General features: G+C 37.2%; 3 protein-coding genes and 1 non-coding gene across 5 annotated transcripts; 2 read left to right on the top strand and 2 right to left on the bottom strand.

The window, feature by feature from the left end:
- The first annotated feature begins 36,738 nt into the window (after positions 1 to 36,738).
- Positions 36,739 to 52,345, top strand: LOC113291877 (uncharacterized mitochondrial protein AtMg00810-like). Its single transcript, XM_026541360.1, has 3 exons — positions 36,739 to 37,303; positions 51,907 to 51,959; positions 52,289 to 52,345. The coding sequence occupies exons 1-3, from the start codon at positions 36,739 to 36,741 to the stop codon at positions 52,343 to 52,345; spliced, it is 675 nt and encodes a 224-aa protein (XP_026397145.1).
- A 26,978-nt stretch (positions 52,346 to 79,323) lies between these two features.
- LOC113290212 (cytochrome P450 CYP82D47-like) lies at positions 79,324 to 85,649 on the bottom strand. 2 transcript variants are annotated; one of them, XM_026539796.1, is made up of 3 exons: positions 84,423 to 85,649; positions 81,315 to 81,953; positions 79,324 to 79,395 (listed from the first exon to the last, which is right to left on the bottom strand). In XM_026539796.1, exons 1-2 carry the CDS (start codon positions 85,482 to 85,484, stop codon positions 81,318 to 81,320), a joined length of 1,698 nt encoding a protein of 565 aa, XP_026395581.1. In that variant the 5' UTR covers positions 85,485 to 85,649; the 3' UTR covers positions 79,324 to 79,395; positions 81,315 to 81,317. The 2 variants fall into 2 exon arrangements, with proteins under 2 accessions (XP_026395581.1, XP_026395579.1); XM_026539794.1 differs by lacking the exon at positions 79,324 to 79,395 and having other exon boundaries at positions 81,209 to 81,953; positions 84,423 to 85,648.
- A 24,046-nt stretch (positions 85,650 to 109,695) lies between these two features.
- LOC113286472 (L10-interacting MYB domain-containing protein-like) lies at positions 109,696 to 113,234 on the bottom strand. The gene is made up of 4 exons (XM_026535091.1): positions 113,065 to 113,234; positions 112,744 to 112,894; positions 110,801 to 111,139; positions 109,696 to 110,330 (listed from the first exon to the last, which is right to left on the bottom strand). Exons 1-4 carry the CDS (start codon positions 113,208 to 113,210, stop codon positions 110,118 to 110,120), a joined length of 849 nt encoding a protein of 282 aa, XP_026390876.1. The 5' UTR covers positions 113,211 to 113,234; the 3' UTR covers positions 109,696 to 110,117.
- Positions 113,235 to 125,360: 12,126 nt separating this feature from the next.
- On the top strand, positions 125,361 to 125,431 carry TRNAG-CCC. The gene has a single exon. It is a non-coding gene; the product is annotated as a tRNA-Gly (tRNA).
- The last annotated feature ends 18,748 nt before the right edge of the window (positions 125,432 to 144,179 follow it).

Genomic DNA, 144,179 nt, shown 5'->3' with positions numbered 1-144,179 from the left:
TTACATTCGTATGTCTAAACCAATTGGTTTTCGTACTCACCCTGTGTACCCTACCAAGAAAGTCAGTTCGATGTGTTCCTTAAATGTTCAAATGCGAAACAGTCTTCCTAAACCAATTCGTCCAAGAAGAGCTCAAGGATCTTCTTCTATTAAAAAGGGAGATAATGTTGTTCTTGATGTGAAAAAGGTACCAGAAGAAGGAAGTAAAAATGGAGATATGGAAGACAACCTAACTCTAATAATTGAAGGGTATAAAAAAATCATCAACAGGCTGTCAATTCCCCTAGTCAAAATTCTTCAGGTAAGAATACATACGATGCGTCGTATTTTGATGATAATAAGTTTTATGATAACTTTTCACATCAAAAGGGTTTTCCTCCAAAGATCAGGAGAAATAGGTTTAACCGAAAACAACGTTCATTTGATGAGTTCAAGGCTCATACTTTTGATAATTAATCACAAGGTTGAAATCTCACTCACAAAAATTTCTGGTTGGGTGAGATATAATTAATCAGGTATACTTGATGGCAAAGTATTTTATGATTCTCTAGCTATTTTCTTATCGTTCCTAGCCGGATTACCATTCACAAACATGTTTGCATAAGTATTTGTTTGTTTTGTCGAAACCTTGAATGTTTAATCTTTTTGTTTAATTGTGTCAAAAAATTGCTACCCTTTTGCTCTAAATTTTTCTCTGGTGAGAATGTAAAATTCTTTGAGTTAAAAATTTGTGAAATTAGTCGCGTAGCAAAACATTGGTGTACAAACAGTTTTTCCTATTTTTCGTTTTTCGCTACTTGGGTATTTTCCGGCTATGGGTCAAGTTTGTGTTCGTACGGGTACCCATGTTACTTATCACAACCAACTTTGGAAACCCTAAACTCAGTTTCCTTGAAAAACCATTTAAATACCAAAACCTTTTGCTTGAGTGCGTATACTCCAGGTTTTGTTTACCTAGAATGGCTGCTCCTCCGTGTTCTTGGGATTTGCCGGAAGTTTTTGTTGATAACTCTATTTACTTCGAGTTCGAAGTAAATAAGAAAAGAACCCTTGTTAAAGCTGACAATCTTCATCCCGGTGCATCATGCTTTTATGCATATTCTCATCAAGATCGAGAAAATGCCGAGATGTTTTCTGCTGAAGTGGTTCATGGTTTTCTCAATGATCTCGGGAAAGCAAAACTGAAGCTTGGAAACTCTATGAAGGATCTTGATGTGTTACGAACTGAGTTGAAAAGGTTAATTCTGACCTTGTTCTCATGGAAACACATGTTAAGGATGTTCTCAAATAGGATATCTTCTCCGAAGAAGCTGTCATTGTTGTCAGTCACAAGCTTGAAGGTTATGAATCCCATGAAGTTTCCGAACATGGACTCTGATAGTTTTTTTTGTTTTTCTTTTGATTATTTTCTAGGAACTTTCTTATGAGAATTTATTCTTGTGTTTTTAAGAAGGATAACTAGGGTTTGGAATAGCCATTATTGTGAGTACACATAGCTATTGCCAATGTTTTCATCTTCCAATGTTTTTAGATTTATTTATTTAAATTCTAAGTTATTTGGAAGATGATTTTTGCAGTATTAATATTTATGGTTTTTTATATTGCAAATTATTATGGGATATGTTGTTTACGTCCATGAACCTTGACTGTCCCATATATGCTCAAAAGTTAACTCTATTATATGTCGGTATGAAAATATTGATGAAAGATAGCATGAACTTTTGACTACAAAAGTTAAGCCTATTATGTCATTATGCAAATATTAATGGAAGATAGGATGAACTTTTGTTTACAAAGATTAAGTCTATTATATGTCATTGTGCAAATAGTGATGAAAATAGAATGAATCTTTGATTATTCCGCAATATTGGTCTTTCCATAGTCCACATATTTGTGTATGTACTGTGCGCCTCCGTAAGTTCTCTTATGTTGAGCATGTCCAATTGAATTGATCAATTTCCTTGTGGTTAATTCAATTGAGTTTTTTGGATACAAATTCATGTTTCATGTGATTTGTTAAGGAATCCTTCTTTTCTTGTAAAACTAAGGTCGATCTTGTTGTTCTTTCGGGAATGACATTTTATGAGGGAGAGTTCTTAATCGAACTTGTGATTAATTGCAAAATCTTTGTGGGGAGTGCGGCTGTGGAATACTGTAGGAGTTTTCTTGTACTTTAGAAACTCCTTGATGAATACACTAAGTTTCGACTATGTGAAATCATCGAAGCAAGTTGATATGTTGTTCTCTTTTGGTCATGAAGTATCTCTATGAAAATTTCATGAGGATCCCACTAGTTTTCGTAGCTTTGCCAATTTATATTGACAAAAAGGGGGAGAATTAATGTGTAGTTCACACTACAAATACATATGGTTTACGGATCATTATGTAAGGGGGAGTGATTTTCATTGTGAGATGAAGTATTGATTAAGGGGGAGTGATACATATCACCATAGTATTATTTTCAATGTTGTAATACAATTGGACTTTGATGCTATGTAATAATACTATGACACTGTATAGCAATGATTGAGAGCAACTGTTTTCTCATTGTTATAGCTACGGATCTTCAACAACTATGATGCTGAGTTGAACACATTTAGAATCATTGGAGTACTTGGAAGCGACGAAGATTTCAAGTAATGTTGAAGAACTAAGGAGATCAAGCATTTGGATGAGAAGCTATAAAGTTTATTTATTTTGTAATCCATTGTTGAGGGGTAAAATGTAAGAAGGAGGAACTATCCCTAATCACAGAAAGTACTCCCAAGGAGAGAATAGGTTTATGGAAGTAACGGGGAATTAATGATGATCCCAAGAAGTGTACCGTCTTTCCCTTTTATAATATCTCTCTTATGGATAAACACCCATAAGATTAACATATTACTAAACTACCATTTCCCTCTCCTTAAGTTAATATCAAACCCTAAAGGGCTTCCTCTTTAGGACAAATCCCATCTTCCTTATTATGTTCTTATGTGGACTAGGACTTCCCATCTTAATGGGTTAGGCCTAGCCCCCAAGTCCTTTTTATTCCTAAAAGGCGGAACCTTGGTAGGTTAAGGGGAGGATATTTGTATAACTAATCATTTTCATGTATCAACATTAGTGCTCTGACTATTTGACTGGTCAAAGACCATGTCAACAATCACACTTGTGTGTTACGATGGCGAAGGTAAGTTATTGGGCGGTTTAAGTTCATTTCTCTTGGGAGACGTCAGTTACTGATCTATTCAGTAACTGCTCCTCCTTTTACCTTCCTATAAATAGAGGAGACCTCGCGTCAGAATCTTCATCTTTTACCATCTCTCTTTCTCTCTCTTGTTCCTTCCTTTCATCATGTCCGACGGATCACCCGCCCGCGACTCTCCTCCTAGGCTTGAGTCATACACATTAGAAGAATTTGTACACAATCCCAGTCTCAATGATAAAATCTGACCCCCCGCTGGGGATGATGGCGCTACTCTTTTCCCCGCCGACGATGTTTGGGTCGCGCGCATGCTTAATCCTCATCCATTACCTCCGTCCGGGTCTGTGGAATGGCTTATTCGTCCTTAGGACGACTCACCCACTGTGCCTTCTTTAGAAGACTCCCTTCGCTTGGAAGTCCATAGGGGAGACTACACCTTTCTTACGATCGACCATCGTTCGTCCGCTGAACCGCATGACTCTTGGGAGCCATGGATTGACTACATCCGCTCAAATCCAGATAACACGACTACCATTCGTTCTCTGTGTATATAGGCGGCTTTCGAATCTTCCAAGTTTAGGGATGTACGACGGGATTATGACAACATTCGGTTGTGCACGCGCTGGGGAATCGATCCTCATACATTTTTGTTTTCCTGGGGTGAAGCGACCCCGGTCTTAGAGGATGTAGTGGCACTTACTGGTTTGCCTGTTCATGGTTTCGTAGTCTATGACAGCTATTGTCTTTATAAATCTATGGATGACGAGGACAAGAAGCTTCAGGACCGCTTACTCAAGGCTAAGATGAAGTACATGTCTTTTCAATTACCCGACGAGCTCAAAGTTGAAACCCTGGATGGAGTAGGAACTCCAGTGGATAAAGGGAAAAATAAAGCTACCGCGTCAGACCCTCATGATTCCCCTGCACACGTTTCATCTTTCTCTAAACTCATGGCGTCTTCCATGAAAGCCGCTCGGCAAAAGACTTCTACTGTTGAATATAGTCCCCGAGATACTATCACCAACGAGCTGATCCCTATGGCGTTATTGATGTCTCGTGGTGTATCTTTCCCAATTGCCCCTATGTTTCTGGGTGGTTTGTATCATCATCTAGACTTGCTGGTTCGCGATATTCGTCGTGTGGATGGATCCCACACGGTTGAAACTTTCCTTCCTACCAACTTCATTCAAGCATGTACTTGGGAGATCTTCCCTAAGTATAGGCCTTCTCATTTGAATCCCTTGTCCCTCTCTTGGCAAGAGGAAGTCGTTCGAAAGGATGGTTCCAAGCGTTTGGTGAAAAAACCAGAGTGTCATCCCCGGATGGCTCTTTATCACAAGAAAGATCATCACCCTAAGGAGAAGCTTAAGGACTTTATGGATAAGGGTGCAGAGTTTAATCCCCTCACATATCAAGATGGTCGTACTGGTTCTCTCCATTACGATTTTGTTAGCCAAACCCCGCGAAGGATTTCTTCAGCGGAGATGCCTTCGGCGAACGAATTTGACATGCTCGTCTCTGTTTTACCTGGGCGTCTTTCTGGCTTTTATGGTGGGAAATTTTCTTCCGAGTCGTACAACACTGTTCGTGTTGCGCGGCAGCTAGGCTTTGATCAGGGAGTTATTTTTGATGTTTTCCTTCCTTCTTCGATGGACGAAGACAGAGAGGTCCGGTAAAGCTTTGATCACTTTGTTTTCAAAAGTGGGCTTCGAATGAGCGATCGCCAATCCTTTTTTTATCTTAGTTATCCTCAACCCCGCCGCTAAGTGATAGACACATTTTTGTGTCTAATTTGTCTCGATTCTATTGATAGTTCTCATTCTTGTATTTATTTTGGTATTTTATCTCTTTGTAGGTGTTTTTGGAGAAATAAGCTTTTGCTGCGAAATTGGCTCAAAACGTGGCATTTGAACCCCCGTAGCAGACGTACCAGTGACATCCCAGAAATACCCCGGTGGAACCCCGAGAAAAGTGTTGAAAACATCCCAGAAAAATTACTAAACGCACCCAAGGGACAAGTGTTATACGAACTCTAGAAGCGGATAAGGGGCGGCTACTAGATAAGGGGTAACCTTTCCCTTTCACGTTCAAAAACTGAAATTGGCGGGAAATTTTGTGCATGCAACTGGCAGAGTTGGGGATTGATTTCGAAGGTGTTTTAGTGAGATTCAATCGCCAGAATTGATTGGGCTGGACGTGATTCAACTAAACAAGCCTGGTATAGTCGTTTGTTTGGATCGAATTGGTCTAGAAACCGAGTTGGAGCTAAACAGGGAAAGTGTTTTTACACGGACCCTATTGAGATTATTTTTAGAAGTTCTAGAGAGACTAAAGACCTAAAAATCTTTCCAAAGATACATATCTATCTAAGGAAGAGTTTGAGACAATCAGGAAATCTCAGAAACGCGTGGAACGATTTAGAGAAAAGATTATTGTCGTAACTGCCAAGAAAAGAAAAGAAGAGATTTCGAGAAGATTTTGGAGAGATTTAATCGGCCTTTTTGATATAAATAGATTGGTTGGGTCATATAGAAGGGGAGTCGAGAGTTTGGGAACCGGAGGAGGGCCAGAGAAGAAGAAATCAAAGTTCGATCAAACTCTGTTTCTGCTGCTGCTGAAGAACGGACGTCTGAAGACAGTCGTTCTTCAACAGTGTTTACGATAAAGTTATGGGGGTCGCAGCTGCAGTCTCAACAACACTTCATATATATCGTTCTTCTTGTAACAGTGAACAACGCCTTTGCAACAGTTATTTCTGTTGCGATTTTTCTGTTCAATTGTTTTACTCCCTTTTAATCAACTTTTGAGCTTTATACATGTATTTTGAGATCATGATTAATATGAGGAGCTAAACCCCAACACTGGGATGACGGAGGAAACCCTATTTCACGCATGTGGTAATTTTAATAATTCTTTATGACTTTTTGCACTTATTTTAGTTGATTCATGATTTTCACTAATTAGTTGTGATTTCGTTTGATGGAGTATGCTTAGACGTAAGAGCTTTTGATACACCATGCTTGTGATTTACATCTAAAGTTTTAAAAATATATTTTTGGCAAAGAATAAGAGTCCATATTTTTAATATTTGAGCTATTATTGATTGGAGTTATTAATTGAGTCACATGAATGGAATTTGGTGGAATCCTGAATCTCAATACCTCTCGATACTGTGACAGCTTTCCTTGTACATATTATATTAAGTCTAAAATCGAATCTCAACAAGTCCGAGAAACGAACACTTTACTTACCACTACAAAATTACATCAATTTTTGGCGCCGCCGACGCGGACTTGTATTTAGATTTGTTTTAGGTTTCTTTTTATTTTTATTATTTTTTGTTCTTTTTTTACGCGTTTTGGTATTTTTCGATTCTTTTCAAATTTGGAGCGAAGCTACAAGGGAAGAAAAAGTGTTATAAAAAGAAAGCATCGCCAAAGAAGGAAAGCAAAGAGGAATCCGAAAGGAGTGAAAAAGAAGATTTTGTATATAGTTTTTTAGTTTTATTTTTAGAAACTATAAATAGGGTGTTGTTTTTGTAATTTTTCTTTTCCTTTTTGGACATTTTTATTTTTTGGACATTCTTGGACATTATTTTTTTAAACCCTAAGGAAGGGTCAAAATTAAATATCAACTGTTTGCAGGGAAGGACGACAGTTACGATATTGTCTCGGCCCCTCGGGTTCGTACACTGACATCGGAGTCGGTGGCCTGAGTTGACTTCAACGGTTCATCGCTCGTCTGGTACGGGAGGTAAGATTATATCCACCCACGAATCCCCTGTAAGTGGGTTTTATTTTGTGTGACAACTCACACCCCTGCAATAGAATGTCGAACTGGTATTACAATAGCCAATACAACGAATATCAGACTGAGTTTCAAAATGGACGTTACTACTTTGACCATAGTGTGAATAATGGTTGGGAACATCAGCCTTTTGAAGGTTATGGTCCATACCATGGTGAGCCCAATTACTATCCACACGCCAACCGGTCATACGAGCAAAATTCCTCTCTACTAGAGTCAACACGTAAGTTAGCAGAAATGAATAACTTAGTTATGGACGAAAGCAATGCAACGAGTGAACTTTCTTTCCTAGATTCAATCAGGAATTCATGTAAGTCGGCTCAAAATATTTTGTTAGAGGCCCAGAACATAACTGCTCTTAATTTCCAATATAGTGTTTCCAATAGTACCTTTGAAAATGGAGATAGTTATTCACATAATCAAGATGACGAGGATAAAATTGGTAACACTACTTGTTTAGATGAGGTTCAAACATTTTAATGTTATTATAATAATGATTATGATGAGGATAGTGTTGAAGAAGAATTTGAAATAAGTATGCATAGCGATCAGGAATTTGTTACTCCAATTGAGCTTAATAATAACATTATTTCTAGTTCAAATCCATATAATTTTAATAATTATTCACCTATTAAAAATGACGAGGATTTGACTAGAGATACCCCCGTTTTAGACGATGTAGTATTTCCTTTTGATTACGAAGCCGATAATGGTTTAGAGGAACGAGTTTATTCTGAGAAAAATATTTAGAGTCTAGCGATTTAGAAACAATAGTCTTAGACAAAGAAGATGAACTCGTAGAGCATTTAAACATGTATGAGGAGGCATCACCTGAGTATAACCTAGAAGAAGAAATTGACCATTTTCAGGATTCTGATGATCTAGAAATTAGGAAAATTGTAGCTAGTCTATCTAGAGACACCCAAAACTCCAAGTTTGGGGGTGATTATCATTCTCCATGTGATTTAACTCTTAGAAAGGTTCCTCACTTGGGTCTTGACATATCTGCCTCAACCATTTTACAAGATTATCTTCATACACGTTTTCCTGAACCTAGTGATGTCCATAACGAAATTCAGTTATTAGAAACCCATCTTTTGGTTGATGTGGTTGAACCAGGCTATGATACCCAGATTGACTTTGTTTTCCCACCAAATACTTTTCTTCCAAATGTGGGAATATATGATTTTCAAATGTGTCGAATATTAAGTTTTGAGACTAAGCCTAAGTACTTTAGGAAAATAGAACTGACACATTTGCTTAAGATAGACCACCATTCTCATTGTGGTCAGCTGTGTGAGTCAAAACTGATTGACTTTAAGGATCCACAATTATTCAGGTTATTATTCTGTGCTTCTAAGTTTTTACTTGAGTTTTTCCAGACTCTAATACCTGAACCGGACCTTAGCTTTGAGGAATTCCAGCGCATGAAAATATTTTATCTAGACCTTTTCATAGAGCCTGAACCTGAACCACAGCTAGATGTAGTTGTCTTAAACAGGAAACTAGACAAGGGTGTGCTTTATTTGTTTATTTTCTTGACAGGTTGCAGATTCCTTTTATTTGTGATAGCTCTATTTGGTTTTGATGACCCACAGAAATTTCGGCTATTACTTTATGATTATATGAGGTAACTAATCCTTTCTTAGTCTGGCTGAAGACTTTAAACTTAGAACTTCTTGGAAGGTAACCCAACATTCATGCGACACGGTAATATCTTTCCTTATCTCTTTTGCTTCAAATGGTAACAGTTTCTCCTTGTTCATGCTTTTAATTTCATCTTTAGAACATTGAGGACAATGTTAGATTTAAGTTTGGGGGTATGGGAGAAACTTTTTAGTTGCAGTATGAATAAATAAACTCCAGAACCTAGAAATTTATGCCTATTGAGGATTGCACTAACTAATCTAAGTGGATGGAAGCATTTTGATCGTAGGAGTTGAGGAACCAATCTGATTAGATGGAAACATCTAGAAGAGTCTATTCATAAAAGCACAGAGCTCAGGTGTTAGAAATAACATGATAGTTTCACCATATCTCGTTGAGTCCTTTTCACTTCTATTTTTATTTTATTTTGTTTTTAAACCATGTTTCTCTAAGTGATAGGTGGGGCCCACGATTCAAGTTGTTACCAATGCTAGGGTGAATTAGAGTGATTGAGTTACAAAGAAAAGAAAAAAAAGACCAGACCAATTAGGCCAAACGGATCAAAAAAAAAAAAATTCAGTGAATAAAGTCGACCACTGGTTCCCTTGTATATGCCAGTTGTGTTGAACTAGAATTAGGATTATCGATCACTGGTTCCCTTGTATATGCCAGTTGTGTTGAACTAGAATTAGGATTATCGATCACTGGTTCCCTTGTATATGCCAGTTGTGTTGATATTAGTCAGACCAGTATCTCAATCCATTAGGATAGGTTCATTTTGGCGGAGGCCTTCAGACAGATATGGGAAACGCCGTTCACTTAGTAAACATCAAAACCATCTATGTTTTTCTATATCCATCTTCTTGATCTATCCATGTGATTAGTTTTGACTCCGGATATTGATGTCCATAGTGAAACTATTTTAGTAGAGCTCTGTCACTTTGTATGAATTTTAGTATGCTTGAGTGCAAACTCGTGTACAACAATTGGAATTTCGCATCAGGGTACTTCCTCTTGTAGTCAATAATTATGCCAACCAAGGAGATTCTTTAGTGCCTTCCAAGGTTTTGTGTAGATAGCTAGGATCTGGAGTATAAAGGTTTTGTGGGTATACCTCTGGTAAGCCCTCCTGAGACTATAACTCGGCCACTAGGGACACCTAGGGGTTTAAAGGCTTATTGCATACGCTAAATGCAATCGACGATGCCTGCGACAGTGAGTTAGGATTTTGTTTTCTATTTTAGTTTTGCTCGAGGACTAGCAAATAATAAGTTTAGGGGTATTTGATAGACACATTTTTGTGTCTAATTTGTCTCGATTCTATATATTGATAGTTCTCATTCTTGTATTTATTTTGGTATTTTATCTCTTTGTAGGTGTTTTTGGAGAAATAAGCTTTTGCGGTGAAATTGGCTCAAAACGTGGCATTTGAACCTCCGTAGCAGGCGTACCAGTGACATCCCAGAAATACCCCAGAGGAACCCCGAGAAAAGTGTTGAAAACATCCCAGAAAATTACTAAACGCACCCAAGGGACAAGTGTTATACGGACTCCAAAAGCGGATAAGGGGCGACCACTGGATAAGGGGTAACCTTTCCCCTTCACGTTCAAAAACTGAAATTGGCGGGAATTTTTTTGCATGCAACTGGCAGAGTTGGGAATTGATTTCGAAGGTGTTTTAGTGAGATTCAATCGCCAGAATTGATTGGGATGGACGTGATTCAACTAAACAAGCCTGGTATAGTCGTTTGTTTGGATCGAATTGGGCTAGAAACCGAGTTGGAGCTAAACAGGGAAAGTGTTTTTACACGGACCCTATTGAGATTATTTTTAGAAGTTCTAGAGAGACTAAAGACCTAAAAATCTTTCCAAAGATACATATATATCTAAGGAAGAGTTTGAGACAATCGGGAAAGCTCAGAAACGCGTGGAACGATTTAGAGAAAAGATTATTGCCGTAACTGCCAAGAAAAGAAAAGAAGAGAAGAGATTTCGAGAAGATTTTGAAGAGATTTAATCGGCCTTTTTGATATAAATAGATTGGTTGGGTCATATAGAAGGGGAGTCGAGAGTTTGGGAACCGGAGGAGGGCCAGAGAAGAAGAAATCAAAGTTCGATCAAACTCTGTTTCTGATGCTGCTGCTGCTGAAGAACGGACGTCTGAAGACATTCGTTCTTCAACAGTGTTTACGATAAAGTTGTGGGGGTCGCAGCTGCAGTCTCAACAACACTTCATATATATCGTTCTTCTTGTAAGAGTGAACAACGCCTTTGCAACAGTTATTTCTGTTGCGATTTTTCTGTTCAATTGTTTTACTCCCTTTTAATCAACTTTTGAGCTTTATACATGTATTTTGAGATCATGATTAATATGAGGAGCTAAACCCCAACACTGGGATGACGGAGGAAACCCTATTTCACGCATGTGGTAATTTTAATAATTCTTTATGACTTTTTGCACTTATTTTAATTGATTCATGATTTTCACTAATTAGTTGTGATTTCGTTTGATGGTGTATGCTTAGACGTAAGAGCTTTTGATACACCATGCTTGTGATTTACATCTAAAGTTTTAAAAATCTATTTTCGGCAAAGAATAAGAGTCCATATTTTTAATATTTGACCTATAATTGATTGGAGTTATTAATTGAGTCACATGAATGGAATTTGGTGGAATCCTGAATCTCAATACCTCTCGATACTGTGACAGCTTTCCTTGTACATATTATATTAAGTCGAAAATCGAATCTCAAAAAGTCCGAGGAACGAACACTTTACTTACTACTACAAAATTACATCACTAAGTTCATGTTACCAGGGAGTGGCTTGGGTACCGCAATAGCGTTAGCCGGAATGTGCTTAACCTACTCATCAAGGAGCCCTATGCTCCCCGCCCTTTGACCGAGAAGGATTTCAGTGAGATGCATGCCTAAGGTCGTGTGAAATTGAATGCTGAGGTTGCTAAGAAGTATAAGCTGTCTTCCAACAACAAGGGTCGCCTATTTTGTTCTACCAACTGGGACCCCCCTCCAGGTGATGATCTTTCTCAAGGGGATGAGAAAGGTAGTGCTCTTCCTACGTCCAATTCCAAGAAAATGAGGCGTGTTCCTCCTATGAAGCCTTTGCAAATTCCTTCGAATGCGTCTCCTCCTGCTGCTAAGGTATTCCCTTAATCTCTTTGTGTTATTTTTTATCAAGTCTCTTGCTTAGTTATTTTGGTTCTCCCCACATTTCTAGAATTCTCCGCCTATCTGCTGAAAACCTGGAGTCCTCATGTTTGAAGAATATATTAACCTGCCTATTGAGGAGTGGAGGGACGATCAACTTGCTAAGAAGATGAGACGAGATGCTGGTATATTACCTAATCCGCGATTGCCTTCTTTCTGGACCGCTAATATTTCCCCTCAATTTTCTCCGCAGGCTCCGAAAGTGGGGTCGTCATCCTCCAGTACTTTTATTGAACGTGTGGAGCGTCAACTTGGTCGAGCCGTTATCCAGAGCGGTCCTGAAGTACTTTCTCCCCTTATGACTCTTCACTCTACTCTTCCTTTAATTGTTCGGACGATTAAAGATCCCAATCACCCTTTTCACACTCCTTCCGACATGTTAGGTGATGGGGATGAATCAGAATCGGATCGTTCTATCAATGATTATTATCAAGAGGGTAGTGGTCTTAAAAGCGGTGCCCAGGGTCAGAGTTCGCCCCCTCCTAAATCCCGTGAGTGTACTGTGTTCATGATTATTTAACTTTGTCATGCCGATACGTGTCAGTTAAAATGTTTCCGTTGCAACTTATTTAATACATTTGGCAACCTATATATGTATCTCTACTCCCCTCATCTCGAATGACTATTTTATTTTTCTCTCTGCTTTTGATTTCTCTTGCCCCTTAGGTCATTCAGAACCTGTTGTGTCAAGTTCGTCTTCTTCTTCTTCTTCTCGTCAATCAGTTCATTCTCCTGTTAATTCCCCTCTTCCTTCCGATCCGATATGCGTGTATTTTGAAATTTTCTTATTGTGCCAAGGTATCTTGCCTATAATTGTTTTCTTTAATATCCGTCTTCTTTCTCCTTTGATAATATGGGAAAACGTGACGACGCCCACGGGAAGGGAAGCGGTTCAAATCAGCCTGTTAAAGGAAATGAATCTGGCAACGCTAATGGCAAGCGTCAGAAATCAACTTCCAAAGTTTCTCAGGTCATGAACACGGATGCTGAACTGATGGTTGTTCCGGAGGATCCCAAATTTCAATACCCGCGTGTCGTGTCTTCGACGGAGGCTGCTGTGGATAACCGTTACGTTCTAGTACACGACTTTTGGGTTCCTTCTGATAAAGCATCCACCTATCTTCGCATAGTGGAGAAGTTTTTTCATATGTGCATGCATGAAGAAATGCCTGTCAATTCCTTGATCGTGGCTACCGAGGACTTTCTCGACATAGCGGAAGGGATTTCTTTGGCGGAGGAAACCCCAATTGACCCGGCTATTTTGAGGAAGTGGGACGCTAACATTCATACCCTGATGGCTCTTCTCTTCCCCATCAAATGGCTCAAGGAATTGTTGGACTCAGCAAAGGCTAGCCATAGTGCGCGGATCACTCTGCCTCGTGAGATTGAAGAGTTGGAACGGGAGTACCGGCAGCTGCTGGACGTCGCAAATACAAAGAAGGTTGCTTATGATCATCTTATGGTGGATGTGGGCCGTACTACCCAGGAGTTAAAAACCGCTCGTGATGCTGCTGAGGAAGTCAATGGGCGTTTGACCAGGAAGAAGGCCGAGTAGGTGGCTTTAGATATTTTTTAATGATGACTCCTGAAACCATTTTTTTTTTTTGTTGGTGAGGTTGGGGATTTTATGATTTTCTTTTCTTTCATGGGACATGTGTTGTTGTTTGTTTGGTTTAATTACATTTATTATTATGGCTGGGTAGTATTAAATATGGTATCCCTTATGTGTTTTCTTATAAGTAGAGTTGAATACGTCTAATGTCCTTCATATTTCCTTTTATAGTTTGTTCATTCTTTGGTTGCTGGCTATATTTCTGCAGCTGATGGCTCGTCGTCTTCATGGGTATACTTTGGCCTTATCTCCGGTGCCAACACTAGTTGTTCCTTATGAAAAGGATCATGAGATAACTCGCTTGCTATTGGTAAAAACTGAAGTGGAGATACTTAGGGAAATTAGGATGGTAAACAGAACGGCTACGCGTGCGCGCTTTGATGAGCAACATGAGACTTATTCAATGGCTCGAGAAGAACAAATGTCCGGGCGTGTCACTACATCCATTTAGCGTTCCTTGGATAATACCATAGCCGCTCGAAATAAAGCTGAGCGCTTATACCAGGAAGCTCTGATCATGACGACGGATATTGAGCAAGCAATAGCCGACTGTCATGCTTTTGTTTCTCAGCAGGCGGGCCTGAACCTTCGCGGATGTACTCTAACTTTGTGTGTTGTATCTGTTCTTATCCGTCCTACTGATATGAGGGCAGAGTTAGCACATTTACTAATTTTGAAGGATGAAGTTGGTATGCTGCAGACTCATCGCCTTATTGCTTTGGATAAGACCATGAAGGATTATGATGAACATACGGAGATATTTGGCATGGATCGAAAAGCCTGTGCTTCTAATGAGGTTATGCATAAGGTTTATCAAGTGTTAGAGGAGGTGCAGAGCGCTTTTACTGACTCTACTACCCAATATGGGGAAGTACAATTAATGATGCAAGATGTGGATGAAGACATTTCCTATTGCCGTTCTCTTGTAGCCGACCTCCCTTCATTATCTTAATCCTTTTTTTTTGGAATAAATGCTACCTTAATTATCGTGTTATTTGGATTATATATATATATATATATGTATGTATGTGAGAATTTTGTTTTGGTTAATCACCCAGACATTGTTTAAGTTTCTTTCTCTTTTCATTCATTTGGTCTATGGCTGGTCGCGTTAGATTGGTTTTTGAGATGGAGTATCTTAGTCGTCTCCTCCGCGTGATGTGTTTTGCTTGGGATAATTTTAAGGTCAACAATGCAGGTTGGCATGAGCAACTATCTTCTGCGGATCATCTTGTGAAGAGGATTCGAAGTGAGGTCCGTCTCCCTGATTTAACTCTTCTTGAGCATCGTGGCTATTGTCGTAAACAACACATGAGTACTTACTTTCGTTGTATTGAGGCGTATCACAGTATTAGGTCTATTGGGGCAAGATTGTTAGTGTTAAATTGCCACGATTGTTAGTGTTAAAGGGTGAGTTGAGAGCTTTACATACCCATAGGTTAATTATGCAAGGACATGCACGCAAAGCATTGGAGGAGCAAGAGGAGATTTTTACCAAGGCTCATCAGGGTACCGCATCCGAAAAGATTCTGTATGAGGTAGATCAAATGCTGGGAGATTTACGGGCAGCTTTAGCTGCAGCTACTACTCAGAGTGAAGAGGCGCTTGTGATGATACAAGATGTGGACCAAGAAATCGCTCATTGTCGCATGCTAATTGCTGCTGAATCGATTTTTATATATATATGTATGTATATATATTTAGGCAAGAGTTCTCCCCCTATTTGTATATATATATGGTTTAAGTATCCTACTCCTGTGTTATTTAATGGAAGAGTCAATCAATGTTTTATGCTTGTCTCTAAGAGAGCAAAAGATTGGATTGTTACAAGCTATTGTCATTGGAAATGCCCGGCTTGTTCGTGAATCTGAAGAATTATTTGCAGTTAGTCAAGTTCAATATTTCCATGCTATGGATATTTATGCGGATCGCATGAGTGCTACCCAGATCAGTCGTTCAATAAAGAACGTGATGGATGCAGATAAGGCTTCCGAAGCATTTGCTAAGGCTCCCTGCCGGATGGAATCTCAGGAGGGCGATTTGGTCATTTCCCACGACCGATTGAGGCGCGCTAGCTCGGTTTTGTCATCATTTCTTTTGGTCTAGTGGAATCTACCACATAATGTATTGGTTTGCTTGCTCTCCCCATTGTGTCGAATGTTTATAGATGTGCTGTTTGTGATGCTTTCCATGGGTTATATGTGTGTTCCCTTTAGATTATATTTCTCTCTGAATCATTCAGAATCCGCTTTTGAGTAGTCTTTACACGGAGACAATCATTCTCTAGAGTTTATTAGCATGATTCGCCGGACCGAGCGTGAGGTTTAGCCCTTTCTCGATCCATTGGTGTGTCTGATTGTGTGCTAGTCCTCTTTGGACCGTGGGTGCACTTCATTGAGCCATGCACGAAGCTTAACGCTTTCTTGGATTGTTAGTGCACTTCATCTAAGCCATGCACGGAGCCTAGTCCTTTCTTGGACTATTAGTGCACTTCATCTAAGCCATGCACGGAGCCTAGTCCTTTCTTGGACTATTGGTGCACTTCATCTAATCCATGCACGTAGCCTAGTACTTTCTTAGACTATTGGTGCACTTCATCTAATCCATGCACGTAGTCTAGTCCTTTCTTGGACTATTCGTGCACTTCATCTACGCCATGCACCGAGCCTAGTCCTTTCTTGGACTATTGGTCTACTTTATCCAAGCCATGCACGTAGCATAGTCCTTTCTTGGACTATTAGTGCACTTCATCTAAGCCATGCAATGAGCCTAGTCCTTTCTTGAACTATTGGTGCACTTCATCTAAGCCATGCACGGAGCTTAGTGCACTTCATCGAAGACATGCACTGAGCCTAGTCCTTTCTTGGACTATTAGTGTATTTCATCTAAGCCATACACGGAGCTTAGCCCTTTCTTGGGCTATTAGCGCGCCTTATTAGGTCGTACACAAGGGTTTATCATGACTCGAAAGATAATTATAAAGTAGGTATTATTTATTACTATTTTGTTTTAGACGTCCGACATACATTAACTTACTTAAGCATAATAAGGTTTAAGCCATTTACCATTGATAGGAGTATTAATGTCGGAGCCATTCATCCGCTTCAGATAGTCATATCCGCTTTCTGCTTCCTCGCTGATCATATAAGGACCTTGCCAGTTGGCTGTAAACTTGCCTGCTTTCTCATTACGCTGGACGTGTGGCGCGATTTTCATTACCACCTCATAAACACTAAAGACTCGCTATTTCACCTTTTGATTATAATATCTTGCTGTTCGTTTCCTATACTTGTCCGCAAAACGTTCAGCTTTATCTCGCCGTTCTTCCAAGGTATCTAAGTGAGCGAATGGACTGACTTCATCCGGGATGGTGATGTAGATTTTAGATAACCAAAATTAATGATTAAATGAAACCCAGTTATATCCTCAAGCGCACAGGTCAATAGTAAAATAGATAGCAAATGCGGTTCGTTCCTACAGGGAGTGTGAAATACTCTACCAACTAATACCAAAAATTAAATAATCAACAAGATAATGTTTTGAGTATTTTTAGAAATTCGGAACAAAATGAAATGATAAATAATTTAAAGATAAACAAAACGAGTGTGGGTTATTAGGATTTTCGGTTTCCACCAATTAATTATGCAAACTCTACTAATCTTTAAAAGTATATTCCATGCTTTTTCAAATGTTGTTTCTCCGCTATAGTTGTCTTCGCTTCATGATTAATGATTCTAAAGCATTACCTATCTATCCTTGCATACCACGTCTAGGGATTTAACCGAAGCACGCAATATCAATTCAAAAGCTTAAATAATTTAGAAAATCACATCAACAATAGAATACCAAGCCAAATGAAGAAAAACTACTAATCAATCAACTCATTATTAAGCATATAAATATAGAGTTTTCATAATAAAATTGGTTTCTACCTAGACCCTAACATAGCTTTAGCTAGCCATGGATTTCACAAAAAACCATAAAAAGATTAAAATCAAATAGCTAAGCAAAAATGGAGAAGAAAAACTCCAAAATCCTTCTCCTGTTTCTCTTCCCGCTCTGTGGCCGGGCGCCCCCTGGTATATTTTGAAACAACACATAAATATAACTCACAAATGAATTCACGTTTTTCTTCTTCGTCGCCACATCACCTCCCAATAGAAGTCTGCCACATGTCATGAAAATATAAATTCACCCAATGATGTTGTGCCGCGTGTCATAATATGACGAGACATTGTAAAGTATCACCGAATCTCCACTTTCCATAGTATATGAATTTCATTTAGAAAGCATGATATTTTCTTGCATGTGCTGGGTCCCACCTTAACTGTATTTTCCAAATGACGTCATTTGGATTCAAATATTCCTTCAGATTCTATATATAAATATAGCAAGAGAACTTATGTATGGATTAGATATATTAATCTTTCCTTTTTCTTCATTTTCACGTGGTCATGGAGGTGATATTCTTTCATTCTTATGCTAACAATAATAAAGTCACTCTTGACCAATCTTAGGTGGCATTAGTGTGCTGACATCGACTCGCTTCACCATGCATTAATTGAGATTAAGAATTGTCTGCCCGTTGTGAACTCGTGAGTGCCAAGCCAGTGACACTAGCCAACTGAATTTTAATTCTTCCCACGTCTATAGGAATCGTGAACTTAATCATGTACTCCTTTTTCCTTGCAAGTTCATAAGGCTCCGTTTATGTTTGGTGCCGCGCAGTGGTGCTGATATATAGGACCAGGCCATCCACATTTACCCATTTTAGTCGCAAATGTCATTTGTTGTTTATTTAACCACTTATTTCTCAGGTGATTGGATTTGTTTGTAATTCCTGCAAAAGCCTTAAAAAAATATTATTAGCCAAAATATCGAGTCCTAACTAATATAAATATGGGCATAAAATGTAGCACTTTCGTGCTTATCAGGTGGTAAGGCTAGCCATAGCCACACGTGCGGATGGTATAGCGATTTCTGCTGGTAATATCGCGTCCTCCCCGTACACCAGTGAATAGGGGGATGCGCCAGTGGAGCTTCTCTTGGAAATGCGATATGCCCAAAGTGCAAGGGGTAGCTGCTCGTGCCAGCTTATGTGATGGTCATATACCGTCCGACTCAGTATCCTTAATAATGTCTTGTTGGTTGCCTCAGCATGTCCGTTCCCCTGAGGGTAATAAACAGTTGAAGTGTGGAACTTGATTCCGTACTTGTCCAACAAATGTATGACAGTGTGATTAACAAAGAAGGTACCGTTGTCCGAGTGTATAATCATAGGTGCCCCAAATCGACAAATGATGTATTCTTTGATGAACGCGGCGATTGTACCGCTTGTGTAATCTCGGAGCGGAATAGCCTCAACCCACTTGGTAGAGTATTCAGTTGCGGTGATGATATACTTGTGGCGTCCGGATGAAGTCGGGTTTATTGGTCCAACAATATCAAGTCCCCAACTATGGAAAGGCCAAGGGGTGACGACATTGTGCAGCAAAGTGTGCAGGGCATGGATCAACGATCCGTGGCTTTGGAATCGCTGACACTTCTTTACGTTTTCGATGGTGTCAAATTCCATCGGAGGCCAGTAATACCCTCCTTCATGTAATCGCAGGAAGAGCTTTCTCATGCCTTGATTTCAACGTTGTGAGTCGTGGTCATGACCACTTCTGCTTATTATTGTGATAGGCAACGTAATATTCTATCGCCGAAGCTCTTCCTATAGAGTATGCCTTCGCTCAGGAAGAATCGCCTGGATTTCTTTTGGATCTTCAGTGCATCTTGTCTGTTAAGCGGCAATCGCTAGTGATGGAGATAATCAATGTATGGTTGTAATGTATACTTCCTTTTGTTATGGGGGCGCTGGCAGTCTTCACATTTATCTTGGATCATTGCGGCTTGGACTGCCATATTTGGTCAGTACACATCCATCCTTTGCAATCTACGATATAACGGAACCCCTCCTGTTTGTCCGCATGACTCTTCATGGATGCGATTTAATAGTTCCTGTGCTTCTGTTTTTCCTACACATCGTGACAATGCCCCTTCGGATGTTAAGATGTATATAATTCCCCTCGGACCACAACTAATTGTTTTAGCACTTTGGTAAGCAGTAACTGCTCATCCGCTGTTTTAGTCAAGTCTTCGAGGTATGCTGTCCTCCAATTATCCTTCAGTTCAAACGTCGCGTCCTCTTTCCATGTACTAGACAACACTCTTCTTTTCACCACTATGGTTCCTTCATCCGTTTCATTCAAATGTAGCTTTGCTGCCCAGGTGGCCAGGGCATACCCATGCTTATTGGTTGATCTTCCAGTATGCTCGACCACAGTGCTCCCTCTTCTTGCTATTACTTCTTGAGCTTCCGCTCGATAGGGTTCTAGATGTGCTTCCTTTACCTGAAAGTCGTCGGATATCTGATTTGTGACCAGCTTGGAATCCCCTTTGACATCGATAGCCCCTAGGTTGAGCTCTTTTTCCTTCCGTAATCCAAGAATTAACGCTTCATATTCCGCAACATTATTGCTGCATTCGAAGTCTAGCTTGAAAGCAAACAACATTAGTTCTTTCTTTGGTGTTTCAAAAACTATCCCTGCTCCTCCGTAAGAGCCATATGACGATCCATCAAAAAACATCGCCGTTCTTCCTCTTCAACTTCCGCGACTTCCCCAGGTATTTCATCACTTATCTCTGTCATATCCATTCCTGGGAACGCAGCCAGTAGATCCGCAAATGCTTGCCCGCGTACTCCTTTAGACCGTTGGTATTTAAATTCGAATTCATATAGTTGAAGTAACCAGCGAGCTGTTCTTCCGGACAATACAGGCTTTGTGTCTAGATAAGCGACTGGATTGGAGGTTTCTATTACTATGGTTTCGTGGGCGAGCAGGTAGGATATTAGTTTCTGTTAGCGTACACGAGCACCAGACACGCCTGTTCCGCTCTCGAGTACCTGAACTCCGCATCCCTAAATTCTCTGCTGATATAGTGAATCAGACATAACTGATCACTGTCGAGATCCTAAGCCAAAAGTGCCCCAATCGCCACGTTGGTGAACTCTGTGTATAAATACAGGGGTTCACCCTTGATGGGAGGTCGTAGGACCTTCGTGCTAACCAAACATTCTTTTAATTTCTGAAAGGCCCGCTCTTGATCTTCTCCCCATTCAAACTGTTTATTCTTCTTTAATAGTGGTGTAAATGCTGACAAAAACTGTGGAAGCCCAGGGATGAATCTCCGGACATAAGAAACTCTCCGTATGAAAGTTTGTAACTCTTTTACATTCACAGGTGCCCTCATAGTAGTTATTGCTTCGACTTTATCCAGATCGATCTGTATTCCTTCGTTTGTAACAACAAATCCCAAGAATTTCCCGGAGGTAACTCCAAAAACGCATTTGAGAGGGTTCATCTTTAAACGGTACTTCCTACATCTATCGAAGACGCGTCTCAAGTGATCAAGATGGTATTCTCGAGCTTGAGACTTAACCACCACATCATCTATGTAAACTTCCATGATATGATGCATCATGTCATGAAAAATCTCCACAATTTCCCGTTGGTAAGTGGCAACCACATTCTTTAGACCAAATGGCATTATTGCATAATAGAAGTTTCCATACAGAGTTTGGAACGCCGTTTGTGCGCGTCTTCTGAAGACATCTTTACTTGGTTGTATCCGCTGAATCCGTCCGTGAAAGAGAACATACCATACCCGCATGTGTTATTCACCATTATATATATATTTGGTTCTGGGAAATCATCCTTAGGGCATGCTCGATTCAAGTATCGATAGTCGACACAACAACGGACTTTCCCATTCTTCTTTACCACAGGCACGATATTAGCTAATCATTCCGGATGTTGGATCGGTTTGATGAACTCTGCTTTTAACAGTTTCTCCACTTCTTCTTTGATAGCCAGTTCTATCTTTTCCGGAAAATTGCGGGTTCATTGCTTAATTGGCTTATACTCGGGCGACACATTAAGATTATGTGCTATCAAGCTGCTGCCGAGTCCATGCATCTTGTCGTATGGGAAGGAAAATATATCTTGATATTCTCGAAGTAATTTGATCATTCGCGACTTCTCTTCCTTTTCAAGGTGTTTGCTAATGCGTACGCAACGAGGTTCGTCCTCCGAGCCGAGGTTCACTTCTTCTAGTGTATCAAGTGTCGGCTCAACCTTCTCCTTTTCTTTGGGAAGACTATTGATTATCTCTTCTTCCGAGCCGGGAGATTTCTCTTCTCTTGGTGATTCTTCAAGTATTGGGGTCTCTTCCATCATTTCTTCATCTATTGATGACATAGCACAATCATGTTTATAACTGGAAGCTTCCCCGGCTAATTGCTATAAGCGATAGACTTGTCCGCCCTCAGGTCATGAGAAACGTTTGAATTACATATTCTTTGTCTCAACCATATTTCTCTTATTCCCTATGGCAGGTCCCATCAGTGAAGGACTAAATACCGATTTACCTTTCCCTTTTTCTTGTGCTTCTGGTTGAAATTCCTACCATTTTGGCAATGGTGCCAGATGCTATGGATGCTCTTCCTAATCCTGAATTGGCCGCGTGTAAAAGACAGCGTCCGCCATGTAATCTTCCTCTGGTGCGAATGGGTTTCCTGTAGCCGGAATCCGAAACTGCTTCCCGCCAATGTTAGTTTTGACACATTGGTGGTAAGTCGATGAAACTACCTTGTGATTCAATAACCATCCTCGTCCTAGCAGTACGTGGAAAGTTGTGTCATCTTCTAATACGTAAAAAAAGTGATAGCTCTGATCGGTCCGATCTTCATCATTAGGTGTACTATCCCGATCGTTGTTTGCGTCTGTCCTCCAAATCCTCTCACATCTGTTGGTCGCATATTGATTGCTGCTCTTGACACTCCCAAAGATTCCAATGTGTGTAATGAGATTAGATTTAGAGAAGCTCCTCCATCGATGAAGGATCGCTTAAAAGGTTGCTTGTTAATAAAAGCAGTTAAGTATAGGGGTCGGAGATGCTCTCCTGGATAACATATATCTTCGTCTGTAAAGGTGATAGCTTCCTTCGGTAACGGATTATATGCCTTTCCGGATGCTATTGCAATGATAGCTTTAGATGCTTTGCGAATCTGATCCTCGCTGAAACCCAGGGAGTCAAAGAATTGCTGGGCTAATATAGTCTGAGAAAATTTACTAGATACTCCATTAGTATCCGAAAAAACGACCGCTTCAGAAGCTTCACATGCTTCTTCTTCCTCCGGATCTTCCCAAGGTCTCCAGACTCCTTCGTTTGTAGGCTCGTGTGAAATCATTATAACTTGATGCCGGGGAAACTGACCGTTCTTAATGCTTTGCTCTCCTATTTCCAATTCTCCTCTAGCACGCTTTCTTTATACGATATATCGTAACGAAAAACAATCCGTGGTCGGGTGATGGACTCTTCTATGGTAATGGCAGTATCTTTCATGCGTCTTATCCGCCACCGTAGGATCTATGTGTATGGGCGGTAAAGTTTCTTCTTTATTTGCCACCCATTTATCGAGAAGTCCCACTATTTTTTCCTTGTTGCAAGGTAACGGGGGCGGCGGATTGGACCCCCCCTCCGTCCGTTCTTCCTCCTCTTCTTCCAAATTTTCCTATGCGGTAAGAATTGGAGGAAACTTCTCCCTTTCCTTTACCGTTCCCTTGATCGTTGAAAGTTGACGTAGAAGCAGCATTGACAGAATGCAATTTCCAAGGATGACCACCTTCTCCATTATGCACAGCATTCGCACAATCTGAAATCCAGGATGCAGCCTCCTCGACTTCAACAAAAGTTTGGAATTTGGAATTTGTTAAATTTAACCGGAAGATAGCGTCCATTCCTCGGATGCAAATTTCAACTAATCGCTCTTCTGGGATGTCCTCATGACATTCTAGTGTGAAGTCTCGGAAGCGGGTGATAAACTTCCCAATCTCTTCTCCCACTCGCTGGGTACATATTCCCAAATCTATCGCCTAACTCTTCTTTACGCGGAGTAGAACTTTTTAAAAAAGAGTTGCACCATAGCAGTCCACGAACTAATACTACCGGGCTTCAAGTTATCATACCAGGTAAACGCATTATCCGTAAGTGATTTCGGGAATTCACGCATATAAAGGCTTTCATCCTGAGCGTACGCGTTCATTGCTGAAATAAAACGACTGACATGCTCCCGCGCGTTTCCTTTTCCACCATATGTTTTAAACTTTGGTGATGTATAATCTTTAGGGTATGAGTAGTCAGCGACCTCTATAGAATACGGGGTTTCCAATGAATCATAAGCATCATATTTTTTTACTCGGTAGTTGGCCTCTAAGTATTTTGCAATCGCGTCTTCCATCATGCCCATGACGGTGCCCTTTGCATTAATTACTTTCGTGGTTACCATGTTCTGTCCCCTTGCTCGCTTAAGGCGTCCCGGTAGCTCCTGCTGCTTCTTGATGGAAGCATCTAGATCTTCTTGCATTGCAGAAATTTCTTGTTCGTCTGTCTAAGCCGCGGCTTTCTCTTTAAGCGCTTCTTCTTTCCTTTGAGTGGATCCTGCTCCTTGTACGATAGGCTTAGAAACTACCGCTCATACATGTATCTCTTCATCGCTTTCTTCCTGTATATCTTCTATAGTAACAAGGTCTGGGTTAGGAAGTGCTCCACTGGCTGGTATCTCCTGGCTCGCACCTAGGAGCATCGTGCTGGACTAGAGGCTAAGAACCTCCCACTGTGGTCGCAATGTTGAAGGGTAAAATGTAAGAAGGAGGAACTAGCCCTAATCACAAAAAGTACTCCCAAGGAGAGAATAGGTTTATGGAAGTAATGGGGAATTAATGATGATCCCAAGAAGTGTACCTTCTTTCCCTTTTATAATATCTCTCTTATGGATAAACACCCATAAGATTAACATATTACTAAACTACCATTTCCCTCTCCTTAATTTAATATCAAACCCTAAAGGGCTTCCTCTTTAGGCCAAAGCCCATCTTCCTTAGTATGTTCTTATATGGACTAGGACTTCCCATCTTAGTGGGTTAGGCCTAGTCCCCAAGTCCCTTTTATTCCTAAAAGGGGGAACCTTGGTAGGTTAAGGGGAGGATATTTGTATGATTAATCATTTTCATGTATCAACATCCATATGTATTGATAGTTTTATCACTAAAATTGACAAAAGGGGAGACTGTTAGAGCACTGCTCGGTTAAACTCGCAAGCGTTGCTATCTCAAGATTGTTTGTCAATGTTAGTGATCAAAACTATAAGTCTTGATTTTTAGTCTACGTATAGTAATGTCTCGGACTAGGATAGATTGTGTAGTTGAGCATTAGACTTCACGGTGTTCATCAATTGAAGACAAATAACTACTAAGGAGAGCTTGTGTAACTTCATCAACAAAAGGTAGTGGAGACTAAAACTCATCTATCACTTGTAAAGTCTATTTCAACTCTATCTCCTATATTGAGACAAAAGTCATATTACTATATAGTATTCGATTATACACATTTGAGATTTTGAGATGAGTTTAACTCGCTTACATATTTCTCGAAATATGTGTTGTTAAGCTTTCGCTTCAACCAACTTCATCTTGTATTCTTGACGAAAGCCAAAAGATGATCATGTGAAAATCGCCGAGTAACATCTTACATGGTTTGTGTGATACAATCATTTGGTGTACACTTGAAATGTTTCGTAATGATTATTTCAATAACTTGAAAATTGCTTTGATGCTAATAGTTCGTGAAAACAACTATTGTCATGCTCTAAAAATGTTTCAATGATTGAAATAAAGTTTAGAACACTTAACCATCATTAGATTATGAACATAGTATGTGTTCTTGCATATATGTAATCCATGACCGGAACTATAGTATGCATACCCGTATGCGTACTTGTTAATTGTAAAATTCCGAGAGCCTAAGTACACATACCCGTACGCGTACTGGCGAAGGGTTTGGTCCGGGAATTTCTGCTGTGTTTGGAAGTATGCATACCCGTTTGCATACTGGCGAACCCAAACTCAGTCCGTTTACTTAAGTATGCGTACCCGTTTGCATACTTGAGTGGTTAAGGTTCTTAAATCGGTTTATTCATGAACTAACACATTTATATAATAAGGAATGCATTCTATGCAAACCGTGGCTATAATCTTCATGAATTGATTCGAATGAATCAAACAGATTTTGCTTCAATTGTGTTCTTGTATACTTCTATGAGAATATAGAAATTGAAAAACTCTATAACTAGTTTCATTTGAGTCATTTGAACTAGTTGTGGTTAAGATGAATAAGGTTGATATGAGAGTGTTCATATAGCTAACTTCGGTTAAGTACTGATGAGCCACCCTGGTGTACACGTTTAGGTACGGTTACTCAAAAACCTAAATGAAGGTACATTTCATTTGTGTATAACAAGCTAAGTTCGATCTAACAGTTGAAAGATATTATCTTGAATCTAAGCAGATTTTCATCTAACGGTGAATATTGAATGCTTTGTTACCAAGGTAACTTAGATTGCAAACCATGATTTGAAAACTATATAAGGGAGAGCTCTAGCAAATGGGAATCCTAATTCCCACACCTTCTGTGTGATATTAGTTGCGACTAGAGTCGATTCTCCTTTAACCTTAGGTTTTTCATGAAATCCTATAGGTTAACGACTTAAAGACTTCGTTGGGATTGTGAAGCCAGACCCAACTATTTTCTCTGTAGTTGTGTGTTATGATCTTACTTCTACCATCGTGATTGAGTATTATCTTTACTAAGATCTACTTGAGATTTATCACAAACATCTTCATCTCATCGTTTGTGATTCCACAATCTTGTTTCGCTTCCATACGATTAAGATTATTATGAGGCGATTGATAATACTAGGCTGTTCTTCGGGAATATAAGTCCGGTTTATCAATTGGTTCCTATGCACCTTAATTTATCAAAAGACGGAACAAAACTCATAGGTATTTCTGTGGGAGACAGATTTATCTATTCCAATAGAATTTTCTGTGTGAGACAATTTTTTTTTATCAAGTCTTCGACTTTGGGTCGTAGCAACTCTTGGTTGTGGGTGAGATCAGCTAAGGGTGTCAAGTGCGTAGAATCCTGCTGGGGTTCATAGACGTAAGGAGCGCCAACTGTACCTTGATCAGTGTGAGATTGATTAGGGATCAAATACACTCCAGTACGAAGTTCATTGGTAGTAGGCTAGTGTCTGTAGCGGCTTAATACAGTATGGTGTTCAAAGATGGACTAGGTTCCGGGGTTTTTCTGCATTTGCAGTTTCCTCGTTAACAAAATTTCTGGTGTGTGTGTTGTTTCTTTTCCGCATTATATTTTGTTATATAATAGAAATATCACAAGTTGTGCGTTAAGTTCAATCAGTTCTTGAATCCGACCTTTAGGTTGTTGATTGAATTGATTGAAACTTGGATACTGGTTTATGATACATTCCAAGTTATTTCTCTTATTCAATCGGGCTCGCAAATTCCTATTTGTTTGATTGCATATTGAATTGAGAAATTGAGATATAACTCTTTGATATATTTTTCTATAGATTGAGTCTGACTGTCTAGTTGATTCTCTTGAAATTATATTGGAATTTGTCTATTGAGATTTCCGAACGAAATATTGGGTGTGGTTGTTAGACCCCGCTTTTTCAGACACAACATTTATTATTCCTCTCTCTTGAATTTGAATCGACTTGTCACATCGACTCTCTTATAAAATCACTTGGATTAAGAGCAGTGGTAAATTGTGGTCCACCTATTCAAAATAATAATTTATTTTGATATGAACAAAAGAGTTCCTATTCGGAAAGACTGGTCGATGACATTCATCTAGTGGGGAGACATGTAGCACGTTTTACAACACTAACATTGAATGACATTGCACACCCGTGATGAGTGACTCGTAGGGACAACACATCTTTTTTTTTTTCCTATAAATAGAGTCCCTTGTACCAAAATGGAATACATAATCTTGAACATCTTTTTTACTTTTTACATCTATTATTTTATACGAATTTTTCCAAATGGATGCTGGATTCACCGTTCAGGAATATATTGCAATTGTTGCTGGATGGGTTAGTGTATTGACAGCTCCGGTTGTAGAAGGGGTTGATAGACCCCCACAAAACATATGGCATCTGGTCCATAACCATTTTGTAGAAAACTTTTCGAATTCCAACCATAAATCGAAGCAAGTCATAAGAATCAGGGTTGGGAGTATAAAAAGAGAGGTAAAATCGTATGTTAGTCTCCAAGCTAGGCCAATCAGAGACGTTCCACTAGCACTCATTACATCGAATATGGATGTCGTAAGTAAATATAGTTATAAATATTGGTTTTTAACAAACATATTTTTCTGCCATACTCATTCATTCGATCATTTGTTCACTTCATGTAGGAAACAATGACGAAAGCATATTTCCTTGAAAAAAATGGACGCCATTTCAGGTTTTATGAATGCTACGTCCTTATGAAGGACGCCTTCGATGAGTACAACCCAAGGAGGTTGTATAGGCGCGCACCATAATGTAACTGCAACGTTTTTATTGGTTTTGTGGGTATACCTCTTGTAAACCCTTCCGAGATACCACTCGGCCGCTAGGGACACCTACCGGTTTAAAGGCTTGTTGGACGTGTATTATTGCGCTTTTATATCAGATCGCTAAACGTGTAGTAATTTTAAATTAATAAAATAATTTAAATTATGTTTCAATACTGGACGTTGGCTCTTAAAAAGTATCTATGGGGTTAAAAAACACAATAATTCAAAAAAAAAAATCCTTTTATTTATTCCTCATTTACTTCTTCCGACAAGGTAAACCGTGAATGATAAATCAAGTAAGTGATTTAAAGTATCTAACATGTGGGGTTTTTTTACTGAGTCTTTCAACCAACTTCCAAAACCAGATAATCCTTACACATCATTGCTACATGAAAGGACTGTTACGCAAAGTCCTTTATAAAATCACTTGTTCGACAACCAAAATTATAGTACCAAATATAAGATATTCTGATCCATTCAGTTATATCTTCTTCGGGAATATCGGTTCATCTCGTCACTTCTATCCGGCAAGCATAACACACATATAATGGCTCCTTATACCGTGGAATAGGATGTTGCAATCACAAATGCGTGGGAAAGTGTTGTTACCCTCTCCGAGGTTAACCATCATTTGATTCCGGCTAATATGGTTTGGAACCGCATATTCGAAAATTACACATAAAAATTCACAAATATTCATCAAAGAACATCAGAAACTATAAAGGGTGGGCTCGGAGTAATAAAAAAGGGAGTGCGAGTTTACGTACGTCACCAAAAAGAAATTTATATTTCCCAGAACCGATCTCCTCTAAGGACGGTTGAGAGACTTGTAAGTGCTTTATCTTTTTACTCCGACCCGTTGGTCATATTCTTCACCAAAAACACTAACCAACTTATGACATTTTTTTGTAGAAGCGATATGCAAACATGAAATACGCTCGGGATACAGGAAAAGAATTCATGTTTTATCAATGCTACTTAATCATGAAGGCTAACTCCCCGGAACTAAACACGATACAACCACCACCTAATCCTCCTCAAGATGGAAAGGAAGATTAAAACAACCGCATCAACGACATTATTGGTTTTGTGGGTATATCTCTACGTAAACCCTCATGAGACAAAACTCGTCCGTTATGGCCACATGCTGTGTGTTTCCGCGCTTCCGGCGAAATTTACCTACGTTTAGAATTCAATAATCGTTTAGAATTATGTAATCAATACATCCATGTAATCCCAATGTCAATGTCACTTATTGAAATTAAAAAATACATGCTTGAGTACGTCACTGGAACCTTCGGTGATCTCTATTCCTAATGGTCTACCTTTAAGTTATCGCTCACAACGACAAAGTTTAGAAGAAGAGAGTGATGTAGAAAGTGAGAGTCTAAATGGGGTGTAGTAAGAAAAAGGTCAAACAAATATAAACCTGGGACGCCATTTGTAATGGCGTCTAGACAAGAAGCCATTCTAAATAGCGCCTGATTCTTTTTAGAGACGTCATTTCTAATGGCGTCCCAGTGTTAGAGCATGGCTCGGTTGAACCCACCAAGCGTTGGTATGTCAAGTTTGGTTTTCATATTTTAGTGAATTAAAACTCATGTTAAGAGTCGCTTGATTATGTACTAGAGTTAAACTTCGTATAAGTTAGCTTGAAAGCATTAGGATATGAGACATTACAAGTATTGCGAAGACTTGAAGATGTGAAGAAGCAAGGAGCTACAACGACAACAATCATCCTTCCACTTGAGGTTAGTGATATTTGATTTGAGATGTTTCATTCCCTAACATATCTTTCAAGTCGTGCATATTGAAAAAATAACTGCGAAGCATATTTGAACTCTAGATAGACATAGTATTAAGGAATACAATACGAGGTTTATTGCTTAACCATTAAATTTTGTAGATAAGACATCGTCATAATCATTTGAATGCTATTGTGATTATGTATGGGTATAAGGTGAGGATTTCATCCTAGGGAAAAATGTTTACATGTGTTCTAAGGAAGTAAGTTCATAAACTCGTTTCGTGAACCGAAAAAGGAAATTGCCCGGTGTTATCGGTTTTTGAACACATGCTGAGAATGTTTATTTCTATAATTGTTCAAAGATATTCCTTAACGGCTAAGGGAAGAGAATCCCAGGATCGAAACACAAATAAGTTAAGAATATTTTAATTAAGGTTATTAATTTCATTTGTATGGAAATTACAGAATTGGTAATGTGCATTTACTAATTATATTTTCCAAGAGATTTCGATTGTTATTTTTGGACAGAGCATTTCCAGGAATTATGAAAACTGAATCTGTGCATTTATGAATATCTTGAGAATATTTTCGGGTTTGGAAATTCCTTGGTGTCCAAACTTCCTTGTCTATAAATACACGAAGTTTGCCTTTCTAGCAAACTAATCCTTCATAACAACAGACTTCCTCTTTTTTCTTTGTTACTGGTGTAACCTCCTATTGGAGAGGAGAGTAATCTAATGAGGTGAAATCTCTTACGCCCGCTCGTTTTAAAGTCTTCTTTGGGATTGAGAAGCTCTAGCGCGACCCGTTGGTGGGAAACTAGATAATTGCGGTTTATCTTTGTTTTCGATTGATTTGATTGACTAACGGTGGTTGAAATCTGATTGCACCTAGTTTGTTTATTCTTGAGAATCTTCTCTTCTGATATAATATACACTCAAACTAGTTCAGAGTTTCGACAGGGATCTTTAGACTGTTGTTAGTTCTAAAGACGATCTTGTGATAATCCATTGTTAACAGACTCCGTTCTGTGCGTGATTGATCACAAGAGATTCAAGTGACTGTATGCAGGTTTTTATTTAAGATTTAAGAAGATTTGAAGACAAAGAAGATATTGAAGATCTGACTTGGATTTTAAAATTTTTGGTGTGCACAATACTTATTTCGGTAAAAGAGGATCCAATTAATAATCGGTTTATCCTTGTGGTAGATTGGATTGATTAATTGAGTAGATAGGCATCAACACAGTTCTTTGGATTAAAAGTGTTGTTGTCTTAATCTTAAAAAATTACCTTAGGGTGATTAAACATAAGATAGATCTAGACCCGACGAAGGAGTTTATGCTAAGATAAACGGAAGAGCCTTTGTCCGACTCATATCACTTGGTTTAATAGAGTTGATACCAAACAGATTTCTTGTTCCTTTACTGTTTGGAATACGAACCAAAGGGATTGTTCCAAGTACGTGACTTATTCATAGGTCGGAGGCGTGGGAATACAGACGAAACTAAGTGAACTATAGGGTTAGTTACTTGGTCTCAACTATACGAAGTTAGGTGTAATTTTATGTAGCGGCTTAATCCTGAGAGTATTCAATTTTGGACTAGGTCCCGTGGTTTTTCTGCATTTGCGGTTTCCTCGTTAACAAAATCTTGCTGGGTGATTTACTTTTATTTTCAGCATTATAATTGTAAATTACACAAACGTCAATTCCTATTTACTTGATAAGCAATCCTATTGTGTTTGATTAAGTCCGAACCTTTGTATCAAGTAAACATACTTCGTTGTTGTATTGTCTCGATCAAGTATCCATAGAAAATCACACTAAGTGTGAACCGATTAGTTGTATTGTCTCGACTCCGTCCATAGACAATCACTTTAGGAGAAAGGACTTATAGGTAGGAAAAGTTTTAGCTTGAGGTATATTTAGGTACCTTCGCCTTTTCAATTGGTATTAGAGAAGGCAAACACGAAAAGATATAACAATCTGTGTTTGGTGCGATCCAACCTATAATAAATGAATTTAAGTGATTCAATTAACGTCTCAAGATTTTCTGAAGATCTTTTTGTTTATGGGTGAAAATCGTTCTGCTGACTTTGGTAATTTCAGTGAGTGGGTGAGAAACAAATATAAAACCTAAACAAATGTACTGCATGGGAGTACTTTAGATTCGAGAGATCGATCTATACAAATCTGGCCTAAACCAAGAAATGGCCGTTACAGATTTGCTTCGGTCAGAAAGATGAGGAAAAGGGATGGTTTAGAGAGGGAAGCGAAGAGAGTGTTGAGACCAGAGCAGTTATGGAAGAGTAGTACTTGACTTGTATCAGAAGATGAAAGCTTTGAGAAAGATAGAAAGAGTTGCTTTTCTGAGTGTTGTATTTCTCCCTGACCAAAAACTTGTGTCTTGGTGGAAATAGGTAAAACCTATTTATACAAGTCCAAGTGAAACGTACTCTGGCCCCGTAAGAAAAGAAACGGATGAGTTAAATGGGAAGAGGTGATAACGCCTGGTATTGATGGAATTTGATGGAATTGATGTTTCATAATGAAAGAGCGTTTCACCTTCCTGCATTTACTTACCGTTTTATTATTATTACACTTTCTTGTAACGGGCATTTGTGTATGCCGCACGTTGTAGACCGCCAAAACAAAACCCTAATGAGCATCCCCCATTTTGTGACATACGTTTTGATGTCTCGAGTGTTTTTCGTGGAAAACATGTAGCATGTCGCTGGTGTTCGATACGTTTTGATGCCTCAGTGGCGACCTTCGACGATTGAGATTTTGCATAAGAGGAATCGTGTCCTTTGATGTAGGCGCGACATGCCAAAGTGCAAGGTTGCACGGCATGTGTGGCATGCCTCGGCCCTGAGTTGCACGTCGGGTGCAAGTGGAAGTGCCAAAGTGCAAGTGTTGCATGACATGTGCCAATGGCATGTGTGGTATGCCTTGGACCTAGGTTGCACATCGGGTGCAAGTGCAAGTGTTGCACGGCATGTGCCAATGGCATGTGTGGTATGCCTTGGCCCTAGGTTGCACGGCTTGGCATGCCAAGTTGCAAGGGTTGCACGGCATGTGCCAATGGCGCGTGTGGCGGCTTTGGACCTAGGTTGCTCGGCTTGGCATGCCAGGTTGCAAGGGTTGCACGGCATGTGCCAATGGAACGTGTGGCGGCTTTGGCCCTAGGTTGCACGGCTTGGCATGCAAGGTTGCAAGGGTTGCACGGCATGTGCCAATGGCGCGTGTGGCGGCTTTGGCCCCACGCTGCACGGCTTGGAATGCCAGGTTGCACGGCTTGGCATGCCAGGTTGCAAGGGTTGCACGGTATGTGCCAATGGCGCGTGTGGCGGCTTTGGCCCTAGGTTGAAAGGCTTGGCATGCCAGGTAGCAAGGGTTGCACGACATATTCCAATGGCGCGTGTGGCGGCTTTGTCCCTAGGTTGCACGGCTTGGCATGTCAGGTAGCAAGGGTTGCATGGCATGTGCCAATGGCGCGTGTGGCGTCTTTGGCCCTAGGTTGAACGGCTTGGAATGCCAGGTTGCAAGGGTTGCACGCATGTGCCAATGACGTGTGTGACCGCTCTGGCCCTATGTTGCACGACTTGGCATGCCAGGTTGCAAGGGTTGCACGCATGTGCCAATGGAGCGTGTGGCGGCTCTGGCCCTAGGTTGCACGGCTTGGCATGCCAGATTGCAAGGGTTGCACGGCATGTGCCAGTGGCGCGTGTGGCGGCTTTGGCCCTAGGTTGCACGGCTTGGCATGCCAGATTGCAAGGGTTGCATGGCATGTGCCAATGGCGCGCGCTTTTGGCATGGTTGCCATTTTGTGCAATGGTGGTGCGTTTTTGGATTTTTGGCATGGTTAACGTGATGATTGCGCGTTGCTTTGAGGTTTGGCGTGGTTGCCTTATTTAGCGCAACGGTTGCACGTTATTTGTAGTTTTGGCATGGTTGCCATATTTTTCACAATGGTTGCATGGTACATGCAATTGCTATGTTTTGTGTGATGAGTGCACGGTGCGTGCATTTGGCATGTTAGCCATGCTTTTGCGCAATGATTGCACGGTACGTGATATTGCTATGTTTTGCGCGATGTTTGCACGGTACGTGCATTTGGCATGTTGCTTGACATGTGTGAGTGGCATGATTGCCATGCTTTTGCGCAGTGATAGCACGGTACGTGCAATTGCTATGTTCTGTGCGATGATTGCACGGTGCGTGCATTTGGCATGTTTGCCATGCTTTTTGCGTAATGGTTGCGCGATATGTGTGAATTTAGGGTTTCGCGCATCGAACCCTAATTTAGTATTTGAAAAACGGTATCCTGGTAATTTTGACATAAGCGCGTTAAATGCTCTAATTAATGTGTTAGTGTCACCGGTGACGTCATGTTATACCTGAGGTTTTACGGTTTTACCCTTTGTTCAAAAACCACCATCAACACTTTCACAAGACTCTGATGAATACTCTGCTGATCTTGTCAAGATCTTAGACAAAAAGATTGAAAAGAATCTGTCTCTTATCAGTAATATCATGGGTGATAAAATATGGCAAATTCTTTGGATGGTTCCAAGAATTCTCTAAGTTATTCAATCTCATCATCTAGACGGTGTAAACAGACTAACAAGAAATCGTCCAGGAATTTTCTTCAAGAAGGATGGAGTCATTTATGTCAGAAAATTTATTCTAGAAAATTTCTGATTAGTCGTGTTATAAATCTTCATAAGAACTTAACAATCCTTCGTAAACCTAGTGAACAATGTCTGGGAGCCTTTGCTTTAAAAACAACCTCACCATTCCAGTGGTTTCTAGATAATGGTTGTAGTAGACATATGACAGGTGATCTCTCCTGGTTCACGTGAACAGAAGACTATAAGGGAGGGTCTGTAACATTCAGAGATGGAAGAAGCTGTCTTATAAGCAAGAAAGGTACAATCAAACTCCCTGGTATTCCTGAAATTCATGATGTTTCTTATGTTAAAGATATGAAGGCTAACCTTCTGTCTGTTAGTCAAATTTGTGATAAAGGTAACAAAGTTATCTTCAATATGAAAGGTTGTGATATTGAAGACAAGTCCGGGAAGATAATTTTTCGAGGACGAAGAAGCATGAATAACTGTTATCTTCTTGATATACAGTCTGATCTGTATTGCAACTTGACTAAGGTTGAGTCAACCCATTTGTGGCATGAACGGTTTGGTCATATCAACTACCGTATGCTAGGAAAGCTTATTAACCGTGAACTTGTCAAAGGTGTTCCAAAGATCAACACAAAAGTAGAAGGTGTTTGTGGTGCATGCCAAAAGGGCAAGCAAGGAAAAATTCCACACAAATCCTCTCGAGATATAGCCACTCGTGCTCCCTCGATCTTATTCATATGGATCTGTTTGGTCCGATTCAACAAGCTTCTGTTGGAGGTAATAAGTATGCCTTAGTGATGGTAGATGACTATACTCTTTTTACATGGGTTGCTTTTCTAAAAAACAAGAATGATACTCTTGAGGAATTCAATATTATTGTAAACAGAATACAAATTGAACAAGGTCGCAAACTTAAAAAAATAATAAGCGATCGTGGTACAGAATTCAAGGATACGAAAGTATATGAATACTGTAATGAACTTGTGATTACCCAACAATTCTCTGCTCCCATTACACCTCAACCGAATGGTGTAGCTGAAAGAAAGAATAGAAATATTCAAGAAATGGCAAGAGTAATGCTTCACAACAAAAACCTACCATTAAATTTCTGGGGGGAAGTTGTCTTTACAGCCTGTTATCTAATAAATAGAGTTTACTTAAGATCCAAAACTCTAAATACTCTGAACTATGGTATGGAAGAAAACCTAATATGAGCTATTTAAGAGTTTTTGGAAGAAAATGCTATATTCTCAAAGATAGAGAACATAGAGGAAAATTTGATTCCAAAAGTGATGAAGGAATTTTTCTTGGCTACGCTTCTGATAGCCGTGCCTTCCGGGTATAAAACATCAGGACCAAAGTCATGATGGAATCAACTAATGTTGTTATCGATGACATTAGTGACTTTAGTCAAGACAACCACACTACAACAGAGCTTCCTCCCCCTGAAACTGTTGTTAAAGAAAAACAGACTGTAGAAGAACCCTCTCTGGTTCCTCTAATTAGTGACACTGATGATAAAGATGAAAGTGAAAGTATTGTTCAAAAACCTGCTAAGTGGGTACATCAAAGACACTCTACTGAAGACATTATTGGAGATGCCAACGCAAGAGTTATGACTCTAAGAGAACTTCAGAATGTCTGCCACTATTCATGCTTTCTATCTTCAATAGAACTAAAGAATATTGAGGAAGCTCTCAGTGAACCTGCTTGGGTTAACTATATGCATGGGGAACTCAATCAGTTTAAAAGGCAAGAAGTGTGGGAACTTGTTCCAAAACCAGCAGGAGTCAACATTGTTGGAACAAAGTGGATCTACAAAAATAAATCAGATGAGTTTGGAACCATTGTCAGAAACAAAGCCAGACATGTTTCTCAAGGATATTCTCAAATTGAAGGTATTGATTTTGATGAAACTTTTTCTCATGTTCCTCGTTTGGAATCTATTAGACTTCTACTTGCTTATGCCTGCTATCTTAGGATAAAATTGTTCCAAATGGATATCAAATCTGCATTTTTAACTAGGGATTTAAAGGAAGAAGTCTTCGTAGCTCAACCAAGAGGGTTTGAAGACCCATCATTCCCAGATCATGTTTTTAAACTTAAAAGGGCCTTCTATGGTCTAAAACAAGCTCCTCGAGCTTGGTATGACAAACTGGCATCCTTCCTACTTAAAAAGGGATTCTCTAGAGGTGGTGCTGATAAAACTCTTTTTACCAAGTGGAGTGGTAACCATGTCCTTATAACACAAATATATGTAGATGATATCATATAATGGGTCTACCTCAAAAACTCTAACAGATGAATTCCTAAATCTTATGAGTGGAGATTTCAAAATGAGTAATGTCGGAGAACTGTCATATTTTCTTGGCTTGCAAATACAACAACAAAGGGACAATATCCTTCTATCTCCAGAAAAATATGCAAGAAATCTTGTTGAGAAATTCGAACTAAATCAGGCAACACCTATGGCAACTCCAATGCCAACTACTAGAAAACTCCAATCTAATCCAGGAGAAAAATCTGTTGATCAGAAACTATATAGATCCATGATCGGAAGCTTGCTGTACTTAACTGCAACAAGGCCAGACATTGCCTTCAGTGTAGGATGCTGTGTGAGATTTCAAGCGGATCCTAAAGAATCACATCTTAAAGCTGTAAAACGTATCATAAGATATGTTATTGGTACTGTGGATTACGGTCTTTCATATTCAATGGATACGAACAATAGTCTTGTTGCCTACTCAGATGCCGATTGGGAAAGATGTGTAGAAGATCGGAAAAACACCTCAGGTGGTTGCTTATATGTTGGTCAAAATCTTGTTGCTTGGCACAGCAAGAAACAGAGTTCACAGTCCTTATCAACCTGTGAAGCAGAAAACATTGCTGCTAGTACATGCTGTACCCAACTATTATGGATGAAACAGATGCTCATCGAATATGGAATAAATATTTCAACTATGAACATCATGTGTGACAACTCAAGTGTTATTCGCTTGACTGAGAATCCGGTTGAACATTCTCGTACTAAACACATAGACATTAGATATCACTTTATTAGAGAATTGTATGAGAATGGTGTTATCAAATTAGAGTACGTTCCATCTGAGCGTCAACTGGCCGATATTCTTACAAAACCCTTAGATAGAGCAACATTTGAAAATCTAAGGAAATCCATAGGAATTATCAAGGTACATTAGTACCGATTGTGAACCATCATGGTTTGGGTGACTTTTTGATTTAGCGGGATTAAGTTCTAGCCCTAGTAGATAGGATTTATCAAAGGATTATGAGGGGTTCTAATAGAAACATTATGTGAAAAAGTCACAATATGTTGAATCGGTTTTGTTTTATCATAAAAGCATATGTGTTTCGACGGTTTTCAACTTGCTTGCAATTGTTAAAACCGGTTTTCAACCTTTCTTTGGTGAAGGTTGAGGTATGTTTTTATTCTTTTGTTCACACATAAGGATGACAACGTGGTGATATTTCGATATCAATTCTCCCTGGACGAAGATGCAATCATATTGGAGAAGTGGATGCGAAATTTGAGGTAACAATCTTGTTAGTTAATTGTTTTCCTGTTTAAGAAAAGCCTGAGTTTATATTATATATATTGTTGCTTTTGCTTAACAAAATTTAGGTTCAATTGATATTTATTCCATGATGTGTGTGTGGATGTGTGTTTCAATTGGTTCCTGTTAAGAAAAACTATTGTTATCTTGCTTTATTGTGTGATATCAATCGTTTAGGCTTATAAAATTTCAGTACAATTGATGTGTGTGTGTGATTCAATTGGTTCCGGTTAAGAAAAACTATTGTTATCTTGCTTTTGTATGGTATCGATCGTTTAGGCTTACAAAATTACGGTGCAATTGCGGTGCTTATAATGTCTATTATTGTTTCAATTGCTTCCGGTTGAGGTGAATAATTATGCAAGTTGATTTATTTTGGTTTGTATGATTATTTATGGCTTAACGAAATAATATGTGTATGAGATGAGTTGTTTAGTCCAATTCTATTCCGGATAAGAAACTAAGTTAATTCTGATCTTAGTTTGTCTTATCAAAGTGAGGTTTCGGTTATTCAAGTCTAATCGAATGCCTAAGCAAAGAAATGCTAGTTAACTAACCTACTATTTGGTTTGTTTAAAATTGAAAGGTCTAAGTTTATGGATAATTAGAACCTGATGAGAAAAATGGAGTTTATTCTTTTATTTTGGTCTTATCGAATTAAGCGATTGTTTTTGAACAATCGGTTTAGCAAAGGAACTAATGTGATTAGTCGTTTTTGGTTTGCTAAACTAAATGGGAAAAATTGTTTCGAGAAATTGTTTCCTTGGTAACATATCAAAATAAGACTACTTGTAGTTTCGGTTTTGATATTGGTTATCAGAACATGATGTGTGGAACCCTCGTGCCCAACTCTACAGGATTGCAAGTCTATTCTGAGATTTGTAAGATTCTTTTCGTGTTGTCCTTTATTTTTTCGTTTCTTTGTCATTTTTGTGACAAAAAGGGGGAGAAATATATGGAGTAAACAAGTGATACTGGCATTGATTTTATATTAATTGGTATCACTAAGGAAAACAACATTGGTACTTGAATGTTTTATCTAACGAAAGAGTGAAAGCACGGACTAAGGGGGAGTAACATGTCATATATATTGGTATAACAAAGACGTGCAGATTGAATATCTACTTGTATTCCTTAGGGGGAGTATTTTCTTTGTTATTATAATGTCAACAACGACATTTTCAAGGATTGAATGTAAGCAGTTTCACTGTGCTGTTGAATCGGGAATCAAACAGATTGTAATAAATTATTGTAATTTGTTTATCCATATGATGTAAGAGTTTTGTCACTAAAATTGACAAAGGGGGAGATTGGTTGAACCTACCAAGCGTTGCTATGTCAAGTTTGGTTGTCATATTTTAGTGAATCAAAACTCATGTTAAGAGTCGCTTGATTATGTACTAGAGTTAAACTTCGTATAGGTTAGCTTGAAAGCATTAGGATATGAGACATTACAAGTATTACGAAGACTTGAACATGTTAAGAAGCAAGGAGATACAACGACAACAATCATCCTTCCACTTGAGGTTAGTGATATTTGACTTGAACAGTTTCATTCCCTAACGTATCTTTCAAGTCGTGCATATTGAAAACATAAATGCGAATCATATTTGAACTCTAGATAGACATAGTATTAAGGAATACAATACGAGGTTTATTGCTTAACCATTAAACTTTGTAGATAAGACATCGCCATAATCATTTGAATGCTATTGAGATTATGTATGTATGAGATGGGGATTTCATCCTAGGGAACAATGTTTACATGTGTTCTAAGGAAGTAAGTTCATAAACTCGTTTTATGAACCGAAAAAGGAAATTGCCCGGTGTTATTGGTTTTGTTATTCATTGCATATCTTATGAACAACCAATATGTGTGATAAAGTAGAACCGCTCACAACTTGTTTTGTTTTTGGTAGAACTATTCACAAAAGCCTGACTTTTGTATTGGTCTAACTTTTATTAGTAAAACCAATCTTAAGTAATCACCTTGGTATGATAGGATTATGTCTTCCTTGGGGAAAGGGAACAGATCCTTGTAAGGGAAAGGGAACCGATCCTTGTAAGGGAAAGGGGAAGCAATCCTAGTATGGGAAAGGGGGAACCGATCCTTGTAAGGGGTGCATTACATCAAGGGGAACCGATCCTTGTATGGGGTGCAACAAGGTTTACAACATAAAGGAGAACCGATCCTGTGAACATGTGCAACACATATAAGTTAGGTACCATATATATGTGGGGAACCGATCCTAGTACCTAGTCAACCTAATATTTTGGGAAGCTAGTGTGACTATGCGTAGTACTTACATGGAGTTAGAACCGAAACTTATTTTGGTAGAACCGTAAACCCATGATTGTGATTGAATGTTGACTTGATCAATCACATAGTTCTTGAAAGTCAGATGAACCAATTCAAAACTTGTTTGGAAGTGTGGCAAATCGGTTTCAAGGTTGTAAGTGTGGAAGAGAACTTACAAAGTTAAGATGTCGACAAACTTTGAACACATGCTGAGAATGTTTATTTCTATAATTGTTCAAAGATATTCCTTAACGGCTAAGGGAAGAGAATCCCAGGATCGAAACACAAATAAGTTAAGAATCTTTTAATTAAGGTTATTAATTTCATTTGTATGGAAATTACAGAATTGGTAATGTGCATTTACTAATTATATTTTCCAAGAGATTTTTCGATTGTTATTTTTGGACAGAGCATTTCCAGGAATTATGAAAACCGAATCTGTGCATTTATGAATATCTTGAGAATATTTTCGGTTTTGGAAATTCCTTGGTGTCCAAACTTCCTTGTCTATAAATACACGAAGTTTGCATTTCTAGCAAACTAATCCTTCGTAACAACAGACTTCCTCTTTTGTCTTTGTTACTGGTGTAGCCGCCTATCGGAGAGGGGAGTAATCTAATTAGGTGAAATCTCTTACGACCGCTCGTTTTAAAGTCTTCTTTGGGATTGAGAAGCTCTAGCGCGACCCGTTGGTGGGAAACTAGATAATTGCGTTTTATCTTTGTTTTCGATTGATTTGATTGACTAACGGTGGTTCAAATCTGATTGCACCTAGTTTGTTTATTCTTGAGAATCTTCTCTTCTGATATAAGATTCACTCAAACTAGTTCAGAGTTTCGACATGGATCTTTAGACTGTTGTTAGTTCTAAAGACGATCTTGTGATAATTCATTGTTAACAGACTCCGTTCTGTGCGTGATTGATCACAAGAGATTCAAGTGATTGTGTTCAGGTTTTTATTGAAGATTTAAGAAGATTTGAAGAAAAAGAATAATTGAAGATCTAACTTGGGTTTTATAATATTTTGTGTGCACAATGCTTGTTTCGGTAAAAGAGGATCCAATTAATAATCGGTTTATCCTTGTGGTAGATTGGATATTGATTAATTAAGTAGATCGGCATCAACACGGTTCTTCGGATTAAAGGTGTTGTTGGCTTAATCTTAAACGATTACCTTAGGATGATTAAACATAAGATAGATCTAGACCCGACGAAGGAGTTTATGTTAAGATAAACAGAAGAACATTTGTCCGACTCATATCACTTGGTTGAATATAGTTGATACCAAACAAATTTCTTGTTCCTTTACTGTTTGGAATACAAACCAAAGGGATTGTTCCAAGTACGTGACTTATTCATAGGTCGGAGGCGTGGGAATACAGACAGAACTAAGTGAACTATATGGTTAGTTACTTGGTCTCAACTATACGAAGTTAGGTGTAATTTTGTGTAGCGGCTTAATCCTGAGAGTATTCAATTTTGGACTAGGTCTCGGGGTTTTTCTGCATTTGCGGTTTCCTCGTTAACAAAATCTTGCTGTGTCATTTACTTTTATTTTCCACATTATAATTGTTTTATTATAATTAAAGTAAATTACACAAACGTTACTTCCTATTTACTTGATAAGCAATCCTATTGTGTTTGGTTAAGTCCGAACCTTTGTATCAAGTAAACATACTTCGTTGTTGTATTGTCTCGATCTCGTATCCATAGACAATCACACAAAGTGTCAACCGATTAGTTGTATTGTCTCGACTCAGTCCATAGACAATCACTTTCAGAGACAGGACTTATAGGTAGGAAAAGTTTTAACTTGAGGTATATTTGGGTACCCTCGCCTTTTCACCAAGTGTTGCTTATATCGCACACCCAAGCAAACTGGAGAATTCAACGAAACATAGACGGATAAACGACACTTTCGGGGGAGAAAGTTGAATCTTACTCCCTCATTAGACTAAGCCTAAGAGTGCTATATTATAGGGGAGGTTGATGGTTTGAAGCCACCTGATTCCTTGTTCAGTGGTGGTTACAGTTTTGTGGCCTTTATGATATGACATTTATCATGATTACGGTTGGACTCAAGTTCTTTTAACGAGGGGTTTGACAAGGGTATAATCAAACGAGAATGCTAAGGATTTTAGGATATCTTTAATTTGAATCCTATCGGTTTTCTAAAAATCTAGAGATTTCAAATGATTCGACAAGGTTCTACCTAAATACCACCCACACTTTTCCTAAATAGCACCCACAGTCTAAAAACGAAATAATTGTTGACCTAATATAAAGTGGGCGATAAAAACGTGTTGTCTTCTCTAATAATCATGTAACTCCATTACAACTACCATCTATAACAGGGGCCATCGCAACCATCACCTTTAATGTAACATCATTAAAATCTGAATTTTATTTAGATTACATCATTAAGATCTGAATTTTATTTAGATTAATCTTAATCTTAATTAAATTTTGATTTTAGAAGTAAAGTGAGGTTTTTATTTTTACGTGATCTAGATTGATTAGGTTCCAATTTTTAATAGAAAAAAAATAAAGTTTCAATTTTAATCTTATTCATGGTATCAATACCGAAAATCTATTAACTAAGTTTCACAAAATTAGTTCAAATCCATTATAAGAACGAACATTCATGCCTTTCTAAGTTGATGAGGTATAATACGTGATATTTATAACTAAGATCCGTGCTACATGCAGAGGAGTGGTGGTGATAAGATGTCTGGTTTTAGTGGTAATGGTAATGACAGATATTTGTGCATTTATGTATTAGGGTGGTAGTAGAGAAGAAGGTGAGTTATGATTACCTACTTTTGATTAAGTTTGTAATTATTAAGTTTTTAGATACTGGGTGGTATTTAGGTAAAGCATATGTGGTATTTAGGTAAAACTTTTGACAACGGGAAGGATCTCTAAAGATCTAGAGATTTCAAATTATTTGACAAGGGAGAAGTCAAACGAGAATTTAGAGAATTTTTAGAGATTTTTAAGACTCTAGAAATTTAGAGATTTCAAATGATTTTATGGGAATATTTTAGAGAGTCTTACCACAACTAAAATAGCGGAATTTTTGCAATTTATAACGACAACAATAAATGTGATCATAATGGATTTGTTCTAATCATTTTTTTTAAGGTAAAATCCAATTGTGAATGGGTGGAGCAGTCCAAGAAACCGCAGATGAAGTCTTGATAGCCCATGTGAGACTATTATACTAGACAACCAACCTAACTTTAGATAAATAAGTATATTACCTTTTGGAATGGAATGTTCACGCATATGTTCATATAAAATAACTCGAATTCCATGATCATCGAAAAAATTCGCATCGTATCTAGCAATCCAAGTTCCCTAAAATATCTAGGCAATCTAGATTCCTTAAGAAAAATCATGTCTTTTTCTATTATCTACAAAAGTGTAGTATCTTTTCAAAGATATCATCCATCAGATCTGGATTTTGTATAATACTTTGTCTTTTTCACTTTTGTTACGTTCAATATTTTTCTCTATTACCAAGCTTTTGCTTTGTTACCAAGATAATCAATCTCGTGATCCTCAATTATTCTTTATAAAATACTATTTTATATTGTTTCGTAATGTAGATGGGGAAAAAAGATTTGCTGGTTTTTTAGGGAAGTGAAGAGATGACGGTTCGGGCGAGACTCCTCAACCGAGCAAACTGCTTAACCTCACACAGATGCACTGCACGTGAGTGCTTTGAGTTCGAGAGATCAATCTGTAGGACTCCGGCCTAAACCAAGTTAATGGTCGTTCCATAGTCAATTCGGTCACAAATAGGGAGATGGGTTGATTTGTAGGAGGGAAGTTGAGAATTGTGGGATCAATGATGATCAAGGATTATGGATGTGTTGAAGGTTTCTTCAAGTTTGTGTAAATAAGTTTCGAATGATCGAGAGAGTGTTGCTCACACGATGATTCTTGGTTAGACGATTGATGATTGTTTCAGTCATCAATTCAGAACTTATTTATATTGTCAGAATAACGAACACATTGATCCCAGTAAGTATGACGGTTTCTGGAGTGAAAGAATGGGAAAGTGGGAGATCGTGGTAAAATCAGTTCCATGTCATGCGGAGAATTGATTGATCATGCACCCACCTCTTTGCTAACTCCTTCAACCGTCTGCACGACTTACTCACATTTCTCATCGTGGATGAACACACGTGCCGTAGGCCGCCAGACCAAAACCCTAATTGATATTCCCTCATGTGACGTGATTGATGTCTCCTGAACGTGGAGTCTGCAAAGCAGACGTGTATTTGATTAATCAGTCGTTGACTTGATTAGAAAGTGAGTCTAAGTTTTGTTGAATTGAGCATGAGTGATGAATGCTCAATGATTCATGGATTGAACATATCAGATGTATAGTCCTTGTGTTGATATCGCTTGTCTGAGAAAATATTGATCAATATTCGAGCAACTGAGCAAGTATTGCTAAACTCGACGAATTACTAAATTTTGATAGTTGGATCAATATTCGAGCAACTGAGAAAGTATTGCTCGATTCGATGAATTACTGAATATTGATAGTTGGATCCATATTCGAGCAACTGAGCAAGTATTGCTCAATTCGACGAATTATTTATTGGTAACGTGACCCAATAAAATATTAATTAAAATATCGGCAGACTACCAAATATTATGTAATTAATATTGATTATTGGATCAACATAAATTTATTAGTATTTGAACTTGCTCAGATTGATGATTTGTGGAGCGTTTGTTCGAAACCCTAATTTTTGATCATTGTTCGTCAATTGATGAATTGTTGAAAATAAGTCATGAGTGAGGGAGGGACCGACCAAATGGGATGATGGACGACCATGTGGTGCCCAAGTGCTCGAGTGAGCGTGCACCAGGGTCCTTAGTTGACCGGTTGGCGAAAGAATGATGATAAAATGCCGGTTTCATCATTTATTAAAATAGTGCCCGTGTGAAGGTTAGGTGATAAAACCTAATTATGGAGAAGTGAGGGACCGACCAAGGGGGCGTGAAATCGGCCCTTGGTGGTCGCGGGACCAGCTGATGGTCGTTTGAGAAAATTCCAAGTTGTTGGAAAGAGTTTGGACCCAATATGAGCAATTGAGCAAATTAGGTCAAAATTATAAGAATGTGCAGGACCGGCTCCTTGCAACCCTTAGGGACGGCCTTAGTCGGTCAAGGAAGCATGCCCGTGTCACAATAATGTCCGAGTCTCAATCCTGAGATTTTTGATATTTTATGGTGTGCGTTTGAGCAATATCTCGGATTTCCAGAAGAGTTCGATCTTTGACTGAAATTCTTGATTTTGCTCGAATGAGCAAGTAAGAACTTTGCTCGTTCAAAATTTGGAAAATATTAAAATAATAATATTTCATTATTTGGCGTGGGTAGCTTATTCGATCCTGTGACCATTTGACTTTTTGACTTTTTTCATAATTTGAGCAATATTTGAGAAAATATGAAGAAACCATGTTTGCTCGAACAGAGGAGTTTCATGAGATGAGGGAAATAATAATTATGAAAACAAGGGATTGCAAGGTGTGGGACCGGCCACGGTTAGGGCATGTCCGGCAGGCTAGGTAGCCCGGTCCCGCAACACCTTCCCTATTTTATTATTTTTCATGAAACAATAAAAATATGGAGAAACCGTGAGTTTTGCTCAAACAAGGAAAGTTGCTTGAATGAAGGAGTTTTCATGAATTCATGAAAATAAATAAAATAAGAAAAATAAGGGAAGAGGCGTGGGGGACCGGCCACGGCGGCATGGCCGGCCGGCCGGTGGGCCTGGTCCCTAGGCGCCCCTTTTTACTTTTTATTATTATTTTATCTCTTCTGTTTTGTGTAGGATTCCTCGTTTGTCCATATTTTCGAATGCTCGTTCGTGCATTTGGGTGCTCGTTCGTGCATCATTGTTGAAACAGAGCAATAATCATGAATTGTGCATCTATTACCAATCCATGAATCCAACCGGGGAATTCAAGGAACGGGGTAATGAGATGAATTGATTATCTATTACTAATCCATGGAGTCAGTCGGGGATTCATGGAACGGAGTAATGAGATATAATAGATTATTTTCTAGGAATTCAATGGCGAATGTCACAGTAGAATTAATCTATTGTAGAATCGAGATATGAGATGGTTGAAGCATCATACTCGTTCTGAAAGGTGTATAGTCAGGGAACAATCGTGCAGCGTTGTTAACGTCCTGAAGACGTTTAGCCCCCTCAACACACAATTATGTAGGAGCCCGCCTGAATCTATACACGGTCTCTCTACATGAATCAGGGAACAACGAGTGTCGCCGACGTCCTGAAGGCGTTAAGCCCTCTCAAAAAACAATTATGTAGGAGGACCGCCCAATCGCTCTTCTATGTAGAGGTGGGTCTCTCTATGTAGTCAGGGAACAACGAGTGTCACCGACATCCTGAAGGCGTTAATCCCTCTCAACAAACAATTATGTAGGATGACCTCCCAATCATGTTATTCTACATAGAGGTCATGATGAAATGCGAAACATCGAACGCTCAGCTAGTGGGAGGCCTTTCGAGAATCATATTTATCATGGCTCTGAGAGGAACTCGATCAGAGATCGTGAAACGGTTCACGGATCCTAAAACATGAATCGTCACATGCGTTCCTGAAGCCGGGTCAGAAACATGCAGTATCATGATTTTACGATTTTGACCTTTGTCGAAAATCCACCATCAACACATAATTAACACAACTCTCAATTTTTTTTGGAGGGTGAACAAAATACCGAAAATTCGGTAAGTAAATGAGTTTTTAGTTACCCACTTTCAATCGTGCACTTTATTAACTTGTAGTAGCGGATTACTACTACACTTGTTTTAATGCGTTAATGCATGTGGGGGTCATTCATCTTTATATCGGGTTATCCCTTTTTACTTCACTTTCTTTTACTTAGTATAAAAGAAAACTCTATAGTTTTTTCGGGTAAGTTATTTTAATTTTTGCATCTTAAATTCAGAAAAGCTTTAATTTTTTTCTTCTAATCTTTTAATTTTCAATACATTCTTCTTTTCAGTGGTAATGGCGTCCACCACCACAAGCTTCATTCCAACTCCTGTCGACCTAATTTTTGAATTGTATGATCTACTCTATTCGTTGATCATCTTTTTTCTTAGAGTTCTGAGGTTACTGATTACACAAAGCTTTTGATCCTAGAGTCTCACCTTGCTTGTTGGTTTAAAATCCCCATCTATTTTCTTATTCATGACTTTCCAAAAATCATTGATCTTGCTCCAATGTAAATGGAGTTTGAGTTTTTCGGTTAGATATATAAAATTCTAGAGGTGAATGAAGGTTTTCCTGAAGACTAGAAAACTACTTTTCTACAATTGAAGGTTGAGTTCACCAGTAAATCTTCGAGGAACTCGAAACCCAAAGAGTATTTTTTATAGGAGTTCTGATGATCCTTGGAAGTTCAAACATGACAAGATGGCCATCTTTAAAAGTAAGATAATAATTTATTTATTTTCCGATTTCTGGGAGTATGGTCATGCTATGAGAACCGATAATCCTCGACTGAGGACTCGTCCCAAGCCATGGGACTTTCTTGGAAATTTTGTCTCTCTAGATTTTTTTTTTTATAATTCTGATTTATTATCTATCATTGACTTTCATGTAAGAAGAAACGCGAACAACCTCCTGGATTTTCTCTTCAATCTAAGAGACTCAAGTCTTCTTGATCTTGAGTATGTTCAACCAACTACTCATGATGATGACAAGTTTTCCCTCAAAGTTTGGCCAACTACTGTCCCTGAATTAAGCTGCTATACAAATTGACAACCACAACTTCGGATAGTTGAGACCAAATAACCTACTCCCACTTACTCATTTTCTTCGATATCACTACGCTTACGGCCAATCTGGTCAACACATGTGATTCCCAAGATAGAGTCCACTATTTCAAGTCGCTTCACTTTTTGTGAAGACTTATGCTCTCAACTCCTTTGCAATGCTTCATTTTAAAACACCACAATAAGCGCCTTAAACTAATAAAAAATACCAATATTACCCTCTTCACAGAATCAAAAACTCTGAGAACTTAAAAGAAATTTTCTCATCCTAGACAGATCTATGTCTCGATTGATGGAATGAATGTGGGATTTTGAATATATGATAGGATCTAAGGTAAATCTTGTGACAGATTTAGAGACCATTGAAAAAAGCACGACTACTGCAACTCTGATAACTCTCTCAACTATACTCATGTTGCAAAGAGTTTCTATGGAGAAGGACACGACTTGTCAAAACTTGAAAACAAGGCATAACACTGCTGCTTCTAATACCACGACTGCTAATTCTTCATAGAATCACAACAGACGCTGCAAATCAAAATAGTCAACCTTCCATAAACAAAAATAATAAGCTAAAAACTGGAAAGAAAATGTTAAAAGCAAAACTAAAACAGTAGCAAAATTAAACAACGAGATTAAAATTAAAAGAAAAGAAATTAAGTGGCTTCGCCTAGGTACAAACAATAATCCCAACCGTCAATTCCTTGTATACAACATTAGGTCAGTCAAATTAATAAACTGCACCCCAATTCTTTTTCTGAGTCACAAAGAAGCTCCACCAAATCAATGTCATGCACCCAGATTCTGTATAGGATTTACAACAAATGAAATAAAATAAGAAATATTTCAATTTCCTGAACATCCTACCGAAATAACAACACCAGTAATCGAAATTTCACCTTCATACGTTGTACCAAAAATAAATGTAATTACAATAATATCATTTTCTCTTATATTTCTTAACAAAAACAATAAATTCCTCTTGTACATTTGATAATATTTCTAATAAAGTGTGATAGGCAGGTGCGGCGAAGGTGGACTTCGAGTGGGGTTATTTTCGGCAGGATTAAACCTGAAACTTCCGTCATTTTTATTACTAGTTCATTTGATTGATTGTTGAAATCGAATCTAGGTAGTCCTCTCATAGGTCCGCTCCTGACCTGGGTATAGGCAATATATTTAGAAAAGAAGGAGGCGACATGCGATGTATTTTGGAGAAGAAGAGGATTATACTGTTTCAAATAAGGATTAGACCTATCAACGGTACTTATCGAAACATATATGACCTATAACGTATCCATTTTCGATAAGGATTACCGAATATCAAATAAAAACCGACGGATATTAAAAATATTTGACGGATCCGTTCCGATAACAATTTCGGATATCCGATAATATCCGATAGTATTTCATTATAATAAAAATAATTTAAATTCTATTTTAGTCTTTCTCTATATTTCATAAATCACAAAAAAAAAATCAAAGAAAACCTAAGGATATTCAAATAAAGCCAAGTACCTTGATCAAATGCAAAAATTTAACTTTATAAATTATTACATTAGATGATTTAAACAAAACTCAAATCTTCTCTACCAGAATTGAAAAATTCTCCGCTTTTCTCAAAACCAATAAAACTAGTTGTGTTTTTGTTCTTCCATAGTATTTTTATTTCTACGTCTTCATATATTACCAAGTTAACAACTAAATATATTATTCAAAAAAATAAATAAAATTGCATATGCATTCTTTAACGGATATCGGATATTATCCTATAGGATAATGCCTTTTCCGTATCCGCTTCACTAAAGTAAGAATATCCGATAAGGTATCTGTATCTAATATCAGTTATCCAAAATTTTGGATAATATGCTAACGATTCGAATGGACTCAGACGGATATCGAGTATTCGATTATCCATTGACAGGCCTAATAGGGATGGCCATTTTCCCCACCCGAATCCATCCCCATGAGTACCCATTCCGTTTGTGTAGGGTTTTACCCGCACAAATGCAGATGAGTTTGGGTATGGTAATACCCGAAATTGCTGCTACGACATCACTACAAGAAAATGGGGATTTAGTGTCAAAATAATGGTCAGGAAATCCCCTGTTTTTGTCTCGAAATATTTTCTGAGATGGATTTTTTTTTGTCACGAAGTTGTCTCAAATACCCCGTCTGGGAAAGTATTTCTGGACAAAATTACAAACGGTCACGAGAAAAATTAATTAACAACTAAAAAATTATTGTCAACAAAAGTCTCTTTCACCAACGAAATAAAATTGTCTGCGAAAGTTATTTTAATGACGGAAAAATTCGACACCGAAAGGCATTTTTTTGCGAGCAATATTTTTGTCGCAAAAATATAAATTCCAGGACAAACGAAGTTGTCTTTAATGATAACTATTCAAAACCAATTAAATTGTCTCAAAAACGAAAGTTTTGTGTCAATTTAATTTGTCTTTAATGATAACTATTTAAGACCAATAAAATTGTCTCAAAAACGAAAGTTTCGTGTCAATTTGATTTTTCTTTAATGATAACTATTTAAGACCAAAAAAATTGTCTCAAAAGCGAAAGTTTTGTGTCAATTTAATTGTCTTTGATAGTAATTATCTGAAACAAATTTTTTTGTCTCTAATTAATTTAGTCCGAGACAATATCAATAGCCTCTGAATATCAAATTTTGAAGACTAACTTATTCGTCTATAAATATTTTATTAGTGACCAAATTTCTTGTCTTAGAAAGAATTTTCGAAGACAAAATTCTTCCTCCCTGAAAGATTTATTTTTGTCTTTAAATTTTTTAACAATGACAACTCATTTTTCCTTTAAAACAAACTTTCAAAGACAAATATTTTCATCTCTAAAAAACAACACATTTTGTCCCTATATATCCTATCAAGGACAAATACTTCCTCTCTAAAGATAAAAAAGATCGCCTCCAAATATCTTAATAAATGACCGTTGATTTTTCCTAGACAACTTTCTTGTTCGTTAAAGAGGTTCTTTTGGTCTCTAAATATTTTATTAAGGACTCTTTGTTTGCCTTAGAAAAGAATTTCAAAGACAAAATTATTCCTCTCTACAAGATTTTTATTAATGCAAACGACAATAATAACAAAAATTCATTCAATAAAATCATAATAAATACTGAGAACAAAATATTTCGGTTCTATTCAATCAAATACATTACCATTACTATGGCAAACAACATAAAAACAAGAAAACTACCAGAAATTTAAATCCATGTAGAAATGAAATCTCTTGACCCTGCTATGCTTGTACCATCTCGACTGTCATCATGACTATTGTTTAATATGCACGTCTTCACAGATATTAAACAAGTGCCACTCCAGTAGTCATCCCCATTTATCTTCAAAGTTATTCAGCCAGGTTCATTTGGTTCAACATTTGAATCAATGTCTCTTGTTGGAATAATGCATTGCCTGCTCGCTTCTTCGGGATTCCATTTCCTTGGATTTGAACCAAATCTCCAGAAGGCATAATATATCTTTTCATTGAAAATATCAACTTCGTATCTTTGCTCTCCTTCAATGATGCTTTGTTGTTGGATCTGAGTCATCTTATCCTACACAAAAATTACATGTTAGTTTACAGGTGATGAAACTAGGAAAAATAATTAGACAAAAATCAAGCTAATATAACTTTGTGTTGCTTAAATTTTTTATTGATATTCGTCTTTAAGCTAATAGAACAAAAGAACCTGGCTTCTCTTCCAAAGAAAGCTTATATAACTTTGTGTGACTCACAAATTTTATCGATCTTCATCTTTAAGCTAATAGAACAGAAGCACCTGGCTTCTCTTCGGCTGCAAAGAAAGGAGAGCAGGTGAGATACTGATTTTAATAAAAAACTGAAACAAACATATATATATATATATATATATATATATATATATATAAGAATTTATACAACACAATTCAATTTTCATCATACAGTTACCGATTCGAACAAAATTGTCTAACTAAAAAAATGAGCATTTCGAGTAAATATCTGATGCTTCTTCTTCAAATGTTATGAATACTTCAAGATCACACTGGCCTACAAGATAAAAAGAAAACAATAGAAACATATATGAGCCCTTCTGATGGTTTGCTCTTTCCTAAAAATGGTGATGATAGTTTAAAAACTATGATATACCTACTGCGCATTTGCAGGTACATCTTAAAGCCAGTTCCGGAGCTGGGACAGGTGATAGAACCTCGAGTGAATGATATGGACCAACAAATTTTCCGATTAATAAATGTGCATATAATGAACAGTATTATTAAAAGCACTAACAAACTGTCGGATTCAGTCACACCTCACAAAAGTATGATATGGTCATTTCTTATCCGGAGCTGGGGTCGAAGATCAAAATACAACCAAGAAAATTTACAAGGCTCACAATACAAAAATCACCTGATGCAACAACCGAAAGATTTTGTTAGGTGTTGCAACCAATTCTTCTCCATATTAAAACCCTTGGAGACCAATGTTTTATCATTTACATAATCTCCACACTGCAATTTCCACAAATTACTATTTATACATGGATGAATGAAGGACTTCCATACTTTAGAGTCCAAATGTAATATCCCCCCTTTTCTCAGCAGCCCCAGCAACAGAAAGAGTACTACTACTCTCAGGTTGCCACTCCAGATCATAACATCATCCCCAACACAAAATGCAGGAAATATAAGAGAGTCAGAAACAATTCTCACTTACACAGGAATACACCAAACACCATTCCTCATAAGCTAACGCAGTTTCATCTGCCTGAATTGAAATATAAAGTTTGTCTACGAATCTACAAGAAAACCAATACCCATCTCGACCTTGCAACCACCTGACCAGCTACATATCAGTTGAGTGTTTGATCAACTCTGCAAAGAAAAGCATGTTTAAGGCACATGAAGCATAAATTTTAGACATAATAAACCGATAACATGATTAGGTAAAAGAAGAACAAACCTTTAGGCTAATAATACTTGAGGGGGAATAGTGAAAGGAAGCCTTTTGTGGTCCTCCAGTCACATATGCCTCTTCACAGTAATGTGAATGAAACCCACCACCGGATTTAGATGGCTTTGAAGATGGTCGTGGAGATTTCTCCTTATTTGGTGGCTGAATTAAAAAAAAATATATACAAAATCAGTAAAACAAAACCGATAAAACAATCAAATTGAAAAGATGAATAAACACACAAAACCATCGAATTGCAGTGATGAAGTCATGTACTCTAAAAACATAACCCCGAGGAAGAAATCAAAACCCTTATTAGAAATCGAAATCGGCATCGGCGTCCTAATTAGAAATCAAAGCCCTAATTATAAATCAAATCCCTAAGGAAAAAATCGACAGAAGATGAGACAACTGGTAGAAATCAAAACCATAATTAGAGATCAATACAGACTAAAAACCGAGATCTGACGAAATTTGTAGAAAATATACCATTGATTAAGAAACTTGAACACGATAAGCATCTAATGAAGGTGGTGCGTCACCTGATTTGCTACTGGTACTAGAACTCTTTCCTCTATTTTTTTTTCTATTTTTGTTTCTTACGATTGATGAAGAAATTCCAGACGAGAGCTTGAGAAAAAGATACCAGACGATAAAGAAGAAAAAGAAAAGGGTTTTTGATAAAAGTTATCGACAGCGGATCTCGGCAGGGCCGACCCTGTAAGTTAAAGCAAACAAAGCAGGGCTTGAGGCCACATAACAAAAAGGGCCACAAAGTTTCGAAACTTCTCTTACCCCCAACTGAAGGATTTAACTGAACAATCTTATTATAGGGGCGGCATGTTTTATTAGAGGGGCGACATTTTAATAGGACAAAAATGGTCATTACATCATCATTTAAGGTGTCCCTTATCAAATTTTTTTTGGAAATGACAAATTAACCCTCATTATTGATAACCTAGTTTAGTGATGATAATCAAGTTTAATGTTAAAGATTAATTTCACTTATATTAACTCAAAATCAAAACAAAATCAGATTTTTAGAGTTAAAAAGAAAAAAGTTTAGAGGAGAAGAAAAAGAAAAACTTTTGTGATATTTGTGAAACCCTAGATTTTGATTCACTCAACCAAAATGAGTGATTCCAGTGACCCGATATACTTCTAAATTAGTTCCCATTAGCTTTTTCTCGCTCAAAATTATCTAAAGTACGTAACAAAATCAAAACTTTAAATTTTCAGAAGAACTTACGGTTGCAATTTTGCTCGTGACCAACCGTAACTCTTAGTTACGGTTCGTAAGTTATCGAATACCAACCGTAACTGGTTATATTTGGGGAAGATCCAATTGTAAAACCAGTTACGGTTGGTAATTAAATTTGGACAACAACCGTAACTAAATTACGGTTGGTAACTAATGATTCAAGACCAACCGTAACTACCCTACGGTTGGTGTGCCAACTTAAATTTTAAACCGTAAATCATTATTTGATAAATTCTTAAGACACAGGATTATTTACGGTTGGTATGGTTGTTTGAGTAACAAACCGTAACTAAATTACGGTTGATAAATATGATGCAAATACAAACCGTAACTGAACATATTTCTCAAAACTAAGAACTTACAGTTGGTATTTGAGTTAAAACCAACCGTAACATCAACCCAATCTACAGTTACGGTTCGTATTTAAGTTATTACCAACCGTAACTCACATGCAACCAGAAATTTCAATTTCAATTTTCATACAAAACCCTAATTTTTGATACAAAATTAACTTAAATCCAACATGATAAACTAAACCCTAACTGGATTTTTCCAAACATTTTTCGAATCGTCGATTAATCGAAGACGATGAAATTTTCAGTTTTAATGGAGGTTACGGTTGATGGAGGAGAAGAGAAGATGAAGAAGATGATGAAAAAAACTGATTTGATTTTTTCTGATTCATTAGGTTTAAAAAAAAATTGATTTGAATTTGGTTGATTTAAGGTGAAAAGGGTAATCTAGTCAATTTATATCCCCTTAGGACATCCCCTAACCAACTAAAGGGACATTACTATCACAATGCCGCCCCTCTAATAAATCATGCCGCCCCTATAATAAGCTTGTAACTGAATGATTATGGTATTGGTGACACACATCCGATATGTGTAATGGTGAGGTTTGAACACGTAATGTCATCTATCTACGCATACACCTTTGACTTTATCAGGGGTAAAATGCTCCCTAATCTTAAGCTAATATGAATTATCTAGTTACCTTATCTTTGTTCTTTTGTCCATATGCATTATTTATTTTGCATTAAAAAAATGCATTATTTATCTTTTTGAAGCATTGACCGTATACATGTGTATTTACGTATTCCCAATGGATAGCACCTTTAATACCTACGTACTTTCGTACATACTACACGTATATATCAGCATTCCATTTTGCATAAAAGTTGGCTTACAAGTTAATGCAGCTCACGCAAAAGAAAAGAATTTATGAGCATATATCCAATCCTAGTTTGTTTCAGAAATCTCGTAGTTCCCTACTATTTGGCTATTAAGGAATCAAGGTAGAGACCCGATCTTAGGTAAGGTATTAATGGTGTTTTTTTTTTAAAATCAAAAATACCTTATTAGCTATTAAAAATCGATAGAAAGAATTGATCTTAGTGTGGTAGTAGTGATCTTTTTTCCTGGCCAGAAGTGCTAATTCCTGCTATATATATAAAAAAAAAATCAGGACCACGAATTGTGTTTTTTCGATTGAGGCCACCAGAAAACCAGAACCGGCCCTGGATCTCGGTCAAAGGTATAGTATGATATTTACCGACCGGTGGATATTTCTCTTGGAATTCTCCTATGGATAAAGGCAAGGAACAACATTTTTATTTATTGATCAAAATAAAAAAGAAAAAAACAACATTTTTATTTTTTTTAATCCGACCCGTTAAGATCTGACTGAAATTATCCAATTCGGATTAACTCAGTATGTTTGTTGTTTTACGTCATATATGATTCATCTGATTCAAAAATATGTAAGTTAATAGCTTTGACTTATGAGTTAGGGATATTTCATTCCATAGTTCAAAAAGGTCCGAATCAGGATCATGTGTGACTCAGGTTGCGAGTCAGCAAAACAAAAAAACACACTGTAAATGTACGCGTGATAAGCACGAGGTTCGAATGACATCAGGGCTGCACATGGGTCGGGTTGGGTAGGGTTTGGCCTCACCCACCACCCGACCCACTGCTGGTGGGTAATTGAACTTTTCACCCGCGACCGACCCACCATAACAATGGGTCGCTTTTCACCCGACCCACAACAAGGCGGGTTGGTTGGGTCGGGTGGTGGGTTACCCCTCATAACTTGCAAATTACTTGTATCATGATTCATGAAGAATTACAGAATTCAAGTGTAGAAAATTAAAGTTACTTGAAAATGAAGGAGACAAATATTTTCCATAAACTTCTTTGTTAAGACCTAATTTACTACTAGGGGTGGATAAACCATTTCCGACGAGGCATACTGATCAGCTGATGAAGCAGCCATTAATCAATTTGCTGGTAACGCCAACACAGACGTGCTCCTTTCTTCCAGGAAGGCAGCAGCAACACTGTAACAAAAGAACGCAAAACGAAAATCAGAACCAAATTTCTTATTCAAGATGAACAAAAATTTTAACACCAACCAATTCAATCCATGAGACAACACTAATAATAAGTTATAACCCGATGGTAATTCTTTAATCAATTATAACTAACAAACATCAACCAAATTCAAGTTTCAATTCTATGGGCATAAACTTGTTGATATCTCAATCCAAGAGTAAGACAGTTATTGAAAAAATCATCATTTTGAATCTACCTGTTTTTGTTTCACCCCATAATGAAACCCAAACCCAATTCCCAAACACACATACATATATAAATATACTCCAGAAGCCTAAATTTTCTAGGGTTTGAACATCCAATATCAAGTTCCTCAAAACTGTATTAACTTATCACTCCATAAAACATAACCAAAATACCAAAATTATGACTTTCCTTGTCTATTAAAACTACCAAACATCAACATAACCTTAAATTATCACTCCTGCTGAAAATGGAGAAAATGGAGATAATGGAGAAAATGGGTAGTTAGTTAATGATTAAATTTCCTAACACTGATATGAATTTGATGGTTGAGTTGTAAAGAATTTGATGGGTAGTTAGAAAATGGGTAGTTAGTTATTTATTTGATGGGGCCTATACTTAAAAAGACAGTCAATGGTACTGTAAACAGGTATGTATATAGGCAAGTTGGTCATACATTCAATTGATAACTATTTTCTTAGTTCAAAAGTCGTTTCATAAGTATCTCTAGCTCTACAGTTAAGAGAACAGGGAAACAGATGATTGCAGATAAAACAACGGTCAGGGTTAGGTTAATTAGCAATCAAAAAAGGATGCCAAGGATAAAAAATCCCATCGACAGAGATCCAAGGAATAAAAAAAATGTAGGAAAGCAAATGAACAAACAAGGAAAACAAAAAATCTTTTCGGCAACGCACTGACATTTGCAATCACAACTTAGTCAGCGTCAAAATCAACGACACTCTCCACAGCACAGGGTACTACATGTGAATGAACAACAAGTTTCACTTAAGAAACATTTGTATCAACATCATATGTCCTCCACTGTCTACCACTGATAGCCGATCCATGTTAAAATAATATTTACAACCAAAAACTAGATAGAATTTCATTCAAGACACATAATACTATACATTTTGGAATAGCTAGTCATGTTGTAGATAACACTTTTAAAATGGGAACAGCCCAACCATTTCATTCAACCAGTATCCATAAAGAAAGATCCTAACAGGAAATCAAAATTATCCCAATTTTAGCAATTTTCATGTTAAGTTAGAAAAGTGTAAACAAAAAATCACAACCATTTTTACATATTGTTTCATTCAATGATATCTACAGAAAAAATTATAAGAAATCTACCAAAAATAATAAAAAATATTATTCTTTGGAGATCAAGAAGAGGGATAAGAACTAAGAAGAGAGCAAATTACGAGGTACGCAAGGGGACTTTCTCCAATCCCTAGAATGCAACTTAAGAATTTCTTTGGCCTTCTCAAGAGTTCTGGTTGTAGAGTTGACTTGAAGAACTAAACATAATTTTGCAACAACACCCACTGCTAACATTTCCTGAAGAACGTTAGGAGTTGCAGAAAATTTAGCAACTGAGTTCTAATCCCTAGATTTCAAATGAATCCCTAGATTTATTTAGGAACTGAGTTGCATGTTTCAGTAACTAAGTAATTGAAATCAATTTCAAATGAATCCCTAGATTTATTTAGAAAGTCAAGAACAATCAACAATACATAGAGTTCAACTAGTTGGGAACAAGTTTTAAGTTGATTCATACCTTCAATTCACTAATCAAGATTCAAGAACAACGAATTGACGAAGGAAGAAGAGTCTCCGTGACTCTGTCTCTGAGAAGGAGAGAAGAAGAGGCCGAAGTGATAGGTGTGGGATGCGAGTGCGATGCTTAGTTAGGGTTAGGTATTTTATTTTTTCAATCCAATGGATGAGATTCATTCTAGGATAGAAAATTGAGATTCATTCTAGGATAGAAAATCTAAGGGCTAGCATGCTAGGGAATATTGGGAGGGTTGGTGGGTCGGTTCGGGTGAAGGAAGTTCCTACCCGCAACCGACCCAACATACGGTGGGTTTTCACGTGCCTCACCCGTAGTCGACCCATACCTAGGTGGGTCGGTACGGGTACGGATATTTTTCGACGGGTGTGGGTCGGGTCGGCGGGTCGAATCGGTTATGTGCATCCCTAGACATCAAACAAATTCATGGTTTAGATTTAATCTTAGAGTTAGGCTCATGTAAATCAATAAGTTGACTTTTATAGCCAGAGAACAATTAAAGGTTTCCACGCTGAAATATGCATAATATCATTGTTATCGTTTTGAGTAGATATAGCACACTCACAATTGTGTATTAAAATGAAATGATCTAGTCTAAACTGTGCATTGCCAAAAAATATTAGAACATCTGTATCTCTAGATGAACCATAGAACACAACAAATGAAACAAATATAATGTAATGTCTTTGGACAAACTTAATGGTGTCATCTAATATCTAGAAACAACTAAAAGTGTGTATCAAAAGTAATTCTTTTTATTTCCATTACATATTTATTTAAAAAGATTCTATACATACTATCCTGACTTACTTAGTTATTATTATGTCGTATCAATTCTTTATATAAAAATATAAGCATTTTATTGTTATATTTTTCTAATGGTTTCGAACTGGCATCCGTTTATACCTAGACGAACTTTATATTATCGTGAACATAAGTAATTTCCAAAATGGTGAGGGTATCTATAAGCCTTTTTTTTTTCTTGAGATATGGTTTGCCTTTCGCTATATGGTGAGTTATGTGATTGGAAAGGAGAGACATTTTAATTGCTAAGAAACAAATGAGAAAGCCTGTTAGATCTCTTATCATAGATATCAAAGTTTTGCTTCTTAGTCTGTCCATTAGTATTATTTCTTTTGGAAATATAAAACTTGATGATTTTGTATTTGATTGGGAAAATCGTTTTAGAGAGTAGTTTTACTATATGCTCTTTTCTTCTTATATCCCGTGAGGGTGTTATCTTGGCACCCTTTCTTATTTATATTATCTCTGCATTTTCAGGCAAAAAAAATCCAAAATGTTACAAAGAACTGCTTCTTGATCAGGAAAGATCTTGCTTGCAGAGCTCTTTCGACATTGGCTTGTCTTTTCTCCCTGACCCATTCCTTTAAGCAGTGATAGCATCTCGATATCCCTTGCTCAAATGCTAGTGTTTGCAAAAGGATTAATGATTAGGCCATTTGCGAAATCAAGATGTCAGGATCCTGCTCAAGCTAGCTAGTATTTAACTCAGACTTTTCAACTGTTACTTAAATTAATTACTGAATTATTATTTATATCTTCCACCAATTTTTAATGTTGTTACTTAAAATCTTAATTATAAACCATTAACATAAAACAAGATCACAAAAAAGGTGAAGATAAGAATCACCATTAACGATAAAGGCTAAAAACTCATTAGATCGTTTGAGAAGTTATACTCATTTTCAATTCGAGTATAAAATTATACTCGTTTTCAAATTTGGTATAAAATCATACGCATTCTTAATTCGAGTATAAAACTATTTTCATTTGTACTTGAATTGGAATCGAGTACTATGATGAAATAGCAAGTGAAAATAATGGGTTAACCAGAATTGGTATAAAAGTTTTGTGTACAAAATTAAAAGCCATTTCTTATCAACGACAGAGCTTTGGTGGTATCGAAATAAGATGGAGGCTTGATGAGTTGATAGTGATGATGGATTTTGGTTTTCATTATTGTCTGAATTTTGGGGTTTCATGGATTTTGTATTCTCAGAGCGGTAGTTGTTTGATGGTGTCTGTAAAGAGACGTGAATGGAGATGGAGTGAAGTTTCTTCAAATAAACTGATTTCAGTTGCCAACACCTAAAATGGGTTCCAAAGTTTTGAGGTGAGTTATGTGTGGAATGGTACACCACGACCCATAATCTTAGTATCTATTTTTTTTTCCTAGCTCCCCTAACCTTAAGATATTCTCATCTCCAAATCTTCAATATTTAGGAATTTTCCGTATCTTTCTCTGAAGATCAAGGAAAACCAAATAACCGATTTCGCCGGATTGAGTAACCAATTTCCGTCTAAAATTGAGCAAAATTATTTTTTCTTTTCCCGCTGCTGTTTTGATTCATTGATTTTTATACTCCCTCCAAAATAAATGTAGACCTAAATCAAGCAACTAATTTCCGAATAAAATTGAGGTTTTAGTTTCTTTTGGCGGGATGATTCCCGCTAATTTGTTTTGGGTTTCGAATTTCAGTCTGTTATATAAACCATAAGTAACTTGTAAATTTACCAATAATCTCTTCAAAATCTTGTTTCTTATCTTCAAGGTAGTCTTTATATTTTTGGTTTTACATGACAATTTTCCTTGATTTTGCTTTTAAAACCCTTATTATTTTCAATGGTGTTGTGATTGCTTGATGGGTTCTTCTTCAATGAATCTATTCAAGCTTCCCTAATGGTTTAGAACTCCACACACTAGTTACTTGGTGACGGAAATCTGGTGTTTTAAATCTCATTTTTTTGGTACTTTGACTGTAAGTAATATAAATTTGTGATTCTTTATCCTTTTGCGTTGTTGAGTATGGTTGTTGATGGGTTCCTCTTCCATGGAATCAAATCAATGCCAATTAGTTACATCTGTTTTTTTTGTTTATGAGTATGGTTGTTGATGGGTTCCTCTTCCATGGAATCAAATCAATTCCAAATACTCACATCTGTTTTTTTTTTTTTTGAGTATGGTTATTGATGGGTTCCTCTTCCATGGAATCAAATCAATTCCAATTACTAAGAGAATATGCAACGAACCAGTTGACTAAGGTAGTTGAAAACTTGAAATCTTAATTTTTCATGCCATGTAATCTTAATCTCAATGTATTGGATTGAATTACCAATAACATATCAAACCTGTGACAGTGTGGTGTTCACCTTATGAGAGGCATAGTCAAGGAGATACATGAAAAGAAAATAGTTCTTAATGATGGGACTGATGTGCCTTATCTGGTATACTGGGGTTGGCCCTTCAGATTTTGTAAAATCTCTAAATGTTCCCAAGTCACCTAGCATAAGGTATTTTAACGTCACCTGCATTTGATGTTTTAAAATGTTCCCACTGATGATATACGCTTGCGTGTTTATATGATCATGATAATGCAGGATTGGTATTGATCAATGGATGCGTGTACCTTCTGTGGAGGATGTATTTGTAATTGGAGATTTTGCTGGTTTCCTCTAGGAATAAAGAAAACAAGTTCTTCCAGGTTTAGCCCAGGTCCAATCAACTATACCATTCCTGGACTTTGATCTTCGTTTTTACCAGTTTAGTTTCCTACTCTTTCAATTAAAAGAATCATATATATGGACATATTGACCGTGCTTACACAAGTTGCATAACAAAATCTCTGCCATATTGCTTTTGAATGACTTACTCGTTTTTGGTTTTGTAAAAACAGCTATGATTTTCACTTTTGATATTGGTTTCCTTAAACAACAAAAGAGGATATCGGTTAAATTTATAACTTTTCAGATATTACTGTATGTTTGATTACTATGACAACTGGTCTCCACATGATAAATGACTGATATAGTTCAGCTGAAATAAACTTTGACCTGACGACATCTGAACCATATATGAACCTGCAGGTGGCAGAGAGGGAAGACAAATTTTTGGTGAATTTGTTCAACAACATAGGTAAACAGAATGGTGGCAAAGATTTATCCGCTAAAAACATCAATTTGGGAGAGCCTTTCGTGTATAAACACCTTGGTAGCATGGCATCTGTGGGTAGTTATAAAGCGTCGGTTGATTTACACGATTCTAAGGTAATTTCCAATAGTCCATTATAGGGAATGCATATTTGAATCTGTTCGGTTATCACTCTTTGAAAAACTGTAACTGATAATGAATCCGTTTTCTCCCTTTTGCTTTCTTGATACGGCAGTTTGCAATGGGCTAACCTGTTCGGATACTCCAACATGGGATACTGGGAACCCGAGATGTGATGCTTTGTTGCTTGTTTCAGATTATTGAGTTTTTCCTGAACACCTTACTTTTCTTCATTTACAAGCAGCTTGTGAGGAACCAAGAGCAGAAGGATCTCACCGTTCTGGTCCTAATCAGAAAACAAACATCCACATCGATGTTGAGTTTTGAAAACGAGGTTTGGAAGTTATTTCCGGTATAAGTGGAGAACTGGCAAATGTCAAGAAATCTGCTACAATGGATTCTGACATTCTCAGTAGTGACGTCTCAGAACTTGCCAGAGGATTGTCAAACATTAGTGAGGTTATGGGATGGGGATTATCAAACATTAGTGAATTGGTTTCTACAATGGATTCTGTTATAAAGGTCATTAATTTATAAAGTACTTCGTTTTTGTATATCTCCGAGTCCTATCTTATTATGGTTCCAGTTCTTATGTTCATGTCTTCCATTTATGTAGTTGAAGAAAGAAGTTGAAGAGGTTAAGGTTCAACAACTTGAAAAGACTAGTCTATTGGAGATGAAACTGGTACTATCTACTTGTATACTTCTGTGAATTTTGCATTTTGTTCCTGTATATTTTTCTAAACGTGTAACTAACAACTTTTTCCCTTGACTTTTTAGACTACGACAGAGATTCAAGTTCAACAGTTGACAGAGATTCAAGTTCAACAGTTGATAGAACATATCAATGGTTTGGAGTTAGAATTGCTGTTTATTTCAGGCGGTCAAGCATCTCCTTAGATTGGACGCGGATAGCCCTGATATGCATCGTTGTTTGGTATTCCTTCGAAGCTAGTTCCCTTGTTTGATGCTTAATACTGTGAACCACAGAATATACAACCTTATACTGCAAAGCTCTTTTTTTTTTCCAGTTCATAAATATTTTTGCTATTTTTGTGGCAGATCCGATTTTTTCATAAAGTGGATAATACCTTTTGTCTTTTGTGATCTAGGATTGAACGCCTAAAAGCTTTATGGATTGATACTATGTGCTTGTATTGAATGATACTGAGTGGGTCCTTATTGTGTTTTATTATAAATGGAGAACGAGGTCTTGTGAAGCAATGGAGGTTCAAAGACTGTGTTGCAGTCCATAAGTTGCTTGGAACAGTTCTAGGTGATTCGGATGCAGCTCCCAGTAAGTTACTCTACTTCATTCCCTGCTCTATGGTTCTGTCTTGTGGTGGTAAACTAAGTTCCGTTTCTGTTGTTTTCTTATTGTTTGTGTGAATGATGAATGAGCAAAAATTGTAGAAGGTTAAAACCATGGAATACACTTTTTCCTGTGAGGAGTGTCCTTGCAACAACCGCCCATCATGTATTCCTTTGGATGCCAGTCATACTCGAAGCAACAACACCACTTCAATTTCTAAAACTGAGCAGACTAAATCACAAGCAGTCACCGAATATTTGGATCTGGTGACCACAATTTGTCTTGCCAGTACAAAATATTAACGGCAAAATTTCAGATTTTCTTCATATTCATTTAGATGACGAACCAATTTTTTGTATAAGAACAAAAATTACACGTTGTCGGCAATAGTTTTTTCAGAGAACAATTTTTTTCCCGTCGGTAGAAAACAGTCCATTTGCGACAAGCCGACAACAATTTGTTTGGATATTAATAGTTCTAACGGCAAAATCCTTTTTTGATGGGCATTCATTTCGGCGACAAACTAATTTTGTCAGTGTAAGATACATTCGGGGACAAAAGTCTTTGATCGTTGGCAATAATATGTTTGGAGACTATAATTTTCCTTTGTCTCTATAAACCAATTCCGTGACCGAAATAATTGGTCACAAAGAAATATTTAGAGACGGGGACAAAATTGGTCACTATATTTGGTCAAAAAAAAAATTCTGAGACGGAGACAGGTTTAGTCACTATATTTGGTCACAAAAATTGAAAGTGACAATTTTAAAGACTAAATTTACCGTTTGTCGTGAAAAAAAAATATATGATAACTAAAAAAATTCCTCCTTAAACACTAGATTTGCATACAAAATTTTATTGGTCATATAAAATTTTGTCACTAAACGTGTGTTTTGTTGTAGTGGGAATGAGGTGGGATGAGATTCAAGGTCCCACCTTGTACCTTTAATTTTCTAAGATTTATAATTTGTATCTTATCGATTTAGTCTTTTTTTTTTATTATTCATTAAACGTACAAAGGTACAAAGTATTTCATCATAATTCTAAACCTCTGTATTGATTAGTGATTGGTGATCATAGTTAATCACATTTTCCATCGTTTACCGATTTGTAATTATATTTCTATTATTTAAATGAGTTATTCGTTCATTTATTATATTCTTGATCGTTCTTGGTCATCCATCACTTTCACTCCTTTGTACTGATTAGACATATTATCTATGAGTTATAATAAAAATAAATTGGAACATAAGATGAGGCTAACGTGGAAGAAGATGCCTAATAATCAGATATTAAGAAGTAGAAATAGTATTGATAGTCATTTATGAACCAATTATTTTCTTTGCTCGTTTTAAGAAGAATTTATGAATTTAAGATTTTAGAATCCGTTGTCTTTAGGTTATTATTGTTGTTTGAACCATATATTAACTAAGGTTTATGAGTAACCCATGAAAACCCCGTCCTATACGAGCATTACCCATACTCTCCCAGTCCCAATTTATATGGATAACAGGGAGGGTATGAGTATTTTTATTTAGAACGGGGCAGTGATTGGGATTGACATACCCGCCCTACCATCCCTAACTTCAAGATAAGGGAAATATCCTTTAGATCTTCCTCTAACTAACTACAGATAAAATCTGGAGGTGACTCCTCCCATAAGTTATCAACCTTGTTTTTGCTAGAGGATTTGGCTAAAGTATCAGCCACTTTGTTTCACTCTCTTATTACATGCCTCACTTTCCATGAGCTAAAATTATTGAGATAAAATTTAATATCAGATATATTTGGTAAGTTCTCCCAGCAAACTCTTGCATCATCTCCATTGATAGCAGCAACAACATTAGATGAATCTGTTTCTAAAATGATATACTCTAGCTGTCGATTCATTGCCCATCGTACCGCCTCCAATGCAGCTATGCATTCTGCCTCTTCTGCATTCATGTTTCCATTGTTGTAGATGCACTTTGCTCCTTGGAAGATACCTGCAAAATTCCTTATGATCAGTCCTAAGCCACAATATTTTGAACATAACTTAAAAGAAGCATCAAAATTAATGATGACAAAAGGATCTGTTGGTGGTTTCCAATGACTATCCCTTAGTAAGGGAATTGTAGAGTCATCCTAGAATTAGATATGTCAGCCTTGATAGATTGTTCAAGACATTGTGCTCTTCTAATGCAGGAAATTGGATTTGGTTTTTCTGCTCAAAAACCACATTCCATCTCTCCTTCCAGACTTCCCATAAAGCACAAGATAATTGTATAATCCAGTCTTCATTGACAGATGATTGAATGCTGAACCAACTAATAACCCACTGTTGTACTCTATTAAATTGAGTTATTGAACTCAGGCCTCCTGGTACAAAAGTAAGAACAACTTTTGTAAAAGGACAGAACATTAAGAGATGTTCTGTTGTCTCCAGTTCTTGCTGACAAAACTGGCAGTAAGAAACATCTCCACCAGCAAATCTTTGTTGTCTTTCACTTGTAGAAACTTAATCTGTAAGACACTTCCATAGAAATAGTTTATTCTTGGAAGCAGTTTTTAGTTTCCATAGTTTTTTCCATATACTCTTCTCAATTCCATAATACTATTTCCTTGAATAACGATAACTTAAATCGTTAGAAGCCATTATCCGAATGATAAAATAGCAGTTCTCTATTTGTCCCTTATGCCCCTATTAAATATCGTGACCCATCAAAAAATGTCTCTTTAGGTGCTATTGTGAACAATTTTCGGAACTATAGTTTTATCAATGCGAACTTGCTCATTTTATGGGTAAAGATAAAACGATTTTTTTGGACCAATGTTTTTTTTTTTAATTTTTGGATCATGATGTGATTATGCCATTCATTTAATAAGTTGCCATTTAATTTAAAAACCTAATTTAATTCAAAATAATAATTAAAAAAATTAAAAAAGTAGATGATTTTTGATTATATAGAGTTAAGTGGTGTCCTAGTGGATGCAAATGATAAGTTACCTTTCAATTTAAAAACCTAATTTAATTCACAATAATAATAATAAAAACTTAAAAAAAAAACTGAAAAAGAAGGGGTCTAACAACCTCACCCAATATTTCGCTTAGTAATATATATGGATTAATTCCAATATACTTTCAAAAGAATGAACTATACAGTCAGACTCAATCTTAAGAAAAAGTATATCAAAGAGTTATATCTCAATTTCTCAATTCAATCCGCAATCAAACAAATAGGAATTTGTGAGACTGATTGAATATAAGAGAAATAACTTGAACGGTACCAAAGACCAATGTTCAAGGATCAATCAATTTCAATCAACAACCAAAGGTTGGATTTACCAATTGATCGATTCAACACACAACCTGTGATATTTCAATTATATAACAAAATATAATGCGAAAAACAAATAACACGGACACCAGAAGTTTTGTTAACGAGGAAATCGCAAATGCAGAAAAACCTTGGGACCTAGTTCAGATTTTAACACCACACTGTATTAAGCCGCTACAGACACTAGCCTACTCCAAGTTAACTTCAGACTGGAATGTAGTTGAGCCCTAATCAATCTCACACTGATCAAGGTACAATTGCGTTCCTTAAGCCCCAAGAACCACGACGGATTCTACACACTTGATTCCTTTACCTGATCTCACCCAAAATTAAGAGTTGCTACGACCCAAAGTCGAAGAGTTGATAAACAAATACGTATCACACAGAAAAGTCTATTGAATAGATAAATCTGTCTCCCACAGAAAATACCTACGAGTTTTTGTTTCATCTTTTGATAAATCAAGGTGAACATGAACCAATTGATAAACCTGACTTATATTCCCGAAGAACAACCTAGTATTATCAACCACCTCACAGTAATCTTAATTGATTAACGAAACAAGATATTGTGTAATCACAAACGATGAGACGAAGGTATTTGTGACTACTTTTCAATCTTGTCTATCGAAGATAAAATATCGATAAAATCTTAAAGAAGATAGTACTCAATCACAAGAAAACATCAAGATCAGAACACGCAACTACCGAGAAAATAATTGGGTCTGGCTTCATAATCTTAATGAAGTCTTTAAGTCGTTAACCTACAGGGTTTCATGAAAAACCTAAGGTTAAAGGAGAATCGACTCTAGTCGCAACTAGTATCACACATGCTAGTCGCAACTAGTATCACACAGGCTAGTCGCAACTAGTATCACACAGGAGGTGTAGGGATTAGGTTTCCCGGTTGCTAGAGTTCTCCTTTATATAGATTTCAAATCAGGGTTTGCAACCTAAGTTACCTTGGTAAAAAAGTATTAAATATTCACCGTTACATGAAAACCTGATTAGATTCAAGCTAATATCTTTCAAATGTTAGATCGAACTTAGCTTGTTATACACAAATTAAATGTACCTTCATTTAGGTTTGAGTAACCGTACCTAAACGTGTACACCTAGTCGGTTCAACAATAGTTAACCAATGGTTAGCCATATAAATACTTTCATATCAACCTTATTCATCTTTTCCATAACTAGTTCAAATGACTCAAATGAAACTAGTTAGAGAGTAGTTCAATTGCTCAGATCTCATACAAGTATAAAAGACACAATTGAAGCAAAATCGATTTTGATTCACTCTAATTAATTTATGAACATCATATCCACGGTTTACAAAAGATTGCATTCCTTATGTTTTAGTTCATGAACAAACCGAATTTAGAAAGTAACCTACTTAAGTATGCAAACGGGTACGCATACCTAAGTAGACGGACCGAGTTTGGTTACGCCAGTACGTGTATTAGTACGAATACCAATTCACACTTCCAAACTCCAGCAGAGATTCACGGAACCCAAACTTTCGCCAGTATGCATACGGGTACGCATACCTAGGTTTCGTACTTCCAACAACCAACCAGTACGCGTACGGGTACGCATACTTAGGTTCCCGGTTTTGGATTTTACAAAATTGTGAATACACACCATGTTTATATCCAAATATGGTTGCCTGTTCTAAACTCTCATTTTAATCACTGAAACTTTCTTAGAGGATGAGAATAGTTGTTATCCACAAACTATTAGCATCAAAGCGATTTTCAAGTTATTGAAATAATAAATATAACTTTCATCAAGAGTTAAACATGAACTTGGTTAAAGCGAAAGGTTACCAATACATATTTCGAGAAATATATAAGCGAGTTAAACTCGGCTCGAAATAGCAAATTGAAGTCTATATAGCAATACGATTTTTGTCTCAAATAGAAGATAGAGTAGATAGACTTTTGAGTGATACATAAGTTCAAGTCTCCATATACCTTTTGTTGATGAAGTTCCACAAGTTCCCTTTAGTAGTTCTTTGTCTTCATTCGATGAACGTCGTGGAGTCTAAAGCTCAACTACACTTACTACCCTAATTCGAGATTTAGCTATAAGTAGACTAGAAATCAAGACTTACAGTTTTGACAACTAAACTTGAAAAACAAGCTTGAGATTGCAACGCTTGCGAGTTCGACCAAGCAGTGCTCTAACAATATCTCCCTTTGTCAATTTTAGTGACAAAACTATCAATACATATGGAATACAAAATAAATAAACTTTGTAGCTTCTCATCCAAATGTTTGATCTCCTTGGTTCTTCAACATTATTCAAAATCTTCGTCACTTCCAAGTACTCCAATGATTCTAAATGTGTTCAACTCAGCATCATCATTGTTGAATATTTGTAGCTATAACAATGAGAAAACTGTAGCTCTCAATCATTGTTATACATTGTCATAGTATTATTACACAGTATCAAAGTTCAATTGTATCACAACTTCGACAACAATACGATGGTGATATGTATCACTCCCCCTTAGTCAATACTTCACCTCACATGAAAACCACTCCCCCTTACATAATGATCCGTAAACCATATGTATTTATAGTGTGAACTACATATTAATTCTCCCCCTATTTGTCAATAAAAATTGGTAAAGGTACGAAAATTAGTGGGATCCTAATGAAATTTCCATAGAGACACTTCATGACCAAAAGAGAAGCGCATATCAACTTGTTTAGATGCAATCATATAGCCGAAACTAAATGCATTCATCAAGGAGCTTATAAAGATACAAGATAACCCCTATAATATTCCACAACCCTATAATATTCCACAGCCGCACTCCCCACAAAGATTTGACAACTAAGCACAAGTTCAATTAAGAACTCTCCCCCATAAAATGTCATTCCAAAAGGAACAACAAAAGCGACCTTGCTTTTACAGGAAAAGAAAGATTTCTTTGGACATTAACAAATCTCATGAAACATGAATTTTGTATCCAAAATACTCAATTAAATTAACCACAAGAGAACACATGATTAATTTAATCAGAAATACTCACATAAGAAAACTTACAGATCCGCACAGTATTTACACAAAGATGTGGATCAGGAAAAGTCCAATACTGCGGAATATTTAAAGATTCATTCTATTTTTCATCACTATTTGCATAGAGACATATAATATATTTGATATTTGTAAACAAAAGTTCATCCTATCTTCCATCAATATTTGCATAATGACATAATATGCTTAACTTTTGTTTGTCAAAAGTTCATTCAATCTTTTATCAATATTTGCATAATGACATATGAAAGACTTTTGACCACGTACGGGACAATCATAGTTCACGGACGCAAACACACATTCAATATATAAAACCATAAAGATTAATACTGCAAAATCATCTTCTAAATGAACTTTAGAATTTAAATAAATAAATCTAAAAACATTGCAAGATGAAAATCGTTGGAAATAACTATGTGTACTCACAATAATTGCTATTCTAAACCTTAGTTATCCTTCTTAAAACACAAGAATAAATTCTCATAAGAAGTTTCCTAGACATAAATAAAAATAACTCTTAGAAAAGACGCAACTGAAACTCATCAGACATGACCAACAACTAGAGATCGAACATAGACAAGATCATCAGTTGCTTTCTTTGGTTCGTTTTTCAGAAATTCAAGATTCTTTGTTGCAATTCCAAGTTGTTCACGTATGGCATCAAAATCTCGAAAAAGATTTCCTACCAGTTGAGATGACATATGAACTGGAAGTTTGTTTTCATAATCATCATCATGGTAACAAGTTATTAAAACAGGGTTCTCGTGAAACTCCACAACCTTGCCTTTCTCAACTTTGTCTTCCTTGTTGTATCCAACCATTGTGCACACCACAAAAATTCAGTAGAACTTTTGACTTTACAGAACTTGTATGTATCAGAAGATAAAAGACATGATACATATATATATATATATATATATATATGAATGCTTCATAGGGAAACTCTAGGGTTACTCGTATATGTTCGGTAAGGGTCCGGTGCACGTGTACTTATGATTACGAACCAGGTTCCGAACCAAGAGAGTGATGGAGCCTCATTTGGAAGTAGTTTTTGATAAAAAAAAATCAAAGAAAAATTATGAATGAATTGATAGATAGTCTTAGCTCAAAAGAACATAAGATAATTATTGATAAACAACAACTCACTCGTCAATGGGAAGAGAACAAAAGTTTTTCAAGGTAAGCAACAACAAAAAAACTCAAGAGTTAGCGATCAAAAATATTACAATGAGTAATAAAATACTGGAGCAGGGCTCAACAATAGTATGATCATTATGACGATAATACAACAAAGACTACTTTCTCAAGACAGAGTAACTTCTTGAGAATTATGAGCATCCTCCAATGGTTTTAAGGAGTATGTTACTTTGAGCAGTCAAGCTGTACTTTGATGAGCATTTTGCTCATAAGGAATATTGACATCTTCCCTTTTTCTTCCTTGAAGATCTTCAGAGGAAGTAATGGGGTTAGTCAAAATAGAATTATCACTAGGAGGACAAGAGATACCTGAGAATGTCGCCTTCCTTGCCTTTTTAATGATGCGTTTGAGCCTGTTTATACTTGTATTGAGCTCCGAGACTCGATTACTGATGTGAACGAAGTATGGAGCATATATTTTAGATTCAAGACTTTCTTCAGTGAGAGGAAAGGTGTTTGAACATTTCTTCTTCCTTCGATGATTTTTTTTTTCTTCACAGAGTACTTTGAAGAGTCACTTGTCCATATGACATTCTTCCCTTTACAAATGTAGACAGGATTTGTGTCATACTTATCATCAAGAATTGGCTCATCACAACACTTTTCTTGATTGCAGACAAGACCTTTTACCCTGGCAACATGAGAAGCAGGCTTAATTAATTCTTTAGACATACATACAAGAATGTTATGAAGTTTTTCATTCCGCAGTCGGAAACAACGTCTCATTTTAAGGTGACCTTTGTTTCCGCAATAATAACAGTTGTAGGGAATGTTCTTGATTGTTCTCATCTGAGTTGTTTTCGAAGGAGAACAATTCTTGTTCCTAGGAACATCATCTGCTGAAGATAGTTTTTCACTTCTGATATCAGTGTGATTTTCACCTAGAAGCTTGTAATTAGCACAAACAAAATTGATCTTACTAGTACTTGGAGCGTTTATTCCTTTATAGACCAGACTACGTGTATCACGATGTTCTTTACATGTTCCAAGCATAGAGGATAATTTTGTAGAGCTAGCATTGAATCTTTTCAGATTCTCTTCCAGTGAATTGACCTTATCAAGAGCCGCAGCTAGATCAGCCTCCAATTGTTTTTACCTGGCGAGGAAGTTGATTTCCCTGCCGTTAATTTTTTTTTATTGAGAGTCATATCTTGCTTCAGATTCTGCAAGTCTTTCTTTCAACACGAAGAGGTTTCGACGAAGATTATCACATTCAGACATTTTTGAACGTACATCTTCCTCACGATCTTTAACAGTAGATGGTAATAGTTTGCAACAACAATCATAACCTTTAAAGAGTTTTCTCAATTTCATGTTTTCTTGACAGAGCGACGTCAGATATTTATCCAGACAAGCTGTTGACCTTTTTATTTTTAAGATGTGGTCAAAGAACGTGATATATTGGGAGAATTACTCATCAATACCTTGTCCCTCTTCTGAGTCACTTTCATCTTAAAGATCATCCAACTGTTCATCTAGGCATTTTTCCCAGTCGATCACAGTTTCAGTCAAAGGAGAAAGTATGAGAGATTTCTTAGATGACTCAGAACTTTGAACCACATCAGAGTGCTCCTGGACTGGTGTTGCGTTGTCAAAGATAATACAACTTTCCATAGAGTCAGATCGCTACAAACACAGACTTATGAGGTCTTAAACGTTGCCTGCTTTGATACCAATTGAAAAAGCGGGGGTCTGACAACCTCACCCAATATTTCGCTTAGAAATCTGTATGGACTAACTACAATATACTTTCAAGAGAATCAACTAGACAGTCAGACTCAATCTTAAGAAAAATTATATCAAAGAGTTATATCTAAATTTCTCAATTCAATCCGCAATCAAACAAATATGAATTTGCGAGCCTGATTGAATATAAGAGAAATAACTTGAACGATACCAAAGACCAATGTTCAAGGATCAATCAATTTCAATCAACAACCAAAGGTTGGATTTACCAATTGATCGATTCAACACAACTTGTGATATTTCAATTATATAAAAAAATATAATGCGGAAAGAAATAACACAGACACCAGAAGTTTTGTTAACGAGGAAACCGCAAATGCAGATAACCCCGGGAACTAGTCCAGATTTGAACACCACACTGTATTAAGCCGCTACAGACACTAGCATAATCCAAGTTAACTTCGGACTGGAATGTAGTTGATCCCTAAGCAATCTCACACTTATCAATGTATAGTTGCGTTCCTAACGTCTCAAGAACCACGCCGAATTCTGCGCACCTGATTCACTTAGCTGATCTCACCCACAACTATGAGTTGCTACGACCCAAAGTCGAAGACTTGATAAACAAATTTGTATCACACAGAAAAGTCTACTGAATAGATAAATCTGTCTCCCACAGAAATACCTACGAGTTTTTGTTCTGTCTTTTGATAAATGAAGGTGAACAAGAACCAATTGATAAACCGGACTTATATTCCCGAAGAACAACCTAGTATTATCAATCACCTCAGAATAATCTTAATCGATTAAAAAAACAAGATATTGTGGAATCACAAACGATGAGACGAAGGTGTTTATGACTACTTTTCAATCTTGCCGATGAGAGATAAAATCTCGAGAAAATATTAAAGAAGATAGTACTCAATCACAATAGAAAAAAACAAGATCAGAACACGCAACTACAGAGAAAACAGTTGGGTCTGGCTTCACAATCCCAATGAAGTCTTTAAGTCGTTCACCTACATGGTTTGGTGAAAAACCTAAGGTTAAAGGAGAATCGACTCTAGTTGCAACTAATATCACGCAGGAGGTGTGGGGATTAGGTTTCCCAGTTGCTAGAGTTCTCCTTTATATAGGTTTCAAATCAGGGTTTGCAATCTAAGTTACCTTGGTAACAAAGCATTCAATATTCACCGTTAGATGAAAACCTGATTAGATTCAAGCTAATATCTTTCAACTGTTAGATCCAACTTAGATTGTCATACACAAATGAAATGTACCTTCATTTAGGTTTGAGTAACCGTACCTAAACGTGTACACCTAGTCGGTTCAACAATAGTTAACCAATGGTTAGCCATATGAGCACTTTCATATCAACCTTATTCATCTTTACCATAACTAGTTCAAATGACTCAAATGAAACTAGTTAGAGTTGTTCAATTACTTAGATCTCATAGAAGTACACAAGACACAATTGAAGCAAAATCAATTTTGATTCCCTTGAATCAATTCATGAACATCATAGCCACGGTTTTCATTCCTTATCATATAAATTTTTTAGTTCATGAACAAACCGATTTTAGAAAATAACCTACTTAAGTATGCAAACGGGTACGCATACCTAAGTAGCCTGACCGAGTTTGGTTACGCCAGTACACATACGGGTACGCATACCAATTCACACTTCCTAACTCCAGCAGAAATTCACGGAACCCAAATTTCCGCCAGTACGCGAACGGGTACGCATACCTAGGTTCCGGACTTCCAACAACCAACCAGTACGCTTACGGCTACGCATACTTAGGTTCCCGGTTTTGGATTTTACACAAATGTGAATACACACTATGTTTATATCCAAACATGATTGCTTGTTCTAAACTCTCATTTCAATCATTGAAACTCTCTCAGAGGATGAAAATAGTTGTTATCCACAAACTATTAGCATCAAAGCGATTTTCAAGTTATTAAAATAATCAATATGACTTTCGTCAAGAGTTAAAGATGAATTTGGTTAAATAGAAAGTTTACCAACACATATTTCGAGAAATGGATAAGCCAGTCAAACTCAGCTCGAAACAGCAAATGTGTATAATTGAAGTCTATATAACAATACGAATTTTTTCTCAAATAGGAGGTAAAGTAGATAGACTTTTGAGTGATACATAAGTTCAAGTCTCCACATACCTTTTGTTGATGAAGTTCCACAAGTTCCCTTGAGTACTTCTTTGTCTTCATTCGATGAACGTCGTGGAGTATAAAGCTCAACTACACTTACTATCCTAATATGAGACTTAGCTATAAGTAGGATAGAAATCAAGACTTATAGTTTTGGCAAGTAAACTTTACAAACGAGCTTGAGATAGCAACGCTTGCGAGTTCGACCGAGCAGTGCTCTAACAAAAGCAAATGCTTGATTTTAGATTGATTAATTTAGTAGGAAATAACTCACTCTCCCAACATATATTTTCTGGAAACCAAGATCCTCCTCCGGCGATCCCCTATTGGTCAGAGGTGTACATCTAAGCAGTACCCTCTTTTCCCTTCCGTTTGTTGTTAGGCTTTTTATGTTTAGTTCTGGGTTTCACCCATCCTTGCAAGCTGCAAGTTATCCACGTCTTCAAGACGGGTGTTTATGTTCTCTTAAAGCATCTTATTTCGACTTAAATGGTCATTTTATGTTAGGTTTACAAGGTTTCAAGTACATCTTCGGCGATCTCCGACGGCTAGAATCTTCGTCGTAAAATTCAATAACAAAAGAAAATCACTCCTACTTTGGGTATCTCTTTCTCAAGAAGAAGAAAACAATCAACAATGGTGGACTTGTGATTCGAAAACTGTTTTCTTCCGGTTCACTCGGTTCTCTATTCATATATTATTCTACTCTTTTACTAATGTTCTTTCTCTTCTCTTGTTAGAATAGTTCGTTTTGTACTTACGTTTATTAAGTCATGTTGTATAGATATCCATTGTAACCTAAATTTGCCATCGACGAAGTTGAGTTATTTATTAGATTTTTTTTTTAATTTAGTAGGAATTCGGAAAAAACAAAAACCTAACTAAACATATGGTTAGGAAAAGAAACTTCGATTGAGATGAACCTAAATTTGTTCTTTGCATATGAAGAAAATATTCAGGTTCGGCAAGGAAAAAATTTTGAGGTAAACCCAAGTTTGTCTAGGTAAAAATTTGATATTTTAGCCATTAACATAAATATATGGATAAGTAGTTTTTAACTTTACTTCATAATTCCCCAAAACTAAAATAGTTCCCTAAAAAATCTCATGGTCCCAAAAAGTCGTGTGAAGATGTTGTTGTTATTTGTTGTGGCCAAGCTTATCGGGTTCTAGTTGCAACCTATTTATTTTGAGGCATACAAAAAACTATTGAGGCATATCAAATGAAGATAAAATAGGATCACTAGGTAGTAATCCTAAAATCTCCTTATCCGCATATTTTTTATTAATGACAAAACTGCCTTTAATCATATTTTTTTTAACTTTTTTTTAAAAAATTTTGTATTGTTTTTTTCTAATTTATTTACAACACACTAGGTTCTACTGACAAGTCATCAGCCAAATCTCTGGGTATTCTTCATATATGACGAACAATGAGAAGTTCTGCTGACAACCAAACCTATGAGTTTTGAAAACATATCTAGGTTCAGCTGACAAGTTATCAGCCGAACGTTACTCTGTAACCGCCAAACTTATTGTTTTTCTTCATAAAGTGAAGTTCGCCAAACTGTTCATCAACACCTTCAAAATGAAAAAAAATGAGCAAATGACATTTCAATTATCAGCCTAACTTAATTTTGTAACCGCTAAAAAATTTCAGTTTTTTATTTTATTTAAACCTAATGTATCAATCAAACACAAGAAAATAAAATATGGAAAATACTTTTTTTATTGTACATTTCCTTGTAATGAGGATTTGGGTCGCGCTCTACAACTTTTCCTGATCAATTCGATTTCTACTTCAAGTATTTCTTATTTTTCACTAATTCGCGATTAGAAGAACAATTACAACCACTACATTTAGTCGATGATGATCAAAATCGAAGTTGGGTTATGATTATTGGCGTCGGGAAGATAGAAGAGTAGGAAGAAAACTTAAAAAAAAAAATTGAAAAAAATTAAAAGAATTAAAAATAAATAAATAAAAAATTAATGTAATCGATGACCAGCTGAGCCTCAACGGGCACCTAGCTCAGCTGGTCATTCCCGTTTCCCAAAGTTTCATGTGCTCCAAGAGGTCCTAGGTTCGAACCCCCAATGGCGTAATATTACATGAATTAATATGGAAGGTAGAGTTAGCTTGTCCCCCTTGTGACACAATCTTAGCCCCCCATCCGCTTCGGCTCCCTTGGCTAGGTTACCCATGAGGCTCGCTGGTAGGATAGCACGACAACCTGTTCAATTAATGTAGTAGTATGTCGTTGGAGCTTAGCTTGTTAGGCTTCCAACTAGTTAATGTAATACTCTTTATTAAAAAAAGTAAATTAATAAATTAATCAGGGTAACTAAGTAATTATCTATCCTATGATATCCCTTAGAAACACAACCTAGCTAGGAAAATCATTTTGTATGCCTCGAGATGTGAGGTATGCCTCAAAACATGCTTCTTCTGGTTTGATATAGCTCAGTGTTGTTAGAAATAGTCCCACATCGCCCATATCCTCCATAATGTAAAGCTTATAAGCCGTAGGCAACCCTACCCTTGCAAGCCGGTTTTCGAGGGTAGTTAGGTCCATGGGTTTCTAAGATGGTATCAGAGCCGGACTCATATGGTGTGTGGACTCCGTGTTGTTTCAGTATTTCGGCATGGGCAGCAATACGTAGGCCACAATCCGCGTGAAGCCACAGTTGGCGGGGTGCAATCCATGTGGTACAATCCGCCTGACATGCTTCAAGTTCAGGGTGTATTCAAACTCGACCCTCTCGAGTTTGAGGGGGTGTTAGAAATAGTTCCACATCGCCCAAATCCTCCATAATGTAAAGCTTATAAGCCTTAGGCAATCCTACCCTTGCAAGCCGGTTTGCGAGGGTAGTTAGGCCTATGGGTTTCTAAGAAGTGTTGGGTTTCTACCGAACAATCAAGGCTGTCCCTCAACAGTCACCCTAAATCAATGTTCTGAACACCGGCCCGGACATCGAACCGGAAAAATTACTGAGTCAAGGATCATTGGTTCAACCAGTGATTCAACCTGGGTTTACTGGGTCGCATATATAAAATGTTATTTAGCCTAATTTACTACGTGTCCACTTCCTTTATCATTTGCCACTAGAAAACAAAACTAGTCATAAAACTCAAGATGACCAAAATTGTGGTACAAAAACCCCACTCAAATTTTGGGATCCATTAAAACTCTATCGTAAACAAAATTGATACTAAAATCCATAGCTAAGTTACGGAAAGAGAAGCAGCGAGTGTGATAGAGGAAATCACCGTGATTCATTATGTGAATGGGGGACAAATAGTCGTAATTAACAATGTAAAGAACATAGCTGTCGCTTTCTCTTCACGTCCCATTCCCCACCGCAAGCACATTTGTAAGTTTTCCAGTCGGTGCGCGAGTTATAACCCGAGAGATGTCACAATCCTTCGACGAAAAACTCATCACAACAAAAATAACACAAAAACCCCATCAAAATAAAATTAACACAAAAACCCCAAATTTAAATGTTGGTTTCATCCTCTGCGCCTCTATCATTCCTACCCCAAACTCCAGATCTCAAGCATAACCCCAGTAATTAAAACTTGTGTTTATGTGATTGAAAAGCTAATATAAAGTTCAATTGTTATCATCTGCATCAAGGAGAGGGGGGAAAATTGGGAAAAATTATATTAATTGTGTTTTTTTTAAAGATTAATCTCTTTCTTCTCTAGGTCTGTAATCTAAACTTGTATGGATTGTGTTTACTTTGTCCATGTCTGTTTGTAAAATTAACTGCTCCTTTGAATCATATAATGAAATGTTGGAATGTTGAAGATTAAGAGGGACTATAGACCCATTGAATCGTATTGGGTACGCTGAATCACGGGTTAACACGGCCGGGTCACTCGGTTGTCACAAAAGAAGCCGTTTTTTAATGAATTTACTGGGTTACTGTTGGAACGGCCCGGAAAGGTGACCGGGTCAGCCCAGTGAAATACCACTTCAATCTTGAACATTGAAGCTCTAAACTGAAATAACAGCTCCAGCTATCGACATTTCACCATCATATACCAAAATATATTCAACTATTATAACATTATCATTTCCGCTTGTATCTTTGGTACTACATCTAGTAAAGTGTGATAGGAAGGCGTGGGCGAAGGTGAACTTCGAGTGGGTTACTTTGGGCATGGTTAAACCTGAACCTTCTGTCATGTCTATTACTAGTCCATTGTCGAAATCAAATGCATGGAGTAGGCGAGCTAGTGTCATGTGTAGTGTCTGAGCAACAAAATTGATCCCTGGGCACATCCTTCGTCCTGAACCAAATGGCATATACACAAAGTCTTGACCTCTATAGTCCAATTTTGAAGCTTCACCAGTACCACCATCAAGTTCTGGTAGAAACCTTTCTGGCTTAAATTCCAATGGGTTTGACCATACTCGAGGATCGCGATGAATTATAAGGAGGATCACGATGAATTAAACACCTTATTGTTTTTCTTCATAAAGTAAAGTTCGCCAAATTGTTCATCAACACCTCCAAAGTGAAAAAAATGAGCAATTGTCATTTCAATTATCAGCCTAACTTAATTCTGTAACCGCTAAAAAATTTCAGCTTTTTATTTTATTTCAACCTAATGTATCAATCAAACACAAGAAATTAAAATATGGAAATACTTTTTTATTGTACATTTCCTTGTAACGAGGATTTGGGTCACGCTCTACAACATTTCTTGATCAATTCGATTTCTGCTTCAACTATTTTTTATTTTTCACTAATTCGCGGATTAGAAGAACGATTACAACCACTACATTTAGTCGATGATGATCAAAATCGATGTTGGGTTACGATTACTGGGGTCGGGAAGATAGAAGTGTAGGAAGAAAACTTAAAAAAAATTGAAAAAAATTAAAGGAATTAAATAAAAATTAAATAAAAAATTAATGTAATCGATGACCAGCTGAGCCTCAACGGGCACCTGGCTCAGCTGGTTATCCCCGTTTCCCAAAGTTTCATGTGTTCCAAGAGGTCCCAGGTTCGAACCCCCAATGGCGTAATATTGCAGGAATTAACATGAAAGGTAGAGTTAGCTTCCCCCTTGTGACACAATCTCAGCCCCCATCCGCTTCGGCTCCCTTGGCTAGGTTACTCATGAGGCTCGCTGGTAGGCTAGCACGACAACCTGTTCAATTAATGTAGTAGTATGTCGTTGGAGCTTAGCTTGTTAGGCTTCCAACTAGTTAATGTAATACTCTTTATTAGAAAAAAAGTAAATTAATAAATTAATCAGGGAAACTAAGTAATCATCTACCCTATGATATCCCTTAGAAACACAACCTAGCTAGGCAAATCATTTTGTATGCCTCGAAATGTGAGATATGCCTCAAAACAGGCTTCTTCTGGTTTGATATAGCTCAGTGTTGTTAGAAATAGTCCCACATCACCCAGATCCTCCATAAATTAAAGCTTATAAGTCTTAGGCAACCTTACCCTTGCAAGCCAGTTTTCGAGGATAGTTAGGTCCATGGGTTTCTAAGATGGTATCAGAGCCAGATTTGGGTGGTGTATGGACTCCGTGTTGTTTCAGTGTTTCAGAATGGGAAGCAATCTGTAGGCCACAATCCGCGTGCAGTCACAGTTGGCGGGTCGCAATCCGTGTGCTACAATCCGCCTGCCATGCTTCAAGTTCAGGGTGTATTCAAACTCGACCTTTTAGAGTTTGATGGGGGTGTTAGAAATAGTACCACATCGCCCAGATCCTCCATAATGTAAAGCTTATAAGCCTTAGGCAACCCTGCCCTTACAAGCATGTTTTCGAGGATAGTTAGGCCCATGAATTTCTAAAAAGTGTTGGGTTTGTCACAACTTAGTGACTGAACAATCAAGGCTGTCCCTCAAGAGTCACCCTAAATTTAGTGTAGGATTTTCCTACAAGGCCACGACAAATGAAATAAAATTAAGAAATATTCAATATCCTACATTTCACCAAAATATATTCAACTATTATAACATTATCATTTCCGCTTGTATCTTTGGTACTAGTAAAGTGTGATAGGAAGGCGTGGACGAAGGTGAACTTCGAGTGGGGTTACTTTGCGCATGGATAAACCTGAACCTTCTGTCATGTCTATTACTAGTCCATTGTCGAAATCAAATGCATGGAGTAGGCGAGCTAGTGTCATGTGTAGTGTCTGAGCAGCAAAATTGATCCCTGGGCACATCCTTCGTCCTGAACCAAATGGTATATACACAAAGTCTTGACCTGTATAGTCCAATGTTGAAGCTTCACCAGTACCACCATCGAGTTCTGGAAGAAACCTTTCTGGCTTAAATTCCAATGGGTTTGACCATACTCGAGGATCGCGATGAATTTTCCACAAGTTAACCAACAAACGTGTCCCTGCTTTCACTTCATACCCACCCACGTTACAGTTTTCAATAGCCTCATGCGGCACGGCCAGTGGGCCAGCAGGGTACAACCGGAGAGTTTCCTTGATGACTGCTTGGAGGTAGACCAGGTCATTGACGTCTCGATCTTCTACGTTTCGTTCCTTGCCAACTACTGTGTCAAGCTCATCTTGAACCTTCCTCAAGACTCTAGGATTGGTGAGAAGTAGCGAGAGAGCCCACGTCAATGACACTGAAGTGGTGTCTGTAGCAGCTAAGATATGTGTCTGCAAGGTAGACAAAACCAAATTCGATTAGTTCATCCATCCAATTAATTTCGGTGTTTGGTCATACCTACCAAATCAAGAGGATTACGTATACTTCAACGGATAAGATTTGGCTCATCCCGAGAAAGAAATAGTAGACAAAAGAAGATAAAATTATTGGTTGCGCTCAACTTGCACTGCCTTCTTCCTTTGCCGCGTGTAACTAAATGTAACAGCTAGTTGTTTGTGCTGGCATCTTTGTAAGATACTTGAACTAACATCTCAAAGTAATAATATCTCTATCTAGTTTCCATCTGGTCATCATGCATATCAAGTTATGTTGCTACTGTAACAATAAAACACTCAAAGAAAAATCTTAGAAGAAAAATGAGAAATTTCTGGAAGGTAAATAAACACTCAAATGAACAACACACAGAAGATAGAGTCACGTGTTCAACACGCTGTCCTTAACACGATAGTTGACTGATACACCTCAAGAATGAGTGATGCTTATACCCTGTGGTCAAGTCGTATCCAGGATAAAACTGCCCGTTGCAAGCGTTGTTAGCACTATAGTACTTGCCCACTCTTACGACCTCAACAACAATTGCGCACAGAATGAAAACAAAGGACCACACAGGGGAAGAAGACGAAAAGAAGAGGATAGTAGCTCTTCTGGACACAAGTTGAAATGAAAAATGTGATCGGTTTATATAGGATAGAAGTGAGAGAGGTCTCATTAACGCGCATTAAATCAATTAGAATTAAATCCAAATGGTTTAAAACGTTCATGCATCACATAATATCGATTTAAAACGTTCATGCATCATAATGTCGATTTAAAACGTTCATGCATCATAATATTGATATAAAACGTTCATGCATCATAAAGTTAATATAAAATGTTCATGCATCATAATGTTGATGTAACGTTCGTACATAAACATAATGTCGCCCAAAGATTTATTTTTGTTTGAACTCTTTTAAGTATTAATTCAAAAATTCAAAAAGAAATTTTGCCAAAAAAGATAAGTCTTGACCCACACCCACACCCGAACCCGGCCCGCGCGTGTGTGAAAATGTGTGATTGCACCAACTAGCCCATTGCCTAAGTCCTCTCCCTCGCACAAAAGTGCTAATAACCCAACGGCCACTCTAATATCAAAAAATTCAATACTTATGGAGAGGTATCATCTTTAGTTTTTCCTATGTGAGACTAAAGGTTCATTCACAAATAGTGAAAATGAACTAGTGTCATAATATTATTATGAACAAGAAGAATTAAATCCAAATGGTTTAAAACGTTCATGCATCACATAATATCGATTTAAAACGTTCATGCATCATAATGTTGATATAAAACGTTCATGCATAATAATGTTGATGTAACGTTCATGCATAAACATAATGTCGCCCAAAAATTTATTTTTGTTTGAAATCTTTTAAGTATTAATTCAAAAATTCAAAAAGAAGTTTTGCCAAAAAAGATAAGTCTTGACCCACACCCACACCCGAACCCGGCCCGCGCGTGTGTGAAAATGTGTGATTGCACCAACTAGCCCATTGCCTAAGTCCTCTCCCTCGCACAAAAGTGCTAATAACCCAAGGGCCACTCTAATATCAAAAAATTCAATACTTATGGAGAGGTATCATTTTTAGTTTTCCCTATGTGAGACTAAAGGTTCATTCACAAATAGTGAAAATGAACTAGTGTCCTTAGAGCAACTGCAGTGGTGCGATCAAAACCAAAGATCAAAGATCAAAAAAAAGATCAAATTTTGGGTTTAGTCCGTGTTGTCACGTAACGGTGGCGATTAAAATTTGGTCGCGCGTAATTTAAAGATCCGCCCCAAAAAAATTTCATCGGGCGTATCTCAAATGTCCGCCCAATCAATCACCAGGCGTACTTTAAGTTTACGCCTCATTTTTTTTTTTTTTTTTTAATTTGAATTTTCATCGGGCGTAATTTAAATCTCCGCCCGTTAACAAGCGTACTTTAAATATACGCCCAGCAACAAGAGTACTTTAAATTTACGCCCGACTATATTAGGATTTGGTATTTGGTCGCGACCAAATATGGTCTGGAATTTGATCTTTGGCTGGGATTTGATCTTTACTCCGTCCCACTGCGTCACGATCTCATCCCAAATTTTTGGTTATACTCGCCCACTGTGGATACTTTTAGTGACCAATAGATCCTAAGTTCCAATCCCACCAAAACCAAAAAACCAAACTATTATATAAATTCATTTTCTCTAACCAGTTATATTCCATAATTTGTATTATGTATATTCTAAAGTATTCATGGTAAGATGGTGCTGCATTCAATGTTAGCTGGCTAGTTTATTGATAAGATGGTCCTGCATTCAATGTTATCAACACAACAGGGAAATCATATCTGATCATAAATGTATTAAGGGAATTGTGTATGTCCAATTAATTAAATATAAGATAATATAGAATTATAAAGTGGGAGTATAATTAACGTACCAAACATGTGGCTTTTATGACAGTGTCCCGATTGTAACCAAAGAAGATATCATCCTTCCCTTCATCAAGAACTGACAGCAACACGGCCATGAAGTCAGTCTCGTCATCATGATTGATGCCTATTGATGGTGGGCTTGATAGTGGTTGTAGTCTCTTATTTTGTCGGTGCTCTTCAAGCCATTTTTCTGCAATCGAGTCCATTTCTTTGGCTATCTTCTTCATGCGTTTCTTTTGTCCATCCACATCAAGCCACCCAAGGTATGGAAGAACATCAGATGCTACTAAAGCGCCTGATAGTTCAAAGAACTCTACGATAGTCTTATGAAGCTTTAGACTCTCTAATTCCTCTTCATTCTGGCAATCCTCGTTTTGATCATTATCTTTGTGGACAAATATAGGCTTTCCAACAACGAACCTCAACACCACATTCAAGGTTAGATGTCCGAACATTTCTGTCATGTCGAGTTTAACAAAATCATCAGCTGCACCTGCAGCATTTTGCCTTATCTGGCTTTGAGTTTTCACCCAACGGGTATATAATGTTTTCACGCAGCTGTTGATCTCAGAGTAGGGGATGTGCTTGAGCGACTCGAGTCGCTTATGTGTGAGTAAGTGAAGAGTAGAGATCTTTCGTATCTCCCGCCAATAAGGACCATAAACCGAGAAAGCAAATATGGCGTGATCATAAGCGAGGTACTTGGCTGTAGCACTAGGTGGACGACTGGCGAGGAACTTGTCGTTGGTGGTGAAGCATTCCTTGGCCACCTCCCAACTACTCACAACTATGGTTGGGTGCATACCAAACCGGACCATGAAGACAGGTCCGTATTTGTCAGACATGTTTGCAAGGGTTTTGAACAAAGGTGTAGATCCTACTAGCTGTGGAAGATGACCCACTATAGGCCATGAACCTGCAACTTCCGGTGGCCGTAATTTGGATTTTGAATTCCTTCTTGGCCTTATAATAGAGACCCATAAATAATAGATGGATAACAAAGCTAATAATAAGCCTGTTATTAGTGGGTAGTACTTCTGTACGATGTTTGGCAAATCCACCTGCATGTTTAGGCGAAGGGTTCCAATATTTATGATGATGATGATAAGAGGATCGGAATATACAGATAGGTATACTTGGGTGATCCGGAGTGTGCTTAAGCTAGTTCCAATAGGAACTTTAGTATTTGATGGTATATCAATGTGAATGAAGAACACTTAGCACTACGGTGCATTCATTTTTATAGAAGAAAAAAAAAGGTATGTGCTTAAGCTAGTTCTGGAAGTAGCACCAACAACCCATGTGTGGAAATTATTATTTGGAAAAAACGAATAGGGCTCAATAGTCGTATTTTTGTCGATATTTTTAATTTTTATGGTGCTTATTAATCCACTGGTAATTAAATATAAAGAAGGTACCAGGTTGGGAAGAAAATGACACCAAACCTTTGGCTATATCTATCACATCCACATGGAAAAGACAGCTAGCTCGAGAGCAACCCACCTGTTAATAATGTTCCCCGTCGCCAACTCGCCATCCGTTTTACATGTTTTCTTTTTTAATTAAGCACATTGAAATTAAAAACTGTTAAGCTAGAAACTGTTTAGCGAATGTATTTATCATTGGAATTTTTGAATTCCATACATTTCTTAGGCCGGTTCCTGTGGCAAATGGCTAAACCCTCCATTTGTCATGCCAGCTGGCTTGGTAAACTGGCCGAGCCATTACGGGAAATAAATTAAACGATTGAGTCCCCACCGAGCGGTCGAGACTACACCGCTAGTCGACCGCTCGGTGTAGTTTACACCGTTAGCGATTTAGTCTCCATCGTTCACGGTCGGTGTTCCACCGGCTATAAATACCACCCTTCCACTCACAAATTCTTTTTTCTTCTTTATCTCCTAGAGAATATAGCAGAGCGATTTCTTAAAAATGAGTAGTACCAAAATAAATAGACAAAGGAAAAAAAACAGGAAAAGTTGTTGTAGATAGTGATGTTGTATGGGTTCAAAATAAAGAGCAAGAGTTCGCAAATGTTAGGCAACTGGTTGGAGCTGGTGTAACATTTATGCATTTATCTAATCATCCCGAGCGAGTTCTTTTACCCAAAGTAACAGGTGGGTGGTATGAGCTAACCGAAATTTATGAGTTACTCCCCCAACCTGTTCAAGAATCCTTGAAAAAATATCCTTGGCAGCGTTTATATTTCACGAAAGGCAAAAATCACCGGACTCAAATTGTGTGAGTTCTTTATGAACGTTGGTGGGGTTACTTTGGGCATTGTTAAGCCTGATCCTTTTGTCATGTCTATTATTAGTCCATTTGACTCAGTGTCAAAATCGAATGCATGGAGTGGGCGAGCTAGCGTCATGTGAAGCGTCTGACTGGCAAAGTTTATCCCTGGGCACATCCTTCGTCCCGAACCAAATGGTGTATACACAAAATCTTGACCTTTAAAGTCCAACTCAGAAGCTTCACCAGTACCACCATCCAGTCGTGGAAGAAACCTTTCCGGCTTAAACTCCAATGGGTTTGACCATAATCGAGGATCACGATGAATTATAAGGAGGATCACGATGAATTATAATTAACACCTTATTGTTTTTCTTCGTAAAGTGAAGTTCGCCAAACTGTTCATCACCTCCAAAGTGGAAAAAATGAACAATTATCATTTCAATTATCAGCCTAACTTAATTCTGTAACCGCTAAAAAATTTCAGTTTTTTATTTTATTTAAACCTAATGTATCAATCAAACACAAAAAAATAAAATATGGAAATACTTTTTTATTGTACATTTCCTTGTAACGGGGATTTTGGTCACGCTCTACAACTTTTCTTGATCAATTCGATTTCTACTTCAAATATTTTTTATTTTTCACTAATTCGCGGATTAGAAGAACAATTACAACCACTTCATTTAGTCGATGATGATCAAAATCGAAATTGGGTTACGATTACTGGGTCGGGAAGATAGAAGAGTAGGAAGAAAACTTAAAAAAAAATCGAAAAAAATTAAAAGAATTAAATAAAAATTAAATAAAAAATTAATGTAATCGATGACCAGCTGAGCCTCAATAGGCAACAAGATCAGCTGGTTATCCCCGTTTCCCAAAGTTTCATGTGCTCCAAGAGGTTTCAAGTTCGATCCCCCAATGGCGTAATATTGCAGGAATTAACATGGAAGGTAGAGTTAGCTTCCCTCTTGTGACATAATCTCAGTCCCCATCCACTTCGGCTCCCTTGACTAAGCTACCCATGAGGTTCGCTGGTAGGCTAGCACGACAACGTGTTCAATTAATGTAGTAGTATGTCGTTGGAGCTTAGCTTGTTAGGCTTCCAACTAGTTAATGTAATACTCTTTATTAAAAAAAAGTAAATTAAAAAATTAATCATGGTAACTAAGTAATTATTTATCCTATGATATCCCTTAGAAACACAACTTAGCTAGGCAAATCATTTTGTATGCCTTGAAATGTGAGATATGTCTCAAAACAGGCTTCTTCTGATTTGATATAGCTCAGTGTTGTTAGAAATAGTCCCACATCACCCAGATCCTCCATAATGTAAAGCTTATAAGTCTTAGGCAACCTTACCCTTGCAAGCCAGTTTTTGAGGGTAGTTAGGCCCATGGGTTTCTAAGATGGTATCAGAGCCAGATTTAGGTGGTGTGTGGACTCCGTGTTGTTTCAGTGTTTCAGAATGGACATCAATCCGTAGGCCACAATCCGCGTGCAGCTACAGTTGGTGGGCCGCAATCCGTGTGTTACAATCCACCTGCCATGCTTCAAGTTCAGGGTGTATTCAAACTCGACCCTCTCGAGTTTGATGGGGATGTTAGAAATAGTCCCACATCGCCCAGATCCTCCATAATGTAAAGCTTATAAGCCTTAGGCAACCCTACCCTTACAAGCCGGTTTTCGAGGGTAGTTAGAGCAACCACAATCATGAGACAGACCAAATACCAAAAGCCAGACTAAAAGCCAAAAAAATTTGGTATTATGGGTGTTCAAGCGCAATGGGGGACGACCAAAATTTGGTGAAGCGTAACTTATACGAACACTTGGTGCAGACGGAACTTATACTCACGTTTCTTGACCCAGCGTTCTTTAAAATATGCGTCTGAATGAAACGGAGTTATTACGTGCGCCTGATTGAGGCGTAGGTATAGTTCACGCTTAACATGGGACGGCGATGGGAAGTGCGTCTACTGGGACGGAAAAGTTATGTGCGTCTGATACATACGGAGATAGAAAGTGCGTCTGGGTAGGGCGGATATGGAAGGTGCGTCTGTGTTGGGCGGACATAGAAAGTGCGTCTAGTTCAGGCGTAGATGGATTGTGCGTCTGTGTCGGGCGTTTATTAAAAATCCGTCTGAGTGGGGCGCTTATAGAAGCAGCGTCTGTGTGGGGCGTTTATAGAAGCAGCGTCTGAGTGGAGCGTGCATAGAATATCCGTCTGAGTGGGGCGTTTTTAGAAAGACCGTCTGGATATATACGTTATTATCTCTTCTCCTCCTCTTTTTACATAACCTATGTTTACAGAAGAAAAAAAAAACGACGACGAAACCTAAGTAAAAATCTAGAGCAAATTTTCTTCCTAAATCTCATGTGATGGCCATTAATCTATGTTCTTGTGAAAGAAATGAGTAATCTAATTCGTTAATTGGGTGCGGGGAAATTTGATTGAAGATTAAAGGTATGGTTTTTATTCCTAAGTAATTAGGTTAATTAGGCGTAATTTTCTTGATTTGTTTTTGGGTGGAATTTGATTTCTTTAAGCATAACAGATGTTGATTTGTTCATTTTCTGCTGATTTGCTAACTCAGTTGTTGCAAATCTGTTAAAATGGAGGGTATTGTTGTACTGCTGAAAAAACAATCACTAACTTGTATTTATATCGTGCTCAGATGTTGAGCAGAATAACGTCGAGATTTGCACAAGGAAAAAAGATGAATAATAAGAAACGCAAAGGTAAAGGTCCAATGGAGCCTGAAATAGACCCTAATGTTGGAGATTTGGAGGTTCCAGATACCGGGTTCGATGAAGATAGCGAAGATGAAACAACACCTTCAGTGGTATCCCTAGAAAACTACAATTTCCTGGAAGATAGTGACAAACACGCTTCTACAGATATTACATATTCAAGCGATCCAAAATTCAGGTACCAACATCGTGGTTCACTCTTCTCGGTCATTGTTTATTATAAGGAGATAACAAAACATAGTCCAAAAATTAAATACATTATCGACAAGGCAGGATGGGGACGTTTATTAGCCATGGAAATAGGAAAAGCATCACACCCAGTGATTGATTATCTTGTTGAGCGTTGTGGGATACAACGCATACTTTTCACTTCCCTTTTGGTGAAATAGGGAAGTGAAATAGGGAAGTAAATACCACCCTTCCACTCACAAATTCTTTTTTCTTCTTTCTCCCTTAGACAGCAGACCAGAGCGATTTCTTAAAAATGAGTAGTACCAAAATAAATAGACAAAGGAAAAGAAACAGGAAAAGTTGTTGTAGATAGTGATGTTGTGTGGGTGCAGAATAAAGAGCAAGAGTTCGCAAATGTTAGGCAACTGGTTGGAGCTGGTGTAACATCTATGCATTTATCTAACCATCCCGAGCGAGTTCTTTTACCCAAAATAACAGGTGGGTGGTCTGAGCTAACCGAAATTTATGAGTTATTCCCCCAACCTGTTCAAGAATCGTTGAGAAAATATCCTTGGCAGCGTTTATATTTCATGAAAGGCAAAAACCACCGGACTCAAATTGTGTGAGTTCTTTGTGAACATTGGTAGAACACTTCAAATACTTTTTTTTCAAGGATTTCGAGTGTGGTAAGTTTTATTTCTTCCATTCAATAGTTTAATTTTTAGTTCAGAAACACTCATTTAGTTTGATAAAAATTTTAGTACCACATACAAACTTTAATATTATGACCATGTTGTTATTAGGGTTCACACAGTGTGATTTGTATATGTTGAGAATAAAAAGTGACGGTGTCACAGTACAATTTAACCAATTAAGGTGGATATCACAAGGAAGATGGAAAGAATTACTCCCCTTGTACGCAAATGATACTGAAGGAAAACCAGGTTCAAGACAGATACACTCATTTGGATTAAGAGTGTCTGGGTTGAAGGATTTTTTGACACGTTACCATGGCAAGGGGATAAACAGAGATGAAGATTATCCCGAGCTTGAACGTATTTTTGTATTATAGATGTTAGGTCAAGTTTTTTTCCCCAATGGTAGCTCAGTGTCATTAATTGGTTTTTTGAAATCTTTAGAAGATTTGACTGAAGCACCAAATTATGATTGGGGTTCTGCAATTTTAGCTGAGCTATACATGTGTCTCATTGATTGCTCAAGTAAGAAGACAGGTAGCTTAAATGGATTTTGGGTCGTAATTGAGGTAAGAATTATTTATTAGATTTATTACCGAGTTGTCAAACTAGTTATGAATGTACTAACACATCAATTTTCGTCAATGTTATTTTTCAGTATTGGTGGTATACTTACTTTACTGTCGCCGAACCTGATCTTCATGGTAAACGATTAATTTTTCTAGTCGTGTACAAGTACAAAGTTGAGAACTGGGTTGATCAGATTATTGATGGTCAAAATGTCGCTGCTATGCAAAGGATGCAACAACTGTGCATAACTAGTGTCAACATTAGGTCAATGCCGTATTCAGTAATTAATGAGTTCCATGAACCAACGACACAAAACATGCTACAGATGAGCCTTAAGCGACTTGTGTTTTACAATCCAGTTATTGGTCAGAGTATTTGGTACTACGGAGAAAGACATTTGTTTCAGCTACAAGGAAGAAAGGTAAAAGCTATCAACCCATTTCCAACTTCACTAATTTCATATGATGATTGGATAAAGTTGATAAACAATGGACAACCTTGGGAAGAAGCTGATGATTTGATCCAACAACCAGAAAATGAGTATGATTATTTCAGTTGGTTTCAGAAGGTATGTAAGCTGAATATTGTTACTCAATCACAAAACTTAGGTAGTTTTGACTTTCCAGCACTAGGCAATTTGCCAATTTGTTAGTTTGTTAGTTGTTATTTCGTGGTTTGTCTAAATCGTTAATGTAATTGCACTTTTGTTTGATAAATAATAATCTTCGTTTAAAGTTTTCTACATAAGGTAAAATTAAGAACTTAGAATTGATAAGCTAGATTAAATTGGGGCAACACTTTTAAGATTTCATAACAACTTGCATATCGGAAATTCTCTCCGTTGTCAATGATCCACTTTTCATGACATCTTAGATCAATCTCCAGAAGGGTTTCACCACTTCTCATGTTTCGATCCTCTTCCCTTATCATACCAATATACTTGTTAACATTCTTGGAAATTACGGAGAACCGAGCACCCAACACCATCGAATTGCGATTGTAGATGTTCGTTGTTTCTTCTTCAAATTTCATTTAAACGCGTTCCCAAAACGAAATAAGCCGTAATGCGCCATCAATGATTGGATGATTAGTGTATAAAACATAATTCATGCAGATGCATTCATCTTCAAACGTGCTAAAATTGCGTTGTTGTGCAACTCTCCAACTATTTGCTCTTCTTTATTTATTTTTCACACTAGATCGAAGTGTAACTCTTAGATTTTCAGTCTCATGTTCCTCTTCTATGAATTGAGTCGTAGACATGTTTTGAGCCATTGGAAAATCTAATAAAATATGAAGAAGGTGTGAGTTAAAATGGTAGAGGAATGTGGTATTTATAGGGGGAAGATTTATGGCCGTTGGATCAGATTCTAATCTGCGTTGTAAACTAGACCGACCGGTCTTATAAAAGCCGGTAGCGGTGGAGTGAAGACCTAGCGGCGTAGACTTGACCGAGCGGTCGGTGGAACCTTGACCTGGCCTGGCTAAGTGGAAAATTTGCCTTTTAGCCAGGCCACTTTGTCAGCTCCATAGTGGGTGCATAAATGGCGAACTCTTTGGTTTGCCACACCCATAGAAAGGGGCCTTACACAAACTATCCTCCCCGGTTTACAGGTGGAATCCACTGATTCGCTTAGAATAAAAAAATAAATTGGATTTCATAAATATTCGTTATTTTTTCTGTTTTACCCTTTAATTAATTCCCAACATAAAAAGTATATTAATTTACTGAAAATAATATCCATGCATAATAAATAAGTGTATATTTGAAAAAAAAAGTCATTTTAAAACTAAAATTCTACCTATTTAATGGGACGATCAAAATCCGTAACTCTACCTTTATAGGAGATGAAGGAAATACAAGTTACAATCTTACAACTGTTGTACGGCTATAGTCCATGGATGTGCGGGCCAATATAGTAGCTAGGTTCTTATTCCTATTTAATATAAAGGACTATATCTATGTAACATATACTTTGTCTAATGAATGAAATCTTCTTCTCTGTTTGCCTCTTTATCTTTTCCATCCACTGCAATACGTTATCATACACGAAACTACCGCAGAGCTAGACTAAATTGGTCGTTGTTTTTCTTTCTTTTTTTCATACATGGATGATTTACATCAACGCAGTTACGTAATTATCGTCAAGCTAATATTGGAATTGGTGGAATCAAACCAGCTAAGTTGGATCTATTTTTTATTTTTTTATTTTGTTTTGTTCCCTATTTTTAATTTTGGCAAATCTCATAATCAATTGACGTTTATATGCTTATGTTGTGATTGATTTTGTCATAATCAATTGATGTTTATGTGCTTATGTTTTGATTTTGGAAACCAATTGATTTTGTCATAATCAATTGGTTGTAGTATGTGTGGGTTTATCTAAGTCATTTAGATTTTATAACGATACATATACATCTCTTTCTGATTACGAGGAAGGATGATATTAAAAAGAAAAAAAAAAGGATTACGAGGAAGGAGACCTAGAAAATCCTGAGACAATTCAGAGACAGAGAATCTCGTCGTCGGTAGGAATTCTGTTTCCGGTCCAGCTCATCCAACCCGGTCCGGTCTAGCACATCCAACCCGGTCCAATTTTTCTGTGTTGTTCAGTTTAGTTCCGGTTATGGGATGTGTGCGACCAAGGATGTACCGGTTCAGCATATATACAGTGGGAACCAAAATGTGAGGTATGTAACTAATGCGAAGTCTTTATACGGAGTATTCGTTGGGCTTATTTACCTGTTTTTTAGAACATAATGCGAGGACTTTACACTGAATATTCGTTAAGCTTATTTACTTGTTTTATCTAGAACATGCCTAGTTTTGTTGTTTTTTTTTGTCTTAAAATAAGTCCATATCATATAAACGGTCAACTTAAATTATGAATGTTGATCTCGATCATTAAGAATTTTGGTTTTATTGTTATCTTGTTCTATTGAATATGATATTGGCTATAGTTGAATGATTTTTTTTCAATTGGTTGTACCAACTCGATTCCAATGTATTCACTTGGGATTTAGAAGTACTTGAACACCATTATTGGATACTTGATATTTCCCCCCAAATTTGAATGTTCTGTGGGATGTAATCCACTTGCTGGCATAGTGAAATATGTGCAGGGGGACATACGTATCATGAGACAAAGATGTGCTTTTGTCTTTGGTAGTAATAACACCAATACACAAGTATCAACCGAGTATGGGATCAGCTAAAATGTAATTGTAACTCCCATCATAAATAAAAAGAGTTGAAAATGCACCTGGTCATAGGTATTAGTATATACAATGTAATGTGTGTATCATAGTAGCAACTAATTTTCACATCAACTTTAATGGCAACAAGAACTTTTGCCGGGCCAATTGACTATCTTATTGAGTTGAACTAGATCCAATGTCTGCACTTATGAAATGAAAACACGAGACATAAATTCTTTAAAGCACTTGAGATATATTGGGTGACACGTAATATATAGTCACTCTAAAATACTTGAGTTGAATCCCACTTTTATTACGTACTAAGGCCACACCACTTATTAAAACTCTCAAGACCAAAGTGTCTAACTCATAGTTATTTTTCTTCCACTAGCTTAAGGAATTTAAATTAGTTGTTGAACTATTTCCTTATAATGTGACTACGAGAGTTTACAGAGAAACAAAGTCTTGATCCACCAAACTATCTATCTACTATATCAAAATCTCTACATGTACCAAGAGATAATCACACCTTCTTAAATTCCACAGAAACCCATGCAAGTGGATATCATGTGGAAACTCACAATGATGAGAATGTAACTGAATGTATCTTTTATAGTCTCTAATGTATTAGAGAAACTAGTGAGTCATTCTAGTGAAATATAAATCACTATAGTATTTGGATTATTGAATCCATATTGACTCCGACAATGAAATATTGGGAATCGACTCGTACAGGCTTTGAGCATAACCATAAATCCACTTTGGTTGTGACATGATGATCGTTTTGAAATGACTCATACGAGTTATAGTTCCCAAAAAAATTTACGTTTGGAAAACTACTAGTACATATTATACATGTAAGGGATCACCAACCCTTGTAAATGCTAGCTAGTGTACATCAAAAGGACTTGATGGTTATTGCGTATTTGATAGGATCAATGCAGACCATCCTATACCCTATGGTCTCATAAAGGCTACCATCAAAGGTTACATATGGTGCTTAAGGCATGGTTATGCGTACAAACCTACCTTTAACTGCTTGGGGAATATGCAATATTACACGCATCTTCACTTATTCATTTTAGACCCACAATTGGTCAACCATTCTTTGCATACCAGTTGGTAACTGGATATAATCCTGACATTTTTTTGTTCTTATGCACTTTTGGTTGCACTAATTATGCCCTTACGACTCCACATCTTACTATGATGGGTCATCAAAATGATTAAGTGACTCTGTTGGACAAGAATTTCTAATAATTATCCGCATTTTTAAAGCTTTTGACAGGCGATCTCTCAACCGCTAATCTGCGGATAGTCACTCTAATGGGATATTCTTCCCGTTGTTAGGGGGAGACAAGAAAAAGTATTTTCCAAGGGAACGACATGGAATGTCGTGGTGTGTTCCCATTTTGTCTTATATAGACTCATATACTCCACAAATGGAATTGTGAAGTGGAAAAAGGATTATCGATTTTCGGAATGTACACTGATATCGGTAAACTGAAGAGATCACACATACCAACTGCAAACGTGCCTGTAAGGTTAAAAATCCTTAGTAAAGGATATGCACCGTAAAACTAAGGTGTAACAACTACACTTGGTGGAAGTGTGGTTGAGGCCATGGATCCATAAAGAAAGATGGAGAGACCATTAGGTTCGATCAGTGCTCACCTAGAAAGGAAATAGGTGAGTTAGGCACAACCTAATTCATCTGAAATCATCTCATAAAATTGTCTCTAAATATGTCCATGAATCAAACGGGAGGACGCTCTGAGGTTTTAAATGATTCTAGAGAACAATGAAATCCTAACAGATTATGAGAATGCACATGAGTCAATAGAAGGATCATGCATGCACAATGATGATATAATCCATAAATAGTTGCTCCAAAAGTAGAGCACAATGAGATCGAACCATGCTTTATTTTGATTAATTTCATATAAAGAGCATATTTGGCCTACGCAATCCAGGTAGAACTTAGTTCTTTGACAAATATACGGGTATTTGGTGTGGTAGTGCTAACCAACCAAGTGTAAAGCCTGTGGGACATATGTGGTTATTTGTCACAAAGTGTAGTGAGAAGAATGAGGCCTTAAAGTATAAAGAATCACCTTGTGGCGCGAGGTTTCTCACAAACCCCTGGATTGAATACTCTTTTGAATATTATAATTTTCAGTTAATCAGTTTGCTTGGTATTTTCAAAAGAACTTGAAACATAGTAAATGCGGTTATATCTTTGGAGATTTAGACTCAAAAATATTTGCAAAAGTGCATGATGGCCTTTTGATTCCTAAGTCGAATGACTCTAAACCACGGAGTGTGTTTGCAGTTATACTGGAACACTCACTTATTGATTTAAACAATCAGGCGGATGTGGTATACCCGTCTAAGTGACTATTTGATTGGGAAGGGATAAACAAGTATGGTTTTATGCCATGTGTATTAAATAAGTTCCTGATCAGAATTATATCCATCTATGTCAACGGTATGGACATGATAAGTACTCCTAATGGAATAAGAGATCTTACAATCTATTTAAAATCTGAATTTGAGATGAAAATCCTGGGAAATCTCGATCTTATCTATGTTATGAACTAGAATACCGAGCTTGTGGTACATTATTCCACCAGTTTGTATATTTCCATTGTCAGGAAATTTAACAAGGACATGCATCCTGCTAGCACTACCATGATTAGTCGAGTTCCAAACGTACATAAATGACCAGTTCGTCTAAAGGAAGATAACGAAGTTGTGTCGGGTGATGAACTTTCCTTATCTAAGTATAATAGACGCATTATTGTACTTAAGATAATGTACTCGGCCAAATATTACATCCTCCGTGAACTTGTTATCTAGATATAGCTCAGTACCAACGCAACGTCATTGGAATGGTATAGTGAATGTAATCATGTACTTCAAAGTAACCATTGGAATAAATTTGTTTTATCCTTGCAAAGACATAAAAAGGAATGCTAACGAAAGTTCAATCCAAAGGTTGTTGATTATGAAAGAACAACATATCTTCTCCAACGAAAGTAATCAGGGGAAAAATGGTAGACTATTTTCTGAGTCATTACCGATATTCAGTTTGAAAAGTGACTAAAGGAACTGTCTAGAACAACTCTGAAAGTAATCAGGGGGAGATGCCGACATCAGGGGGAGGATCCAAGGATATGATGTCGACATATATTACTTCGAAATTGAAGTTGTGTTGTACTATTTTTCCCTTCGATCGAGAATAGTTTTTCTCAAAGAGTTTTATTACTCGACAAGGTTTTTAGCGAGATAACACTAAAAACATCAAGTATGTTAAACATTACAGACTTGAAGATCGCGTTGATATTACTGAAAATATCTGAATCAAAGAAATGAAACGCGACAGTCCGTTAAGTAACGTAGCTTCCAGAATCAACAACATGGCCTTATAAACATTCAAGTCACCAAAGTAAAGTGTGATTAAACTCATTTTGACTGAATTAGACTAATGAAAATTGTCTGACATCAGGGAGGAGCATCTAATGGTGTGTTGAACTATTTTCCTTCACCGAGATTGATTTTTCTCACAGGGTTTTGTTACTCGGCAAAGTTTTTAATCAGACAACAACAAACACCGGGAATGTAATTTTCCAACTAAGGCTATTGTCTTTCACACAAGGATTTTCTGCCTTAGGAGTTGTGAAGCAACTAGTCAACTTCAACAAAGCAAAGTGATCATATGCAACATATCACCTTTACTTGCATCTTTCATGTTGTACTCTTTTCCCTTCGTCGAGGTTTTTATCCCACTAGGTTTTCCTTGTCAAGGTTTTAATGAGGCAATGTATATGCATCTAACTGTGTTCTAAGTTTAATTAATATTGTACTCTTTTTCTTTAGTTCAATTTTTGTCCCACTGGGTTTTCCTGACAAAGTTTTAACGAGGCAATTAACTTAGACTCGGTAGTATTTAAAGATCGTGTTACATGTGATGAACTACATGTAAAATATGAGACAACATGTGAAGTATTACATGTGAAGAATTGTACCAAGGTTTTGTCCCACTGGGTTTTTCTTTGTTAAAGTTTTAATGGAGCAATTGTCTTAGACATAATAGTCATCAAGAAGAGAGCTACATTTGAAGACCTGCATCCAAAGCACTGTATGTGAAGTACTGCATATGAATTTCTATTGGACCGCACAAGGGGGAGTGTTGTAGGGCTTTATCCCATGGATGTGCGGGCCAATATAGTAGCTAGGGCTTTATTCCTATTGTATATAAAGGACTATATCTATGTAACATATACTTTCTCTAATGAATGAAATCTCCTTCTCTGCTTGCCTCTTTATCTTTTCCATCCACTGCAATAACAACTTAATTCATCTAGACATTTTATGTTTGTTTTCTTATAGATATTTTTTCTCTTATAGATACATTAAATCAGAGGTAATATGCGGGAATAATGCAGTCAACGAGAGTATTTGAGCATTACATCCTAAAGTCATGTGTCCAATTACACATACTTACCTCTTGAAGTGTACATTGAACCCGACATTACACTACACTCTCCATCTACGTCGTCGACCAATATGGACTGCTTCTTTTATTTATATTATCAGATATATACTTTCTCTTTATTCATTTTAACATCATATTTTTACTATTAAATGTTTAATTTCCAATTTATTTTTATTTTTTGGTTCTTCAATTTTTTTTCTAATTTGATTTTTATTATTATTCAAAAAAAAAATTGTAGTTTATTTTCTTTTTAGAAATATTATTTTTCTTCATAAATTTTTTTAATAGATTAAATCCCTTGTTATTATCATTGATCCTTTTTTATTTTTCTCGTAATTAGAAGTTAAGTTAAAAATTTGAATTTTGTATTATAATCCATTTTATTTATCTAATGGATATCCTATATCAATTTCCATACCAAACGCTAGATATTGACTGCTCCATTTCTGGCCCTACAATGTCGTTAGACCTAATTCCACTCAACCTTTTCAGTGCATTCAATCTCCTCTTACTTTTACCTCAGACAACCATTTCTAATGATTATTCAACTCCTACGGGGTTGCTGACTGAGTCTTTACACTGTCAACTACAGGCATCTCAAGCCCAGATTCAAACCCATAAGCCCAAATCTCAAACCACAAAAATTGCTTACTCGTAAACCTATATCCAACAATATCTTCTCTTTATTTAATCCGATTTCCAACCCTTAACCTAATTGCTTACCCTGCCCTGATTTCATATCAGCACGCCCATATGAGCATCTTGGCTTGGAACTGCCAAGGAATTAACAAACCAACAACCATACAACACCTAAAGGGGCAGATGTTCCTTCACAATCCCAACATCCTTTTCTTATCCTAAACTCCAGCCAATGAATTCCATATGCCAGGGTTTTCCCGATCTCTACAATTCGAAATCTCACCATATACCCAAGATAAGAGGAAGAGGATGATTCTGTTTTACGTGGAAGAACAATCTAAATGTTAGAGAACTGCTTCAATCCAAAATTTCCATTCACATCGTCATCACTCTCCCAGCTCAAGGTCAACCGTGGATTTGCACCGGTATATACGTGTAGATGGGGCGAAACGATTTGCTGGTTTTCACGGGATTGAGGAGACGACCGTACGGAGGAGACTCCTTGAACCGAGCGAAATGTTCAACCTCACAGAGATGCATTGCAAGAAGGGAGTGCTTTGAATTCGAGAGATCAATCTGTAGTACTCCGGCCTAAACCAAGACAATTTTCGTTCCAGAGTAAATTCGGTCACAAGAGAGAATGGGTTGATTTATAGGAGGGAAGCTGAGAAATATGTGGAATCAATGGTAATCAAAGATTGTGGGTGAGTTGTGAATTCTGAATAAGATAAGTTCTGAATGATTGAAGTTGCTCAGTTGAGAGTAATTGCTCAGTTGAGACGTGAGATTCTTGTATATTCAATCATGATTTCAGAGACTTATTTATACTGCTGGAATTGTAGACACCATGATCCCATGAAGTGTGACAGTTATCGTGTTTGAAACCAGTTGCTCATCATGCGGAGACTTGGTTGATTTTCCATCCACTACTTTGTTAACTCCTTCAACTGATTGCACGACTTGCTCACATTCCATCGTGTGTATGAACACATGTTTCGTAGACCTTCATACCAAAACCCTAGTTAATATTCCCCCAAGTGACACGATTGATGTCTCGTGAACGTGGAGTCTGTAGCGCAGACGTGTATTTATTCAGTTGCTGACTTCATGGGACGATGATTCCATGCATTTGCTGAGTTGAACATGATTCTGCAAAATGTTTTGAAACTCATGAATTGAACGTGTCCATTGAGACAGAGGTGTAATTCCCACGTTGAGGTGAGAAAGTATTGCTCATTCGATGAATTGTTGAATATTGATAGTTGAACCAATATTCCTTGGTTTGAGCAAATATTGCTCATCTGAGCAAGTGTTGCTCGTCTGATGAATTATTGGCAGCGTGACCGAAATAAAACATTAATTAGAATACTGGTAGTTGAACCGAGTACAATAAAATGGTGATCATGAGATCTTCGTAAAATTATTAGCGTTCGAATCTGGAATTATGATCCTTGGACTCAGAAACCCTAATTTGATCAATTGATGACCGGCTGATAGTTTATTGAAAATTTAACCATGGACTGAAGGAGGACCGGCTACATGAGACCGTGGGTCGACCATGTAGAGTCCATATGATCGCGTGAGAAAATACCAAGACCCCTCGAAGATTTGGTGAAAAGATGATCAAATGCTGGTTCAATCATTTTTCATATAATTCTCGTCTGAGCCTTAGGTGATAAAACCTAATTAATTATGGAAAGGTGAGAGACCGACCAAGGGGTCATGAAACATGCCCTGGGTGGTCGTGGGATCGAATGATGATCACTTCATGAAATTCCAAAATTATTTGGAAGAGTTTTGGACCCAATATGTGAAATTGCGCAAATTAGGTCAAGTCATGAAAATATGCGGGACTGTCACATTACGAGCCAAAGAGCCAACCCTGGTCGGTCAAGGTAACATGCTCACATTGTCAACACGTCCGTGTCTCAGTCCCGAGAATCTTGATATTTTCTGGCGTGCGTTTGAGCAACCATTTGAGAAAATATGACAAAATCAGGGTTTTTGTTGAAACTGAGGAAACTTCATGAGATGAAGGAAAATAATTATAAAATGAAGGAATATGAGGTGTGGGACCGCTGGAGCCAAGGCATGGTCGGCTGTCCAGTGACCACGGTCCCATGGTGCCTTTTCCTAATTTTATAATATTTTTGATGATTTTATGAAAATATCATGAAATCAAGGAATTTTGTTGAAATTAAGGAGTTTCCTTGAAGTGAAAGAGTTTCCATGGGATCAAGGAAGCAAATAATATTAAAATAATAAAATAAGGGTGTCTGGGGACGGCTAAGGCATGGCCGGCCGGCTTTGGCCCGGTCCCACAAGTTTCCCTAATTTTATGTAATTTTTATGTATTATTTTCCATGATTTGAAGGAATTTTCATAATTTGAAAGAGATACCATGAAATCAAGGAATTTCATGGGATCAAGGAAACCTTAAAATAATAATAATAAAATAAGGGGTGTGTGGGACTGCTGAGGCATGGCCGGACGGCTGGGGCCCGGTCCCACGAGTTTCCCTAACTTTATATTATATTTTCATGGTTTTGTGAAAATACCATGAGATTAAGGAGTTTTCATGAGATTAGGAAAATATTAATAAAATAATGAGGAACCATGAGGTGTGGGGCCGGCCGGGATCAAGGCATGGTCGGTTGGTCAATAATCACGTCTTCACAATGTTTTTCCCAATTTTATATTATTTCCTTGGTGCGAAGGGAATACCATGAAACTGAGGAGTTTCCTCAAAACGAATGATATTTTTTCAAATGAAAGGATTTTCATAAGATCAAGGAAAATAACAAAAATATGATAAAATATAAAACTGGCGTGGGATTGGCCACGTCACGGCCGACCGGTCAGTAAGCCCAATCCCTTGGCGCCTTGGTCAATATTTTAATTATTTATTATTTTCTTTCCTATTTTACATAGGTTAATCGTTTCGTTGTATTTTGAAATACTCGTTCGTGCGGTGATTGTTAGTGTATCATCGTTGAGTACACTTGCACCTTTTGAGCCGGGGATTACTCAGAGGTAGTTCAGATGCTAGTGCGTTGAATATTTATTACTAACCCATGGAATTCTGCTGGGAAGAACCACAGATTGAAGTAATGAAATATTGTGAAAATATTTGAATATTTTCGGAAATTCAGTAGATGAATCCAAGAATTTAAGAATAATTAATTGATGGCTCTATACTAGCAGAGCAATCTGTCTAGGAGCATTAATTATTATGATATGAGCTTGTTGGAGCTTCATATCCTTAATATAGTCAGGGAAAACTTGTTGTTTGTATCCTGAAGACGTTACCGCTCTATACTAGCAGAGAAAGCTGTCTAGGAGCCGTCAATCTCGTGATTCTATATAGAAATAATTACTGAAGTGTTCAGTATTCATTGAGATATGTCGTTGTCCAGCCGAGAGACTACATATCCGCATGTACTATGAGATAAAGTATTCTCAGTCAGAGATTCGATGAGAGACTCATGTCTCAATACTCACATCTGATTGCTGGATCTGGAGTTCGTATAATTATGGGTTTACGATTTTAGCCTTTGTCGAAAATCCACCATCTACAATATGTATCGACTCTACACCCATACACAAGACAAGAGTCATGGTAGGATGTTCCTACAATTTTCCCCGTATTGAACAATGCAACATCATGGGTACTGTTAGGAAACTTTAACAAAGTGATGGACGACCAATCTGAAAAAATTAAAAGAGGAAGGCAAGTAACATATGGACAGACGCAACCTTTCCTCACAATGATAAATTAAATTGTTTCATGAATCTAGGAATCTGTGGTGATCCATACACATGGATAAACAACCAACAAGGATCAAATAATATTATGAAAAGACTAGATATAGCCACTCCTACCCAACAGTGGCGTCCAACCAACCCTCATGCGGGAGTTCCTCATATTTCGAAAATATATTTTGATCATGCTTCAATCTTTTTACATACCAAAGCATTGACTAGCATGGGAAAAAAACTACAAATTTCAGTATTTATAGTTAACTCACTCACAACTCAAGCAAGTACTTGATACAACCCGGTGTCAACAAAGTAACTCCGAACCTAGTTTAGACCTTGATATAAAGCTAATTACAACTTGTGAAATCCTTATGGACTAGAACAAAGAAACCTTTGGACACCTTCCAAAACTAATCAAGAAATCGACAACTCAAATTCAAATGGCATAACATCAATGATGTATACGAACTGGTGATCAACTAGACAATCGGCTAAACACGGAAAAGCAGCTTCGAAACCATTACTTAATTTCGCATCAATGCCATGCAACATATTGGCATCAAAAATCCAGAATCCAATGTATTCAATCAGGAGACAACAATACGACTTTCTTCCATACAAAAACGACCATACACTGCAGTTGTAACAACATACAACATAAAGAACTATTCCAGCACATTAAAACCTTCACACTCACCAAATATCCAAAAATAGACCTTAAATTGGATATTAAGAAAGCTTATGATAGCTTCGATTAGGGATTCATCTAAACAACGTTTACCAAAATGGGATTTCCAACCGTATTTGTAGATTACATTATGATATGTATCACTATAGTTACCTATTCAATTAATATCAATGGTATTCTGCATGGATACATCACCCATACGAGAGGCATTTGACATGGAATTCCTCTATCGTCTTATATTTTCATAATAAGTGAATTAATCCTTTCGACAAATATAGGCAATCTGCCCAAAATCTTGTAAGATGGCTAAGCATCTCCCAAAAATATCCACCTATTTTGCATATAATGTATGTGTACAACTTCTCGATCACTTACAAGACATCTCAGCAAAGCAGCGATCACCTCAAGAGGTTACTTCAATCCTACAGCTCCTAAGCGGGGCAGGTAATCAGCACAGCAAAATATACAATAATTCACCATCCAAGACTGAAACAACATAAGGTGGACGCTATTCAATAATTTTTGACATGTGAAAAAGCAGGGGTCTAACAACCACACTCAATATTTGTATGGACTAACTCCAATATAATTCCAAGAGAATCATCTAGACCGTCAGGCTCAATCAAGGAAAATATATCCAAGAGTTATATCTCAGTTTCTAAAATCGATCTGCAATCGAACAGATAGAAATCTGTGAGCCGGATTACTATGATAAATAACTTGGATGGTACCAAAGACCAATATCCAAGGTCAATCAATTTCAATCAAAAACCAAAGGTTGGATTCACCAATTGATTGAACTACCGACAACCTGTGATATTTCAATTATATAGAAAATATAATGCGGAAAAGAAATAACACAGACACCGGAAGTTTTGTTAACGAGGAAATCGCAAATGCAAAAAAAAATGGGACTTAGTCCAGATTTGAACATTGTATTAAGACGCTACAGATTCTAGCCTACTACAAGTTAACTTCGGGCTGAAATGTAGTTGAGCCTTAACCAATCTCACACTGATTAAGGTACAGTCGCGTTCCTTACGTCTCTGAATCCCAGCAGGACTCTACGCACTTGATTCCCTTAGATGATCTCACCCACAACTAAGAGTTTCTACGACCCAAAGTCAAAGACTTTATAAACAAATCTGTCTCACACAGAAAAGTCTATTGAATAGATTATTATTTTTCCCACAGAAATACCTACGAGTTTTTGTTCCGTCTTTTGATAAATCAAGGTGAATAGGAACCAATTGATACACTGGACTTGTATTCCCAAAGAACATCCTAGTAATATCAATCACCTCACAATAATCTTAACTGTATGGTAGCGGAACAAGATATTGTGGAATCACAGAGAATGAGACGAAGATCTATGTGATTACTTTTTATCTTACCTATCAGAGATTAAATCTCGAGCAAATATAAGAAAAGATAGTACTCAATACGATAGAACAAAGTAAGATCAGAACATGCAACTACAGAGAAAATAGTTTGGTTCTGGCTTCAGAATCCCAATGAAGTCTTTAAGTCGTTAACCTATAATGGTTTTAAAAAAACCTAGGTTAAAGGAGAATCGACTCTAGTCACAACTAGTATCACACAGTGGGGATTAGGTTTCCCAATTCCTAGAGTTCTGCCTTATATAGTCTTCAAATCAGGGTTTGCAATCAATGCTACCTTGGTAACAAAGTATTCAATATTCACCATTAGATGAAAACCTGATTATATTCAAGATAATATCTTTCAACCATTAGATTGTCTTAGCTTGTCACACATAAATGAAATGTGTCTTCATTTAGATATGGGTAATCGTACCTAAACATGTACACTTGGTTGGATCAATAATAGTTCACCGAAGTTAGCCATATGAAACACTTTCATATCAACCTTGTTCATCTTAATCACGACCAGTTCTAATGACTCAAATGAAACTAGTTATAAAGTTTTTCAATTGTTTATATTCTCATAGAAGTATACAAGACACAATTGAAGCAAAATCTGTTTTGATTCACTAGAATCAATTCATGAACATTATAGCCACGATTTGCATAGATTGCATTCTTTATTATATAAATGTATTTTTTCATGAGTATGTAAACATACTTAACCAATTTTAGAACTCAACCTACTCAGGTATGCAAATGGGTACGCATAAAGTTCCCGGACTTGGTCTTGTTCGTCAGTATGCAAACGAGTACGCATAGTGTCGTTCATGACCGAGCTCATTTGAAATCAGTATGCATACGGGTATGCATACTATAGTTCCGGGACTTCAACAGTTAGCATACAAGTACGCATACTGTGTTATATCCAATCAATGATTAATTGTTCTCCCATTTTAATTATTGAAACATTCTTGGAAGACGAGAATAGCTGTCTCACAGAAACTATTAGCTTCAAAGCAATTTTCAAGTAATCACACTAGTGGGAAATGGGGTTTTCCTGACCCACATCCCCGACCCTCAGTGGCGGTCAAGACCGTCTCTGATATAAAAAAACACGAAAAAACTCATGAGCAGTTAAAGTTGGTCGTTGATTAAATTACTATTTTAACCCTCGAGTACGACTCACACCCACGACTGATGGACCCAGTTTATTATGTGACACGATTTTCTAGGACAGAATAACATCTATATCCTAATCTTCTCTTTCCCTTCTCATCTTATCCTTATCCCTTTCTCGCTTCAACTCTGCAAACCCAAAAACTCATTCTTCCCCTTTTCCCTTTCTCATATCTTTCTCATCTACAGAATTAAAATGAATTTTTCTTCTCCAAATTAACAAAACCCTAGAACTGAACCCTCTAGTCGGCCTCTCTACCTCATTGTCAAACCTCACAGCAGAACTCGTTTCCATCTTTCTCAAAAATAAAAACAAAAATCCTAATTGTAAGAAAGAAGGAGGTCATACCACTAATTAAACCCTTAATTACGATATTTCTCTCAGTTGAATCAGTGTGAAAATTTCAATGGTTCTGGATTCTGAAACCAATTGAATCGATACATCGTTTTAATGGTTCATGAGGTTAGTTTCTGTAATCCAGGGTTTCATTTGTATTCAGTTTTTGTTTTTAGGTTGTTTTTGTGTTTCTGGTTTGGATTGTATGTCCATAACCTAAAAATTTGCGTATCTACATCTTTGGTTTCGGTAATTTTATCTTTTCCCTCTTTCAAATATTCACAGATCTAGACTCGTTGTTCTTGAAAACCGATAAGGCAGAGGAAGGATTATGTTTTGCCAATAGTATGGAATTCGTTGGTGACTGAATTCCATTTTACATCCAGAGAACCCAATGAATCCAGAGAGATCAAATTTCCAACTGAAAAAGAGGTCAGGTTCACAAATCCGGGGAATAAATTTTCAATATCATGATTTATTGTTATATTATTTTTGCCTAAGAAATGGCATATTGGAGAATACTTCTCCAGATCGCCTCCAAGATGCTGTTTTTGAAGAGTAAATATCAATCTGAAAAATACATTTTTCCATCGATATTAAAAAGCAGACTACTTGATAATGAGGCGATTTTAGCGGATCGAAAGCCAAGCTAACATTCCTAACTATGGAGCCCTCTTCTCTAGATGGAGACGAACACCTTGTTTGTTTGCAGCTGACTCATCTGAGTCATCTGGATCTGAGTCGTCTGGATCTGAGTGAAATCACCTGAATCATCTGGATCTGACTCACTAAGGTCTGAGTCAGAAAATATGTTTGTTTTGTGAGTCAGACCTGACTCAGCTGATTGGACTTTTTTGGACAGAAAATGCCCTTGTGCACGTTTCAAACCATAACATTTATCACTACTAAAACATCACAAATTGTTCCGTTCCAGTCTAAACAACTTCCCTTTTTGATGGAATTAAACATATTAAACATCATAAAACAATAAAATCTAAAGATTAAAGTCCTACAAACATAAAAGAAGCAACAAAATCTAAAGGAGACTAGTTATCTCATCACGTAAGTTGTTCATATATATCTGCTCTTGTCGTCCAAACAGACGAGGTGCATTTTCTTCCGTTTCCGCTTCCACATCGACTTCCATCTGTGTCTCATTCATATCAAATGTCTCATTCTCATATTCTTTAAATATCCAATCATCCAATGCATTACGACGTAGAAAGTTATGTATTGACATGCAAGCAATAACAATATCTCTTTGAGTCTCAATTGAGTAAGAAGGCATTTTACATAAGACGGGAAATCTTACTTTCAATACCCCGAATGCTCTCTCAATCACATTCCTCAATCGAGCATGGGCTTGATTAAACTTCTCCTATTTTTTCGTTGGAGGTACTCTTCGGTAATCACCTATCCAATACCTTATGTTGCGATACGGACACATAAACCCTTGTGTATGAGAGTACGCAGTATCACATAGATAGTATTTGTCTGCAAATTTCAACAAAAACATTATGAAGTCATGCTGATGAAACTGCAGCAAGAGGTAACATATATGTAGTCCAAAGTTTGGAAACAAAAAGGAAACTGAAGCGTAAATCAATAAGGTATGACAATGCGAATGACCAAAGTGTAAAACAAGAATCCCTGTCAACTACATTGAGCAATATTATGTGGCAAAAGAGGGGAACCAGGACTTCACACCCTCATATTAACTTATTCATGGCATGGCCAATGTAATGTTTACTGAACTCGAACAATCCAATCTATGCCAAACCAAAAAAGAATGATCCTAATTCCTAAGTAGAGTTCGGTATTGTGATCAATTTCCTAGTTATAATGGCAGCACAGTTTATTTTTCCTACAATTCAAATATATAAGAACGCAGTGCACAAGAATCTAAATAAAATTGAGTAAAGAAAACAAACCCAATGCAGAAAAATGGGACTTAAAATAGAGATATTACCTGGTGGAGGTAAAGGAAACTTGAAATATGGATCACGCACTGCCTCGGTCAACACTCTCGAGTCATGAGCAGTGCCTTCCCATCCAACCACTACATACAAAAAGTACATATCCCAATAACATATCGCAAGCACGTTTTGGGTACATTCTTCTCTTCCCCTTACTCTATATGGTGTTTGCTTCTCGAATGGAATGCTTTCACTAATTAGAGTGCCATCCAATGCACCAACAGCACCTTTGGAAGCACCTTCTCTGAGACGTTTATGCCTTTTAGTTATAGCTGGCTTGTCAAATACATTAGACGGAGGAACTAAAACTTCAGCAGACCAAATCTTCATAGCAGCCAACACTTCATGAAAATACTTACTACCCGTTTCACCCGAATGTTGAAAGTGATACAAATTACACGATTCCTACAGTTGTGCCCAATTGTATATAAGAACATTGCCATCTTCTCCTCTACTTCTATATATTTACTATCCTCTAAAAGTCCTTTGGCTCGGAACTCATTGCATAATAGGGTAAAAGGAACCTTACTCATTTTCAATAGGTTGTACATATTCCTCGGATTTCCATCTAACAGGTCTTGGGTGAAAGCCTTTCCCGTTAAAATTGACTTCTTGTACTTCGGGCGTACACGTCGTTTAGTCTTCTTAAGTTTCTTCACTAACAAGCATAAAACTACTAGTTGAGATAATAACGTTTTCATTTTCCTGAAAAGACCAAGTAAATGAAAGAAAATCAATTTCAATACAATATTTAGTAGAGATTGGTGTACTCAAGTAGATGAATGAAACTCAATTTCAATACAATATTTAGTAGAGATTGGTGTACTCAAACAATATCCAATACCCAATTGCACATATACTTTTAAGGAATCCAGCAAACTCAATTTCAATACAATACAAGCATTCATTCACAAACCTATATAAGAAAATGAGTACTTGCATGTATTTAAGTTCTCCCCTTCTCTAAACCCTCTTCCTTGTAGCCTTTCAATCTGCAATGAAATGAAAGAAAAATGTTAAAAGCATAAATAAGAAAATAACCAGCAAGCAATTGAATGTAACCAATAAGAAAATACGTATTCATTCATTCAACATTCACTCATTAAGCACAAATAAGCAAAAATAAAATTGATTCATCCATTAACTTCAAAAATACTCATTCAATATAAAATAAAACTCGAGTACGTAAGTAACAAACACGAATGTTTTGCAACCCTAACATCTCTAACTATTTCCTAATTTCTCAACATCTCAGTGGATGAGTATTCAAGATTTATCAACGTTCTTTTAAAAGTTTGTGTACAAATGAAACACGACGCTCATCGCTTTTCAAACTGACAAATAATTTCTGCCAACCAGGCATCTCTGAAGCTTTTAGAGTTATGCTCAAATACTCATCCATTGTGATGCAATCAGTTTCAAGTAAATTATCCAAAGCTTTCATGAATTCGTCTGCGCTATCCTTTTCTAGAGCAAGTTTCTTATGTTGAAGATGAGTCTCCATCGATGTTACAATAGAACAAACTTTCTCAGTTAATAGATCACTTGATTCTTCCTCCATTTCCTTCTTCCTTTTCCTGCCACTCCCCTTTGCATTGAGACTGGAATCAACCTCGTTGTCATCCTCATGATTTTTTTTCTTTTCCATGACTTGTACGAGATTCAGATCCATTATTTGAAACCCCTGCAGTTGTAGAAGTTCCAGCTGAACAAGGCGGTTCCACTCTTCCAGGCGTATCTCTATTAGCTCCAGTGGAGAATTTCCCATCAAATAAATTCTGCAACTTCTCTGCATCTTCCAGCCCCTTGTTCTTGAATTGACTAGCGTTTTTGATTGTCTGCATCAATTAGAAATTAAAAATCAATAAATATGTTCAGATGTTTATACAATCAAAGTTATAATTAGATGTACCAAACATAACATTACCGGTTCATTAAGGTTATGGAAAATTTAACACGGAGGATGCGCAAAATAAAATTAGTACCAAGCAAAGACCCTTAAACATTAGCCCTTTTCACATATATGGATATACCCTTGTTATTGATGATCTAAAGGAGCACATAAACCTAAAATCACAGGACAAGGTATAATTTTAATTTAGACTTAAAGCAAGAGAACTAACAACTAATTGGTCTAGTTGAAGTAGCTAACTGGACCTAAAGCCAAAACACATTGCCTTAACTGGCTTAACCTGATGGCAGAGCGGCATTTAAAGAAAAACAACGATAGAAGTAAACCAGACCAGGGCTTACAAGCATAAATTTAATTCAATCATAAAGTCCAAACAAAACTGAAATAGTCTCTTACCTTGTCTAATTTAATCCATTGCTCTTCGCTCCAATCAAATGTGTTCGTCTCCGCGTTATACCCATGGTCGGTTCTTGCTAAGAGACGGGACCAAGTGACATATTGGGTTCGCAAGTAATCCCAGTGGTTTCTCAACTTTTTTTGTGTGATGGTACAGTCATACTTCTCAGAAAAGAACTTGCACAAATTTCCCCACGAAGTTTGCTTCAAAGAAGTTCCAGAAAATCCATACTCAGTAGCTTGTGCCAAACACTGGTCAATAAATAGACCTCTAGATTCTGGGACGCTCCTAAAAGTTATCTTATTTGCTTGCTCATCTTCCTTTTTCTCCATAGAGAACTAGCATAAAGTAAAACAAATACAAGACGTGGGTAATTTAAAACAAAAAGAGTGTGCTAACTTTTGAGAATTACCATACAAAGTAATTTACCACTAGGCATGATCTTTATGCATTCAGGATATACGGGTTTAAAATGAAGATAGAATATTTGACAGCGAAAAGTAAAAGCAATGGTTGGCACCAGATCCTCATTATTGTCCTAATATCAAAAGAGAGATTCGCCAAAAGAATGCAACTAAAATCACAACTGCTGACCATTAACTCAGTTTTTCCTTCCTACTTTGACAGTATATGCCTACTGAAATCACTAGCTTGAAAATGTATGAAAAAACTGACATGACAGAAAGCAAAAAAGGTTTTAGCACACCTTTACCCAACACCCTTTCTTAGATATCATTGACACAACAATTAGATGTTATATTGTGTTCATGCACGAAACCAAATACTATGTAGCAACAAATTAAAATGTTCTTTTATGTTATTGCGAAACACAAACATGTATATTTTAGAGTTTTTCACTCATTCAAGTCCATATACACCTGTACATCAACTAAATAATATAGCAAATACTACTCCAATTGCTTTTAACTTATAACTAGATATACAAATGTAACAAATCCAATAATGAAAGTCATAAAAAATGACATCAACAATTTCTGGGTAAAGCTAACTTATCTTGACTCAAAAACTCTCAATAATCTTTGAAAGGTAGGACATGACAAGTAGGAAGGAAAAACTGATCAAGTAAAACAGTTCTCTCTTTGGCATTTTCACAAACAGCAAAAAGCTACCAAAACCCTAAAACAGTGACAAGTACCAACATTCTCTGATGATCAAACAAATTTCAGTAAAAAACCCTAAAATTAGTGACAACCTCACATTCAAAAACCCACAAATATACCGAAAAACTAGATCAAATCTACCAAGAAACCCCTAGAATTAAAAGATCCAAGAACTGAACAAAAGGGGGCAACTGAAATTGAAAGAGATCAAGGGTAAAAGAATGAACTGCCATCAAATACTCAAATTAGCATATCAAAAAAGAAACCCAATATTCCAAAATCATCAAAAACTCATATGAAAATGATAGCAAATATATGGATGCGAAATTACACCTGATGTCGATTCTTCTAAAACAAGCTGATGAGTTGAAAGTGATAAGTTGAGAAATTAGTTGTGAGTGATGAAGCAAACGATCAGTAAGAAACTAGTAGATCTATTAAGAGAGGGACGAAGAAGATAACTCTCTGAGAAGGAGATCTAGGTTTTTCCCCAATCCTCCATTTCTGCTCTCGATGGAAAAACTGACGGAAGAAACGAGCAAAAGAAAAATGAAAGAAATCTATGATTTAAAGGATGAAGGGTATTTTTGTATATTCTTGCGACTCAGTGGTTTGAGTGATTGAGTCAGTGGCATCTTCACACCTGACTCTATAGATCCCGAGTCAGGGGTTGACAACGAGTCAGCTTGTGAGTCAGAGGTTATAAAAAATGCAAAACAAACAGTCTGACTGCTGACTCGGCGCGAGTCAGGGATTGACTCAGACCCAGACGCCAAGTCAGCTGCAAACAAACAAGTCCGAAGGAAGGATTCTATACTGACTTGTGGTTGGGTTGAATATATAGAAAATTCTGCTATCTCTGTCTTCTGTACTGCCGCTACTGCAGGCTGCAGCAGATAAGACCATTGCACGAGTGTTCCGTTATCACAAACGTGGATTCTTTGGGAAATGATGTCTGGAACGGCATAGAACCTGTAAAACTCCTTCCATCAGCAAAAACGAATTCAAATTTTGGGTCAACACCACCCATAGACATTTTGTGCAAAAACAACCCACGATTAGAAAGTCTGTGATTCCGAAGAGTATAGCTCTGAACAAAAAGTGGGTCTGAGAATAGAGATAGCCAACTTGTTGATACGCACTTGAATAGCATCAAAGGTTTCATCGGCACACACAACAAAATCTGTTTTAAAAGATCGCAATTGCTTGCGACAACAGATGCTGATGAATTCTCCAAAACCAAGTCATCTTCATGGCTAGTTGAACCTTTTGACGAAAGCAAAAGCATTTTTGAGTTCTTGGATTACACGAAATGGAAACTCTTCGGTTCTCAGGTGTATGTATAACTATATCGGATCGAAAAACTTCAAGGAGAAGGAATTAGACTTGTTTTACAATGAAAGATTCTTTCTCACGACCTGTAAGTTGACAATTACCCTTTTTTCTTATTGGCTCAAGACACAAATGTGCCAACCAACAAGAGGGTATGTGTAAGGTGCGAATATAAAATGAGGTCATGTCTACAAGTCTTCAAGGACGACAGAAACTTATCTAGTACATCGTCATCGTCATCATGAAATATAGTTTACCATTCTCCCTCTTCTTGAACAAGTCATATTTAAAAACTTAATAAATCCATATAATTGTTCATTGTCTTGATAATCATGAAGTTTTCTTTGGGGTGTGCAATGCGTCGAATTTTCTAAATTGACCCAGTACTTAACACTCCATTGCTGACAATAATTGTCAACCACATAACGTGCAAATTTCAGTGAGCCTTGTACTCACCAAAGTATTTATTTTCATACTATTCTAGAGGACCAGGTATATTTTCATAATGGAACACAATTATTTCATAAGTAAGGTTCTTGCTGGCAGCATTAGGTGACGACTAGCGAGAGAAACTTGTCGTTGATGGTGAAGCACTCCTTAGACATCTCCCAACCACTCACAACTATGGTTGGGTGCATACCGAACCGGACCATGAAGATATATAGGTTCATATCTGTCAGACATGTCAGCAAGGGTTTTGAACAAAGCTGTAGATCCTACTAACTGCGTAAGATGACCTACTATAGGCCTTGTAATGGAGACCCATAAATAGTAAAGGATAACAAAGCCAGTAATAAGCCTGTTATTAGTGGGTAGAAGTTCCACCGATCAAAAAAAAAAAATTAGTGGGTAGCAGTTCCGTATGATGTTTGGAAAATCCACCTGCATATTTAGCAGAACGGTACCGGTATATGATGACGATAAGAGGATATTTATCTAGATGGGTATATTTGGGTGATCCGGAGTGTGCTTGTTGACTAGTTCACAAAAGAACTAGTATTTGATAGTAAGTGAACGTGGATAAAGAACATCAACACCACATGCGTTCCTATTTATAGGTTGGGATATGGTAAATATAGTTTTTAGGAAAAAATAATTTTCTTTGATGATGAGATATGGTAAATATATTAGTCAGTATCAGTGTCTATCCTTGTTTTTGTTTCTCTACTCCTTTTTGTTGAATAAAGCATCAACTTATTATTTCTAGCAGTTGATATTTGTATTCTTGGTTGCTACAAGGAGTTGATATGGCAACTGACTTACTCCATCATCCATTAATAGTTATAAGGCGACCGAACATGGTTGTGTACTGAAGCTAAATCATTGATATTTGTATTCTTGGTTGCTCCAAGGAGTTACCAAATCCATATAAAACAAACAATGTCACCGCTAGATCCACCGGATTGATAACCTTCTGTAGAATTTGGTATTTACTGTAACAGTTTAGTTCTTAAGTTTTGCATTTGTATTTACTAGATGAGGATCCTATAGTCCTATATATTACCGCCGAAGCGGATGCCTTGTTAATTTTCTGTATGAGAGGTCACGGATCCAATTTCCACCGAGGCATCCCCTCCTCTCATGAATAGAGTTTTAGAAAGAAGTTGCACTGTTTGGCATTGCCTGTAGATTATAGGTAAGTGTAGTTGCAGGAAATCCTACACTACACCCCTCATATGATTTCATTATTACTCAACTCATTTTTAGGTTTACACTCTTAATTTTATTGATCAATCTTTGAATGTTCTTACAAAAAAAATAAAGGAATCAAGAATGACCTCTACTCTAGACTTTCTCTCTCCTATTTACTTGTTTCTTACTCAAAAAAGATCTCTCCCTTTTCTTTACAACTGAACAACTATTTATAGGGAAATACAAAGTGGATGACAGCTAATTTGTCCTTTATTTTCGGAAATGACTTGCGATATTCTCGCAACCTTACAAATCTTAATCTCGCAAACTCTCTAATTTTCGCAGGACCATCACATCTTTCTCATGATTTTAGCTGACGTCGTTTATTATATCATTTCTAAAATTGTTTTGCGACGCTGTTGTGTTGTGTTGTGCTGTTGATAATTTCGCTAAGACATCATTGTTGCGAGACTCTGATCCTACATCTTGCCTCTTCTCATATCTTTTCTACGAAGTAGAGAATGGTGTGAGAAATGCCACAGCTGTTCATCTCTTCATATTCTGCATTTATCACACGTATTCTTTCTTCCATCTGTTTCTTGACACGTCTTCTGTAACCGCTGCTTTTCAACCGCTCACGTCTTTTCGTCTTAATGGTGTTTATTTCTTCGAGTAAAAAAAATCTCCTTTATATACTCCTCTTACTCTTCTTTCCACTTTCTTTTTACTTTCTCTTCTCTTTTTATTCTCTCATCTCTGCAACTCTGTTATTCTTCTGCAAGTTCTGCTACTGTAATTTTTTCCCCTTCAATCTTCTTACTTTTTATTCATTCACATACTCTATATTCAAATATGGCTCCAAGTGGTCATAGACATGATAAGAATTTAAAAGATGTCCAAAAAGATCTTGCTGATAAAGGTTTCATACTCCCTACCATTCCTGGTGAAAATGCCAAGTCAATTCTTTCTGTCAAACTTTTCTCTGATCAGTACTGTGATGATCAATCAATCTTAATTTCGCTAGGTCAGATTCTCGCAGGTCTCCTTATTCCTCTTTATGACCCAAATATTCCTTTATTCTATGAAATTCTCGTTCACTCGTGATTTTCGCTAGCTATCTTCCAACTGAGTGGGGACTGCATCCGTCTGATGCTAGAGTTTGCTAACTGTGGTATTGGTAAAAGATCTCTATACTCCAAAGAACTTAGGGATCCTAAATTCGCAGACCTAGAGATAATTGCTGAGAAATACACAGTAGCGAGTTTCTTTGAGAACTATGAACTTATCTCCATGAAGAAAGAGAATACTCGCTGGGGTATTCGCTTAAAAAGGAAAGATAACATTGATGAAGCTAAAATTCTCATGCAAGATATTGACTGGCATTCCGGTAAAAATACAAATCCTCGCCAATCCAAAGATGATAAATAGTGTGTTTTTCTTTTAATGCTAAAAGGACCTTACATTGCTGGGTCAAATGTTCTTCCTGCGAATCTCGCTGCTTATCAACCTTGGGTTTTCTCTTGGCCCGAGAAGGAGAAAGAGGTATGTTTCTTCCTGTTTATCTCACTTTATATTTATTTATTTGTCTTTATTATTTTATTCGCTAACTCTTGCGGCATTCTGCAGATCCAAAAACTGAAAGATATTTATAACAGGACTGGGAAAGCTAGTACTTTGTTAGCTCTTCGCTCATACACAGATGAGGTAAGAAATTTTCTCTTATGATTTTAAACAGTATACTATTGCTTCCATTTCTCATCTCTATCTGTGTGTGAAGATTATTGCTGAAATAGAAGAGCCTGCTGATGTTGCAAAGATTGGTGATAAAGGTAAAGGTGCTCTTCGCAGAGAAAAATCAACCGCTCCTCCTTCAAAGAAAAGGAATGTTCGTTCTTCTTCTCCTTCAAATATTCCTCCTCATGAAAATTCTGAAAGTGACAAGGATGATGAGGACAATAATGATCTTGCCGCAAGTGAAGACTTTCCACCTGAATCTTCTATGGCTAAGCTCTCTGGCCTCTTTTATGATTCTCTGCAAGGAATGGAAGATGGCCAATTCGCTAACACCTGCAAGGCTCTCGCTACAATTTGCGATGTACCTTTGCTGGATGGTGATAGTTCTCTTCGTGGAGTTTCTAGATCAGTGACTCCCGACTTCTTGCATTCCATCAATAGTCTAGTATATTTTTATCCTTTTATTTCTTCATTGTCATAACTCAAAATTTCTTTCTATATTAATATTTTTTATATTTTCTCGCAGGCTGGAAAAGCTTCTTTCGTTTTTGCCTCGGATCTAGAGAGGAGACGCGAAAATCTTGAAAAGAAAAATCTTCAATTTCGCACAAAAAATGAAGAATTTGAAGCTGAAGTTAAGGGTCTTCGCGAGAAAAATAGACAACTAGAAATTGATTCTTCTTCGTATAAAAACAAAATATCTAGTCATCAACAAGCTAATAATCAGCTTTACGGTATGTTACTTTTCTCTTTTCCCTTCATTCATTCCTCATGTTGTTTTATCTTATTTAAATGATTCTTTTCGCAGAATTTATGGTCTTTCTGATGAAGTTACCCTTCTTCGTTCATTTCCTAATGCCTTGGATAATGATACCCTTCTTGAGCGTCTTAATAATTCTCTAAATATTTTCTCAAATGATATAATTTCATCTCTTTCTCTAAATGAGCTTAGTTCTGAATTTCGCCTCTTAGAAATTGACCATAGATCTAGTTTAGGCTTAGGCAACCGATTTAAGCGTCTCTTTCTTGATTCTAAAGAGAAAACCAATGAGTTAAGAACCAAAATTAGTGGTCTCATAGATGATAAGGATCGCATCTCTGATCAAGGTGCTAAGGCTTTGGAGAAATTCCAAGAGACTCTTCTTGAAGTTCAACTTGAACGAGATGAATCTAGCCGCAAGAACATCGAACTCTACGAAAGGGAAAATCAAATTCGTTCTCGTCTTCTTATAAGTAATGAGGACGAATTTGTTTGGGCTGCGAAAATCTTAGATGATGCCAGAAAAGATTTAGGTGTAAATGTTAGTCTCCAAGTTGAGCATACAGCCTTGATTAGAGATATGATTTCTGACAGAGAGGTTACTAATTGCTCTTCTTTACTAATCTTTTGCTTCTTATGAATTTTCATCAAGTTAATAATTGATTGTCTTTTGCTCGCAGATTCTGAAAGTAGATATCGTGAAAAGATTGAGGAACTCGAAGCTGAAAAGGAGGAACTCGCAAAGAATCTTTCTTCTCGCAACGAAAAGTATTCTAGATTAAAGAATCAAATCAAGATCACTGTTGAGAATTTAAGAATGATACTATGCATTTTCGCAATCAAACTATTCAAATGGTTTGTGACGATCATAATATCCCACATTATGATTATCCTTGTCTCTTGGAAGATAATGAAGGATCAACTAAGAAGTAGTCTTTCTTTCTTTTTTGATTCTCTATAATACTTGTACATTTATTCATTCTTTTTGTATATTTGTGTTTCTTTCATTTTGACCTGCATTCATTAAAACAATTCTTCCTTGCAATATAGTCAATCAATATGATCATTAATTTTTGAATATTTCAGTAAATCTATCATATGGAGACAAATAAGATTTTCTAATTTCATTCATCCCCATACTTGCCTCTGTTATTTGTATCCAAATGAGAGATTTTATAAATTTTTCTTATTTTATGCCTCAATTTCGCAGTTAATTATGTATAATTTCGCTGTCTTATGCGAAGTGAATTTTGATTCTTTTCAAAATTTCATTCCTGTGTGGTCTTATTTTGCCTTCCTAATTAAAGGTCTTATTATGCCACCTCTTGTCATTGTGACAAAATCGCAGGACGTCCTTGCACTTTCATGCAAAAACCCATTGATCTTGCCTTAACTTTTTCTTTTGTATTGTGGCCTCATCAAGAATGTTGAGACAATATGACAGGCCTAAATGTTCTTGCGAAAATAAATCCCCATGACATTGCCGTCTTGCGACGAAATCGCAGGACGTCTTCGCACTTTCATGCGAAAACCCATTGATCTCATCTTATCTTTTTCTTTTGTATTATTGCCTCTTCAGGACTGTTGCACAAATATGACAAGCCTTAATACCCTTGCGAATAAAAAGCCTCATGACATTTGCGTCTTAAGACACTTATCAGCTCCCTAATGGAGGGTGCCTCCCTTATCTCCCCTCTGGTTTCCCCTTCAAGGAGGCATACTTCTACCATACAAGGTTAGCTCCTCCCATCCAGTCTTAACAACAATCAGTTGTTTTCGCAGCCTCTTATCCCTTTTACCTATAGGGCTTATGGTTACGAGACTGCACCCTAAGTGGGGTTTTCTTCAGGCCGAGTGCAGTATAACCCAAGACTTTTCAAGAATGGCAAAGAACGCTTCAAACGTCCATGGCACTCTTGACTCAACCGTGTACCTCGGCGCCTTGATCAGATCTGCACTCCTTGGGAGAGTCCTTATTACCTTAGTCGCCCAACCTAAGTCATATGCTTAAGCTGAGAATCCAAGGTGCCTCTCCCGGATGGGCTTTATTGACCCCAAATCTTCATGTCTCAGGTTCCGGTGGCGGTGTAGCCTTTCCCTGAGCCATGCAACAGGTACCCCCTTATATGACGTACTTTAGGTCTTACATTTGCCTCTTGCGAAATTGCATTCGCGAACTAGGGTGTACGCCATAAAGGTTTGCCCCTTTCTCTTTTGTCATTTTTCTCTGATTGTCTTCTGTAAAATTCATTATCTCTGCGAGAGTCTCGCACATCATCATATTGTATTTGGATTTCGCAATCTCAATTTTGTCATTCAACAAAATGTATTCTTGAGAATTTTACTTACTGCGAGAGTGTCGCAACAACTTAATCATTCATATATTTCTTGTTTTTATTACCTTTGCCATCCTCTGCTTCTTTATTACTTTCTACAATTGCTTACTTGGTAGTGGTATGTTCATCATTTTTATTCTGAGCTAGCATTAGTTTCGCAACACCTCTTCTTCTTTTTTTTCGATTGCATCCACCATCAACCTCTCACTTCTCTGTGTATCTTTGATTTTGTGCCGCCAATTTTCCTTCTTGTTTGCTCTTCATTCGCAAGATTCTATCTCAGTTTCGTAACACCTCTTTCCTTCAACCCAATATCCCTTTATGATTCCTACACCATTGGGGTGAGGGAATTTGATGCACTGGTGGAAAGTTGAAGCTACACCTAGAATCCCATGTAGACAAGGTCGACCAATTAACGCATTGTAGGGTGATTCTACATCAACGACACAGAATAAGATTTCAGAAGATATTCCCTTCAATGGAATTCGCATAGTAACCTCCCCTTTAGGCTTGTTAGCAGTACCATTAAAACTGTATATCTTATATGTTGATGGTATAAGATCATCATCTCTTCTACCCATGGTTTTATAAGTATGATAAAATAAGATGTTCACAGAGCTTCCTGTATCGATTAGAATTTTATTAATTTCCCATGAATCTTCAGCTTCATCATCCTCATCTTCTTTCGGTTTTGGATTAATTTCTAATTTTACTACCAATAGATTGTCATGCACCTCTTCTCCTTCGGGAATTTCTTCTGCGGTAAAAGAAATGATCTGTTTCTGTCATTCCTCTAGTGGCGAGATTTTCGCAATATTCATAATTTCTCTTCCATCGTTATCTCTTGCGAACACTCTACTCAAAACATTGTCATGAAAATCTTCAATTGTCTTATATGAATGTACGATAGAGTGACAGAATAGTTTTTTTGCTTTTGCACCAACTTCTATGAAGAATGTTTCCTTCTTTTTCATCGCGTTCACTTTGTGATGCTCTGGTGGTGGTGGCAGTGGTTGAGATTGTGGGTGCCCTACCAAAAAGTGGTTTAGTTTTCCTTGATATATCATTCTCAAAATAATTCTTTTTACATTTCTGCAATCATTTGTTGTATGTCCATGAAAATGATGATAAGAACAAAACTCATGGATTCTGTGGTTTAGAGGTGGTTATGTTCCCATGTTCCATGGTGTTGGTATGTTATCCATCAAAATTATAGCTTTCCATGTTTTCTCCGCACTTGCATCTAGAGGTGACATCTTGATTTTTTCCCATACTACCTTGTGACCTCCTTGTCCTCTATTATAGTTTTGTCTGTGACCTCCATAAGTTTCTTGTGGTTGATCGAGTATTTGAATCTTGTTATTTCCACCACGATTGTAGAAATTTCTTTCTCTTTCATACTCCTCTTGATCTCGGCTTCCCATAGCCACTAGTTTATGTTGACTGTTACCCGTCACCTTCTCTTGTTGTACTTGTGAAGTATTCGCTACTATATTTATTAGCTTGGGTAATAAGCTTGCATTCGCTGTTTGTGAGTTGGTGTTCGCAACTGGATATGATTCCATTTTATTTTGCCTTTCCTCTAGAGCAATGTATTCTTATTTAAGTTCTCGCAATTCAGTCATTGTGATCGTATTCTTGACTCTGAAAATTTGGACATACAATAGGTTTGTTGCAAACATAGCATTGATAAATGATAATATAAGATATCTTTCATCTACACGGCCAGCCATTTCGCTACACATAGTTCTCCATATTTTAGTCAGGTGTTTCAAACTTTCGCCAATCCTCTGTTTTAATCCAAACACATCTTCTATACCAGGTCGCGAAGAATTATTACTTATATATGCCCCTAGGAATGTAGTTTGCAAATGATTGAAGGATGTTATTGTATTCTTTGGAAGAATTTCAAACCATTTTAACGCCTCTCCTGTTAAGATGGATGCCAAATATTTGCACAATACGGCATCATGATTTTCCCATTGCAACATGCACCTCACATAGGCTTTAATGTGTTGAATTGCACAAGTTGTTCCATCAAAAATGTCGGTTAATGTGGGCAAATTGCATTTCGGTGGTATTCCTCCTAATTGTACTTCCCTTGTAAATGGAGTTTTCGCAGCTTCTTCTATTGCTTCATCCAATTGTCTTCTTCCTACTTCTCCTCTATTATTTAACATTCCTCTCATTTCTTCTAACTCTTTCAAGATTTGTTTATTTACACCTGAATTTTGGTCCATTGGTCTTTTTAATTTCGCCTCTCTTCTTTTGCGTTCATGTCTTTCTTCTCTCGCGAAATTTTGCATTTCTTCTTCATTATTCTCATCTCGTCTTCTTCTGCGAGTTTCTTCTTCATCTCTATCTTGAATTCGCAAATGATTATGTCTCTCATTTTACCCTTCATGATTTTGTTCATTTCTTATCAATTTCATTCGCTGTCTTTCAACCATCTTCTGTACTCTATCATACTCTTCATTGAGATTACCGTTATTCCGGTTTTGTATACGTCTTCTTTCTCGATTGTCATGATTGTTCTGGCGAATTGTCTCCTGAAGCTCTTGTTCTTCCATTTCCGCTCTCAATCTTTCACGTTTGCAGATTAAACGTGCTTGTTCAACACAATGTCTTTCAATTTCTTCTTCAATTGTTTGTTGATTTCATTGAGTTTCTCTTTCATGTAAAATTCTTCTTCCTTCCTCTCGATTTCCTTCGCCATCTTGGTCATTTCGTCCCTGACGTTGTCCATTCTCTTGATTTCTACCATTTTTCCCATCATCAAAAGTTTCATTTTGTGGAATGTAACAATCATCAGCTCTTTCTCTATTTTCGCGATATTCTTCATTATGATTTGATATTTCTTCTTGAATATTGTTTCCATCATTGATTGTGGGTGAGTTTCTCCTCATTTCTCTTCTAGTCGATATTGAATATGATTTTGTAATACTTCTCGATCTTCTATTCTGTAGTCTTATATTCTCCATCCTTAATTCGTGACTTTGCCTTGTTAGATTTGCACGTTCTTCTGCGTCAGCTCTTCTTTCTTCATGTATTCTTCGTCTCAACGTTTCTAACGCTCCAATTTCCTCATCTCCATGAATTATTCCTTCATCTGATTCTTGATTTCTCTCTACCTGTCTATGGTTTCTGTTTTGTTGCTCTTCTTCTACTTCTTCTATCGAATTTGATTGCCAAGTGTGTATACTCACCCTATCATAATCCGTATTCCTCCCTTGTACTAGTGTTTGTTGAATTGGTGGTTGAATTTGATTTTCTCTATTACTTCTCATTCTAGTAGATTCTCCCATTTCACTTCTTTCTCTCCCAGCAATTCTCTTGCTTTTTCTAACAGTAGTCGGTTGTTTGGATGTATTTCTTCTTCTAGCCATTTCTTCAATGTTAACAATATTGCAATAAATTATGTAAAATTCTTAATCAATCACTCTAAACATTCACAAATCTCAATATTAATCTTCAATTTTTTCTAGAATAATCTTCAATACGTCCATATTTCTAGCGCCATTATGTAGTTGAAGGAAATCCTACACTACACCCCTCATATGATTTCATTATTACTCAACTCATTTTTAGGTTTACACTCTTAATTTTATTGATCAATCTTTGAATGTTCTTCCAAGAAAAGATAAAGGAATCAAGAATGACCTCTACTCTAGACTTTCTCTCTCCTATTTACTTGTTTCTTACTCAAAAAAGATCTCTCCCTTTTCTTTACAACTGAACAACTATTTATAGGGAAATACATAGTGGATGACAGCTAATTTGTCCTTTATTTTCGGAAATGACTTGCGATATTCTCGCAACCTTACAAATCTTAATCTCGCAAACTCTCTAATTTTCGCAGGACCATCACATCTTTCTCATGATTTTAGCTGACGTCGTTTATTATATCATTTCTGAAATTGTTCTGCGACGTTGTTGTGTTGTGTTGTTGATAATTTCGCTAAGACATCATTGTTGCAAGATTCTGATCCTACAGTAAATTAAGCCAGTATCCATGAAAACCCCATTAGTCTCTTTCCGAAGGAAAGCAGGATGTGACACCCTAGTTAGCAATTCGTGGTACGAGAGACGTATGGAACGGGATACGTATGGGAATTATACGGATTTGTAAAAGTCAAAATCGGTCAAGAATCCGGTCAACGGCTCGTGATACGGCAGTAATACGAAACGACGTACGTACGTGTATAATTCGTTTTAGATATATGAGTTCGGTGCACAAAAGTCGGTATGCATTAATAGGAAAAAAGGTTTAAGTATGGTGGTGAACATGTGATGTGCGTCTACAAATCACTTCATATATGGAATAAATGTAAAGTTAGCACAAAAGAATCATTGGCTCAGTGGAACAGAGCCTTCAAGGGGAGTAATATGTCAGTGGTTCGACTCCCTCCACGAAGAGTTTTTGGAAAACAAAGAGGAAGGTTAATTGGCCCTGCAAATATGATATTCCAAAAAAGCCCAATAACAACTGGGTCAGTGTTTCACGGGAGCATTGTGGAAGGTTAATTGGCCCTGCAAATATGATGATATTCCAAAAAAGCCCAATAACAACTGGGTCAGTGTTTCACGGGAGCATTGTGGGCCGATTTAGTTCGCCGACTCCTCGTTCGGGACGTAAAATCGCGCATAGTTCGGAAAAGTTTTCCAAAGAGGAAGGTTAATTGGCCCTGCAAATATGATATTCCAAAAAAGCCCAATAACAACTGGGTCAGTGTTTCACGGGAGCATTGTGGAAGGTTAATTGGCCCTGCAAATATGATGATATTCCAAAAAAGCCCAATAACAACTGGGTCAGTGTTTCACGGGAGCATTGTGGGCCGATTTAGTTCGCCGACTCCTCGTTCGGGACGTAAAATCGCGCATAGTTCGGAAAAGTAATGAAATCGCACGTATTAGAGTCTGAGTTGCATTTGTTCGGGGGAATTTTTCGTGTACGACCAGTTCGGAATAATTCGTGAATCATTCTCCGAATTGCTACCTAGGTGTGACACCCTATAGAAACATGCTTAAAACATGGAAGCACATCCAATAGATACCCTACAGCTTGGTTTCACTCTTTGTTTTGGAAAGAAAACAACAAAGTGGTGGTAGAAAACATTAGGGACATGCACCAAAAAGTTTATGATACCCACAAGCTTTGGCTGTATTCGTCACATTTATATTTAGGAGCAGTGATTCTGGGCGAACCGTGGAAAAAAAACGCCCAGAAATTCGATTTAGGAGAGAGAGTTAGCCTGTCGAAAGATCAACCTGTTATGTTATGCCCACAGTCCAAATATCCTTTTAGGGCTTCAAAAAGACACTGTTTGAGCCGTTTCGATGTTGATGTCGCAACTGCACTCCTGCAGAGTCTGTGTTGGGACATATATGCGTTAGAAGGACACCCTAAGCCCAGCTCACTGTAAATCCCAAAGGCCACATGTTAAGTGCCATTATGTTAAAGTCGAAGTCATAAATAAAAGCTGCAGAGTCATAAATAATAGCTGCAGAATCTAAGAGTGTAATTGTAAAAAGTAGATGGTCTTCCCTGTATAAGCCTTTGATGCAAGAGTACAGCCTCGTAAGGTATTTTTGCGTTTCTATGAGCTAAAGTATAAAAGTAGCAGGGTCAACCTGATCATCACCAGCGCATCTGGTGTAGTGGTATCATAGTACCCTCCCACGGTACTGACCAGGGTTCGATTCCCTGGATGCGCATCCTTTTTGGTCATTTTCATTCATTTTCTGTATGAGCATTCATGCTTGCGTGTAAATTTTTGATGCGCATTCTTTTGGCGCCCTATTTATCAGGGACTTTTTTGGTTGCTTTTGGCGGATCGTTGCTTGCTAGGTTGGATTGGATGTCAGACTTGGGGTGAAACCAGTGAAGCACAGGAGCTTGTTAGAGAGGTTTTACAGGTACCACGAATTGGGGTGTTAGGATTGATGATGATACGGCAGGCTGGGTACCAATGTTTCAACCTATTTGCACAGAGTAGCAGACGGGCACTTCGCAGCTGCAGTTAAAGCCATATCAGGGGCTTTTTTGGCTGCTTTTGGCGGATCGTTGCTTGCTAGGTTGGATTCGATGTTAGACTTGGGGTGAAACCGGTAGAGCACAGAAGCTTGTTAGAGAGGTTCTACAGGTACCACGAATTGGGGGTGTTAGGATTGATGATGATACGGCAGGCTGGGTACCAATGCTTTAACCTGTTTGCTCATAGTAGCAGACGGGCACTTCGCAGCTGCAGTTAAAGTCATCAGTTCGTCGGGCTTAGCGCCAAAAAATGTGGATACAAGGAAAGCGTTTGAAGACAAACATCTGATCATGCCCCTTCCGTGGAAACCATTTATCCCGCTGCATGAGACACCCTTACTAGCTGAAGAGGGAACCATTCTAAGTTGTATTAAATCATTCCCTAAGGGAACTTCGTGTGGAAGGGATGGTCTTCGGGCACAACACTTTTTGTGGGGAACGTTACACTGTTGATGTCGACTTAGTCACGACAATAACAAGGGTTGTCAATTTGTGGCTGAGTGGCAGATGCCCACTTAACCTTGCGGAATTCATTGCATCAACACCTTTAACACCTCTCCTAAAACCGTACAAAAGGATCAGTCCTATTATTGTTGGAACGATTTGGCGTCGTCTTGTGTCCAAAGTAGCAATGAAGGGGGTTGGCAAAGATATGGCATCTTACTTACATGACTTTCAGTTTGGGGTGGGTGTTTCAGGAGGTGCGGAGGCAATCCTACACGCTGTGAACAAGTTTGTCAATAAACACCATACAGATGCTAGCCTTATTATGTTAACTGTAGACTTCACCAATGCTTTTAATCTAGTTCACCAAACAGCGATGCTTCTTGAGATAGGTAGAATACTTATATGGTCAACCTGCAAAACTATATATGGGAGACTATCATAGTTATACATCTACATGGGTGTAACAAGGTGGCCCTTTAGGGTCATTGTTGTTTGCTTTGGTGCTTCATCATCTTATAAAAATATAAATAAACAGTGCACATTATCCTTACAGGCTTGGTATCTTGATGATGGTACTGTTATTCGTGACACCATAGAAGTGGCAAAGGAAATCATCGTTGTCCAGATGGAAGGGCCCGAGCTGGGACTTATATTGAACATTAAGAAAACAGAAATTTTTGGCCCTCTTGTGATGAACAGACAATGGATGAGATGTTTCCTGCTGGAATCTCAAGGACTGATAATGGGGTAAAACTTTTGGGTGGTGCGATCAGCCTTAACAATGGGATTGTGAATGGACTTGCCATTAGGAGAGCAGAGAATCTAGTAGATTTGGTGCAGGTTTTATCCAAGCTCCACGATCTTCAGAGAGAATTGTTACTCCTACGTGCATGTATAGGCATTTCCAAGATGCTTTTTGGGCTTCGTATTTTCCTCCTAGAATACACTACGGATGCGGCAGATATTTTTGATAAAGGCTTGAGATAGGTGATATAGGGCATTTTGGTTTGTGGGATCCGTTCTTTGGGGAGTTACAGTGGAGGCTATCCTCCCTACCTATTAGATATGGAGGCCTTGGTTTATACACGCTAAGGAGGCATCACAATATGCCTTTATAGCATCACGTATGCAATCTTGGGGTAACAAGATCACATGTTAAGGTGTAGTGGAGTAGAAGGCATGGAAGACAATTTTTATAAGGCTTTGAAGACATTACAATCAACTCTTCCTGATTATGAGTTTAGTAGCTTCACCAATAAAGACACCTCCCCCTTAAAGCACAAAGGAACCTGGCGAGTGCTCTTTTTGGTAAAGTGGTTAAAGACATGGATAAAGTTGACAAGTTATCGGATATCCAGAAAGTGGTCTTTCGTTGACTGAAAGCATTTCATGCCCAAGACTTCCTTCTCGATATTCCGATCGAGGGCCTTGGGCAGAAGATGTCACCCTTTGAGTATCGGTCCATCCTAAAATACAGGTTAATGATTCCTATATACCTTTCGGATTCACGATGTCCTACTTGTATCACAGGATGCTTAGACATATATGGGGAACATGCAGTCCATTGTAAGGTAGATCATGGGTTTGAATATAGACACGATCATGTGAGAGATACTTTATATGATGTATTATGGAGAGTTGGTATTTCAGCAAAGAAAGAAGCGGCTGTCAACTTTTTGACAGGCCAGCAGACGTTTTTATTTTTGGGTGGGCGAATGGTAAACACGCATGTGTTGACCTCACTGGGGTTTCTCCGTTAGTAAGCATTGGACATGACACTTTTACAGTTGGACAAGCAGCACTGAGGGCTGCCTTAGGTAAGATAGCGAAGCATGAGAAAGCATGTATTGATAATGGACATGTTTTTATCCCCTTTGCTTTTGATAATTTCGGTTACTTGGCTCCAGAGGCGGTTGGGATTCTCAAGAGAGTACAGAAAGTCATGCACAGTAATGTCATGAACCACGGTTCATGAGAGTTTTTTTTTTAAGGATAGGTTTTACAATTCAAAAAGGGCTTGCGGCGCAGCTTGTTGCTCACTTTCCTACTATGTATTTCTTTAAGTTGTTTATAACTTGAGGTCCCTAAACCCAATCCAAAATGTATTCATGGTAAAATAGAAAGAAAAAAAATAACTTTGAAAAATACAACAAATAAGAGGGGGAAAAACACCTCAATATCTTGACTTAATCATCAATGGATTTTTCATTATCTTCATCAACAGATTTAACAGATCAAGTAACAAGGAGAATAAAAGTTTTAACAAGCCATCTCAATCAAATTACTTTTTCTTATACATCACCCTCTCTTGTCTTGAACAATCAGCTTGTTTAGAATACTCACCAGCTGAATTTTTCGAAAAAATTATTTTTGATACAAAAGAGGATATATCAACAAAAAACAGAAAATTCTTTTATTTTAATTTCTTCTAGAGGACTCAAATACAAATCCTAATATTTTTAGTTCAGAAATAATCTAGGGTTTGATGAATCAATCAAAAGATGATCAGTACAGGTATATGAGAGAACGAATGAACCATAATTGATCATAGTTTACGATGCAAACATAAGGGAAATACTGAGAGTTAAGTTGATTAGGTTCAGAATTTTCTTGCCTATATCACTACCCCACTTTTTGCTAGTAGTAACGGTTTTTTAATGTTACGAAACGGCGTTGTAACGACTGAGCGTTGTTGCAAAACATGGTATTACAAATTTTTTGTAACGTCCCACTAGCCGTTACAAATCAAGATTCGCAATGGCAGTTGTAACAGCTTTCATCCGTTACTACGTTCATTTCGTAACAGGCTTGAGCCGTTAAAATTTTGTTTGTAACATGCCGGTCGTAACAGCTTGTAGCCGTTACTACGTCGCGATTTGAAACAGGCTAAAGCCGTTACAACGTAGCAATTTCAAACAGTCCTTGGTCGTTACGAAATTTTTTGTAACAACAAAAATTAACGCTGGTCAATATTGACTAGGTCAAAGTTAGTCAATTTGACCAATTTTGACCAGTAGTTCATTTTCAGCCGAAAAATATGCCGGAATTCCAAATAGCCTACATATTGATTCCATCCACATTCAATCTACCCATATTTTATGATACATTCAACAATAACTTGTTTTATTCCTTCATTCACCCCAACCAAGTCATTGACTTAGAACTTAATGAAAATTCCTAAACACTTTTACATTCATTCAAGTAGTTACTAAAGATAACTCCTAAGTTTGAGGGAATACAATATTTGTTTATAAAATTAAATAGATAACATATAAGTAAACTAACAGACGTAGAACTCAAACAACATTCTTTGCCTTCTCTTGCGTCCTGTTTTCCTCTCAAATCTGTAACACTTATGAGTTCTGCACCTGAACAAGGTCCTAGCTGTGAGCATTTTGTGCAAGGCAATAAATTGGAACAATCGGTAGTAAATTAAACACTTCCAACTTATATTTGAGAAATTTGTTTAGAAATTCAGTACCCCAGCAGTAAATTAGACGATAAGGAGTATGCCAGACGAAAATAAAATTTACGCTACAATGGGTTCATAGAAAGCAAAACCTGAAAATTGAAACCCAAGAATTCAATTTCGAGTATAAAACATACATTGAGACAATTCATTATGATTCTTATGATAATGGGACATAACAACTTACTGGCAACACAACCTAATCATTGTGACTGATCAATATCCTGAATTTCAATCCCTCATCATTGTGATTAATCATCACCCAATGTAGACTCAGCGACTTAATAACGACCTAATAGTTCTTTTTTCTCCTTATCCTTCTATGCAACTAAATTCTATTCTATTCATGAGTGATTTTAATTTGATCCAAGGCGTAATACTTGGTGAAAACCCTTTCATTTTCTCTTCTCAGAGTACTACCAGTTTCAACTTTTAATCCAAGGTGTTAATACTTGGTGAACAGAGTAGAGTTCCAAATGCAACCCAATTCTCTATCAGGTGAATCAATTGAGAAGCGAACTCCTATCTAGTTTCTCAACCTTCACAGGTGTTAATACCTGGTGAATAGAGTAGGGTTCTAAACGCAACCTAATTATCTATTAGGTGAATCAGTTGAGAAGTGAACTCCTATCTAATTTACAACTACCATAATCAGATGTGAATTCAGCAATTCCTCATAATTTCCCAACACAACCAATTTCTTCTAACCTCAACTCCCACAGCAAAGATTCAGTGGGAAAAATTCTCAAACATTTAACCTACTTATACCTTTTATGTTATTCAGTTCTTCATAGTTCTTTCTTCAAAGTACTTACAGTTCTTCAACCTTGACAAACCCTAAAATGGAAAAATTAAAATCGTATTAGCTTCACATATGAAACCCTAAAAACGAAAGAGAAGAAAGAAATCAAAAAACTGAACTCATCCTTAAAATCGGAAAAAAAAAACATATTCGGACTAAACCCTAAAATTGATTAACAAAACTGAGCAAAACAGATTCACTCATGAAACCCTGAAATCAAAATCTCTAAAATCGTGAAACCCTAGAGTCGATAAACTGAAATCGAAAATCACAATCCCAATGAAGTCTTTAAGTCGTTAACCTGGTTTTAGAAGAAGAAAACCAAAGGTTAAAGGAGAACTGACTCTAGTACACAAACTAGTATCACACGAAAGGTGTGGGGATTAGTTTTGCACAATATTAGATGTCTCCTTTATATAGCCTTTAAAATCAGGGTTTTGCCTTAGTTACAAAGCAATCAATATTCACCGTTAGATGAAAACCTGATTTAGATTCAAGCTAATATTTCTCAACCGTTAGATCGAAAACTTAGCTTCTTATACACAAATGAACTGCACGCTTCTAGGTTTGTTAACCGTACCCAAACGTGTACATTGTTGGCTCAACAATAGTTAACCAAAAGGTTAGCCATATGAGCATTTCATATCAACCATGTTCTTATTCACCATAACTAGTTCAAATGACTCAAATGAACTAGTTAGAGAGTTGTTCAATTGCAAGGAAATCTTATGTAACTACACAAGACACAATTGAAGCAAAGATGATTTGATTCACTTGAATCGGTTCATGAAATTTTATAGCCACGGTTTGCAAACTGCATTCCTTAGTCTTTTTAAAGTTTAAGTTCAGAAATCATCTTCAGATATATAACCTTCTTAAGTTCGCACACTAGGTTCGCGGACTTAAGCAACCGGCAGAGTTTACAAACTCCAACAGAAAATCTCGGCAAGAGACTTTCGCTGGTTCGCGGACTTAGCTCACGCAAGTAGTTTGTCAACTCCAGCAGAAATTCTAGGGTTTGAAAACTTCGGCTGTTCTTGGACTGAGTTCGTGGACTTGGCAACAATCCATTCTTCCGGTTTCTCTTGATCAACAAAGTTCGCAAACTTTGGTTCAAGGAATAGGACTTATACATAAATGTGTTTCCATAACAATGGTTATATCCATCATTGGTTATGTATTCTAAACTCTCATTCCAATCATTGAAACATTCTTAGAGGACGTTATACAATTGTTACACCATTTCTCGTCAAAGCAATTTTCAAGATGATTGAAAAATATCATGACTTCCGTCACTGGGTAAAGATAAACTTGGTCGAAGCGAAAAGCTTACCAACACATATTTCGAGATATAGATAAGTGAGGTATACTCGGCTCGAAATACCAAATGTGTATAATCTAAGTCTATATATATATAGCATACGACTTTTTGTCTCAAGAAGTAGGAAATAGAGTAGATAGACTTTTGAGTGACAGATAAGTTCAAGTCTTCACATACCTTTTTGTCGAGAATTTCTACCGGTTCCTTGAGTAGTTCTTCTACTTGTATAATGAATCGCCATGAAGTCCTTGAGCTCAACTACACTTTCTATCCTAGTCCGAGACTTAGCTATAATATACTAGAAACCAAGACTTATAGTTTTGATCACTAACATTGACAAACATGCTTGAGATAGCAACGCGTGCGAGTTCGACCGACCAATGCTCTAACAATTCTACTTTCATCCTTAATCCTTGCAAATGGAACAAGAAAAGGAAAAATGAAGGTACAAAAATCCTACTCGCCACGTGGTTGAATGAGGCTGAACGAAATAGGCGAAGTAAATCTTAAAATAGAAGATCTTTTATCAACCCCGAGGGGAAATTTCAGTGATGAGTCAAATCAAATGTCAGAGCTACTTTTACGAATATTCGATCTGTGAAGTATAAATCCATTCTGATTATCAGATCTACGAAATATGTATGAATAACCGATAGGCGAGATAAACTTGATCAAGCGATAAAGCAGTTAACGAAAAAGCAACAAGACGAAGTAGTTTCAGACGAAGGTGAATTTTTGCGCCACAATTGGGACAGCTGTACCGACAAGTTACCGAAGTTATCGGCGAAAAGAATGGAATAACTTTATTTAAAATGTCTAGGGCGAAGTATAAAGTAGAATCACGTGAATTGTGTGATTTTCGGCGAAGTAAAATGAGTTGTACTCCACTACTTAGTTTTGCCTATAAATAAAGACCTTGATTCATTGTAAAAGTGGTTGGATTTTTGTATTTGGAGAGGTCATGTTAAGAGAAAGTAAGTTAGGGTTATTTTGAGTTTCCATAATTGTATCAGCATCATCTTAACTTATTTATAAAAGAATTTATAGTTCGTGTGCAATCATAAAGGAAGTGTTTGATCTTATTCTCATAACCATGTCTTAGATCCTGTGTATTTCATTACTTGGGTGTACTACTGGATTTCCAGTAGTTACAGGGATATCCGCTTGCTGCTCTGTCCGTGTAAATTTTGATCCAATCTAAGTGGGGTTTGAGCTACCCCACGAAGATGGTTGATGTTTCTAGTGTTTGTATAAGGTTGCATCTCAGGTATCACTGGAGGTAGATGATGAGTGCCAAATATTGTATATATTTATCCCTTTTTGTTGGCATTTAACTCATCTTTTGTGCATTAATTCTACATTTTATCCCATATTCTGTATTTTCCTTGTTTTCAAGAATAAATATTTTTCTTAATTAATTTTGCATTTTTAGGTAATAAATAAAGTCTGGATGACTTGCGGAGCAGAAAAGAGCTGAAGAGTAGTGAAAAGCCGGGAGGAATTACGCAAGGAAGCCGCAAAGAATGGAGCGCACGTCCAAAAAGCTAGGAATGGGCTCAAGAAGGAAGAATTGTTCTTAAAGAAGATATGGGCTTGGCATACCCAAGGCCCAAAACCCTTACCCAAACCCATTTTCTATATCTATACCCGCCTCCATTCTCAGCCGTTAGATTGGATCCATCTCATCATCCAATGGTCGCTTCTTCATCGTGCATCAAAATCTGAAGTACCTGCAAAACACCATAGTGCCTAAATTCCAAGCCTTCAGATTAGATTGTAGTTGAATCCAACGATCGCTTTTAGGCCTGTGCATCAAAACTAGATACTCCCGATCTACACTACAGTACCTGACATCATCTAACACCGTTGACTTCGTTGTGTTTCAAAATCCAACGGTTGTATCGATTCATCTCTCATCTCACCGTTAGATCTACCAACCATCTTCGCATCCCGCAGATCAGAGTCACAGAACATCAAAATTTGATGAAGCCGCTCAACACCCGAGTACCCAATACCTATACCCAAAAACCAAACAAACCCTAACCTATTTTCTATCGGGCTCCTTCTTCTTCCTCCCCTCTTCTTCACTGCAAACCCCATGACCACCACCTGCTCCGCCACCCACTCCATCTGCCACCACCACCAGCTCAATACGAGCTCTCAAATCACTCAACAACCCTAACCCACATCATTACTTCCCCTTTCACCAACTCTATGTCCTCCTAATCACACAATTTCACGCCTCTCCCATGTCAGGAACCCTAGAGGTGAAATTGACAAATTAGGTGAAATAGAGTTGCAATTGGAGGCGTGGATAACATCAGGAGAACAATTAGAGGCGTGGGTCGAAGTCAGAAGCAATCATCAGTGATTAGGTAAAACTAATTCCAATTTTTCACCAAACCCTAATTACACTGTTTTGGGGCTTTTGGGGACTTCTCTTGTAAACTATAAATTGGGACTGTGGGTGTTGTTGTAAAGCGGTGCTTGGACTAGCCAAGTCTCCAATTAGGTTTAATTTAGTTTTTAAAATTTCAATTTCTATCTCAGTAAAATTAGGGTTTAGTTTAATTTTAATTCTCAATTGTTTTTTGTTATTTCTGTTTGCTTTAAGTTTCAATGAAGTTCTTTTAGAATCAATTTAATTTTCAGAAATGTTTAATTTTAATTTCATGTTATATGTTAGGTCAGTTTAATTTTAATTGTTTTGATTTTGTGAAAATGTTATGTTAGTATCCTGTTTAGGTTTAATTCCATGTTTGAATCACTGTTATGTTTAGTGTTTAGTGTTTAGTTATGTTGTAATTTCTTTTTGATGTTGCTTTAATTCACTGTTTAGGGTAATGAGTCATGTTTAGTGCCTGTTTAGGCTTAGTTTTGTGTTTAATCATGCCTTAAGTCACTGTTAGAGGTGGAATGTTAGGTTATAATTCTTGTAAATTGAGCTAATTGAGAAATGGAGGAATTTAGTGCTCATTAGCAAGCTTCTTCTCCTTCTATTCCATTTATGTATGCCCTGGAACATAGGCAGGATAGAACCTCCACCTAGCTCCATTAGGGACAAGGATTTAACCAAAAACAGCCACTGCCTAGCATTTTTTTCCTGCTCTTCTTTGTTATCTATCTGTTTTTGTGGCTTCTTATCACTGTTTTTATAGCTGTTTTTTAACTGTTTTGTGTGAATGTTAGGCTAAAGCCTTTTGAGGCATTGGATTGATTGAGCAGTGGGGAGAAACTAGTGCTCACTAGTGACTGTGAGCAAACTAGTTCTCTTCCCACTCTAGTAGTATGCCTAGGCTCACCCTCACCATCTCACCTTCACCATCTCCCCTGCCCTTGGCTTAGGCCTTGGTTTACTTCCATTGTTCTTGTTTAGTTACCTTTGTTTCACTGTCACTTTTCCACCACCACTTGCTACTGCCTTGTTTTCTTCCCCTTGGCTTGCTGCCTTTTCCTTGCTACTACTTGCATTGTTGTGCTGCTGCAGCTGCAACTGAGCTTGGCTCACAGCAATCCAAAAGCCCAAGCTCAGTTCTCAGTTCAAGACCAAGCCCAGGTTAGAACCAAAAGTTGAAGCCCATTTCATCATTGGGTGAAGTTAAGCCCAGTCTACTGTGTACATAACTGAGGCCTAGCTCCCAAAAGCCTCTGAGGCCCAGTTCAGTCCAAGCCTAGTCAAGCCCAACTCCAAGTCTGAGGTCCAGCTAGAGTTCTATTAACTGAGGCCCAAGCCCAGTTTATTGTTTAAAAGTTTAGTAGGTTAAGGGCCCAGTCCACATTTACTTCTTGGGTTAGGCTAAGAGTTCATAAGCCCAACATAAGGTTTTGAGACCAATGGACCATATTTTCATGTTCTCAACCTTAAGACCATAGTCCATTTCAAGGCCCAATAGCATTTTAGAGCCCAAAATAGCTAAACACTACAAAACACACCCAGTCTCTGTGGATCGACCCGTACTTGCACGAGCTACAACTGACGACCGTGCACTTGCGGTATTACTGTAGGCCCGTTTTCATTGCGCTTAATTTTCACGTTTTCCCGGGCCCACCAGTAGATGGTTCTGGCCCACGAATATTCATGTTGGTGCTTTATTGCCATTTGCATTATGCTTGTCGGATTTGGTTGTTGCTGGCGATAAACTACGTCATTCCTAGTTATCCATAAGGACCAAAAAAAAAGCAGAAGGTTGTGGTGGCCGGGGAAAGAGATTTTGTTTTTAGGAGTTGGGAGACAATCATCTGATGGCGTAGTGAGGTGTGTATGTTATGAGTGATGTTCTAGTTGTTTCTGAGGTGAGATAGCATGAGATTCCAAGAATTTATGGCTATTTGGTTGTAAAGCAGAATGTGATTGGACGTTTCAGGATTATAACTACATTGAGGGCATAGGTTGGATTTGGTGAGTTGGATGCAGTTGAGAACGTTGAGGGTTGGCAGACCCTCATTAATATCTTTCCACAAGAAAAGTTGCACATTTTAAGGATACATGAGTGTCCAAAGGAAGTTGGTTGGGGAGAGGGTTTTGATGATTTTGCGCAAAATCGCTGATGAGGCAGTTTTATCCTGAAGTTGTGGTATATTTTCCGCTTTTGGTGAAAGTACATATGATCCTATCTGGTTGGTTGTTCCATGTAATGTTAATGTTGATGATTCGTTGAACTATGGGTCAAGGAATTATATTGATCCTATCACGATTCCAATTCCTTGTTGATGGGTCAATGATGTCAGCAATCGATTATATGGGACAACATAAGGTTGGGTTAATGTTGTTATTAAATTGTAAGATCCAGTTTTCTTGGATAAGGGTGTTTAATCAGTCTCCAATTTGATGAAAGAGATGATATTTGAAGGTTGGTATGAGCGAGGCCAGCTGCCTCCACTACAGGCTGGGAGATGACGGGAGGGGAGGGATGTTTCGAAAATGGGTTATGTTTGAGGTATTTTGCATTATATAATTTCGCTAATATGGAGGTAGGTTTTTCGTGAATGTTTCAAATTCGTTTCATGAGAAATTCTTTGTTGTGTTCCCTACTACTTCGGATGTCCAATCCTCCCTGAGCTTTGGGTTTGTGTTGCTTGTCCCTCCTAGTGGGTGGAGCTTCTTGATGGAAGAGTCATGGCCCAGAAAAAATTTCTCTTGATATGATCCATTTTTTTGTGGATGTGTGCAGAAAGGATTTGTGTTTGCATGAGATGATTTGCAGTAGGGGTGGGGGACGATTTTATGAGTGTGAATCTTGCTACTTGGGTTAGGCATTTAGTTATCCATCTTTTTTCCTTGCGAGTTTGGTGTTGAAGGATTGGGAAAAAGATATGGTAGAAAGATCTCTCATGCTTAAATTGCACTTATAAATAGTTGTGGGGTGGGGGTGGTTTGATGTTTTTGATATATTGAAGGCTTGTTTTAATTCATAGAGTTGGTGTTGTTCAAGTTTCAGATGATAGATGATTATGTTTTGAGGTGTTGATGTGTTGCCCGCCGAATTTCCATAGGATTATAGCTGATGCTTGAGGTGGATGGTGCCTTCCGAAGTTGCTTTATATGTTATCAATTGGTCATACACGTACATGAGATGTAGTATTGGCGGGTCCTTTTGGGAAATGTGTAGCCCTCTATTCTTTCTTATGGGTTTCAAGAATTCCTAAATTTGTGGATATTATGTCCATAAAAATTAATAAATATATATGATGAGAGAGGATCCCCTTGCCTTATTCCCCTAGTTGGGGTTATGTACCCATGCAAAGTATCGTTGATATTGATTGAGTAGGTTATTGTTGATATGCACATCATAATATAATCCATTAAGGTTGAGGGGAAACCTAAGCTAGTGAAAGCTTGTTTGGTGAAATCCCAGTACAATGAGTCATAGGTTTTTTGGATGTCTAGCTTAAGAGCTATTTTTGGATCTTTAGTACGGTTTGAGGTTTTGATGCAGTAAAAAAGTTCGGCGACGATGGATGTTTGTGGCACAAAAGCACTCGATATGGGCTTATCAAAAATGGAATTGAAGGTCTTATGCGATTGATAAATATCTTTGAAATGATTTTGTAAGTGACACTACATAGCCCTATCATACTAAGGGTTTTGAGGGGTGATCAATCTTTGGGATTAACGCGAGGTTAGCATGGTTCATGAAAGTGTGGATGCTAAGGGAACTAAAAAAACTTCGAATATATCATCAGTTGTACGTGGTTGGATTGTTTCCTAGAAAACTTTGAAAAACTTACTGGTGTATCCATCCGGTCCCAGGACACGCTCCGATCTTATGGAAAAGAGCTACTCTTGGATCTCCTCAAGGGTCACCTTGGTTGTTAACATATTACATTGTTGAGGGGTTAACCTTGGAGTTATTGCTTCAAACAGGCTTTCGTCAATTAATGTATTTGGTGTTCTATACTGATATGTGAAGTTCTCAATCATGAGCTTGATAATTTTTTCCTTATCTGTTATAATTCAGGTGTTTTTATGCTCGTAGAGTTGTTGGATGTTGTTAAAGCTTATATGAATTGTAGTCTTTGTTAGAGCACTTCTCGGTCGAACTCGCAAGCGTTGTTATCTCAAGCTTGTTTGTCAAGTTTAGTTGTCAAAACTATAAGTCTTGATTTCTAGTCTACTTATATCTAAGTCTACGGTTAGGATAGAAAGTGTAGTTGAGCTTTAGACTTCAAGGCGTTCATCGATTGAAGACGAAGAACGACTAAGGGGAGCTTGTGGAACTTCATCAACAAAAAGAATATGGACACTTGAACTCATCTATCACTCAAAAGTCTATCTGAAAAAGCGGGGGTCTAACAACATCATCCATTATTTCGCTTAGAAATCTGTATGGACTAACTCCGAAATACTTTGCTAGAGAATCAACTAGATAGTCAGACTCAATCTAGATAAAAGTATCTCAAAGAGTTTATATCTCTCTCTTGATTTGATTTTTACTCAACCTAAAAACAATAGCGAGTCTTTATCAAATACAAGGAATACTTGGACGGTACCAAAGACCAATGTCCAAGGATCAATCAATATCAATCAACAACCAAAGGTTGGATTTCCAATTGATGATCACGAATGCACAACCTGTATTATTTCAATTATATAAAATATAATGCGGAAAAGAAATAACACAGACACCAAAAAAAAATTAACGAGGAAACTACAAATGCAGAAAAAATCCGGGACCTAGTCCAGATTGAATACACACTGTATTAAGCCGCTACAGGCACTAGCCTGCTGCAAACTAACTTCGGACTGGACTATAGTTGAACCCCAATCAGTCTCCCACTGATCCAAGGTACAGTTGTACTCCTACGCCTTTGATCCCAGCAGGATACTGCGCAATTGATTCCCTTAGCTGATCTCACCCACAACCAAGAGTTGCTACAACCCAAAATCACAGACTTGATAATAAACAGATCTGTCTCACACAGAAAATTCTATCAAAGGATAAATCTGTCTCCCACAGATAAACCCTAGGTTTAGTTCCGTCTTTTGATATAAAATCAAGGTGAAAAAGAACCAATTGATAATTCGGTCTTACATTCCCGAAGAAAAACCTAGATTAATCAATCATCTCTCTACAATCTTTCCTGACTACACAAGAGGATTGTCGAGGAATCAAAAACAGTGAGACGAAGATGTTTGTGACTTATTTATCTTGCTTATCGGAGAACTCTCACGATCTCAAGCCAATCAATCGATTGTACTCACACGATAGAAGATGCAAGATCAGATCACACAACTACGATAAAGTAGTATCGGTATGGCTTCACAATCCCAATGAAGTCTTTAAGTCGTTAACCTGATTTTAGAGAAGAAAATCAAAGGTTAATGGAGATCGAATCTAGCGGGCGCACTAGTAGCACATAGACATGTGGGGATTAGTTTTGTACAATGCTAAATGTCTCTTTTATATAGCCTTCAAATCAGGGTTTTTCCTTAGTTACAAAGCAATCCTTATTCACCGTTAGATGAAAACCTGATTTAGATTCAAGCTAATATTTCTCAACTGTTAGATCGAAAACTTAGCTTGTCACACACACTTGGGTAGACGTTTACTGGGTTCGTGAAAATCATGCCCAAACGTGTACGTGTATGTTGGTTCAACATAGTAACCAAAAGGTTAACCATATGAGTATTTCATATTAACCTTGTTCTTCTTCACCATAACTAGTTCAATTGACTCAAATGAACTAGTTAAAGAGTTGTTCAATTGCTATGAGATCTTATGTAACTACACAAGACACAATTGAAATAAAGATGATTCGATTCGATTGAATCGTCTCATGAACATTATAGCCACGGGTTGCATAAAGCATTCCTTAGTAATTTGATGTTTCATGTTCAGAGCACATCTTTAGATCATAACCTCTTAAGTTCACAAACAAGTTCGCGGACTTAAGTTAATCGGTTGAGTTTTCCAAACTCAGCAGAAATTCTCGGAAAGAGAACTTCCGCCAGTTCGCGGACTGGGTTCGCAGACTGAGTTCGCGGACTTAACACACAAACGAGTCTTGGAAAATCCAGCTGAAATTCCCGGTCGAGAACATCCGACAGTCTGCGGACTGGGTTCGCGGACTTGGCAAGCCAATTCCACAATCCTTCCGATTTCTCTTGATCAACAAAGTTCGAAAACTTCGGTTCAAGGAATACATGGTTATGTAATCTAAACTCTCATTTCAATCATTGAGACATTCTCAGAGGACGCTATGCAGCCGTTATTCACAGACCGATTCACGTCAGAGCAATTCTCAAAGTGATTGAAACTTTTCATGACTTTCGTCATTAGGTGAAGATAAACTTGATCAAAGCGAAACTCTTTACTCACACACGATTTCGAGATAAAAGATAAGCAATGAATGCTCAGCTCGAAATGTCAAATGTGTATGATCTAGTCTAAATAGCATACGACTTTTGTCTCATAAGAAGTAGGAGATAGAAGAGATGGACTTTTGAGTGATAGATAAATTCAAGTCTCCACATACCTTTTTGTTGATGAAGTTCCACGGTTCCTTGTATAGATCTTCGTCGTTGTATGATGAATCGCAATGGAGTCCTTGAGCTCAACTACACTTTTTTATCCTAGTTCGAGACCTATTTATGTAGGCTAGAAATCAAGACTTATAGTTTTGATCACTAGCATTGACAAACATGCTTGAGATAGCAACGCATGCGAGGTTGACCGAGCTATGCTCTAACAATCTCCCCCTTTGTAAATTTTAGTGACAAAACTATTAATACATATGGAATACAAAAAAGATAAACTTTAGTGGCTCCTATTCCATAGTCTAATCTTCGGCGTTCCTTGAAATTTGCGTCCTTCCAAGTACTCCAATGATCCCAAAGGTTGTAAGTTTAGCACCATCGTTGTTGAAGATCCGTAGCTATAACAATGAGAGAAATCGAGATTCTCGATCATTATTATATAGTGTCATAGTATTATTATATAACATCAAAGTTCAATTGTATCACGACTCTAACAATAATACTACGGTGATATGTATCACTCCCCCTTAGTCAATACTCCATCTCGATCATGGAAACCACTCCCCCTTACACAATGATCCGAAAACCATATGTATTTGTAGTGTGAACTACAATATTTCTCCCCCTTTTTGTCAATAAAATTGGCAAAGGTACAAGAATCGGATCATAATGAAATTTACACAAGAGACATTTCATGACCAAAAGAAAAATACATACCAACTTAATTTAGATGCAATCTAATAGCAGAAGCTAACAACATTCATCAAGGAGTTTTAAGATACAAGATAACCCCTATAAAATTTCACAGCCGCACTCCCCACAAGATATTACCATTAAGCACAAGTTCAAAAGAACTCTCCCCCATTTGATGTCATTCCCGAGAGAACAACAAGAGCGACCTTAATTTCGAAAGAAAAGAAGGATTTTTTATTGGACACCAAAAACCATAGGAATGATTTTCTATATCCAAAGCTCAACCAAATTAACCACAAGTGAAACCATGATTAATTCAATTGGAATACGCAACTAAATCAAACCACAAAAGTGACCAATTTAATTGAAAGTTCTCAACATAAGTAAACTCACGGAGCTACGAATAAGTCAATCACACGGAGATGACTAACTTAACCGTTCAAATACTCAACATAAGGAAAACCTTACGGAATATATGACTACATTAACCAAAGAACATGATAGTGTAGCCTTTCATATACTCAACACAAGAACTTGTGGAATGTATGAAAACTCAACTAGATTAATTACAAGAGAACCTATAATTAACCTAATTGGAATACAAACAACCAAACTAATCACCGAAGTAATTAATTTACTTATTTTGGGCTCAACATAAGAGAACTTATGGAACCCCGACTAAGTTCATCATAGAATATGACAACCTTAACCGTACATGTACTCAACATAAGAAAGAAGACTTATGGACTAACTAAATAACCAAACTAGTTGATTAATTTAGTTCCTAATGCTCGACATATAGCATCTTATGGAACAACCAACAAATCCAAGGTAAATCAACTTAGTTGTAAGGTGCTCAACATAATACACACAATGGAGCCTTCACGGTAAAACATAATGAAATGGATCAATGAAGATCAATATTGTGGATAACATACAAGGATTTATTTTATTTTCCATTATAATACCATAATAGACTTTATCCTTGTTGAACAAAAGATTTTATCCTATTTTCCATCAAATACATGATTGCATAGGCATAAATTTTGTATATGTCAAAAGTCCATTCGTCCTTTCATCAATACGAAAACCGATTCATGAACGACTTTACTTTTGACTGCAATATGTGGCACCTTCAAGTTCACGGACGTAAACAATACATATCCCATAAAAATATTGCAATATCACAAACCATTAAAATACTGCAATAAACATCATCCTCTAAATATTTTTAGAATTCAATACCAATAAATCTAAAAAATAACATAAGAAGATGAAAACAAAAATAGATATGTGTAGTCACAATCATCGCTATTCAAAGCACTAGTTATTCTTCCAACTAATCCAAAAAGAAGACTTACTAGGTACTGTAGATATTTCTCAGGGCATCTACAGAAAACTCCTTCTTGTTATTGAAAAACTCATTGATTATAGACTTCTTCTTTATCATCCTTGAGGAAGTAATTCCTTCTCATAGGTATACGTTGACTGCTTCTACTGCATTACTTTTTAGAAGAGATTCTATTTACAGGATCCATGAAAACGTATGAGAAGAAAGAAGAAGATAAGAAGATTTAAAAAGGTCACATCCTAATCCTTGACACAGTCTTCCACAGTTTAAGGATCCACAAACAATATTGTTAGCAGGATATTTAACAAACAAAGATACATACTTGAGCCACAATATGCAGAGCCTCAATCCTCTCAAGCTAAGAATGAGGACGTAGGCGTCTCAGAGCTCAGCCAGAGACAAAGTGAGCCAGATGCTCCCTTTGCTTGTCAAGGCTTGTTGCAAAAAAAGGTCTCCTCCTTCTTCTGATTCTGGAAGTATTGGTTTTGCATGACCGTTGATTATCCAGATTCAACATTTGCATGTTCTCTTGTAGTTTAGAAATTCTCTTGTTCCTCTGCTTGAATATCCAACACGTGTTTTGAACATGATTTTCATTTCCACAAAACGAACAACCCGGCGAACCTTTGTCTTGTTGAAGTGCCTTCTGTTTATTACAACTGCTAGCCTTTGTTTTCCTATGACATTTAGGAACATAGTTGTCGATATTTGCAGTCTTGCTCTTAAATCCTAAACCATTGGTGTTTCCAAAGGATTTCTGACCAAATAACATTGCTGAGATTTTATCAGAACTTCCAGATAATCGTTGAAGATCATCTTTGAGAGTATTAATCTCTTTTTCCTTTAGAAAAATGGTCCTGGTGATTTGATCATTAAGACAATCTATCTCAAGATCTTTCACTTGGATTAAAGATTCCAGTTTCTTCAATAAAGCTTTTAATTGAAGATTTTCTTGAAGGACCTATTTGTTCAAGAAATCAAAAACCTCTGTGTCAGACTCAATTTCTGAATCAGATTTTGAGTGTATGGAGGTTTCTGATGCGAGAGATGTAACTTCACATTCAACAGACGTATTCAAGACATCGATACAAGGAGATTTATCTTCCATAGAATCTTTAGAAGTAATAGCTCACAGTGGATGTTTATCACATCTAACGCTCCTCTTCATGAAATCCTTGATCCTTTCTGTTAACCACGGTTTATTGAACCGATAACCGGATGAACAACACTCATCAGCCCAAGATAAGTTAGAGGATTTACTTGTCTCGGAGACAGCATTGAATGCAAATGTTTGAATAGAATTTGGATCACGAATTGTCACCTGTCCAGAGGCGGTATTCATGGAAGGAGTGTTGAGATTGTCCCCTCC

This window comes from Papaver somniferum, chromosome 6 (genome assembly GCF_003573695.1).
Source record: "Papaver somniferum cultivar HN1 chromosome 6, ASM357369v1, whole genome shotgun sequence".
Classification (NCBI taxonomy): Eukaryota; Viridiplantae; Streptophyta; class Magnoliopsida; order Ranunculales; family Papaveraceae; genus Papaver; species Papaver somniferum.
Note: the sequence above shows the minus strand (reverse complement) of the source record. Positions and strands in the feature narration are given on the sequence as shown.

What these genes read in the sequence shown, in the direction of transcription:
- LOC113291877 (XM_026541360.1), top strand. Translation starts at nt 36,739, where the DNA reads ATGAGTAATGTCGGAGAACTGTCATATTTTCTTGGCTTGCAAATACAA. An exon ending in CATTGCTGCTAGTACATGCT is followed by an intron (nt 37,304 to 51,906) that starts GTACCCAACTAT and finishes TTCATCTTTAAG; the next exon opens with CTAATAGAACAGAAGCACCT. An exon ending in CTGCAAAGAAAGGAGAGCAG is followed by an intron (nt 51,960 to 52,288) that starts GTGAGATACTGA and finishes GCGCATTTGCAG; the next exon opens with GTACATCTTAAAGCCAGTTC.
- LOC113290212 (XM_026539796.1), bottom strand. Translation starts at nt 85,484, where the DNA reads ATGCAGGTGGATTTGCCAAACATCGTACAGAAGTACTACCCACTAATA. An exon ending in TCATAAAAGCCACATGTTTG is followed by an intron (nt 81,954 to 84,422) that starts GTACGTTAATTA and finishes TCTACCTTGCAG; the next exon opens with ACACATATCTTAGCTGCTAC.
- LOC113286472 (XM_026535091.1), bottom strand. Translation starts at nt 113,210, where the DNA reads ATGCTTTTGCTTTCGTCAAAAGGTTCAACTAGCCATGAAGATGACTTG. An exon ending in AAACCTTTGATGCTATTCAA is followed by an intron (nt 112,895 to 113,064) that starts GTGCGTATCAAC and finishes GGAGTTTTACAG; the next exon opens with GTTCTATGCCGTTCCAGACA. An exon ending in TATATTCAACCCAACCACAA is followed by an intron (nt 111,140 to 112,743) that starts GTCAGTATAGAA and finishes ACTTTATGCTAG; the next exon opens with TTCTCTATGGAGAAAAAGGA.